Source organism: Natator depressus, chromosome 9 (assembly GCF_965152275.1).
Source record: "Natator depressus isolate rNatDep1 chromosome 9, rNatDep2.hap1, whole genome shotgun sequence".
Taxonomy (NCBI): Eukaryota; Metazoa; Chordata; order Testudines; family Cheloniidae; genus Natator; species Natator depressus.
In genome coordinates, this window is record NC_134242.1 from 47,964,948 (window position 1) to 48,069,102 (window position 104,155).

Here is a 104,155-nt window from a genome sequence, read left to right on the forward strand (position 1 = left end):
TGTGATTCAACATGGCTATACAATCTAGCTCATGATGCTACTCACCCATACCCTGACCCCACCTCAGGGACCACTCTTATAACAGTATCTTCACCCTAGAGGTGGACTTTCTTCTACAAAGGGGAGCAATAGAACCCATTACAGTGACTTACCAGGGTGCATGGTTCTATTCCATGCAGGGTGGATTTGATTTAAATCAATTTGATTTAAATCACTAGTCAGGAAGACTCGATTTAATCATGGATTTCTACATAAAAGTGCATTCTTGTTAGTTGTTATAACCTTAATACATACTCTTCATAACACAGAGATAGATGTAGGTTTCATTTTTAGAAGGTACACACTATACATTTTCAAGTGATTTATTTTGAAAACTTTTCAGATTAGTTTTACAGCGATATCAGAAAATGAGTGATTGTTTGGTTATTTCATTTACCAAAGGTTAGTTCACCTCCCAATGACTTCATAAATATCTCCAATTCATCAGGTTAATCATTAATATTTGGAAGGTTTTCTTGCCATGCTGTATGAGGAGGAGAACATCACCAGACAGACATTTAAATTGTTTTATTTAAGTAGAACAACAACATTATGTATTCCGGATTTTTTTCTTCAATAGCAGACATAATATTTTAACAAAACAAGGATATGAATTTTTTAATTTAGTTAAACCTGATATTAAACAACTTGAATGTTTGTTTTTGTTAAAATTGTTTTTAACTAAAATAGTTAAATGAAATATTTTTTTTTTTAAATTTAATCGACTGTGTCAGCCAGGTCAACATGAGGAACTTAAACTATTGGCTTCTACAGCTAACGCAGTCGTCTTCACCTTCATTTTCCTGTTTGTTCATAATCTGGAAAAGAAAAACAAGCTTTCTTGCTTTTTCAGGTCCCAAAAGATTTCTCAATTTGTAATGAATTAGTCCAAAGGAACAACATATTCTTTTTACACCAGCAGAAGAAGCTACTGTTGTTAAAAGTGAGATTATCACTTCAACAGTCTGAATCCAAGTACATAAGTGACTTCCACCAGTTCACTGCTGTGACTTTCTTTAAAACATCATCAGCAAACATATAGTTCTTGAATGGTTCACCCTTAGCTCTGAAGTTTATTATAGTTAGCATTATGGAGGGATGATTGCTGGATGTCCCTGTCATAGCCAACTCCTCTTCTTCAGCAGTTAAGGTTTGACCCTGGTACCGAGTATTGAGATTATTTGCAAGAAAAAGAGCTGGAGATCGTGCTTGTCCCATTCGTTTTTTTAATGCTTGTGATTTAACTCTGTCATTGCATATTTCTCTTTTTAAGATCTCACTCAGTTTGTTCCAGATTTCAACAGCATCAGCAATAAAACAGCGATTTCCCTGCATTTTGTTCAAGGCTACAGAAACAGGCTTCAGGTACTCAGCATGTGTTCAACATTTCTCTTAAGCCCAATGTTGAGAACTTGGGCTGTGACGGTGCCATCTATTTTTTCACAGTTTTGTTTTCACAAACTGTCATCAGATTAGGCCAGTTCTTGATACAGTGCTCAAAACAGTCCGCTACTGAGTTCCATCGCACGTCTTGTGGGAGAGTTAGCTTGGTTCCTCCCACTTTTTTCAGAGCAGCTGCTGCAAAGTGGTTGATATGGAAGTATTTTGCAATTTCAACAACATTAGCCTTTATTTCTGGAACACTGAAGTCTTTGGCTAGGAGGTTCATCAAATGAGCACTGCAACCGTATGTTATCAGCTTGCAACTCTCTTCTAAATAATTTCTTCTCATCTTGGATACATTTTCAGCATTGTCTCTGATCAAGCTGCGTAGTAGACATATGAATTTTTTTTCAGTTTGTTATAGCTTTTCCTGCTACTTCTTGTAAGTATTCTGCTGTGTGTGCATTTCCTGGTGTATCAATTGTTTCTGTAAGGAAGACATTCCCTTTTTCTGTTGTCACACAAGCACATACAACAGGATCATTGTGGACATTGCTCCACCCATCAAGACTCAGGTTAACAATTTCACCCTCCAGACCTTTTGCACACTGCTCAATTTCTCTTTCGTGCACTTTATCCAGCAATATGCTGCGACATCTGCTCTGTTGGGTGGACTGTATCCTGGTCTTAATGACTGAACCATGTTAATGAACTGTGGGTTCTCAATCATGGAAAGGAGAGTTTCTTGCATAAACAAACTGGGCAATTTTTTCATCAATTACCTCTTTTTGTAATCTGCTGGTTCTTATCACAAACATATCTGTGGTTGTTTCTGGATGATAGAGATTTTTTAATCTTTTTGGTACAGGTGATATACTGTGGGTATGTGACATACATGATATGACTGAAACACTATCATTGGCAGATAACTCTGAAACTATAGAAAATGATGGTGATCTTGAAGGTGGATAGTCTTCAGAATCCTGTATGTTGAGGATGGATTCTCCTAAACAAAATAAGTCAATGTAGTTATTCAATTATTATTACCATACTGCTTATTTAGTATTGCTCACTGCATTCACTGACACTCAGTACTACTTTAAAGGTGAAATTGTAAAAGGAAGATCTGCCTATTTCAGCTATTTATTTTTTATCACAACTGCATCTGAAATGATAGTACCATCGAGTAACAACTATATTTTTTGTTCAAACATGAGAATTCAAGACTAGTCCAGAACGAAGACAGGCAGTCCTTAAGCAAGAAGTATGAAATAAAAAAGTTTACCGACCTAAAGATCCTGCATGTTCAGACATGTTCCTTTCACCATCTTCAAGGCAGCTTCCTCCTGAGAAAGAACATTTCTCATGTTGTTGTTTCATTCAGGCAACCAGCCCTTGTATTTCTTTGTTGCACTGTTTGCATTTTGCACACATGCTCGTCTTACCCACAGGTAGAGGAACTTCATTAAAATATTCCCAAACTGGGTCTCTCTTACGGCCTGCTGCCATTACAGGTTTTCCCTTCTAGTGGGAGAATGGTATGGTAGATCTCAAATCAATGAAGACTTCACTGAGAAAGACCTCAAGACTTCTGAAATATGCTGCTCAAACAGTTTCACTTTTGTTTCTACTGCCTGTCCCTCTCTTCTCACATTTATCTCCAGACTTCTCCTCGTCCAGATCTGTTCCGCCCCCAACAATCTTCTATTCATTGAACTTTTTGAAACTTTGCACTTTTAGAGAGAGGTAAGGGATTGACTCTGTGTACACACATTTGCAGAGGGACAATAGGGTTGAGGTCTGTTATTTCTCACCTCTATATAGTATTTATTTATTTATTTAAAATCATTTTCCTGTTCACAAGGATGTTATCTCTGGAGACACAAATCCACAGTTTGAGAATGGCAAAACTAAGCATCTCTGATGGTATCTTCCAGACTGAGCACTGAGTCCCATTGGGTAGATAGAAAGATTAACCTAAATAATCTATACAGATGCCCCTGGAACCCCAAAAGATTGGGTCCCTAATCCATGAACTATTGGAACTCATTTACAAAACTTTTCTTAAACATTACATGAATATATTGTCTCATACTATAGAATTAGAATTTATAATCCCTATTCCATGATGAGAGATCTTTGAGCTATAATGTATCTTAATTAAAATGATCTTTAGATTGTTTTTTCCCCTCAAAAAGCATTTTATCAAAAAAATCCGATTTTTTTTTAAATCATTGATTTTTATCCACCCTGATTCCATGTATTTCCTTGTACCCAAGAAGAAGGGCGGATGGAGACCAGTCTTCGACCTGCGTCATCCCAATCAGTTCATATGCAAGCCCAAGTTTCATATGGTCCCTTTAGCAGCCATCATACCATCACTGGAAAGAGGCACATTGTTTAGGCTCTTGATATGCAGAATGCCTGTTTTCACACAGACATCCATCCAACCGACAGCAGGTTCCTAAGATTTGCTGTAGGCCATCAACAGTTCCATTACAGGGTCTTACCATTCGGACTCACCACTGCTCCGTGGGTCTTCACCAAAGTTTTCTCTGTAGTGGAGGCCCAGCTCCAACGTCAGGGGGTCCCTATATTCCCCTAACTTGATGACTGTCTGCTCGCAGCATGATCCACAAGGGAGGCTCCAGCCTTGACTTCCATACTGCTAGGACTCCTCTCCTCCCTAAGGGCAAGTGTAAATGTTGAAAAATCGGAGCCCACATAAATGGGATCTTGGCACAAGCCTATCTACCAAGGGACAAGCTCCAGATGTGACAAGAGCTGATTGCCAAGATGGTCACCAGTCCTTCTGTTAAAGTCCAGACTTGCCTTTCCTTTCTTGGCCACATAGTGACATGCACGTACATCACCACCTTTGCTCGTCTTCTCCTTCACTGTCTCCAGCTGTGGCTCCAGAGGCTCTGTTCTCCCTCACTACATACCATGGACCACCCATTGACCATTTCCCCAGAGGTACTCTCCTCCCTCAGTTGGTGGATGGACCCAAATCAGGTCTGCACTGGAGTATCTTTCCTTCCATCCTCCCTGAGCATGACTATCATCATGGGCGCCTCACTCCCCGTATGGGGCACCCACATGGACAGGCACATAACACAAGGGACTTGGATCGCTTGGGAATCCAGGATGCACATCAACATTCTGGAGCTACAGGCGGTGCAGAAAGCGTGCTGCATGTTTTTCTCATACCCCCACTCCCATCATGTTCTGGTCATGTCAGATAATGCAACCACTGTTTATTACATCAACAAACAAGGGGACACGTGGTCACTAATGCTTTGTGCAGAATCAGTTTGTCTATACTAGGATTGATGAATCATCCACAAGGTCCTGTTGTCAGCAGCTTATCTTCTGGGGACTCAGAATGTGCTTGCATAGTCTCTGAGCTGGAAATTTGTGGCCAACCAGAAATGGGATCTTCACGACAACATTGTCAGCAATGTTTTTACACGATGGGGGACTCCAGCCAGGGACCTTTTTGCCTCCCACACCAACAGCAAATGCATCAGGTACTGCTCAAAGGAGGCCTTGACACCTGTTCCCAAGGTGAAGCCCCCGTCATCCACTGGTTGGACCAGACCAATTATTCTTTTCCCCTGCTACTGCTCCTGACATGTGTCCTCCACAAGATCAGGTGGGAGAGAGCCGCGGTTATTCTCATCGCCCATTTTTTACCTCACCAATTCTGTTTTCCCCTCCTTCTCTGCCTGTCAGCGGCTCCCCCGCTTCTGCTGCCGACATTCCCGGAATTGCTCCAGCAATGCATCAGCAAGATCAGGCATCCTGATCCACAGACATTTCACCTCAGAGTTTGGGTTTTGAATGGACATCTTCGCTAGAATGGGAATGTTCATCGGCAGTACAAGACATCCTTTCAAGAAGCAGGAAAGTAGCAGGCATTCCTATTGGCCTAAGTGTAAATATTTCACTTCCTTGGCCCTACAAAGGGGTCTTGCCCCTGAGGACATGGACGTTCCCGTTCTTTTGGACTACCTTCTGTCCCTGAAGATGTCAGGACTCCTCTTCAAGTCCATCAAAGTGCACATAGCGGCTATTAGTGATTTCCACCCACCTGTGGAAGGGCACTTTGTGTTTACACATCCATTGACAGGTTTTGGAAGGCCCTCCTTTGCACCGATCTACCCATTCAACCTGTCACCCCCCAGTGGGACTTCAACCTCATCCTCTCAATCTTAATGAATTCACCCTTTGAGTCTTTGGCCTAATACTCGCTCTCTCTCCTTTCCATGAAGGTTGCCTTCTTGGTAGCTATTACTTCCGCGAAAAGGGTAGGCAAACTGAGGGTCATAATGGCAGACACCCCCCCTTTATCATATTTCATAAGGATGTTTCCTTGCATCTGCACCCCAAGTTTCTGCCAAAGGTTGTATCCCACTTTCTTCTGAACCAACCCATACTCTTACCTGCTTTCTTCCCAAAACCTCATGCACCAGTGGAGGAATAGCACCTTCAATCCCTCAATGTCTGCAGGGCCTTGGCCTTCTACCTGCAGAGGATAAGACCATTCAGAAAGTCTCCTAGAGTATCACTATAGCTGAAAGGATTAAGGGACAAACAATTTCCACACAGTGGATTTCTAAGTGGATGTCAGGGTGCATTACGCTCTGCTATCAGTTGTCAGAACAGTCTCCCCTCCTTGGGATATGAGCCTACTCCACGAGAGTGCAAGCATCAGCTATGGCTGTGCTTCATGATGTACCACTTTCAGACACATGTAGGGCAGCCACATAGAGCTTGGTACATATTTTGCTCTTTATGCCTTTTGTGCAAGACTCTGCGACAGATGCCTCGTTTGGCATGGCGGTCCTCCATTTGATGTTTTCGTCATCTTCCTTGCAACCTACTCTTAGTTAGGACTGCTTGTTAATCACCCCAGTGGAATACAATAGGGACCATCATTCCAAGAAGAGGAGGAGGTTAATTACCTGTAACTGGAGATTCTTCAAGATGTGTGGTCCCTTTCTTCCCGCCTTCCCCTCTCCTGCGGATCTGTTCTATTTGTGGTGGAGAAGGAACAGAGGACTCGGTCAATTCACCCCACCCTTATTACCGCAAATGAAACCATGAAAAAAGGGCACATGCACAGACCCATGGATAGTACTACTATAAAATTCTCTGGCTCCGGATGCAATGGCACATGTGTATACCCTCAGTGGAATATAGATAGGGACCACATATCTTGAAGGACCAGTAACTTCCTCTTTTCTGTGCCCCCAAGTGATCAGCAAAGGGACAATCATGCTAGTAACATTAATTTTCCACAGTGCAGGGCAGGCACAACCAAATGATGAAAGGGTTGCCCAAGGCTTTTGTTTTTTTCCCACATTCGCCTCCCTATACAATCTCCCATCATCAAAAAAAAAAAAAAAAACCCACCATCTCCCCATTTTCCTTTTCTGGGGCTCCCTCTAGAACACATCCATGTATGTTCTCTAGAGTGGGATCTATCCTTTTTTCAAAGGCAAAATGCTGGCAGCTGATATCTGAGACAGCTTCTTTAGTCACAGAGGTCATCTCCTTCCCCCCACCCCAAAGGCATGCTGCTTTTCTCTGCCATGCAGGAGCTAGCCTTAGTCCCTGGAAACGCATTGTTTCCTTCTGCTGCATAAGAGTTAGAGAGACCTTCCCTTCTCCCCTCAGCAGTTTCTTGAACTTTATCACTCCCCTCTGGAATCCCAGCACAATATTCCCTTTTGCTACAGATTACCACATTAATAGCCTTAGCCATATGCAAAAAATCATCCCAATGAGCATTTAAATGGGGATACTATCCAGCACCCCCTACTGATACCTTCCGAATCTCCCCATTCCACATACATCTTGGCTAAAGGAACAGGAATCTTATGTCCTCCCACGGCCAGATCCTCCACTTCTTGGTCAAGTAACATGTCAGTCTTTTGGACCATGCTTCCCTTGACCAGAGAGATCTGGGCTCCGGTGTGTCTCCATCCTATTCACTCCTTGTTATTTATTCTGGCAACTTTAATAAATTCCATATATACTCCTGTAAGGGCAGTCCTCATCAGGTGAACTGTAGGTACCTCTAGGGCTTCTGTGCATTAATATGGGTTGGACGGGGCTTAGTTCTTTTTAGCTCAGGGCCTTGATTTCTCAGGTACTGAGTGGGGTTATACTGGAACCACCTTTTTAGATCCTTTTCCTTCACACGAGGTTTGCAATAAGTATTTCCAGGTGAGGAACCATTCTCGGGGAGAGAGTGCTTAGGCTTCCAACCACCCTGCTTCTTCCTGGGGTAAAAACAGGATTCCCCCAGTCCTTTACACTGGGTTTGTAGCCCTCCTTCTGTGGTTTCCTCTCATTAGATATCTGGGCTTGCACAAAGGAATCAGCGAGGGTGGCCATTGCTTGCACAGAATTTAAAGCAAATTATGAGTTTTCAAATGATACCTTACAAGACATGCTTTGTACAAACGTTATTACAATAGTATGTAGGTTGTGAGTACAGGGGTGTATTCTATCACATTCGGGCACTGGGAAGTCCTTCCATGATAGTGGTCGCTTTCTGTGATGCTTTGATCTGGTCCTTCAGTCCCATTCTTCAGTTTAGGGGCCAATATTTCTCCAGTTTGGGCCCACATTTGCTTAAGTCTTCTATACACTTCTACATAACAAATTACTTATCTTTATCCAATTGGCTATTAACTCCTTGAGTTTTTTGTAAGCCGTACATTATGCATGTGCAAGCTTCAATTACCAACTTCTCCAATTTTTCCCTGGTGGGTTTGCAGTTTCTTGGTCATGTCATTTTTATGTCACCCTGCTCTGGGCCTTCCCAGGGGGGAAAAAAAAAAGTGGGGGAGGGGCAGGAGGGGACGACAGATATGGTTGTTGTGACAGGTTTGTGTTTTTAACCTCAAAATTTGCAGCACATTACGTTACCTTTGTTCTGTTAGCAAGAATATTATTTTAAGCACATCAACAATTTTATGTAAAATAAGTTGCAAAACAAACAAAACACACACACACACACACACACACTTATTCCAGCAAGGCCTTGGCCTAAGTATTACCTCACCTGTGGTATAGGTAATATACCATTACTCATTAACTACCCATAATTACATATCATTTGGAGAGCATGCCATGATTCTTTAATGTCAACATTTCTTACTTTCTTTAAATATGGGGTTTTCATTCAAAGATCAAGTTTCTTTGTGAATCATTACAAAGAAAAGTCATGAGAAACTTTCCTGTGAATGCATTTTGGTGGGTGTCTTGATTTTAGAGACTTGCTATTTAGTTGATTTTAATGGTAACCCAACATCCACCCTCCCCCGCAACACGCTTGGAAATATATTTGCAAAGGTGTCACTTATTTTACATGCTGTAAAAATGGTACATTCTAACACTAGTTTCCTTTTTAGTTTCTTTAGCAATCTTTTAACATACACTTTATTTTACAGCACATTATAAGCATTACTACAATTATCAACATTTGTATACAAAATAATAGCTTAAAACTAAATGGCACAGCTGGATATTGTCCAATTGTATTTATTTGATTTCACCAGCTAACTGGCTTTAATAGTTGTTATATTTGATTATTAATAAATAATAAAACATCAATTGAACTGATTAACTGAACATACCTTCTGTTAAGGTTCTCTCCCCACTTTGAACTCTGCCAGGAAATTAGTTTCCGAATCTGTAAGGATATCAGAGGGCCAACCTACCCTGGCAAAAATGTGTGTTAATGCCTGGCACACACTTCTAGCCCTGGTGTTGCTTAGAGCTACTACTTCTCGCCATTGGGTGGCAAAATCCATGAAAGTCAGTATGTACTGCTTTCCTTTGGTGTCTTTTTTGGGAAAGGAGCCAGAATATCCACAGCTACTTGCTGAAATGGGACCTTAATTATGGGGAGTAGCTGGAGAGGGGCTTTGACCTGGTCTTGGGGTTTTCCCACAATTTGGCACACCTTACAAGACTGGACATAGGTAGAAACATCCTTGCCCATTTCCTCCCAGTGGAACGACTTCCCCAAACAGTCTTTGGTCCTGTTCACCCCAGCATGGCCACTAGGATGATCATGGGCTACGCTCAAGAGTTTTACCTGATACTTAGTTGGAACTACCAACTGTCTCTGAGGATGCCAGTTTTCCTGGTGCCCACCAGAAAGAGTTTTCTTGTATAAAAGTCCTCTTTCTACAACAAACCGGGATTGATTAGAAGAGCTGAGAGGTGGTGGGTTGCTCCGTACCGCCGTCCAAGCACCCTGGAGGCTTTTATTTGCTTCCTGTTTGGTCTGGAACTGTTTCCTTGATGCTGGAGACATCAGTTCCTCACTGGATTGTGGACTTGGGCTTGGTCCCTCTGGAAGCAATGTAGGTGATGGGGCAGTTTCCGTTGACTGTGAACCGCTCTTCACTGGTGCACTATGTTGTAATTCAGGCTCTGGCTGAGCCTCTTGCATAGGTTAATTTGCTGCTGCCAGTGCAGGCTCAGTGTTACCCTCTGGCGTTGGAGCTGTAGACGGGGTTGCAACCACTGGACTCAGTGCTGGCAATATTCTTGACAGTATATTTAATACCTTGATGGCTGCCAGTGCGTATATCATGACACATAAATAAAAGCGATTTTATATTTCTCTGGTACAATCCAAAATCATTGATCACTGGGTTTGGCTACCCAGACTGAGTCTCCATCACGGGGTTGTACAATCATTAAGGGACCTCCTTTCTATTCTTTTGAATCTCTGTCTGGGCTCAATTTAGCTTGGTTTTACAATCTGGCCAAATCAATATTCCCCTGTTCAGGTGTAACAGCCCCAATGGGCATCTCAGGCTGTAGCATTTTCCACAGAGAAGCATCCACAGATGTTGTCTTGGCTTCCAACTCAGCCTCTGAGTTCCAGCATGCTGTGGGGGAATTTTTCACCTGTGCCTTTACCTTTACTACAGCCAGCGGGGCAGCCTTAGCTCTTTTAGTTGCCAGATTTTTTTATATGTAATATTTTGTAGTGGGAAAGCATACAGGAGCTTGGCTTGTTTAGCCTAACTAAAAGAAGGTTGAGGGGAGAAATGATTGCTCTCTCTAAATATATCAGAGGGATAAATGCCGGAGAGGGAGAGGAATTATTTAAGCTCAGTACCAATGTGGACACAAGAACAAATGGATATAAACTGGCCACTGGGAAGTTTAGACTTGAAATTAGATGAAGGTTTCTAACCATCACAGGAGTGAAGTTTTGGAATAGCCTTCCAAGGGAAGCAGTGGGGGCAAAAGATCTATCTGGCTTTAAGATTAAACTCGATAAGTTTATGGAGGAGATGGTATGATGGGATAACATGATTTTGGTAATTAAATATTCATGGTAAATAGGCCTAATGGCCTACGATGGAATGTCAGATGGGGTGGGGATCTGAGTTACCCAGGAAAGAATTTTCTGTAGTATCTGGCAGGTGAATCTTGCCCATATGCTCAGGGTTTAGCTGATCGCCATATTTGGGGTTGGGAAGAAATTTTCCTCCAGAGCAGATTGGAAGAGGCCCTGGAGGTTTTTCGCCTTCCTCTGTAGCATGGGGCACAGGTCACTTGCTGGAGGATTCTCTGCTCCTTGAAGTCTTTAAAGCACGATTTGAGGACTTCAATAGCTCAGGCATAGGTGAGAGGTTTTTCGCAGGAGTGGGTGGGTGAAATTCTGTGGCCTGCGTTGTGCAGGAGGTCAGACTAGATGATCATAATGGTCCCTTCTGACCTTAGTATCTGTGAATCTATGAAGGGTTTACCATACCTAGAGTGAAATCCATGGTAAATCCAATATGGCAATCACTTAGTCAATGCTTTGCACATCCGCAGTATTCAAATGAAGCCAAGCAACCACTTTAGACACAAATATGGGGAATGGTCATAAAGTCACTTTTGTTCTTGGAGATTTGTGAATAAGGAGGTTCTGGCATCAGAGCCTGCAACTCTCAAACTCTCCTTACAGACCACTGAGCTGCAAGCAGAACGAAGCATCTTTGCTGCTACCAAGTGCACTGCCTGGTAATGAGACCACAGTCAGATTCCAGTAAATTACTGGTACGAGGCAAGCAAAAAATTCAACTTCAGTAAGAGAAGTGACCAGAAATGACCATGCATACCAAGAAATAGCAGACAACCTGGCTGCACTGGGAATTCAACAGCACTGGTCACCAGTCTGGGAGTAGAGTAAGCAGCTCAGGAAAGACTACCAGAAAGCCAGGGGTGAGAACACCTCTGGGAACTCCCTGTCATCCTGTCTCTTTTGAGGACTTTGCCTGGGTGCTGGGAACTGCATCAAGCACTGAGCCCCCAGTGGTTTATGATAGCCTGGTCAGCCAGAGTCGTGACCTTCTGACCCCCAAATCTAGTACCAGACCAGAGAGGAGCCAACAGGTGCCTCATAGATCAAGCTAGCAAAGTGACTCTGGGGTTCCAACCAATCCCCGAGGAAGCTGTGCCACTGGAGCAGATGCAGCATGTCCTGGGCCCATACTCGGAGGAGCTGTTTGATGACCCCCTTGGAAGAACAGCCTGCTGCAAAACCAGCAGCAGAAACAGAAAAGGCAGAAAAAGCCCCGAAGGCTGGTAAGTGTTTGGTTCCTTGTTTATTGTTAATGATAATAGTCAAATGGGAGGGATTTCCAGTTTATGACCCATTGCATTTTTTATTACAGGACATAGGTAGTCATGTGTATCTACTAATGGTGGAATGTACCCCAGCATCTTGGCATCACTTTCCACACCACCACCACATGGCATTCAAAATGGAGACCAAGAAACAAACAACTGTTAAACAAGCATTTAACTTTAAAGTTTTGTTAGATACTCGCAAATGCTTAAAGATGTGCTGGGGCGTTAAAAGAAAGAATACTGCCTTCCCCTTTAGTATGCCACAGCATAACAAGCTACCTGTAAACAGTAAACTGTACATGAAGGTTGGGGAAAATGTAGTGAGTGGGTGAGTAAATCAATGTCTGAAATACCCCGGGGGGAGGGGGAGGGAATTGTGTGCAGTATACAAATATATTGGGCGAAGGGGGGTGACTGTCCATGTAGTTCTTTGAGAGTCCATATTGTCAGGTGTGTTTGCATGTAGTCCATAGTATATTTAGTCAGAGCAGGCTGCGCTGTAAGCTATAGGGAGACAGTAAACCGTGTGGATGCTAACACAGCATCCTGTTGATTTCCCCTTTAATTTTGACCCAATCCTGGGTGCTGATAGCTGCAAACTTTTCGCAGAGTAGGAATTCCCAATGGGTAGTCTCATTTCAGGAAAGGGTATATTTTCTGGGCTCTCCTAATCAGGACTGTGGTCCACTCCACTCATAGATGTGCTGCTCAGTCACCATAAGCTTGAAACCTCTGTAGCATAGACAGCTGGCTTGCCACCGGTAGCATGGCATAAAATCTCTTTGGCATTCAGGAAACTCCAGGATTGTCATGTCCCCCAGACTGTGGAATGCCTGAAAGGACTGAGAAACTTTAGGTAGTAAACCATGGCATAGCCCCACTGCCCCTGGCAACAACAGTCTGCAATTTTTAAACATATAGCATTTGTAAATGTCATCTTACCATTATGTGTGCACTCTTTTCACTCTGCTTAACTCAATTATGGCCATGGAGCTTCTAGGAACAGAAGTATTCATCTGAGAACATAGTGAAGCTGAGTTTTACGAAGTATCATTTTTTTGGCCTTGAGATTCCACAGGCACTTTTTTCTGAGGATGCACTCAACTTTTTTTTGAAGTACTGAGACAATGTACTGTTTGATGTCTGCTTTCAGGCACTTCCACCTCTGCCGCCCAGCCAGGGTCCAGCAGGAGCCTCAGATTTTGAACGGTCAAGGAATGGTCAAAGAGGAAGCATTTCTGTAATTAACTCATAGTGGACATCCTGAATGGAGTCAAACAACAGACACAATACTAAAGGGAAAAGGATTCATAGGAGTGGAAAGGCACAGACAGGCTGTAGAGCACACTGATAGATTGTCAGCGCAGCTTCTGGAGCAGGAATGTTGCTTGAGGGAGGAAGATTGAATACAGCACAAAATCCTGTTTGAGCAGCTGCTTGTGCTAATGGCTGCAAGAGTGCAAGCTCCTGCTCCACTCACACCATGTCCTGAGACCACTCCACAGTACCATGTCCTACAACCCAGGAACGCACAGGACAATGCCATAGTTGGGTGGCCCATACAACCGGGACTCAATGCTTGTTGGACAGGGCAAATGTACCCCCAGAAGTCCTCTACCCCTCCGCAACAGCACCCATTGCATGCTACTTGTGCTAGAAAGGAAAAGGAGAACAGGGGGCCAGAGACATGCAAAAATAGGAAACTGGTTTCAGTGTTTTGCACTGTTTCATGTTCGCTATATGCACTTTATTTTATTACTGGTTTTGGTATTCGTTTATTAGTGGTGTTTCATATTGTTCATAAAGAAAGGCTTTTATTTTATTAAGAAAATTTATTACTCCTGGGGGAATTCTGCACAAAAAAATTTAAAAATTCTGCACACAATATTTTAAAATTCTCCATATTTTATTTGTCAAAATAATACAATATAATCACTCCAGTGTCAATTATTTTGGTAATTTATTTCAAAACACCTGTCAACAATACAAACAGCAAAAAACATTCCCCCAGGAGTAAAGTGTTAAAGAAACCCCTACCACAACCCAGTTCCAGTTGGGGGGTGCTCGAGGAAGCTGTGTGGTGCCCCCAGATCCCAGACACCTGCACTCCCATCCCTCCAGACCCCCTGGCACAGACACCCACACCTCCTTCCCCCCACAGTCCAGCCACGGGGCACCTCCCAGCCCAGACACCAGTATCCCCCCTCCCACCAGAGCCCAGCCATGGGGCAGCCCCCTGACACCAGTCCCCACATCCCACAGAGTCCAGCCACGCACGCCCCCCACCTCCTATGCCGCCCCCCCCCCCCCCCCCCCGCCCAGCTGCGGAGTAGCCCCTGGCCCAGACACCAGCCCCCACTCTCCACGGAGCCCAGCCACGGGGCAGCTCCCAGCCCAGACACCAGCACCCTTTACTTCCCCCAATTTCTTTACTCTCCAGCTAGGGGATGTGGTGTGGCCCTGCCCTTCCTCACCTTTTGCGACAGCTGGCTGGGTCTCCCAGACCCTCCCATCCCTGGGAGAATGAAGATCAAACAGCATGCAGCCTCCAGCCCTGTTATAGTCTTGGCCTTCACAACATCTTCTGGCAAAGATTCCACAGGCTGACTGTGCTCTGTGTGAAAAAATACTTCCTTTTGTTTGTTTTTAAACCTGCTGCCTATTAATTTCATTTAGTGACCCCTTGTTCATGTGTTACGAGCAGTAAATAACACTTCCATATTTATTTTCTCCACACCAGTCATGATTTTATAGACCTCTATCGTATTCTCCCTTAGTCGTCTCTTTTCCAAGCTGAAAAGTCCCAATATTATTAATCTCTCCTCATATGGAAACTGTTCCATACCCGTAATCACTTTTGTTGCTCTTTTCTTTACCTCTTCCCATTCCAATATATATTTTTTGAGATGGGGTGACCACATCTGAACACAGTATTAAAGATGTGGGCGTATCATGGATTTATATAGAAGCAATATGATATTTAGTCTTATTATTGATCCCTTTTTTAATGATTCCCAACATTGTTAGCTTTTTTGACTGCCACTGCACGTTGAGTGGATGTTTTCAGAGAACTATCCACAATGACTCCATGTTGACTCTTCCCCAGCAAATCATGTTAATCTGTGTCTGACAATTCTGTTCTTTTTTCAACCAGTTTGCCCACGACTGAAGTTAGGCTTACCAGCCTGTAATTGTCAGTATCATCTCTGGAGCCTTCTTAAAAAATTAGTGTCATATTAGCTATCCTCCAGTCACCTGGTACAGAAGCCGATTTAAATGACAGGTTACATGCAACACTTAGTACTTCTGCAATTTCACATCTGAGTTTCCACCTGGCATTGGCCACTGTCAGAAGACAGGATACTGGGCTCGATGGACCTTTGTTCTGTCCCAGGACGGCAATCCTTAAGTTCTCACTAGCATCTGGTCCTGCTGACTTATTACAAGCTGTCAAGAACACTATCCCCGATAATGTCACGGCTAACCTGGTGGCTGAACTTTGTGACTTTGTCCTTGCACTATGGATGTAGAAGCCCTCTACACCAACATTCCACACAAAGATGGACTACAAGCCGTCAAGAACAATATCCCCGATAATGTCATGGCTAACCTGGTGGCTGAACTTTGTGACTTTGTCCTTACCCATAACTATTTTACATTTGGGGACAATGTATACCTTCAAATCAGCGGCACTGCTATGGGTACCCGCCTGGCCCCACAGTATGCCAACATTTTTATGGCTGACTTAGAACAACACTTCCTCAGCTCTCGTCCCCTAACGCCCCTACTCTACTTGCGCTATATTGATGACATCTTCATCATCTGGACCCATGGAAAAGAAGCTCTTGAGGAATTCCACCATGATTTCAACAATTTCCATCCCACCATCAACCTCAGCCTGGTCCAGTCCACACAAGAGATCCACTTCCTGGACACTACAGTGCTAATAAACGATGGTCACATAAACACCACCCTATACCGGAAACCTACTGACCGCTATTCCTACCTACATGCCTCCAGCTTTCACCCTGACCACACCACACGATCCATTGTCTACAGCCAAGCTCTGCGATACAACCGCATTTGCTCCAACCCCTCAGACAGAGACAAACACCTACAAGATCTCTATCAAGCATTCTTACAACTACAATACCCACCTGCGAAAGTGAAGAAACAGATTGATAGAGCCAGAAGAGTTCCCAGAAGTCGCCTACTACAGGACAAGCCCAACAAAGAAAATAACAGAACGTCACTAGCCGTCACCTTCAGCCCCCAACTAAAACCCCTCCAACGCATTATCAAGGATCTACAACCTATCCTGAAGGATGACCCAACACTCTCACAAATCTTGGGAGACAGGCCAGTCCTTGCCTACAGACAGCCCCCCAACCTGAAGCGAATACGCACCAGCAACCACATACCACACAACAGAACCACTAACCCAGGAACCTATCCTTGCAACAAAGCCCGTTGCCAACTGTGCCCACATATCTATTCAGGGGACACCATCACAGGGCCTAATAACATCAGCCACACTATCAGAGGTTCGTTCACCTGCACATCTACCAATGTGATATATGCCATCATGTGCTAGCAATGCCCCTCTGCCATGTACATTGGTCAAACTGGACAGTCTCTACGTAAAAGAATAAATGGACACAAATCAGATGTCAAGAATTATAACATTCAAAAACCAGTCGGAGAACACTTCAATCTCTCTGGTCACGCGACTACAGACATGAAAGTTGCGATATTACAACAGAAAAACTTCAAATCCAGACTCCAGAGAGAGACTGCTGAATTGGAATTCATTTGCAAATTGGATACAATTAACTTAGGTTACCTTGCATAATGACTTAGCCACTCCCAGTCTCTATTCAAGCCTATTTCCCCTTGTTTTCCTAACCCCTCCCCTTCCTCAGACGTTCTTGTTAAACCCTGGATTTGTGCTGGAAATGGCCCACCTTGATTATCATACACATTGTAAGGAGAGTGATCACTTTAGATAAGCTATTACCAACAGGAGAGTGGGTTTGTTTGGGGGAGATGGGAGGAGGACCTGGATTTGTGCTGGAAATGGCCCACCTTGATTATCATAAAAAGAAAAGGAGTACTTGTAGCACCTTAGAGACTAACCAATTTATTTGAGCGTAAGCTTTCGTGAGCTACAGCTCACTTCATCGGATGAAGTGAGCTGTAGCTCACGAAAGCTTATGCTCAAATAAATTGGTTAGTCTCTAAGGTGCCACAAGTACTCCTTTTCTTTTTGTTTAGTTTATGAATTTGTTCCAAAATCACTTCTGGGACAGTTTAGTTTATCAATTTGTTCCAACGCCTCAATCTGGGACGGTTCCTCAGATTTATCACCTAAAAAGAATGGCTCAGGTTTGGGAATCTCCCTCAGATATATCCTAGAAAAGCTCCAGGCCCAGTTTGGTCCTTGCCCCAGCGCATGCAGCCTAGCAGCCCCAAGAGCCCTGGCCTCCGAAGGCGGCCGCTGTGGAGAAGGGAATCCCCAGAGCCCTGACTCCAGCTGCGGGGGAGGCCGGTGCTCTGGGGGCTGCCAGGCTTCCCGGGGGGAGGCAGCTGCCTTTGCAACACTGGCAGGTTTCCAGCATAAACTTGCTTGTGTTTTGGCAACAGTCTTGTGGCCTCTGCAGTAAGTTAGGCGAAGGCCCGGGAGTAGCTGCAAAGCTTCCCTCCCTCACCGAGAGACGCTGGGCCAATAAAAGTTATTCCCTCAGCCGCCTGCTCGCCTGTAAATTTGCTCCAGCAAATCAGCCTTTCCCCGCCAAACGGAGCGTATCCGACCGGCTCCCTCGCCCTTCACGGCAGCGCCAGCGGCCACCGCGCCGAGCGGCTGGGCAACAAGCGGCCGCACGTCACAAATCCCCAGCGTCCCGCCTGGCCGACCGCCGACCGCGGGGCGCTGGCGGGCAAGGGAGTGCGGGGCTGGCCCGGCCACAGCGGCGCTAGGGAGCCGGGACAGGCCCGCTCTCACTGGCGGGCTCGCCAGGGTTGCAGGCTGGGACTCAGCGTGGCCGGCGGCCCGAGCGAGGCCGGCTGTCAGCAGCGCCGCCCGCCCCGTCCCTCGTGGAGGCCACGACCGGGCTGCTGCGGCCTTCCCTGGAGCCGAGCCGGGGGCGGGGCCGCGCGGCCTGTCAGACGCCAGGCCGCCCACAGGCCCCTGCGCACGCGCCGTGCTGCTCGCCCAGCCATGGCCGCGCTACGGCTCCTGCGGCGGCTCCTGCCGGTCTCGGGGACGCGGCTGGTCCGGCCCCGCTCGGCCGGTGCCCCCAGCTCCGTGCCTGAGCGCATCGCCGAGAAGCGTCGCGCCGCGCTGCTGGGGGGCGGCCAGGCCCGCATCGATGCGCAGCACAAACGGGTGAGCACTTCGGCCGGCCTGGCCTCCCCCGACACAGGCGTGTCCCCGCCACCCCGCGCCTCTCCCTGATCCCCGCCGGTACCCCTGGCCCGGACACCCGCCCCTCCCCCGCGCCAGGCTCCGATCCCGCCCCTCCCCCCGGTGCCTGACCCTGATCCCCGCCGGTACCCCTGGCCCGACACTAGCCCCCGCCGCCAGCATCGCCCCTCCCCACCCTGGTCCTTACCTGATCCCCGGTAGGGTGACCACACAGGAAGTTTATAAATCGGGACAGGTATGGGGGGTAATAGGGGCCTATATAAGACAAAGCCTTGAATATCGTACTGTCCCTATAAAAATGGGACATTTGGTCACCCTGATCCCTGATGATACCCCCTGGCCCTGACCCTAGCCCCTCTGCCAGCATCGCCTCCACCCATGCCTGACCCCGATCCTGTCCCTCTTCCACGCTCCCTTCCTCCCCCAGCACCTGACCCTGGTCCCTGACAATACCCCCTAGCCCCTGACAGCAGCCTTCTTCTCCAGCCCCTGATTCTGGCCTCCCCTTCCGGACCCTGAGAACAACCCCACTCTTATATCCCCCTGTCTTCCCCTGATCCCAACTCTTTCCTCCCCCGATCTGGCCCCTGACACTGGCCCACCCCTGAGACTGCTTCCCCTCCCACCAGCCCCTGACACCACCAACCCCAGAGACTGATTCGCCCCCAATTCCTTCCCAGTCTCCTTACCCTACCCCCCACCACCTCTCCCGGACACTGACACCCCTCCCCCCCTCAGTACAGACACTGACCCCTGCAGCCACCTCCTGATGGCTGTGACCCCTCCCTGCACTGATTCCATCACCCACTAACCCACCAGGCACCCAGCCCTGACCTTCTCTGGGACCAATGACCTGCCCCTGTATGACCTGAACCCTCTATCCTCAGCTTGGCAGTGTCCCCATGGGGCTGGCACCCCTATCCCTGCCAATGGGGTCTGGGTGATTGTCTCTCTCCTAGCAGGATGGGCTATGGGGGGATGAGTCTCCACTTGCTCTCAATGGAAGAGGCGCTAGCAGGGGGCTGAGTTATCAATGGACTGCCTGCCATTATGTCCCCAACCCACGTTTTTATTAAAGAATTGTAGCAGCACTCTCTCCAAACATAAGACTGCAGAGGTCAATGCATGCAATGTGAAGGACACAAATAGTCAGATTTGCATTAAGGAGCACATTCCACAGGCAGCCCTGTTCTTAAGTAACCCTAAAGTTGCCAGCACAATTTTGTTTGACCTTAACAGATTGTTTCTATTAGGAACATTATTTTTGTTGGTACGATCAATAGTTGTTCAAAACAGGTTTCACTGTACATATTCTGCTGCTGGAGGTCTTCGATGAGTTACCCTGCTGGACCTGTGTTTCTGGGTACCAGCCACTATGACATACCAGGGCACAATCCAGACTAATGAGTAGCTGTTTCACCCCTGGACTGTAACCTGGAGTGCCCTTTACAATGTGTTGCTGCTTGTAGCCTTCAACCTGGACTGCCAACAAACAACCTCCAGCATGGAAATCACTCTCAGCTACGTCTATGTATGTGTGCTGCAGCCAGCCAGCCGACTAGCCACACTCTGGCTCTTACCAGCCTTGATTATGTTGCAGGGTGACCCCACTACATCACCAGTCCCAGATCTTCCCACAGAAATGTTTGTCCTGTACTGCCCAGTCCTCTCCTGAAATCTGTTATTCCTTGAAGGGAACACAGAACCTAAGTTGAGACTTCACAGTTGATGAGTCTTCTCAGACTTGGTTCCCTTTCTCCAGGAATGTCTCAGGCCCCATGAGCAGCATGCAGAAAACCACTTTCTTGGATGTACTCGTGCCCACGTATACTTAACACTGGGTTGCCTCATGGGAGCATCTAATCTGATCTATGGATACTGGGAGCCACAGACTTGGATGGCTGAATTTTTTAGTTTTAGCCACATCATTGAAGAGAGGCCAAACCATGTTCATGAGGCAGGCCATCAGAATGGTCATAAATGTCTTGAAGTGCACACACCTTTTCTTGTACAGATTATACTATATGTTCCTCTCTGCTCCGAGAAATCGGAGATCTGATCTCATTAAACTCTGTGCAATCTTTAGTGGTATTTTTCACCCATATAACCTAATCTGCCTTTCCAGTGTAATTATAGCCAGGAATGATGGAATCCCATTGATTATTTTGTTTCTCATTCTACCATATTTCAATATTGTTCATTGTGTCTCAGTGGTCTTCTACTGTCAAGCATTCCATTTTACCTGTGTTTGATTTTAAGTTGTGTAGACATTTATTGTTTTATTTTTGACCATGTACCTATTTTACCAAACTCCTTAGCTTGCCACCGTTTTCAGAATTTACCCATTCCTGCTTCAGTTCAGCTGTAATTTCTGGTCAGTCCTTTACTGGGTGCAGAGCTACATTTGTATTACCGACAACCCTAACCAGATCCCCTTGTCTATCTTGTGTCCTCATCGGCTGTCTCTCAATACAAGGATGATATCTGCCAGGGTGAAAAGTCATTGATGAGACTTAAGATGGCTGAGGAGTCCAATTCATGCTTTATAGGTATTTCCACATATGTGACAAGTGATTGCTTTGAAAGAGCACAACTGCTGGCTAGGATGCTATAGCTTTTCCTTCCTCCTCTGCTGTTTCTCAGCCTCTTGAGCAAGGCGATTGTCTTCAAAACCGGATGAGGGTTGATGTGTGATGCAGTACCACTGCAATCTGTTGCCAGTCAGCTCTTCCCAATTCATGATCACTGCCTCCTTTCTTCAGATATACTTTCAGGGTGTTCTTGCAGCATTTTCTCTGTCCCCACAATGGGTTCTCTTATCATGGCTAAGTTGAGAAAAGAGGTTGTGCTTCAGGAGACAAGTGTCAGCCATCTGCACACAATGACCAGCCCAGTGAAGTTGATGTTTCATACTCTTCGCCTCAACACTGGTGATGTTAGCTGCAGAGAGAACACTGGCATTGGTGCGATGGTCTTCCCATCTGACACTGAGAAGCCTCCTAAGGTAGCAGTGTTGGTACCACTCCAGATGCTTAAGATGGCTTCGGTATGTCACCCATGTCTTGCACCCATAAAGAAGAGTGGGGATGACTACTGCATTGTAGACCAGGATCTTAGTTTCCATCCGCAGATCTCTGTCAATAAAGACATAATGGAGCAACGTTCCAAAGATATGCTGGCACAACAGATCCTATGTTCAATCTCCACATCAAGATTGGCTATCTGGGCTCAACGTTTTCCAGGGGTTCACCACTAATGACAGTTTGTGGGAGAATGGGGGCAACTTGTGCTGGGGCAGGCTGGTGGAGCACCTTAGTCTTCCGAGTATTGAGGGAAAGTCCCAGGCTATGATAGGTGCCTGAGAAGAGATCTAAGTGGGTTGCAAGTCAGCCTTAGTGTGTGCGAGGATAGCACAGTCATCCCCATACTGAAGGACAGTAATAATAGTCCTGGTGACTTTAGTTTGAGAATGAAGACATCGCAAATTGAAAAGCAGGCCATCCATGCAATACTCATCCCATCATAGAGTAGCCTGAGAACATGAATGAAGTTCAGTGAACTACTGAACCTAGTCAGCACCTTTGATAATGCTTCACGATTGATTGAATCAAAGGCCTTAGATCAATAAATGCCATAAAGAATGGCTGGTGTCGTTCTCTACACTTCTCTTGGATCTGTTGTGCAAAAAAACCATGTTGGTGGTGCCCCATGACAGTCTGAAACCACATTGGGACTCCTGAAGGACGTCTTCGGCAAGAAGGAGGAGACAGTTCAAAAGGATGCGAGCAAGGATCTTCCTGGCAGTGGAGAAGAGGGCAGTACCTTGGTAATTCCCGTACATTGGCTTGTCCCCTCTATCTTGTGTACTGTTGAGTTGATGTGGTTGTGGGGGGAGGGGCTTCAGGCCCAACAAGGGATAAAATGTTAATAATAGGCACCCACTGTGGAACTGGAAGCATGCCAGGGAATGCTACCCGTAGAAGCCCTATGCCTACTCCTTTTTGCTCACAGACAGTTGCTGCTTGATTTCAGAGATGGATTCTTGCATGCTAAGTCTGTATTTTTATCTAATCAGAACAAATCACAAGGATTGTCCTCCCCTCATCCAGTTAGTCAGCTGGACTTGCTCGCAGACCTGAGAAAAACCTACATTCTTGGAACTAGTCTATTTAACTTTCCAGGAGGCTAATTCAGGTCACACTGAACACCCGTTGTTTCATGTTCTCTGTGCATATAAATCTCCCCACTGTATTTTCCACTGTATGCATCCGATGAAGTGAGCTGTAGCTCACAAAAGCTTATGCTCAAATAAATCTGTTAGTCTCTAAGGTGCCACAAGTCCTCCTTTTCTTTTTACTTGGACAATACTGATTGGTACAAATCTTGTCCCAAACTTTGCTTTGGTAAATCCTCTCATTTTCCTCCTCAGAGGATCTAGCTCAGGGTCTCAAAGTCCCGGTCCACAGGCCATCTGCAGCCTGAGAACCTCCCCACTGCAGCCTGCAGAGGAGAGACACACGCAGCCACACTGCTGGCAATGTCTGCTGCAGGCGCCTCCCCCCACAGCTCCCATTGGCTGCGAGAGAGGGACAGAGATACCATCTCTAGTCGCCGGGCAGAGTCAGCCATGGAGTCAGCATCATTAGTTGCTGGGCAGCATCAGCCATGGAGGCAACGTCACTTTTTTCCACAATGAATATAAACAAGTCAAAATACCGAACACAACTATCTGATGCACACCTTGCTGCAATCCTGAAGGTTTCAACTGCTCAGTCACTGAGGCCAAACATCAACAAACTGACAGAACTGAAGTGTTGCCAGGTGTTTGAAATAAAAAATACAATATAAACAAGAGGAGGGGGTCTCCACCCACAAGAGAAAGTCTATTTAAGCCCGTGGGAGACCCCATTTTGTCTTCAGCTGGCTAAGGAGATAGCCTCTCCACCCCACAAGGATACCTGAAAGAAACTGGAACAAAGGACTGTAACTAAAGGGGGTGTGAGTGATTGCTGGACCCAGATTAGAAGGAGATTCGTCTGTAAAAGGAAACTTACTGGAACTGACAGGTTTCAGAGTAGAACCCGTGTTAGTCTGTATCCGCAAAAAGAAAAGGAGGACTTGTGGCACCTTAGAGACGAACAAATTTATCTGAGCATAAGCTTTTGTGAGCTACAGCTCACTTCATCGGATGCATGGTTTTGTCTGCATTCAGTTTTATTAGACATAGTCTTATGGGTTTTATTTTATTTTGCTTGATAATTCACTTTGTTCTGTCTGTTACTACTTGGATCCTTGGATCTGTCTGTTACACTTAAATCCTACTTTCTGTAATTAATAAAATCACTTTCTACTTATTAATTAACCCAGACTTGGTGTGGCAAACAGCTGTGCATATCTCTCTATCAGTGTTATAGAGGGTGAACAATTTATACAGGTTAAAGCGGATTTATTTAGGGTTTGGACCCCATTGGGAGTTGGGCATCTGAGTGTCAAGGACAGGAACACTTCTGTAAGCTGCTTTCAGTTAAGCCTACAGCTGTTAGGGGACAGGGTTCAGACCTGGGTCTGGGGTTGCAGCAGGCTAGTGGGTCTGGCTCAAACCAGTCAGGGCACTGAAGTCCTACGCTGACAGGGCAGGAAAGCAGGAGCAGAAGTAGTCTTGGCACATCAGGTGGCAGCTCCCAAGGGGTTTCTGTGATCCAACCCCTCACACCTCCATGTTATCCCTTTACCCTGATACCAAAACTGAGAAACCCACTTGCTTTGCTTATCTCTGGGAAAGAACACTCTAGACCAGTAGATTAAAGAGTCAACAACATGAAATACTATTTTGAATGTTCACATGATTTTTCTTTTTTCATGTATCAATTTAAGAAATCAAAGGTGATAGCCCTGGTCTACACTCAGGGCTGTCCCTAGGGGGATCCGGGGCCTGGGGCGGAAGTGATGGATTCATCTCTTCCAGGGCCTACTGCACTGGCCAACTGCACCAGCCCATAGGGCCCAGAGCAGTCGCCCTGATTCACCCTACCCAAGGGACGGCTCTGTCTACACTACAGACTTATCTCAGTAGAACTGCATGACTCTGGGGTGTGGAAAATCCACATCCCTGAGCGACACAGTTATGCTTACCTAACTCCCAGGTAGACAGACAATTGGCAGGCTTCTCCCATCGACATAGCTACCGCCTCTTGGGGAGGTGGTGTACCTACACAAATGGGAGAAGCTCTCCTGTTATAGGTAGCATCTTCACTAAGCGCTACAGCATCACTGTAAATGTAGACAAGCCCATGTAGTGTGCCTTTATGCTAATACTCTGGGGCCAAGGTTTTCAAAAATCTGCAACTGCTGGGTGCTTAGCACTTTTGATTTAAAAAAAAACAATCAGTCACTTGTTTAGGAGCAAAGTTACAAAAGTACAAGACTTAACTTTAGGCTCCTTGTAACAGGGAACACCTCTTGAGTGCCTCCTGCCTCTGCATCTGGTAGTGCAGGTCTTTTCCTGCTCCTGGTGGCCCCTGCACGTTGTCAGCTTTGCTAGGCACATCTTTAGCAGTTCAGCCCTCCAGCCAAGTCACACAGTCATAATGAATGAACTCCTTCCAGGGTAGCGCAGAGTTCAAACTGTCCTCCGTCACCAGGGTGTTCAGCCCTGTCTCTGGGCCCTTTAAATCCCACCCTTCCCTCAGGCTTCTGAAAAAGCTTTGTCCTCTTCTCAGCACTTAGGCCATTTTCCCAGTGGCCAGTTGGGCAACCCAGGCCCACCCACTATTCCTTGTCCAACCCAGGGACCCTATAAACAGCAGCTATATACTGTTTCCTTTGATTGGGGGGAAAAAAGAGCTTCACAATAATTGATAACTACCTGGCATTGTTACTGAGCAATGGACCTCAGTACACCTGAACAGCTTATTGGACTGTACCAGCCTGTCAAAAGCCTTGAATATACTAATGCCAAAAGGAGGAGAGGGATAAAGAGCAAAGGTCTGTCTGAAATCCAGAGATGAGCCATCTAATTCTTTCTCTCTGTCTTTTTGTTTTCCTCTTTTGTTTGTTCCAGTGTCCAACATTGTTATTGTGATAAATGGTTTGAATTGGGTTAGTTGTGAAAGGATTACTTCCATGTGCTTTCTGCCATTAGAAAAATAATCCTAACATCAAAATAAACTGCTCAGAGTAAACAAAAACAGTCATCATACCACGCAGCTTTTTAACAGGACCTCTCAAGGACCACCCACCACCTCTGTCTTGATGTTCCTTCTCGTGATAATGGGATTCCCTTTTCAGCTGTTTTCTGTTTCCAGTTTGTTTTGCATTGTGTTTGCCTTAACTGATATCGTGATTTCTTTCCTTATTTTAAATATTGTGGGGAAGGGGTCAAGCACCTGCTTAGTGAAACAAATATGGGGATGCTTCTGGACTCTTTGATAAATATTAATCCCCACGTGTTTTCTTTTAATTGTATTAAGTTGTGCCTTTCCAGGATGTTTAACCAAATGATGGTCCTGTTAAATGTCGTTTGCTGCATTTCAGGGAAAGCTGACAGCAAGGGAGCGAATTCTTCTGTTGCTGGACCCTGGCAGTTTTGTTGAGTATGACATGTTCGTGGAACACAGATGTGCAGACTTTGGGATGGAGTCTGATCAGAATAAGGTATTTCTGTTCAGTCTCTCTCTTGATCTTTTAATCCTTATGGTGATAAATTGTTCTCCTTATCTAGTGAGGACAGGACAAGAATTAAAGGGCTTCAATTGCAGCAAGGGAGATTTAGGTTAGACATTAGGAAAACTTCCTAAATCTAAAGGTAGATAAGCACTGGAACAAATTACCTAGGGAGATTGTGGAATCTCTGTCATTGGAGGTTTTAAGAACAGGTCAGACAAACACCTCTCAGGGGTGTTCTAGATAATACATAGTCCTGCCTCAGTGTACGGGACTGGGGTAGATGACCTATCAAGTTCCCTTTCAGTCCTACAGTTCTGTGGTTCTTAGGATTCTGTGCTGTAGCCCAGTGGCTCTCAATCTTTCCAGTCTACTGTACTCCTTTCAGGAGCCTGATTTGTCTTGCATACCCCAAGTTTCACCTCTGTCAAGGTCCCTCCCCCACTCTGAACTCTAGGGTACAGATGTGGGGACCTGCATGAAAAACCTCCTAAGCTTATCTTTACCAGCTTAGGTCAAAACTTCCCCAAGGTACAAAATATTCCACCCTTTTGTCCTTGGATTGGCCGCTACCACCAAACAAATACTGGTTACTGGGGAAGAGCTGTTTGGACACGTCTTTCCCCCCAAAATACTTCCCAAAACCTTGCACCCCACTTCCTGGACAAGGTTTGGTAAAAAGCCTCACCAATTTGCCTAGGTGACTACAGACCCAGACCCTTGGATCTTAAGAACAATGAACAATCCTCCCAACACTTGCACCCCCCCCCTTTCCAGGGAAATGTTGGATAAAAAGCCTCACCAATTTGCATAGATGACCACAGACCCAAACCCTTGGATCTGAGAACAATGAAAAAGCATTCAGTTTTCTTACAAAAAGACTTTTAATAGAAATAGAAGTAAATAGAAATAAAAAAAAAAATCCCCCCTGTAAAATCAGGATGGTAAATACCGTACAGGGTAATTAGATTCAAAACATAGAGAACCCCTCTAGGCAAAAAACCTTAAGTTACAAAAAAGATACACAGACAGAAATAGTTATTCTATTCAGCACAATTCTTTTCTCAGCCATTTAAAGAAATCATAATCTAATACGTACCTAGCTAGATTACTTACTAAAAGTTCTAAGGCTTCATTCCTGGTCTATCCCCGGCAGAGACAAAATATAGACAGACACACATACCCTTTGTTTCTCTCCCTCCTACCAGCTTTTGAAAGTGTCTTGTCTCCTCATTGGTCATTTTGGTCAGGTGCCAGCGAGGTTACCTTTAGCTTCTTAACCCTTTACAGGTGAGAGGAGATTTCCTCTGGCCAGGAGGGATTTTAAAGGGGTTTACCCTTCCCTTTATATTTATGACACGCCCCCCAAATCTCAGCTAGGGTGAAACACTGGCTGGGATTTCTTCCTGGAGCTCTAGGAAAAACAGAGTTAATAAGACACATGCATCTCTAAATATACTACCAAGTACATAAAGACTAACAATATTTTCCACATCTCAAGGATGATTTTAACCAGTTGATTCTGGGAAACTTTCACGTGAGAGTGCATCAGCCACTTTGTTAGAAGCTCCTGAGATGTGTTGGATGTCGAAATCAAAATCTTGGAGAGCTAAACTCCACCGAAGAAGTTTTTTGTTAGTTTCTTTGACGGTGTGAAGCCACTTCAGTGCAGCATGGTCGGTTTGCAGGTGGAAACGCCGTCCCCAAACATATGGGCGTAGCTTTTCCAGAGCGTAGACAATGGCGTAACATTCTTTTTCAGTGATTGACCAGTTGCTTTCCCTCTCAGACAGTTTTTTGCTGAGAAACACTACAGGGTGGAATTCTTGATCAGGTCCTTTCTGCATTAAAACTGCTCCCACACCATGCTTGGATGCATCTGTGGTTACTAGGAACGGTTTGTCAAAGTCTGGGGCCCTTAGTACAGGGTCAGACATGAGTGTCGCTTTAAGCTTGTTAAAGGCCTTCTGACACTTTTCGGTCCACTGCACAGCATTTGGCTGTTTCTTTTTGGTTAGGTCTGTCGGGGCGGCGATTTGGCTGTAGTGCAGTACAAATCGTCTGTAATAACCGGCCAAGCCTAAGAAGGATTGAACCTGTTTCTTTGACTTTGGGACAGGCCACTTTTGGATAGCATCCGCTTTGGCCTGTAGGGGGCTGATAGTTCCTTGACCCACCTGGTGTCCAAGGTAAGTCACTCTGTTTAGGCCTATTTGACACTTCTTAGCCTTAACAGTTAGTCCTGCCTCCCTTATGCGCTCAAGGACTTTTTGTAGATGTTCCAGGTGGTCTGCCCAGGAATCCGAAAATATGGCCACATCGTCAAGGTAGGCGACTGCATATTCTCCTAATCCCGCTAGGAGACCATCTACAAGTCTTTGGAAGGTGGCGGGTGCATTTCGCAGCCCGAAAGGGAGTACATTAAATTCATACAGCCCGAGATGTGTGGTGAAGGCTGACCTTTCCTTGGCAGACTCATCTAGCGGTACCTGCCAGTACCCCTTGGTTAAGTCCAAGGTAGAGATGAACTGGGCCCGTCCCAGTTTCTCTAATAGTTCATCTGTGCGTGGCATTGGATAGTTGTCTGGGCGAGTTACAGCATTTAGCTTACGGTAGTCCACGCAAAAACGTATTTCCCCATCTGGTTTGGGAACTGGAACCACTGGAGATGCCCATGCACTTTCAGAGGGGCGGATTACCCCCATCCGTAACATATCCTGGATCTCCCGTTCTATAGCAGTTTTAGCTTGAGGAGACACTCGGTAAGGTTGGACTCTAATTGGGCGAGCATTACCTGTGTCAATGGAGTGGTATGCCCGTTCAGTCAGTCCTGGGGTGGCTGAGAACGTTGGCGAGTAGCTAGTGCACAGCTCCTGGATCTGCTGTCGCTGCATACGCCCAAGGGTCATGGAGAGGTTCACCTCTTCCACACCACCAGCACATTTCCCTTCGTAGTAGACACCTTCAGGCCACTCGGCGTCGTCTCCTCCCTGGGCTGTAAACTGACAAACCTTTAATTCTCTGGAATAAAAGGGCTTTAGAGAATTAATATGGTACACCTTAGGCTTTCGGTTGGAGGTGGGGAATGCTATGAGATAATTAACAGCTCCCAGGCGCTCCTGGACCGTGAATGGCCCTTCCCACGATGCTTCCATTTTATGGGCCTGGAGCGCCTTTAAGACCATGACCTGATCCCCTACTTTGAAGGAACGCTCTCTGGCATGTTTATCATACCAGGCTTTTTGCTCTTTTTGAGCATCCTGTAAGTTTTCTTTAGCAAGGGCTAAAGAGGTTCGGAGGGTGTTTTGTAGGTTGGTTACAAAGTCCAGAATGTTAGTTCCTGGAGAAGGTGTAAATCCCTCCCATTGCTGCTTCACCAACTGCAATGGCCCCTTAACCTCACGGCCATATACAAGTTCAAATGGGGAAAACCCTAAACTGGGGTGTGGTACAGCTCTGTAGGCAAAGAGCAACTGCTGCAACACTAGGTCCCAATCATTGGAGTGCTCATTTACAAATTTACGTATTATGGCCCCCAAAGTTCCATTAAACTTCTCCACCATGCCATTTGTTTGATGGTGGTAAGGAGTGGCAACCAAGTGATTTACCCCATGAGCTTCCCAAAGGTTTTTCATAGTTCCTGCCAGGAAATTAGTCCCTGCATCTGTGAGGATGTCGGAGGGCCAACCTACCCTGGCAAAAATGTCTGCTAGTGCCTGGCACACACTTTTAGCCCTGGTGTTGCTTAGAGCTACTGCTTCCGGCCATCGGGTGGCAAAATCCATGAAAGTCAGTATGTACTGCTTTCCTCTGGGTGTCTTTTTCGGAAAAGGACCCAGAATATCCACAGCTACTCGCTGAAATGGAACTTCAATGATGGGGAGTGGCTGGAGAGGGGCTTTGACCTGGTCTTGGGGCTTTCCCACTCTTTGGCACACCTCACAAGACTGGACATAGGTAGAAACATCCTTGCCCATTCCCTCCCAGTGGAATGACCCCCCCAAACGGTCTTTGGTCCTGTTCACCCCAGCATGGCCACTAGGGTGATCATGGGCTAAGCTCAAGAGCTTGGCCCGGTATTTAGTTGGAACTACCAACTGTCTCTGAGGATGCCAGTCTTCCTGGTGTCCACCAGAAAGAGTTTCCTTGTATAAAAGTCCTCTTTCTACAAAAACCTGGATCGATTAGAAGAGCTGAGAGGCGGTGGGTTGCTCCGTGCCGCCGTCCAAGCTCTCTGGAGGCTTTCATCTTCTTCCTGTTCGGTTTGGAACTGTTCCCTTGATGCTGGAGACATCAGTTCCTCATTGGATTGTGGACCTAGGCTTGGTCCCTCTGGAAGCGATATAGGGGATGGAGCTGTTTCTGTTGACTGTGAACCGCTCTCCACTGGTGCACTATGTTGGGATTCAGGCTCCAGCTGAGCCTCTTGTGTCGGGTTATCGGCTGCTGCCAGTTCAGGGTCGGTGGGGCCCTCTGGTGTTGAGGTTGCAAGTACTGGATTCAGTGCTGACAATGGGTCTGGTGTTGGTTGTTCGGTTGGTTCCGGTTCTGGGACTGGTTCCGTCTGGGTCTCTGGGACTGGATCCACTACTGCTGTTGCAGACATTGGCCTGGGGTCCGGGTCCATCACCTCTGACCAGGTCCTGATAGAAGTTTCCGGAACAGAGCTAGGCCTCACGGCTTGTTTAGCCTGGCTGCGGGTGACCATTCCCACCCTCTTGGCCTGCTTCACATGATTGGCCAAGTCTTCCCCCAACAGCATGGGGATGGGATAATCATCATAGACCGCAAAAGTCCACATTCCTGACCAGCCCTTGTACTGGACAGGCAACTTGGCTGTAGGCAAATCGAAAGAGTTGGACTTGAAGGGTTGAATCGTCACTTGGATCTCTGGGTTGATTAAATTGGGGTCCACTAAGGAAGCATGGATAGCTGACACTTGTGCTCCAGTGTCCCTCCACGTGGTGACCTTCTTCCCGCCCACACTCACAGTTTCCCTCCGCTCCAAGGGTATCTGGGAGGTATCTGGGCCTGTGGACCTCTGGTGCGATTCCGGTGCAATGAACTGTAATCTGTTGGGGTTCTTGGAGCAGTTGGCCTTTACATGCCCCAGCTCGTTACATTTAAAACATCGTCCAGCTGACGGGTCACTGGGGCGAGGAGGGTTGCTGGAGAACGGGGTGGTGGGACGATAAGGGGTCTGGAAGGTTCTTTGGGAGGTAGGTGGGGCTTTGGGCGGCCCCCGGTAATAGGGTGTGGTCTGGGGTTAGAAGACTGTGAATTTCCCTGCAGGAGTTAAGTACCCTGCCTCCAGGCAAAGAAAACCTGCAATTCACAAAGATAATCCCCTTTTGTCTCTGCTTGGCCACAAAGCAAAGCAAAAAACTTCCAACTACTTGGAAACCTGTTTACCCAGCCCAAAGAAAAAACAAGTTTCCTTTTTAAACTTGTGCTCCTTGTAAAAAATCAAAATTAAAAAAAAAAAAAAACCCTGCCACTTTTGTCTCCAGGCAAATGGGTAGAACACCCCCCCCCCTTCTATTTACTTTTAGGGAAAAAAAAAACTCTGGGTTACAGATGTGGGGACCTGCATGAAAAACCTCCTAAGCTTATCTTTACCAGCTTAGGTCAAAACTTCCCCAAGATACAAAATATTCCACCCTTTTGTCCTTGGATTGGCCGCTACCACCAAACAAATACTGGTTACTGGGGAAGAGCTGTTTGGACACGTCTTTCCCCCCAAAATACTTCCCAAAACCTTGCACCCCACTTCCTGGACAAGGTTTGGTAAAAAGCCTCACCAATTTGCCTAGGTGACTACAGACCCAGACCCTTGGATCTTAAGAACAATGAACAATCCTCCCAACACTTGCACCGCCCCCCCTTTCCAGGGAAATGTTGGATAAAAAGCCTCACCAATTTGCATAGGTGACCACAGACCCAAACCCTTGGATCTGAGGACAATGAAAAAGCATTCAGTTTTCTTACAAAAAGACTTTTAATAGAAATAGAAATAAAAAAAAAATCCCCCCTGTAAAATCAGGATGGTAAATACCGTACAGGGTAATTAGATTCAAAACATAGAGAACCCCTCTAGGCAAAAAACCTTAAGTTACAAAAAAGATACACAGACAGAAATAGTTATTCTATTCAGCACAATTCTTTTCTCAGCCATTTAAAGAAATCATAATCTAACACGTACCTAGCTAGATTACTTACTAAAAGTTCTAAGGCTTCATTCCTGGTCTATCCCCGGCAGAGACAAAATATAGACAGACACACATACCCTTTGTTTCTCTCCCTCCTACCAGCTTTTGAAAGTATCTTGTCTCCTCATTGGTCATTTTGGTCAGGTGCCAGCGAGGTTACCTTTAGCTTCTTAACCCTTTACAGGTGAGAGGAGATTTCCTCTGGCCAGGAGGGATTTTAAAGGGGTTTACCCTTCCCTTTATATTTATGACAACCTCATTTAAAAACTTACAAAATCAGTCATAAAAATACAAAAGTGTCACAGCACACTCTTACTGAAAAATGGCTTACTTTCTCATTTTTACCATATAATTATAAAATAAATTGATTGGAATATAAATATTGCACTTGCATTTCAGTTTATAGTATGTAAAACAGTATAAACAAGTCGTATGAAATTTTAGTTTGTACTGACTTCACTAATACTTTTTATGTAGCCTGCTGTAAAACTATGCAAATATCTAGATGACTTGATGTACCCCCTGGAAGACCTGTGCGTACCCTCATGGGTACACGTACCCCTGGTTGAGAACCACTGCTCTAGCCAACCCACCTATTCTCAAACAGGCTTCCTGCTTCTGATAGACATTGCAAAGAGTTTCTTGGTATTTGTCTTTATGTGTTTGGTTGCTTTTCAGATTCCTCTTTGCATTGCTAATTTCCATTTTACCTGCTATAGTTATGCTCCTTTCTGTTGGCTTCACTTGGGTTGATTTTACTTTTTTTTTTTTTAAGGATACCTGTTTGCTCAAATAACCTCTTGAATGTTGTCTCAACTTCATATATAGCAGCTCTGAAACCTAGTGGTTAGAGCCCTGGCAATAGGTCACATTAGAAACAGAAACATAGGCGAACACACTTTTGTGTTTATATTGGGGTTGATGCAGAAATTACTAGGTGAAATCTGTGGTCTGTTTTGCAGGTCAGGTCATAATGTCCCTTGTGGCCTTAAAATCTATGAAATGTGCATGTAGACCCTGGTAATTACTGTGGCAAGTGGTTGGTGAATGAAAATGTGACAAAATGGAAAGTGTCCAATTCAATATGTGTACTTGGCAGATATGTGAAATAGTGTATGTTGTGGTGTACATGACATAAATTAAAAAAATTAATGTTTGCTACAAGTGTTTTAAAGAAAGTCAAACAGCTAGCCCTGGTGGAAGCCACCAACTTAGCACCCTGAACTGGAGTTTGTTGAAGTGCTAAACCAGCTTTTCACAGCAGTAGCCTCTTCTGTGTGTGCAGAGAATCAACTTCTCTGTAGGAGAATAACTAAAAAATGCAAACCAAGACTGAAATCTATTACAGTATTTAGATCAAGATTTGCTGATTTAAAGTGTGATTACAACTGGTGATTTATATCACTTTGATTTAGATCAGGCCACCCTGGTATTAGAGCAACGGTGTCAAACTGTGGCGTGTACTTAATTATGGTCTCGGATATGAATTTATGACTGGGTATTCCCCTCGGTCCACAGCAGATTACCAATGTCAGTGGAAGGTTTATGCAAGAGACCAAAGGGAGTATGTGGTATTTATGTAATAACCATTAGTTAGTGTTTATTAAATGTATTGCAGTAATGCCTAAAGGCCATACTCTGTAGTTCCTTTACTCCACAGACAGACTGTGCAAATAAGTGGATTTAAAATCTGCAAACCCACGGTCTGCTGTCCATCATCAAAATGTCTCCCTCACTTATGTACACGGTGAAATGGGTCCTGGGCAAAGTTAAGATGGTTTGTGTATGTGACATCCAGCTTAAGGCACCCAGAACTGTGAGCCATTGTGTAACCCTTCTGCCTCAACAAGTGAATGCTTTGCTGCTGCTGCTAAACTGTGTCTCAGCTCCCTGCCACACCAGCCTGTCTCCGTTGCTAGCAAACTCTTCAAGACTCAGCCAATCTAAACCTTGCCTTGCAGATAACTATCTGAGAGCCCCAGTTCCCAAGTGCTGCCAACACATCTTCCTGCAGAATTTCAGAAATGATTAGGTTTGCTGCCTCCAAAGAGACAGAGCACATGCCAGCCTGTTAGGTTAACCTTGACTTCAATACACAATGCTGAGATTTTGTAATAGAAGAAGTTGTTTATTAGCGAAGAACAAAGATTTAAGTAACGCCAAGCAAGGGAAAAAAGCTTGATAGCTTTTTAAACATATATGTAAATGTGCTTTCATTGTCCTCTGCCAGCAATCCAGCCAGACAGACAGGTGAATCCCATTCCTTTGTCTAGAGTAAGCATATGATGTATACACTACCTCCCAAACCTATTTAAGAAAATATTTCCAGTACACATATATCATCTTTTGAATACAACCTGTACATGCATCACACAGTGATTTTCAGGATGTGGCCAGTTTACATATGGTACCGTACATGTCACCTTTTAGATACATGTTATGACAACAGTGTGTTGGGGGAAATGAGTGCATCAGGTCTGATATAGGTTACAGTATGGTGGTCCCTCAGCCAGTTGGCATTGATGGGCTCCTAGGGTCACAGTGTGCCCATAACTATGTTTCCTTATGTTCTGATGTTTATTTGGGGGGGGGGGAGTGTTTGGTGTCACCTTAACACCTTAACTTTTCTGAAATTTAAATAAAGCTACAAAGTTCTCAACATTTTTTCCCTATTAAGTTTTATTTATATTATAGTAGTATTCCGAATGTCCTTATCAGGATGGGGGGATGTTAGTGCCCAGCACAAACACAGAGGAAGAGACAGCCCCATTCCCAGGCTAACAAATATTTTGTCTGTGAATTCAGAAGACGTTGACATAATTTTTTAATGAACCTTATTACTGTTCTGACCTATGTGTTCTTTGCTCTTTCATGCAGTATCCTGGAGACAGTGTGGTAACTGGCCAGGGCCGGATTAATGGGAGACTGGCTTATGTCTTCAGTCAGGTATTCTTTTGCTTTGCGTCAGTTACATGTTGTGAGCTTGACCTTTCAAACTTGCTAACCTTTTGTAGATTTTGTCTAAATTGTTTGTCTTTTAGCATATCTAAATTATGTAAATTGTCCGTTGAGTTAATATTGTTCCAATATAACAGTGTGATAATGCACAACATTTTACAACACATGGCAGCAGGGTAATAGGAATGTTTTAACAATGTGTAGCAATGGATGAGGGGGCAGTTAGGCAAGGAGAGGCTCGCAGTGTTGATGATAAACTCATTTTGTGAGAGATGTGATCAGGAACATGGGTGGTGAGAATTTGGCCTAGAAGATGAGGAGACTGATGTTTGTAGAGGACAGGGAGCAAATGGGAATCTTTCAGGATGGGGGACCTGTTATCACCAATAGGTAAGAAGGCTTGATGGCGATACTTTAACAGACTGGAGTTTTGAAATGACTTGAGTTGGGAGTTTCAGTAATCAAGGCATTAATTCATGATCAAATGATTGAGCAGTGCATGGTGGGCTGGTGGCACGTACAAGATTTGACACTGATCCTGCAATGGGATCTGTGTGGATGGACCGCTAAACCTGCATGGAGCCCTGTCAAAATCAGTGGGGCACTATGAGTCACTGCAGTCTGCCTGCTCAAATCTGATTGCAGGCTCAGGCCTTGTGTTTGTTACAGAAGTCATAGCTGGAATTTGGGATTGAGGATCCTCAGGCAAACTTGATTGCTTTGCCGGTTAGAACAACAAAATTTGTTGACGGGACTACAGTAGATGGAATATTTGGATTTTTCCTTGAAAATATTTTTTTAATTGAGGTATAAAATACCAGCTTTTCGCCTCTGAGGCGGTATTTTGATTTTTTTTCTCATCGTTTAGGCAGCAGTTCTTACTGCTGTTTCCTTCTCAGACTTCATGGTACACCCTTATATCTTGAGATTCTTCAAGGCAGTCCTAAAGAAACCTCATAGGCAGCATCTTGTCTTAGTGGAATCTGTTGTAGTAATTTAGATGGAATAAGGGGACCCAAAGAGTCAAAGGTGTTAACATAACCCAGTTACTGCCCAACATTAAACAGTGATAAACAAAGTTCAGGGTTTGGTATGCAGAGACCTCAGCCTTCTTTGTATCAATGTAAACACACTATTAAAATCCTTTTAACCTGTAAACAGTTTAAGCATTTGAAATATGAAGTATTAAATAAGGCTTTTATTTTAGCAGCATTCCCTTTTCCCTTTCCCTTTAGCTGGAGAGTATTTAGAAAGAAGAAACCCCCTTTTTGACAGTGTCTTAAATGCTATTTAAAATGGTAATAACTGTCCTTTTTGGGCCAAGAGAAGAAGTTAGTTGAAATGGCCTGAAGTTGCTGCTGCTGTTAAAGTCCAATCTCATTTCCTAAGAAGACAAGACAAGCACACATGAGGGAGAGAAAAGAGAAGCAAAGATAGAAAATTGCAACTTTGGTCTCTGGAGTGAGTTGACTCTTGTTTGCAGCTTACTGCTGCAAAACATAGGCACAGCACATGGTCTTATAAGCCACTCTGAGACCTGGCAAACTTGTACCAGCATCGAGCTTTCATTTGCCCCTCTCTTATCACAGGTGTACAGACGCATTTTGGCTCATTGATTTTGTTGGTTCCACACTTTTTTTTGTTTACCAACCATGATCTTAACACAGTCCGTGAATTTATCAGTAGGCCTTTTTATTTGGACTAATGCAAGTCTTTCTGTCTCACTTTTGCACCTTTTTCCCATCAGTATTTGTTGTGATAGGTTATTGTGACATTTTATGAATTTACACTCACTTTTCAGAGTTGAGCTTGCAATTAGGGTGAATTATGTATCACAAGATAATCCCTCTCTTTTATGAACCAGTTTTGCCTAGGATCAGACATTTGTTCATAAAATTACAATTAAAAAAACAAAATCCTGATTTAGTTTTAAGCATGTAGAAAAAAGGAAAAGAAAAAGGTACTTAGTTATATTTTACCATTTGCAAATTTCTTATTCCAGAACTGGGATTTAGAAATTTTACTTGATTAAATATTACAATAAGTACAGTTAAGACTTTTAAATGTTAATGGAACTTAAGAGTTTACAGCTCACTTTGTTTGTCACTAAAACAAAACTTAAAACTGCTCCTGTTATATGTTTGTAAGATGTTTGAGAACAACCCAGTTCTTAATTACTTCGTTGGCTGTACATCCAGGATAGGTAAAGATGGAACCACCTCCCCATGGTTTTGTTTTGCACTGCTTACATAGTTAAACCTGTACATTTACACAAACTGAAAATTTTATACACCTAATGGTTAAAATAGATTACTTGGAGAACATTTTTAGCCCTGATGACATTTTTACCTAAGTGTGTTGCCTTCTTTAAAAAGAGCCAACGAAATGATTTTCTTTGGAACCATTTTTGCATTCATGAACTATTTGCAACACCCAAAGGAGGTAAAAATTCACCCTCTTTTTAGTCTGTAACAGACCTTGCCCACCTGTTTCGCCACCAATATTTGTGAGGACAACATGGCCATTGTAGCACTTCAGCCCATTATGGAGATATAACCTGCAACACTAGCACTGTGCTGTGTTACATGCACAAAACCGCTATAGTTATTGACATAAAAAACAAAACAGGAAAATAATATAGCAAATTGCTAAACCACAAAACAATCACAAAAAGGTTTGGTTCTGCAATAGTCCTTGGTTGTGGTGGTTTGAAATTTAATTTACAGTTAATGCAGATGGTGTTTTGTTAACAATGGGGAGAAGGAGGATTACCCATGGAGTTGTTTTAGTAAAGGTCTGCTTTAGCAACTTAATCTTTAATATTTAAAACACTTCATTATTGCCACTTTTCCCCCCTTAAAAATATCTTTTTATTAAACCTTCTAAATTATTACTAATTACAGGAACTACAAACCTTAAAATAAAAGAAAAAACCAAAACAAAGCATTTGTTTAAAATATTGTTTAAAAACCTGAACTTTAAAACAATTAACCCTTTTTTTTTTTAAAGTAAAAAACATTAACAGTTTACTTTGAGGGCTTATTTTAAACAAGTTTAACACATTGAAGTATTTTAAAACAAGCTTTGAAACCTTTGCTTGTTTGCCAAGATGCCCTCTTCTCAGCATGTTTTTAATCTTTTAGGCTTACCCAGGGACGGCAAAAATGTTGTATTAATTTAGATGGAATAAAGGGGCCCAAAGAGACAAAGGTGCTAACATAAGCCACTCACTGTCCAGCATTAAAGTGTGTCAAATAAAGTTCAGGGTTTGGTGTAAAGAGACCTCAGCCTGCTTAGAACCATGGCAAATACACCATTAAATATCCTTTTAACAATTGTTTTAAAGTTCGGGTTTTTTAAAACCATTTAGTGTCCTAAGAAGACAAAACAAGGCGAATGCACAAAAGAGAGAAAAAATAGTAAAGATAGAAAATTTCAGTTCTGTCTCTGGAGTTGACTCTAAGTTGCAATTTTACTGATGAAAAAACACAGGCACAGCACAGGTTCTTATGGCAAACTTGAACCAGCATCGGGCTTGTTAGGACATAGTTTTTAGTTGCCTCTTCCAGGTCACAGGCTTACAGCAGTGTTGCAAACTATAGTCTTATTAGACTCTTACTAGACAGAAGGACTAAGGAGAGGGCTAGGAAAGAAGAAAAAATAAGGTGGGCGGGAGAAAAGAACACATGGGATAGGGAAACAGTCGCACATCCCAGGTAGTGTTTGTGATTCAACTGGAGCTGGTGGAGGTGGCAAAGTCATTTAGGTTCCTTTGCTCTGGTCAGACACTTTTCAAACTTGGGACAAAAAATGTTCAGAGTCCCAATAAATGGTGGCAGCCATAATGGTGAAACTCACTCCAGTAGCCAGTTTTTGTCCCCAAAGCCTCTTTCTTTTAAAAAACCCAAAAAGGGGCAAAATATCCCCTACCCTCATTATTTTGTCTACCTAGTCAACCTAGTTTTCAACACCCATTTTGGCTCATTAATTTTTGGTTCCACGCTTTTCTTGTTTACCATTCATGGTGTCAACACAGTCCTTGAGTTATATTAGGAGGCCTTTTTTGTTTGGATTAATGCAGTCTTTCTGTCTCACTTTTGCACCTTTTCCAGTCAACATTTGTTGTGATAGGTGATTGTGACATCTCATGAATTTACACTCACTTTTCACAGCTAATCTCACAGTTAGGGTAAATTTGTAGGCCCAGTTATCACAAGTCTTAATCGAGTCATAAAAGCATTGACTAAACCTTAATTCATGTCTGTATTTGACAGTGAAGATAAACTATCACTGTAACAAGCCAGGCCTTTCTTGGTTATCCCCTCATGAGAGGATGTTACCCTGCAGGCTCCCAGCCTCAGTCCCTCGCCGTACTTCTCCAGCTCACTCTCGGGCTCAGAACACCTTTGTCATGGGGTAGTTGTTATACATTATTATACATGTCTCAAAGACATTAGCAGTGAAGTCCCATCTTGTAACTCAGACAGCTCTGTCTCAGCAGCCTTTTTCACTCTCAACTCTTCTATAGTCCCCAATCTTCCTTTAAACCGAGCGATCCTGGGCTTATCCCCATTGTGCTCTAAAGGTGGTCAAAGGTTCAAATGAAGCAATAACACAATCAGTGACTGCCTGCCCTGGGCTTAATAAAAGACTCATGTCCTTTCTGCATTGTTTCCCAGCTCCCCGACACACTTCTGGCTCCAGAGTCTCCATCTCATGCTGTCCATGCTTCCCTGCTTCTGGTCGCTCTCTCCTTTTTTCTTGCTCCCAAGCCTCCTTATATAGCTCCTGTTCCCAGGTGCTATCCCTCCTAAACAGGACCAGCCAGGGTGCATCTGTTCAGTCACAAGAGGACTGAGACCCTCTCCATTAATGGGGCTCAGTCACCCTGTGATAATTACGTTAGCCAGAACAGTCTTTGCTGTGCGAGCTTGGGCAAGTCACTTCTCTCTGTGCCTCTGTTTTCCCTTTCCCACTTTGTCTGATTTGTCTTATTTAGGTTGTAAGCTCTTTGGGGCAGGGGCCATATCTTGCTGTGTGTGTTTACATCTTGCTGTTTCCTAGTGCAATAGGGTCCTGATCACAGCTGGGGCCTCGAGGTGCTACTGTAATACAGACGGTAGTAAAAGAGGAAAAGATACTCTTGTTGAATGGGAGAGAAAATAAAAAGTAGGGGGGACACAGTACGTTCATTAATTATTTTTAATGTAAAGTTTAATGGTATAATACACATAAAATAGATGTCTGATGTGAGAAAAGTTGTATTTTTGAGGAAAAGCAAAGAGGCTGATTAATAATCAAGGTGGTGAGGAATGGAGATGGGAAAGCAAAATAAAATAGAATGGGAGGGGAACACAGGTGGAAATACAGTGGGATGAGTTTACTGTTCAGTAACAACCGTTCACATCAGGGTGAGGCAAGTTTTCAGGTTGATTAGAGAATTGTTTTCTACAATGAGGATACCACTGGAAAGCCTAGGCTGCATGAATCTCAGAATGCAAGGTCAGATTCTGATCCCCCATTAGTTATATGCCAGAGGAACTCTACTGTAGTTACTATTGATTTATACCAGCGTAACTGCGAGAGAGAATCAGGTCTCAAATGTATGACCCCAACATTATCTTGAAAAAACTAACTCAAGAATATAATTTCATTTGACAATTGAACTGTTTCTATGTGCAATTTTAAAATGTGTTTTTCTTCCAGGATTTTACTGTATTTGGAGGGAGTTTGTCCGGTGCTCATGCCCAAAAGATCTGCAAGGTAAACATTTTAGAGGAGAAAAGAGCAAGTTTCCAATGCCTCTCTGGCAATATGTTGTGCTACTGCCTTGAATAACCCGATCTGAGAATGGCTTGGACTCTGCTATATGTTGTTATCAAGTTGAAAGTTGCTGTTGCTGCTTTGGAGATCAACTGGTCCAGAAGAATATATCACTGCCCTTATTCAGCCCTTACCATCGTCTATTTTTGTACAATATTTATTTTCCTGGTCAGTTCCTAATATACTTTAAATTTATTATCCACTTCTCCCTTGTGCGTGTTTACCACATGGGGTCTAATTACATGATCATGCCATATTCATTGCATAGGCTGGGCAGTGAACACTGCAAGGCAGTATGTACATAGAAGATAAGGCAGGGAGTTCTTGCATTCAGCACGGGTTAGATGATTCACTGTGAGGCAGGGGACCCTCACTGAACACTGACTCACTGCATGTGAACCATTTAACTTGCATACAGAATGAGACCAAAGGTTGTAACTGATCATGTAATTGAAGACTATGATAATCCATACACCAAAGGGCAGAGTTAAGCTTACACAAGTGACTTTAATTGTGGCGTTCCCTGACTTTTGGGTGGTTCCCTTTGTAACTGTATGATTTTTGTGTGGAATATGTAGTGATTTTATTTTGTTGGAGATTTAGTGGGGCAAATGCACATTAGTAAGTTTAATTTACCTCTGGTGATTTTCAGCTTGAGCTGGGCTGGTAGTGATTGTTCATCTTGTGTAATCAGCAGTTTGTGTGTTTATCTCCAGATCATGGATCAGGCTGTCATGGTTGGGGCTCCTGTAATTGGGTTGAATGACTCTGGAGGAGCCCGTATCCAGGAAGGAGTAGAGTCTTTGGCTGGCTATGCTGATATCTTCTTGGTAAGTGGCCTATTAGATGAGATCTACTGATGAAGCACTATATAAGATTTATTATTATTATACAATGGATTTTTAAATTAGAGGAGAGGAAGGGACAATTTACTAAATATAATAAAATACCTTCTGAGTCACATTAAGGTCTAGATTCCCATGTATATGCTGGGGTGTAGGTCAGGAAAGCAGAACTTTCTTTAAATGAGACTTACTCCTGGATCTCTGCTCTCTAATGTGATACAGGTGGAGCTAGCCTAGCAGTTAAGGCTTTTTCCTAGCTTGGCAGTGCATGACGCTCCTTAATCATCATTGTGCACATCCTCACCTCTGACTGGGAATCTAGTCAGTTTCTTCTTGTTCGTAGTTATTGAATACAAACCTGGCAAGGAGTATTTTATAGCAGACACTCTTTCAAGTGCCTCTATAAACAGTAAAAGCAAAGAGATGCAGGAAGAGACATTCTACAATACATTAGAACCACAGCGAAGACCACGGTCAGGATAGGCACCTTACTCAATGAGGGGGGTAAAACAATAACAGAAAATGTGAAAATGGCAGAAGTGCTAAATGACTTTTTTGTTTTGGTTTTTACCAGAAAGGTTAGGAGTGATTGGATGTCTAACATAGTGAATGCCAGTGAAAATGAGGTACGATCAGAGGCTAAAATAGGGAAAGAAGAAGTTAAAAATTACATAGACAAGTTAGGTGTCTTCAAGTCACCAGGACCTGATGAAATACATCCTAGAATACTCAAGGAGCTGACTGAGATGATATTTAAGCCGTTAGCAATTATCTTTGAAAAGTGATGGAAGAAGGGAGAGATTCCAGAGGACTGGAAAAGGCCAAATATAGTGCCAATCTACAAAGAAGGGAATAAGGACAACCCGGGAAATTACAGAACAGTCAGCTTAACTTCAGTACCCGGAAAGATAATGGAGCATATAATCAAGCAATCAATTTGCAGATGCCTAGAAGATAATAAGGTGGTGATTAACAGTCAGCATGGATTTGTCAAGAACAAATCACGTCAAACCAACCTAATAGCTTTCTTTGATGGGGGAACAAGCCTTGTGGATGGAGGGGAAGCAGTAGATGTTGTATATCTTGACTTTAGTAAGGCTTCTGATACTGTCTCGCATGACCCTCTCGTAAGTAAACTAGGAAAATACTACCTAGATGGAGCTACTATAAGATGGATGCATAACTGGTTGAAAGACCGTTCCCAGAGAGTATCATCAGTTGTTCACAGTCAAGCTGGAAGGGCATATCAAGCGGCATCCCACAGGGATCAGTTCTGGGTCCGGTTTTGTTCATCTAAATCTTCATCAGTGATTTAGATAATGGCATATAGAGTACACTTATAAAGTTTGCAGACGATACCAAGCTGGGAGGGGTTGCAAGTGCTTTGGAGGATTAAAATTCAAAATGAGCTGGACAAACTGGAGAAATGATCTGAAGTAAATAGGATGAAATTCAGTAAGGACAAATGCAAAGTGCTCCACTTTGGAAGGAACAATCAGCTGCACACATACAAAATGGGAAATGACTGCATAGGAATAAGTACTGCAGAAAAGGATCTGGGTGTCATAGTGGATCACAAGCTAAATATGAGTCAACAGGAAAACACTGTTGTAAAAAAAAAAAAAAAAAGTAAACATCATTCTGGGGTGTATCAGCAGGAGTGTTGCAAGAAAGACACAAGAAGTAATTCTTCTGCTGTAGTCAGTGCTAATTACGCCTCAGCTGGAGTATTGTGTCCAGTTCTGGGCATCACATTTCAGGAAAGATGTGGACAAATTGGAAAAAGTCCAGAGGAGAACAACAAAAATGATTAAAGGTGTAGAAAACATGACCTGTGAGGGAAGATTGAAAAAATTGGATTTGTTTAGTCTGGAAAAGAGAAGACTGAGAGGGGATATGATAACAGTTTTCAAGTACATAAAAGGTTGTTACATGGAGAAGGAAGAGGAATTGTTGTTCTTAACCTCTGAGGATAGGACAAGAAGCAATAGGCTTAAATTGCAGCAAGGGAGGTTTAGGTTGGTCATTAGGAATAACTTCCTAACTGTCAGGGTGGTTAAGCACTGGAATAAATTGCCTAAGGAGGTTGTGGAATCTCCATCATTGGAGGTTTTTAAGGGCAGGTTAGACAAACACCTCTCACAAACGTTCTGGATAATACTTAGTCCTGCCATGAGTGCAAGGGGCTGGACTAGATGACCTCTCAAGGTCCCTTGCAGTCCTACAATTCTATAAGAGGGGTTTGAAGTAAATATGATGCAAGTACTTCCCATATCTGAAAATACCTGACAAGTTCAAATGAGAAACAAAAAATACAGCTTGAGAGAGTACCTCTTTATATTCAGTGGTATCTGAGTTAAACATGAAACCATTGAATGTACCACCACTATCAAAATGAAATTGCTGTGTACTATCAAACCAGATACCATTGAACATAAAATCATCATCAAGATGAAATTACAGCTTACAATGGGATTCTGTAAAAAGAACAGTTTATCATAACACAATTCAACACGAGATTGCAAATACTAATTGTAATCCACAGTGCCCATCGGAGTATTGAAAAGTATAAGAGCAGCTCATGATATGTCCTGTTCTGGATAGGCATGAATGCTGCCATCAAAAATACGTTATCAGTGTTAAATCCATAATCAGTACAGGAATTTAAATGTAACAAAAACCACTGATACGCTGAGATTCCTGATTGCCCTGGGTCCAGGGTTGGTGCAGATCTCTATTTCTAAGACCATAAGAATTGCCATTGGTGGGAAAGGCTCTGCCAACTCCCCACTGCTGAAGCCCATCTCCTCCTGCGGGAATGACTCTGGTATCTCCCCTCCGCTGGAGCATTTCCTCACCACAGGGAAAGACTTGCCGCAATGAAAGGTTCTGGAAAGGGGGAGGCAGCGGGGAAAGGCTCTGGCAGTGGGGAAAGCCTTTCCCTTCTGCCTGCCCCCACAAGACCCTTTCACTGACACACTGTAGTGTGGATGCAGCCTTCTTTTCACTGCAGCATATAGCCACAAATACCCTACACTCTGCTGATAGTGGTTAGTGCAGACGTAGCCTTAGAGTGGCAGGATTCAGTGTGTCCCCTTTTTTTTGTTTTATTTTTCCTCCTTTCTGTTACCTGCAGCTACATCCTGAGCCACCCACATACATACAGTGCTGTCCACTGTCTACTGCCACCATACCCCACCCAGTATAACCCACTCATCCACCCCTTCAATAGACATACTATAGGATAGGAGCCCTGCTTTTTGAAAGGCCTCATACAGTGTCTCAGAGCTGGGCTTCCTCGTGCAGACCTCGTATGCCAATTCAATTTTAGGCTTTTCATGCTCATTCAAATAATGAGAAATGTGGAAACCCAAAGCGTTTCTGCTGAAAGTGTTTCAGCAGAGCCCAGCTAGTGCCCCATGCCAATATGAAAATATTGCTGATGCTTTTTGAAGAGGCAAAAAGTTTTGACTTATGTAGTGGAGGGCTTGATGCCAGTATGGTGGTGGTGTAGGGAGAGGTTGTCAGTGGGGGAGGGTTGCTAGTGACTAAAACAGCTGGTCCTATAATGAAAGGTTGAGCTTTGTCCAGAATACAGGTGTGTGGATCCTGCATGCCAGAATTAAAAGAGAGGATGGCACAGAAAATTCTTATATCCATTCTTCACATCCAAAAAGGCTGTCTGCACTCTCTTTTGTCATTTCTTTATTGTAAAATTGAGTGTGTTTGAGAAAATATATGTTCCTCTCCTGCCTGTCATTGGGGATTCTTGTGGAATCTTTGTAAATCTTATGACTTGCTTTTTTCTTCCCTTTGATGTATGTCTATTGGAAGCTTTTGCAGGGATGTAAGAATCAGGAGATCTTTATTATAATTGGTTGCTTCTTTGCTCTTGCAGAGAAATGTTCTGTGCTCAGGAGTAGTCCCACAGATCTCCCTCATCATGGGTCCCTGTGCTGGTGGAGCAGTCTACTCGCCTGCTTTAACAGATTTCACATTCATGGTGAAGGTAAGTGTGACCCTAAGAACCCCTCAAAGCCAACTGGCAAAGGGTTCACTATTCTGTAACAGCAACTCCTAACAAGCTTGACAAATTCACTACACCTAGCACACTGCTTTCATAGTATTTGTCCATAAAGACTGTCATATGAGGTCTTTAATAAAAGCCACAATCACACAGGTCATTAATAGCATTGTGAAATGTACGTACAAATACTGTGTAAGACGGGATGTGTGTGTTTGAAAAAATATATAAAATATGTTCCTAAATGTCTGAATCAAGGCAGAGTTGACAAACAGGTTTCTGCCAGACAAAGGATATATTCACCTGTCTGCCCCGGTTCACATGTAAATTTAAGCATTGTAAGCCAACACAATGGAAGCCCCGTTTGCATACAAAGTCAGCACGAGGATGTGAAGTCACCATGCAGTCAGCACACCAATGAATAAGCCACAAAGATCATCTTGACTCTGGGGACAGACAATGACGTTGGGGAATATAAGGGAATGCAAAAAGACACCTATTTATCCTGCACCTGAGAAAGTAATCAGTTTGATTTACAGTCATGAAAATGGGATCCCAACCAGCCTTAGTTGGAAACTCTGCAAGCAAGTTTTGGGTGAGATTCATAGATTCTAAGGCCAAAGGGACCATTGTGATCACCTAGTTTGACCTCGTGTATAGCACAGGCCATAGAACTTCCCCAAAATAATTCCTAGAGCAGATCTTTTAGGTAAACGTCTAGTTTTCATTTAAAAATGGTGAGTGATGGAGAATCCACCATGACCCTTGGTAAATTGTTCCCATGATTAATTACTGTCAACTTTAAAAATATACTTCTTGTTTCCGATCTGTATTTCTCTAGCTTCAACTCCCAGTCATTGGATTGTGTTATACCTTTCTCTGCTAGACTGAAGAGCCCATCATGAAATATTTGTTCTTCATGTAGAAATAGACTGTAATCAAGTCACCCCTTCACCTTCTCTTTGTTAAACTAAATAGATTGAGCTCCTTGAGTCTGTCATTAGAAGGCATATTTTCTAATCCTTTAATCATTCTCATGGCTCTTCTCTGAAGCTTCTCCAATTTATCAATATCCTTCCTGACTTGTGAACACCTGAATTGGACACAATATTCCAGCAGTGGCTGAACCAGTCCAAATACAGAGATAAAATAACCTCTCTAGTCCTACTCAAGATTTCCCTGTTTATGTATCCCAGGACCTTATTAGGTATTTGGTCACAGCATCACACTGGGAACTCATGTTCAGCTGATTATCCACCAGGATCCCTAAATCTGTTTGAGTCACTGCTTCCCAGGATAACATTCCCCATCCTGTAAGTATGGCCTGTAGTCTTTGTTCCTAAATATATACAGTAGACCTCAGAGTTACAAACTGAACCAGTCAACCACACACCTCATTTGGAACCAGAAGCACACAATCAGGCAGCAGTAGAGACACACCCCACACACCCCCAAAAGGGGCAAATACAGTATGTAAACTACTAAAAAATATTAAATAGATTACATTTAAAAAAAAAAAGTCTTGACAAGGAAATGAGACTGTTCCTGCACTTGTTTGATTTAAAATAAGATGGTTAAAAGCAGCATTTTTCTTCTGAATAGTAAAGCTTCAGTGCTATATTAAGTCAATGTTCAGTTGTAAACTTTTGAAAGAATAACCATAACATTTTGTTCAGAGTTACCAACATTGCAGAGTTACGAACAACCTCCATTCCCGACGTGTTCATAACTCTGAGGTTCTACTATACATTTACATTTAGCTGTTAAAAAATGCATATCATTTGCTTGTGCCCAGTTTACCAAGCAATCTGGATCAAACTCTGTCAGTGACCTGTCTTCTTCATTATTTACCACTCCCCCAATTTCTGTCTCATCTGTAAACTTTATCAGTGAATGATATTTTCCTCCAGTTCATTGATTTAAAATGTTAAATAGTGTAGTGCCAAGGACCAATCCTTGTGGGATCCCACTGAAAACATACCTTCTTGATGACAATTCCCCATTTATAATTAAATGTTGAGACCTATCAGTTAGTCAGTTTATAATCATTTTAATGTGTAACATGTTCATTTTTTAATCCAAATGTCATGCTGTACCTAGTCAAATGCCTTGCAGAAAGCTAAGTATATTACATCAATGCTGTTATCTTTATCAACCAAACATGTAAACTCATCAAAAAAAATATCAAGTTACTTTGACAGGATGTGTTTCCCATAAGCGCAGATGATTTGCATTAATTACATTACCCTTCTTTGGTTCATCATTAATCAAGATCAGACTGCTTTTGGACAGATGGTTAGCATGTTAAAGTTTAGTCTCTAGAAAGCATATATTGATTTTGTTTTATATGTCATCCTTCTGCTTCCAGTATCCTTACGATCTCATAAATCTTAGCCTTTTGTGACAAACTTGTGTTTGTTTTCCCTATAAATCTATCTCAGTGCTGTGATGTTATATGGGAACTATTGTCAGTAAACCAAACAAGCTGGTGTGTACACTGTCCCCTTGTGAATAGCAAACTTGGTATTTCTGTGAGTAGGCACTGATGGGCTGGATATCACAGGGGAATACTTCAAAGCTCAGGGAGTGGGGTGCACCTACTGCTAACCTGCAAAGAAAAGTGAGGTCTAGCATTGCCCTCAGGACATTGCTTGGGTAGCTAGCAGGCTGTTGTTGTCAGGCAGCTGACACCCAGTTAAGCACCATCAAGTCTCACACTGGAGGCAGGGCGGGCAACAAAGTTACTCACAGTCTTGGGCACCCTGAAAGAGCACCGCAGTGGGAATACAGCATCTGTTGATAACATGGAGCAATCTCATCTAGATTTAGAATCATGGATGTGCTTTCATCTTTGGAACACCTTAGGAATTAGAATCCCCTACAGAAACTTCATTCATACAAGAGCTGCTAGCAATGGCGTTATGCCATATTTTAAATAAAGAATACTTGAATATTTTCCCCAAAAAGCAGTTTTATGCTTATTTTTTTGCATTGGAAATATACTGTCTTCCTTGGGTCTGTTGGATGTAGATTGAGAGCTTTCGCAGCCCTTAAATAAAGGGGTTGGGATGCTGAATATTTAACAAAGAAAGTTTTTTCCCCTAAAATAGCTATATAATTCAGAGGTTTAAACAGTCTAAATAACAATCATTTCCCCCGCTCAATCAGTTGTACCAATTTTTCTAAGGGAAACAAGTTCTGAGTATTTTTACATTAAGAAAAAAAACAGAAGAAGGAACTTTAAAAAACTTTCCAGTTTCCATCATATACAGTAACTCCTCACTTAACATCGTCCCTATTAACATTGTTTTGTTGTTACATTGCTGATCTATTAGATAACATGCTCGATTAAAGTTGCACAATGCTCCCTTATAACGTTGTTTGGCCTCCTGCTTTGTCCACTGCTTGCAGGATTCTCTGGAAGAGCAGCCCATCTTCATAGGGGCTTGGAACCAGGGTGGGCCAGCAGCCCCCCTATTAGTGCCCCTAAGTTCCCTGTGCTGGGCAGTTCAGGTGTCCCTCCCACTGCTGCCCTGCTTCTCCTGCCCTCTGCCTTGGAGCTGCTCCTGGGAGCCTCCTGCTTTCTGTGGAGGGGGGAAGAATTGTGCTGATGTCAGGGTGTCCTCTTCCCCCCCGCTCCTCCACAGAGGAGGTGAGGAGGGACACGACAGGGCTCAGGAGGGAGGGAGTTTGCTGGAAACTGCTGTTCTACTTAAAAGGGCAGCGTACTTAAAGGGACAATGCTCGTCTCTGTTTCTCTCACACGCGCACACACAGTGTGTGTCTCTGTCGCACACACATGGAATCTTCTCAGGCTGGTGGCAACTCACTGACTGAAGCAAGGCCAGGGAAGAGGCAGCTATTTGGGTGGGGTCTGCTGGGGTTGGGTTGGAGGAGGTGGGGAAGGAGAGAGATGATCTCCCAAGCTTTCCTCTGTATTTCCAGAAGCAGAATTTTGGCCCTGTAAAGGGCTGCAGACAGACACTTGTTATGGGAGTTGGTTACATCTAAGATTACCAGTAACTGAAAGCTATTAAAGAAAAAATGTACTGTCTCTTCTGTTGGTGTGCTTTCTGCATTTGACTATACAAGAGACATATTGGAGCTGGCTATACACATATACAGAATTAGGCAGTTTTTCTAGCTGAAACTTTTGTGTGGCTTTCACAGAAAAAGTAGGTATTTTACTCTTCCAAAATCTCCTAGTCTAGTACTGACAAAACTTTATTTAGCTTAGTTTGGGACATAAAATAATTGCACTGTTGATGCAATTGTGTGTAAACCAGAATGAACTTTTGTCCCAAAATTATTTTTCTGCATACGCTGAGAAAGAAACTGTGCAGACAGGTAAATACATCAAGAATAAAAGATGTGGGAAAATGCCAAAACTGTAGAGGCACTGGAGTGCCTTTGGATTAGGGATGGGTTTTGTTTTTCACTTAGTCAGGAATTCAGTCTCAGGCTTCATTCTCTGTCTTTAGAGAAAAATGCAGAGTACTCTATCCAAATTAACAACACACAATCTGTGGGAAATGGTTACATTTTCTGGGGATTTTCAACTAAAATATGTTGCTTAATTAATCTTGACTCTAAAAAAACGGGACCTTGAAGAAATTTCTTCTCTGTTTCACCTTTTTTCATATCCCTTTAGGGAAAGTATGAGAGAGGAAGAAAATCACCTATATTTTTCTATCAGTGAAGTGCTGTTGCAGCTTGGAACTCACACTTCACAGTCTCCTTTTTCAGGACACATCCTATCTGTTCATCACTGGCCCTGATGTAGTCAAGTCGGTTACCAATGAAGATGTTACCCAGGAACAGCTTGGGGGAGCAAAGACACACACTGCAGTATCAGGTGAGAGCTGATGATTTTACTTCGTTAGCGTATGATCCAGTTTTCCAAACTGAATGAATCAGCAGTTTCAGCATAGATGTTAGAACTACTTTTTCTCACTAGGAGCCCCCATGTGAAATTCTTCACTAAAGGTTATGGGGTTTGAGGCACTGGATTTTGGGCACTGAATAATAGTAATTATTTTTGCACTTTGTAGTATATCCATGGAATAACAACTACTAGAAGTGCATTGAAGGTTTTAAGCAAGAATAATATGATGTTTTCACACATGAGGGGGAGTTTGTATATATTTTCAAGCCTTTTAAGTCATTTTAACTCAAGACTATAGTGTTTTACTGCATTATGGTAGCAAACCTGTGGCTGAATTTGCCATCCCTTTCCAGCATTTCTTTTCATTCCCTTCTAATGCTTCTCTTGCTCTTTTGGAACAAAGTTACCTATGCGACTTCTTGACTTGGAGATGACTTTAAAAAAAAAAAGAGAGAGAGACTAAACAAAATCTGACTAGCAGGAGATGTATGGCTGTGAAAGTCTACTTTTTTGTTTAAAGAAAGAATGCTGAAACAAAAAAGAAATGTTGCCATAGTTACAGTTGAAGCTAGTTCTTCATTTTAGGCTTAATTTTGTCCCCCTTTCTAGCTTTGAGAAAACTGAATTAAACCCATGTGAACATGTCTGTGTGAGATGATGCTAGAGTTAGGTATTTTAAGGGAAGCTAAGGGGATGTTGGACAAAGTAATTTTTGGGAGGTGTGGTTATTAATATTTTAATAAAATTATCCATTCTTAGAAATTGTCAAGTCTCAGAAGCCTTTTTCTGGCTCATATCTCAGCAAAGACTTGGCATAGCTCCAAAACTGTCTTATTCTGTTGGCCTCTGTGAGGACTGGTGCCTTTAGCTAATTTAGTGGAGTTGGTTTGGTCAATCATTTACTTACTAAAAGTAAGTCTGTGTGAACACTCTGCATCCCTGAATGGGGCCCAGACAGGCCTCATGGCCTTGTAGACTTTATAAGGCTCAGATCAGAGTAGGCTGTCCATTTGCAGAGGAAGGGGAATGTTAAGCATAGGAAGGAGGGAATGTGGTATGCATGGAATGTGAGGAAAGGGGTATATAGGGGTGCTTATGGGTATCACTGCAGACATTTACCATTTCTACTGCATCCATCGCTGTAGTATCTAGGCATTAAATACACCAACAAAGCGTGAGGAGCAGTATCAATTGGTGTCTGGGAATGGACAACTTTTTCCACACCTCAGTAGTCTTTCCCATGAGTAGGAATATTCATAGGACACTTGAAGATGAAATGGAGATTACATACCTGTAACTGGAGTTCAAGATGAACTCTACATAGTCACACTTCCCCAACTACCTTTCCCCACTTCCTCACAGTCCTGCTTACCAAAGAACCTAGGATTAAAGAGGAGAAGGAACTGCGGGGGATGGAGCACTCATGCCCCTATATATCCTTGCTATGCAATGTTCTGTGTTCACTATGAGGCCGAGGAAAGCGCACGAGTAACTGCTGGCAAGAGTTCTACCATTCAGGCTGTACTGGTCAAAGCCTGGCATGAGTGTACGTGCAGAGTCCATCTCAAAGAACTCTGATTACAGGTGAGTAACCTTCATTTGGGTCTAATACAACATCCTGGCGTCTAACCACAATGGGCTTCAAAAAGTAGTAAAGCTATTTTTTAAAATACAAAGATAAGGAGAGCTATCCAGAGCTGTCAAGGAGGAAGATTGACATGCTTAGATGCTTCTCAGACACTTCAGCCTTACTGGAGTTGAAAACTTGATGGCTCTGCTGGCTTCAAAAATGTTGATATGGTTGATGACTTCATTGACGTGTGTTAGAAAATCCAAATGGAAGCCTTGTAAAGTAGTATTATTTTGGCTTTTTTCTCCAGGGGTCGCACATAGAGCCTTTGAGAATGATGTAGATGCTTTGCTCAATCTCAGGGAGTTCTTTAATTACCTACCTCTCAGTAACCGTGATCCAGCCCCAGTTCGCAAATGCCATGATCCTAGGTAAGTGAGGGGCTTGCACATGATCTCTCAGACGTTGATGTCAGTTTAATGTCATGTGTTTTTCTGGCAGTGTGAATACAAGGAAATGAGCATCTTGCAGCTGGACTTCTGATTTTGGCCTTCTTCACTGATTAATTCCCTCTTCCAACATGTATGTGCGGACTTGTTTAGGAAGTTTTATATGTATACTTTGTTTAGCAGTTTTATAAATCATTGTCCCTTAGCTACCAGAAATACAGTATTAACCATTACAAAAATGAACTGATCAGTCACTGTTTACAGATTCATCCTGTGTTCCTGTCAGGCAGGAATAAGTTATAGGACAAACCTTTTTACCCAGAAACAATATCTCCAGGATGATGTGTTTTCTTAAACAGGAGGACATTTCTGCCTTTTCTGATATTAACAAACCAAGAGAGTCTATTATACTGATTAATATTCTGAGAAGTTTGTCACATGTTGTTTGTAGTCTTTTGCCATGTATGAACTCGATGAGTAAATTTTCCATATCAGTAGAATCCCATGTGGATTTTGTTTTTTTTAAACAATTACTCTAATATTGGGCAATTTATTTTTTTCTGTGAGAGGCTACCAATAATCTTGCAGCTACTAACAGATGAGAGCTTAATTCTCTATTTCCTAGACTGGGATCCATTTCCACTAGCAAGCCTCAGAAGGATTACCACATGATCTGTGTAATAAATGTTCAATAGTTTGTAATATGAGGTTATGAACTGCATCTCAGTGCTCTAATAATTTGACATGTACAACATATATGCATAAAATAACCTTTTTTACCAGAAATTTCTCCAACATTTCTTGCCATCCATATTTTTTAATATTTGCTATTCAATGGGTACACCAACATCTTAAATTAATTTTCTCATATAGTGCTATGAATCAAGATCGCTGGTCTTTTTCCCCCAAATCTAAGCCCATTTCTCTGAGGTAATATGTCTGCCTAAATCCTTGTCCTGTTATATATACGGATATTTTCTTGCAAGGAAAATTGTCAGTAAATGCTATTAAAATTAGTTTTCTCTATAAAAGTTTATTTACAGAGCTGAGAAATATAGGGTTTTATTCTATCCTCATTGAAGTCAGTGAAAAAGCTCCAATTGACTAGCTTTGATCAGGGCCATAATACCTAAATTGAAAGTACTCATCTCATGGGAAAGCAGGCCAATAAAAATTGGTGTTGTTTTCTAAAGGAGTTAGAAGACTCTCTCTTTAGTAAACAATCAGTCAGCCATGAATATTCCATTTCTCTTCCACTCTGAATAACTCTAGTTCATTGTTTGTGTTAAAGTCAGGACTATAGGCAAAAACTAAAGGGAGGCTGTCACTGCCTCTTGGTGCGATCTTTCGAGGAGTCTCAGCCGCTCTTCACTGAACTTCCTTAGTTTATCTTCAATCCGGTCCCTAACTGGACCCTCAATCTAATTAAGTCTATCAGCCCTCCAATTGGAGGGCTGGCAGTCTCCCTTACTCTGCTGGCTGTTTTCTTGGTGCGGGGCTGTTTTCTTTGTTATCCTTGGCCTTTCTGCGTCCCTTTCCTTCTCTGTACTCTCCCCTTTATAGCAGGTCTTGTTTACTCTGTTGGTTGCAGCTGTGGGTGCCTGCCTCCATGATTGGCAGTTCTGGCAGCTGCATGGGGGATGTGATCAAGCTGCTTGCTTGTAAACAGGAAGAACTGTTCTCCCCCTCTGTCTACGCTCAGTATGAGGTTTATAGACCCCCATTACAGAGGCCCTTGCCAAAGGGTGCCTACAGATTTCTGGAGGTGTAATTTTATTAATCCTTGATAACCTAGAAATGTTACTGCAATTTTCTTGGTCAATAAAAACTAGTATTTGCCTAGATTAGAGTGCCTCAACCAACAACTGCCTACAGTTGGCTGGTTTGATAGTACCATATTACATTTGGAGCAGCTGGTCCATTCTGCATAGTGGGTCAGTAGAAAGCTGCACCCATTCTCAGCCTTCTCTTACTTGTATAATTCTAACAGCGTCCTCTGGATAACTGCTGGAGTTTTATGATTTGAAGAAGGCTTTGAAACAAGACCAGTATCCTGGGCTAAAAGTTCGTTTTATTGATGGCTATTCTCTCTCACCAAGAGACTGTGGTATTCCTCCAGCACTCCAGAGCTCTGTGTATTTCCTGGAGTGATGGTTTGATGTTTCCATTGTACAGATCCTCTAGGTTACTTGAGATTGGATTCTAAGTATCTTGCAGAATTTTTTACCCATTTATACCCAAACATTTTCTGACAATTGATATCTCTGAGTCTGTTAAATGTATATCTTATTTTAGTTTTAGCATGATTTAATTAAAACCAGTTGCTTTCTTCAAATTAAGGATTTCTTTAGATAATCATTTTAGGGAAACATTTGGGTAAAATATAACAGCCACATGACAAGCTATTTTACTGTGTATTCCTGCCAGTTTTATTCCATTAATAAATGAATTCTCCCTTGAGCAAAAGACTTTGCGGCCAGTGGAGAAAGCAAAGGAGAGTAGTCCCTTCCCCCCCGTCCCCACCCCCTTGCATAACTCAGACAGGAACATCGTCAGCCCATGGATTTGCATTACTGCTTTAGGGCTGATATAAAGAGGAGTAATGTTATTTATTTTAATTTAGACAGGTTGACTAGAGCTTTGTATGGTTACAGGCAACTTTTTCCTCACCGGTGATTCTCTCCCTTCCCCTTCCCACCCTCCAACTGTGTCCAGCCCAGTGATTGGGGAGACAAAAATGAGAAGACTTCTCCCCTTTCCCTTGAAACATGTTCTCCTGCTGCTGCTCCTTCCCACTTAATACTTCCAAAACCAAACTATTTTCAGTCTCCCCGCACCCTACTGTCTCTTGGTAGCAGCTGGCTCCTGTGTTACTGTGGCCAGCAGAGCCCGCAGCAGACGGAAGATATACAGGTCCTGTAGTCCTGCAAGAAGCCCCCCCTCCGCTGTTCTACATCTTAATGCACAAGTAACCAGGTTAAAACTAAGGAATTTTTTTCTCTGTGTTTGGAAGGCTTGGCTGAAGATGCCAGCATACAGATAGTCTTGCCAAGCAGACCCCAATGGGAGGAGTTACAGGTGTATGTCTTCTGTATGGAAATTAATCTCCTTTTGTGCATACTCATGTCATTTTTAATTACTTTGCATTTTGTCTGAAGTAACCGCTTCGTTCCTGAGCTGGACACAGTTGTCCCAATGGAGTCTACTAAAGCCTATGATATGGTCGACATTGTACATTCGGTAAGCCTTCTGTTCTAAAAAAAAAGTATTTGTGACAAATTATTAAATGGCTCAAAATGCTGGAAGCAAACTAACAGAATGCCACAGGAGACCTACTTACAGTTAACTCTGTCTTCACAGTAGCCATTCAGATAATTCTTTCTCCATGCATTGATCATAAATCCAGAGGTAACAAAAATTGCAAAAATAAGGAATCTAATGTATGAAAGGAATTTTAGATTTGGGATTTGTCTTTAGGACTCATTTTCCTCTTTCAAATGTTCATCCATCACATAGAAGGAAGACAGTATTGTTCAGGTTTCTTTTCTTAAAAAGTGGTTGACAGTCCCCAGATAAAAAACTGGAAAATAGTACACCTTACTGCACTTATCTTTTTATTTCTCTTAAGTGTTTAAATAATGCTGTGTGTTTTACTGTTTTCCTTAATTTAAAGGGAAACAAACTTTATTTGGTGATTCCAATCTATTCGTAGAAATTTGAATTAAAAGAATTTTATTAAGTTTACAAAGTCAAGCACTCAGAAGTTTGGAAATACCAGAATTAAAGTTGCATGGAATGAGGTACAGGTGTCCTGTGGAAAAAAATAGTATGTGATGTGATGTGATATAATGCAGATGTAGCATTAAGGTTACTTGAGCAATATTCATACTGGAGTTTTGTAACTTTTTTAGTGCTTTATTTTGCAGTCTTAATGTTCTTAACATATTTTTCACGTTTAACAAAAAAATAAATAAAGCGATTTGTTACAATCTCCCCTGCAAGTCATCATCAGGGTTTGAATTTTGCACCTCCAGATTCATGGCACAGAGCTCTACCACTTGAGTTAAATGTTTGCTGTAGTATGCTGTTATCCTCTGTGGACCAGCCACAAGGAGATAGTGTGCAACACACTGAAGCAGTGGGTTTTATGTACAAGAATAGCTCAACTGTACTGGCAGCGTGCCTTGGCACGTAGATTTTCAGATTTTCTGAGAGGCAGTTTAGAAAAAGAGGTGTGAATTGGCTCTTCCATATTAGGGTATAGTCTCAGGTTTGACAGAAGTGACATTGTCCACTCTCTAATGAGCCTGTAAAATAGGGGGTGAGGCTGATATTTGCCTGCCTGCTAAAGTAGAGTGTATGTGCATGGACTTATTAATATTGGTCTGTGGAAAAGCTGAAACCGCAGAAATCATGTTCTAATTCAGGGGTTCTCAAACTGGAGGTCTGAACCCCTCAGGAGGTCACGAGGTTATTACGTGGGGGGTCACGAGCTGTCAGCCTCCACCCCAAACTCCTCTTTGCCTCCAGCATTTATAATGGAGTTAAATATATAAAAACATGTTTTTAATTTTTGGGGGCGGGGGTCGCACTCAGAGGCTTGCTATGTAAAAGGGGTCACCAGTACAAAAGTTTGAGAACCACTGGTCTAATGGCTCCCAGCATTTTCCTCTAATCAAATAGTATTCTGATGGGGGAAAGCTTGAGTAACAGGATGCATTTTTATCTGGCAGTTCAGCTGTGGGGTGCTGCTTCAGAATAGTGCCAGAGGCTCAGTGGGGTCTGGGAGCATGTTCAGTGTGGGTGGAATGTTCTGAATATTAAGGCACAAACCTCATCACATTCTGCTGCTAGAGCTAAAAGCTTGGCCACGTGGGGTGAATTGTCATGGGGGTAAGCAAAGGACTTATCCTCCTGCCAAAATTCAAGCACCTGCTCCAAAAGAGAGGATGGGATTTTCACAAGTGCCTATGTGAGTTAGAGAGAAAAGTCCAACTAATTTTCAATAGGACTTGTGCTCCTAGGCCAGGTGCTGCTGAAAATCCCACCCTGAGGCACAGAGCTGTTTAAAATATGGTCACATATTTTTGCATTATTATTAGCTGTCTGTCCTTTACCATGTACTCAGAAATAGCTGAACTGTTTTTACTTAAACTTAACAAAACATTCTGAGGCAGAGATCAAGCATGGAAAACTGCAGCCTGAATGATTGGTAGGCAAAGTTATTGTAAGCAACTGAAAACAGGGGGTCATGATAAAGTGTTAGGAACCCATCATATAGGTATCACTACGGCGGTGGGGCACAGAAGGTAATTGGGCTATGAGGGAGGTTTGAAGAACCTTCCTTGCCTGTCCCTGTAGGTGATAAAAGCAGAGCATGGCTGAGAATTGCTTTTCAGGGAGACAGCCCTGTCTTGTTTCTCTTACTGTCTCAGTTAGATAGATGCCATTGACATAGTATGTGCTGCTTCTGTGCAAATAAAATCAAGTCCCAGTTCTGCTCTGTTATGAGCCTCTTACATCCTGTGCAATCCCAATTACTTTGATGGAATTACACAGATTGCTTGTCAGGGGAGAGCATGATGCACTGATCCTCACAGATTAAGCAAAATGCTTTGAATTCATCTGAGTTAAGTATTAATGTGTTGCAAATTAGAAAAGTGCCCTTATTACAGCGGAATCCTTTGAAAGGTTTGTTTTGGTGTCATGCTGAAGGAGCACCCTGATAGAATATATTCAAAAGTAAATGCAGCATCAAAAACATATTGACATATGCATTTGTAAAGAAGAGAGATTTATTTTTTAAAACCTTCTAATTCCCAAGCAGTTTTTTTTTCCTCTCTCTGTAACATTGAGATTGTTGTAGCTCCCAGCATCTACCCCTGAGGATTCTGTCCAAATCTCATTCTTGCAGATTGTTGACGAGAGGGAATTCTTTGAAATCATGCCCTCCTATGCCAGGAACATCATTGTTGGATTTGCAAGGATGAATGGAAGAACTGTTGGAATACTGGGTAATCAACCCAAAGTGGCATCAGGTAGGAACTAGGTGCCTGGTGCTGGGAATATATATTTCTAACAAAAGGGTGTTTGTAAGCTGCCTGCTAATTGTGTTTTGTTTATTATGCACATTGTGAGGACATATGTCACCATAGTAACTAGGTGTACTTTGAGTGTCTAAAAGTTGGGTCTATGATTCATTTTCCCCTAAAAGTTTAATAGTAGAATAGGTTTTGTGGTAGGACTAGCATTTTATGTCACATATTAATGATCTGGAAAAGCAGGATAAACAGTGGCAAAATTTCCAGATTATGAGCCTGAATAATTTTGTGTCAAGATTAGAGAAACCAATGAAAAACTTCAGTGGGACTAAGCAAAACTAGTTAGACGGGCAGCATAGCATGATGACAGATAAAATTCCATGTTGACCAGTGTAAAATGATTTATATTGTCTGGAATAAAAACTATTCTCAACTGCTACCACTCAGAAAAGACAACTAGTATCTTTCTGGTCAGCTCAGTGAAAACCTCTGCTCAATGTGCAGCTAAGGATGCATAATAAATGAGAAGATACTACTGAAAGAATTCTAAATCCATACTATAAATCAGTAGTACCTCATCACATGGAATATAGTGTTTGGCTTCTTAGCCAAACAGACACAGCTAGGATTGCCAACCCTCCTGCTTTTGCCGGGAGTCTCCTGGAATAACGCTTTATCTCCTGGAGGCTACCTCAGCCAAACCGGGAGATTTTGGGCACTAAAAGTCCGGTGGTGCAGCAGAGCTAAAGCAGGCTCCCTACCTGCCTTAGTTCCACGCCACTCCCAGAAGCAGTCGGCATGTCCCTGAGGCCCTGGGGGAGGGTTTCCTCCCAGAACCCACACCCCATCCTACACCCCAGCCCAAAGCACGCACCCTGCACCCCCTCCTGCACCCAAACGCCCTCCCAGAGCCCGCACCCACTCCTGGACTCCAACCCCCTGCCCTGTATCACCAGCCTGGTGAAAATGAGTGAAGGTGGGGAAGAGCGAACAAAGGAGGCAGGGAGGATGGAGTGAGTGGGGGGCGGGGCCTCAGTGAAGGAGCAGGAGACCGGCCTGGCCTTCGGAAGGGGTAGGGCATAGGTCTTTGGCTGTGCGCGATTAGACAGTTGGCAACCCTAGACACAGCTGAAAGAGAGGATTCACAGGCAGCCAGCGAGAATGACTAGGGACACAGAAAAACTGCCATCTGAAGAATGAAAAGATTAGAACAATTTCGTTTAGCAAGATGACGAATCTGAGGGACATGATAAAGTTATATCAGATAAACAGTATGGAGAGGGCAGTTCAGGTGCTTCTAGTCCTCTTTTCTCACAGTAAACAAAAATGGGAGCATTCAGTGAAATCAATAACCAGAAAACTGAAATCTGATAAATGTAGTGCTTTTTTACATAACACACAACTAGCCTGTGGAGCTTATTGCCATTATAGCTATATATAATTAATTGAGGTCAAGAGCTTAACAGACTTTAAACATTTTGTTTGATAATAAGCACATCTGAAGTTACCATAGTAAGGATTCTTTTTAAAAGATGAAAAAATGTTGAAAGGCTATAAACTCTTGGGTTTCAGGGCATACATTAATCTGTAACTAACTGATGGGGATTAGCCCTTATTTCCCTTGCATATTTCTCTGAATCTCTCTAGTACTAGCCATAGGTTACTGTTACTGGATTAGAGAGAACCTTGGTCTGAGCTGGTATGGGAATTCTTAAGTTACTTTGAAGGGAGTTTTGTTCCCTGTATTAAATGAAGTTGTCTCTATGTGGTAAATTACATTTGAGACAATTAGATGGTCGTATGGCTACCCATGGTGGTTCTTTTTCTGAAGAACAACTTGATCAAATACAAACATTTGCTAAGTTAAATTGCTATCATACTGTTACCTGAGAAAATTAGCAGGTTTTACTGCTATTTTGCTTTTGATTCAATAGTTTTAATTTTGGCAAAGATGTTTAAAAGCTCAAGGCTATCTCTGTTCTGTATCAGTTTTGTATAGTTAAATAAAATATATAAATTTTATTTGTTTTTTGGCATGGAAACAGAAAGAGAAACTTCTTGGAGTGTTTTAGAAGGAGCAAAGACATAATAGCAGAGCTGGTCTTAGGAAAGAACCTTGGATCAAGTGATCACAGGTTGATTGAATTTAAATTAAATGGTAGGATAATTAAAACAAGGTCATCAACTATGGTTTTTAATTTCAAAGGGCAGACTTTCAGAGATTAAGGGAATTAGTTAACGAAGTCCGCTGGACTGAAGAGCTCAAGGACTTGGAATTTCTTCAAATCAATTATACAAAAACTATCTGAAATTTTCATCCCAAGAAAGGGGGAAAAACTTGAAGGGAAAGGCTCCAGGCCCAGCTGGATGAATAACCACCTCAAAAAGGTTATTAGAAGTAGGCAGAGAGCCAATAGGGAATGCACAGGGGGGTTGATTAGCAAACATCATGGAGGTTAGCAATTCTCACTTTATTCCTACATTTTCTAAAGTCAAGCTGCATTAGCTGTTGCCAAGGAAATTAAAATAAATAATATTTTTTTTAGTTATATAAATAAACAGAATAAAGAAGGATGAGGTTGGGCTGCTATGCAGTGTGAATGGGAAGGGGATAAAACTAAAAACTAAAATGAATACTTTGCCTCAGTTTTCAATAATGATGATAAATGTGGAATATGTATATGGATGCAATACGGCTGATGGAAATGAGCATCTAGAAATGAAAATGACCACATCTGAGGTAGAAGAAAAATTTAGAGCTTAATGCACTCAAATCGAGGTGGGGACTAAATAACTTCCATCCTAGAATACTGAAAGAACGGGCACATGAGATTGTTAGTCCAGTAGCAAGGATTTTTAATAAATGTATTATTTGGGGGTAGAACCATGTGACTGGAGAATAGCTAACATCATACCTCTATTTAAGAAAGAAAAGAAGAGTGATCTGGGCAATTGCAGACCTGTTAGTCTGACCTCAGTAGTATGCAAGGTTTTAGAGCAAATTGTGAAGGCAGAAATAAATAACATCATAGAGGTAAATGGTAAAAGGGATGTAATGCGACATGGTTTCACCAAAGGTCAATCATGCTAGACTAACTTGAGTTCCTTCTTTGAGAAACTGACTGACTTTTTTTTTTTTTTTAGATAAAGGAAGTGCAGTATATGTAATATACCTGGACTTCAGTAAAGCATTTGACATGGGACCCCAGGGGAAATTATTAGTTAAATTAGGGAAGATGGGGATCAGTAAAAGCATTGTAAGATGGAGAAGGAATTGGCTAAAAAGGAGAAGACAATGGGTTATGCTGAGAGGTGAACTATTGGGCTGGAGGGGAGTTATTAGTGGAGTTCCTCAAGGATCGGTCTTGAGACCAATCTTATTCAATATTTTTATTAAAGACCTTGGTTCAAAAAAGTATGAGTGTACTAATGAAATTGGGTTATGAAACAAAGTTGGGAGGCATCGTCAATGCAGAGGAGGATCAGAGTATTATACAGGAAGATCTGGATAACCTTGAAGACTGGAGTGATAGAAATGGAATGAAATTAAATAGTACAAAGAGCAGGGTCATGCACTTAGGGTCCAATAATAAGAATTTGTGCTACATCAGCTGGAAGTGACAGAGGATGCGCGAGACCTGGGTGTGAGAATCCATCATAGGGTAACTAGGAGCACCAATATGAGGCTGTAAAAAGGCAAATGTCCTCTTAGGATGTATCAGATGAGGCATTTCCAGTAGAGAGAGAGACTTATTAATACCTTTGTACAAGACACGGATAAGACCTCATCTGGAATACAGTGTACCGTTCTGGTCACCCATGTTCAAGAAAGTTTAATTTCAAGTGGAACAGGTGCAGAGAAGACTTATTAGGATGATCAGGGTAATGGAGAGTCTGTCTTATTAGAGGAGACTGGAAGATCTTGACTTGTTTAGTGTAACAATAAATACATTAGAGGGGTAAATACCAGGGAGGGTGAAAAGCTTTAAGCTAAAGGACAGTGTTGGCACAAGAACAAATGGATATAAACTGGCCAGAACAAATTCAGGCTGGAAATTGGAAGAAGGTTTCTAGCCCTCAGAGGGGTGAGGTTCTGGAACAGCCTCTTAATAGGAGTTGTGCAGACAAACAACTTAATTAGTTTTGAGAGAGATCTGGACAAATTTTTGAGTACAGTTGTTTGACGGAGTTATGTGTGAAGTGGAGGTTAAGGCTCAACAGTTGTAGGGCTCATTTCTGGTTTATATCTTATGTTCCTAAAGTTCAAGCTTCAGGGTTTCAGCTGGCTACATGCAGAGGTCAGGAAGGGATCTTCTCCCCCTTGCCCTCTGTATTCTGGGAGATTTTTTATCTCCTTTCTGTGAAGCATCAGGTATGATCATGATTGGAGATGGGACTCTGCATGGGGTGGGCTAGGGCTCTCAGATGGTACCTAGCATTCTCTCTCGGGTGCTTGGCTTGACTGGTTCTTGCTCACGTGCCCAGGATTTAACTGATTGCCATATGTGGGGTTGGGAAGGAATTTTCCTCCAGGTCAGATTGGCAGTGACCTTGGGGGAGTTTCACCTTCCTCTGTAGCATGTGAGCATGGGGCACTTGTCAGAATTATCTGGATATAATTAATGGACCACTTCACCTGGAATGGTCCCTTAGACTGTATCTAACTACTTATGCTAAACTATCAGTTTGATTTTGTATTTAGCTGTGACACCGAGTGCCATTCCCAGGCCTGAAGACAAGTGCTTGTCTAGCTCAGCAACAATAAAATATTACCTCACCCACTTCGTGTCGCTAATATCTGGGACTCACACAGCTAGAACACTGCAGATATCTCACTTAATTATTTCCCTGCAATTGCAGGGGCCTCAAGCACTAGTGCATCTCACTCCCTTGTTTTCTCTTCCTGTGGATCTTCTAGTTTGGTATTATTTCAGTTGTTGAGTTAGTGTGTGGGTCCTGGGTAGTGGTGGTGGCCTGTGACATACAAAAGGCCAGACTAAATGATCTGGTGGTCCCTTGTGGCCTTACATTCTGACTGTATGAACTGAAAATGCTGGTGTTGCTATATGTGTCAGTGTAAATTTGTGGTTTTACACTGGATGTGGAGACATACGTATAATGGTTAATGATGAAGTTATCTAAGGTTTATGGCAATGAAGAGAAAAAAGAATACAAAAATACTTTTAAATGGTACTGTTTGGATTGTAAGCTCTTTGGGGCAGAAACTATCTCTCATAGTATTATACAGCACTTACCACAACACAATCACAATCTGATTGAGGCCTCTCTGTGTGGTTGCAATGCAAAGAAATAATATGAAATGAATACAGATAGAATACATGTCACATTCTTAGTGTTAAAGTAGTACAACCCTGTAGCATGTTATATTATTATGGGAGAATATCCCATAATATTAAAAGCACCTAGGTCTCTCTAACTTTCAGTTAGAGTTAGGTGTTTTAAATTTTTTTATCCATGACCTTGAAGTGAAGTGAGGGGGGAAACATCATGAACCAGACAAACAATAGTCCTCCACAACTAGAAATACAGAAACAGGAATAATTTGGATGAAATACAAGATAATACAGCCAAACTATAGAGTGAGATCCTGGTAGTACCCTGAATACACTGTCAGAAGGTTAGAATTTATTAGAACAGTTTAAAAGCCCCATAAAATATGTCGTCTTCTCTGTTTTTGAACACTAGGGTGTTTAGACATAAATTCTTCTGTGAAGGGAGCCCGTTTTGTTCGATTCTGTGATGCTTTCAACATTCCTCTGATCACTTTTGTGGATGTTCCTGGATTTCTGCCAGGTAGGCCCTTCATATTTGTAACTCCCTATGATTGGGGTGGGAGGGCAGTTGGGCTAGAATATTTAATACCATTTCTCTTTGTTTCTTTATCGAAAGATTTTATTTGTTTCTTCTATTATCAGGCAGGGTGTGTTCATCCCCTGCAGGTGCCAGAGCAGTTGCAAAGCCATCATGCAGGGCTCAGCCAAAGACTGGCTGCTTCCTTGCAAGCACCCCATCGCAGCTAGATCAGAAGTTATTTGCACTTCACTTGCTCTGCATTTCCTTGTTGTTTTGAGATTCCAAGTACCTCAAAAAGGGCTCAGCTGTAGTGTTCCTACTCTGCCTTGTGTTAAGGTCGTGCAGAGCTGCACTGCCGCCTCAGGAGGTGTGAGAGGGATTGTTCCTGCAAAGGTGCAGTTGAGAGCAAACCCACTGCATCACCTATTAGTTATCTTGACTGGTGATGGGGGAGAAAGGGCCAGTGCCCCTAGGAGGGAAACCTATGGGGTGTGAATTCCCGGTTGACCGCCTGTGTCAGAACAGCTGCAGTATGTGCTTCCAGCAGTTCTAACTCCTCAGAGTCCTGATAAAAGAGAGACTTTCAATCTCTTTCCCCTTTGGGGAGGGGGACCTTCCCCTACTACATACTGTTACCCTGGGGTATGCCAGGCTCTCTGGGCTTCAAGCGGTGTGTCTCTTGCTGGGAAGCCATCCTGGTCAATGATGGGCATTCCTGTTGTATCTGCTGCTTGGGAGAGTCTCATATCCCACAAAAGCACTCCATCTGCACTGCTTTTAAGCACAGGGCAAGAAAAAACCAGGAGCTAAAACAGACTCTTAATGATGGAGTGTTCCCTCCAACCAGCCTCAGATCCAGGCCAGGAGACGACCTCCTCCCCCACCCACCAACATCAGTGCTGAGCGAACACAGTGCCCTGTAAACTTTGGCACATTTACCTTAGTCTACCTGAGGTCAATCCACAGAGAATACCCACAGAAAACTGAGTCATTCCCACAGACAGATGCCACCTCAAAAAGGCCTTGGTCCCCACAGAACAAGACCCCTGTGGAGACCTCACATTCTACCCTGGGTACAGCTGAGGCTCCAGACACTCTTAGTAATGATTCTTTACCCAGGGCTCCGGGCTCAGCAGAGAAAAAGGGCAGCAAGCATAACTCAGTAATTAAACCTTCAGTGCTGCACAAGCAGGACACTGCATCATCGAAATATTCCACCGCTCAGAGGACAGTACCCACAAATTTTTCATTACTGTTTACGTCCAAGTTGGCCTCAGTACCAGGAAGGTGTCATGCCTCTCATACAGTCTCGGTGGCCCCCAAGGCATCCTCATCGATACTGTCTACTTTGACCAGAGTGGACTTGCCAGGGCAGCATATACCCTCAGTACCAACAACAGAATGGAGCCCTGCTCTTCAAACCCACTCAGTACTGCAGGAATTCAGATTCTCAAGGGATCTATTTCTTTTGGAGGCGTCTGAGTCTCCCTTGTTAGTTGGTAGTAAGAAGTTATCGGTACCGAGACAAGCATGGTCATGAAGTGGGACCTTTCCATTGTCCCAGGGCTGCTTACCATGTGGCTCCAGCATCCTCTTCTGCCCTTATGTCAGGGCCTCAGCCTGCAGGCCCTAGCAGCCAGCCAGGAGCTCTCTCTAGCTCCCCCGCTCGCTGCTTGCAGCACTGCTCTGTCCCAGGTGCTGGCACTCCTTCCTCCTGCTAGGAGCCTGGTCTTCTCCCCTGGAGCTTCATTCAGCTACTGAACTCTGCTCTGCACTGCAGCTCTTCTTATATGAGCCTGCCTGGCCATGATTGGCTACTCCTCTCAGGCCCTTTCTAATGGGCTGCCTCTGGCACAGCCTTCCTAGGGCTGCTTTTAACCCCTTTTCTCCCACTGAGGGGTAGCTGTTCACAGGGTCCTCTGATGATTCGTTGCATACCTTTAAGGATTCCAGAGTCACTCTGAGATCTCTTGGGACTTACACACCTATAAACAAATGAAGGTTTAGTAGATTCCATATGGCTCAAAGATCCTGCCCCGCTTCATTCTCCGGATCCCAGAGACTGTTTGAACCACCCAGGAAAAAGTCGAGATTCCAGAGGAAGAGACCACCTGCTTCCACTACTGAACCATCATCCTCATCCAAGCATCAGTTTCAATGGGCTAGTTGAGGGCCCAGAACTGTCCCACTAAACTGAGCTGTATATACACTATTTTTCCCACCTTCCACCCTTCAGAAACTCTCTCTCCTGCTGTCTTCTCACGTGGGAGAGAATCACATTGGACAAATGGGTGCTGGAGATTATAAGATCTGGGTACGCTATCCATTTTACCTTCCTCCAGTATATTCACCTCCCATCCTGTTTCTCTTCAGGGACCCCTCTCACGAGCACCTGTTAAAGCAAGAAGTCAACTCACTTCTGTGAATGGGAGCTGTGGAACTATTTCCTATTAAGCACAGAGGGAAAAGATTTTATTCCAACTATTTTCTGGTCCCAAAAAAGAATGGAGAGTGGAGACTGATTTTAGATCTAAGCTTCCTAAACAACTTTGCCAAGTCTCAGAAGTTCAGGATGGTGTCTCTTGCAGCTATATTTCCATCATTAGAACCAGGGGATTGATTCCTCAACCTTCAGGGGAGCCCAGGACCTCAGAGTGATGGAGGAAAACTCTTTGCCTGCCTGCTAATTTCACTTATAAGAAAGGACATGTCAGCAAATCCTCCCCTTATGACTGCTTTATGTTGGGAGAAGTGTAGTTAGCATTTTTATCTATCATTCCTTTTCACAGTAACTCAGCAGAGCTGCTGTGTCTCCCTGAAGTTTTTTTACCCAAATTAATTGCAGTATGCCCATGGGAGCCCAGTATTTGTTTTTCAGTGTGGCCTGAGATTGTATTTGCTATTTGTGTTTGTAATTATTCTCTTGTGTAGGATTCACAGCTCTTGCGAGTTCTACGAGGGAGTGTCTTTTCCTGCTGCTGACCCTGAATGATGGCTTTGAACTGTCCTTGAGTCTGAAGTGGAAAAACACACCCTTCTCCATGTCAGAGTACTACGTTTCCAGAAAAGTGAAATGAACGGATAAGGAGGAATTTTTCTCTGATAAATAGGTTGGGGTCTTGTACTATTCTCAGCTGAACCAAAATTTGCCACCAAATGGGAACCTATTAACAATATTTTTATGGTATCGTGATGCCATATAGCTGCCGTTCACCTGTGGTATATGTTCACTGAGTTCTCCATATGAGTTTTCTTTACCCTATTGTCCAGCATGGAGATGTGGAGAACACTATCGTACAGTAAACGCTACTGGTGGTGTGCGGCTTTGATCAGTGATAGCTGACCTGCTGGCAGCATCTGGAGACAGCTGTCCAGGTGAAGTGATGTGTTTTGGGTAACTTTCCTGAAAAGGTTTTTTGGTTCTCATAATTTTTAGGCACAGCTCAGGAGTATGGAGGAATCATACGTCATGGTGCAAAACTATTGTTTGCCTTTGCAGAAGCAACTGTCCCAAAAATTACTATCATCACCAGAAAGGTAAGGTGGCATTATTTCTTGGTGTTCTCGAAAGCCTCCTGTTCTGCTAGAAGTAATGTTATTCAGAGGCGACTTCCTTCTGGAGTCCTGTTGTCTCTTGCTTCCTCTCTCATAAGGCTTCTTTCTTTCAACTTTCAAGCAGCTTATGTGTCTACTCACCTGTCAGAATGTTGCTACAACTCCTCCATGCCCTTTGCCGCTAAGCTCCTTCAATATTCTGTCTGCTCTCACCTTCATTTCCTTGCTTGGCTCTCTTGTAGACAAGTGTCTGACCCCTCCATGTCACTGAACTTCTGTCAGTGAGGGCACAAATGACCTAACTCTGGCCAGATCCAGACATAGTCTCTGAACTTTTTGTCACTTTAGACAATTGAGTCCTATTGCCTCACCTCCTGGAGCTGCGGTGAGTCTGTATTCTCCTTCCTTCCTTCTCTGCTCCTCTGTTAACATCTCCTTACATGGCTGCTCCTCTATCTTATGCTTTTTCATTGTCCCTCAAAGCTCTGTGCTCGGTACCCTTCCCTTCGCCCTTCTGTTCCTAGCTATCTGTTCTTTGTTAGACTCCGTACTGATCGGTGCCTTGTAAATGCAAACTCTACATACCTTAGCTGCTCTCAGGGGTTCAGCTACCATCATCTCGCTCTTCCTTCTCTGTTCAGCCTCACCTTTTGAACTGCTTATAAGACACTCTTCCAACTCAACATGCCAAAACTGAACTTCTTATCTTTCTACCCTTCTCCCTGCTTTCTCTATTGTTGTCAAAAACTCCAGAATCCTCACTTTCTCCTAAGGTTGCCACCCTGGTGTCATTTTGACTCCTCCTTGTAGCATAATACATTCACCAAACCCTGCTACTGTTTCTTCCTGTCTAATCTCTCCCTTTTTCTTCTCTGTCCATATCACTAAGAACCTGCTCCTTGAGCCCCTTCAGATCCTCGTTTTGGGGGATGCATGCCTGACTCAAGGGTCCCAGAATGTTCAGAGCTGTGTAACCATGAGAGGGTGTGCATATGGGGCCCAGTGTTATAAATCATGACTGTTCCCTCTGTGTGTGCCATCACGAGTGGTCTTGGGACCCTAACCATTCCTCCTTCCCTTTCTCTTGTGCACGTCTACTTGAACTGAAACTTAGTGTGTGTTTATTGTAATTCAACATTAGCAGTAGGAATGAATGAATGAAGTTTGGTTGGCTGGTTCCTGATTGTTTGTAATGGCTGACAAAGTGAAATGCCCAGTCTTCAGGTTGTGGGCCTTGTGGAGTAAAAACACCTTCCTTCTCACATGCCAGCACTGTTTGTGTCAGGGGTATCCCTGTAAGCCTCTTTTGCCTGTGCAACATTTGCTTTTAGAATAAGGACTAGCAGAGATGGCTTTAGCTGCTCACCCTGTGGAAACTGCATTGCAACACTAAGGCATCTTTGGGTCCAGCACCCAGTAAAAAATCTGAATAATTGGATCGGGGAATATCAAGAGTCCGTGGAAGTACTGTTCTGCTGTCATGTGAAGGTAGGTTCTTCCCAGAGGACAGATGAAGAAAAACTTAAGAAGATGATTGAGTTCTCAGATCATGTCTTTGCAGCACTGTGCAGATTCTGCATCCAACTGGCTTCTCTTTGTTCCTGTCACAATTCTGAATCATAAGAGTAGAGCTGAGTGCTTTAGATCTCAACAGGCCTGTGAGAGTGAGTCTGCAGGAGGAAAAAAAGCAACTTTGAAAACATGGGGAGAAAAAGTGTATTCCATCAGGACAGCTACTGACTAAGCCAGAAGGATCGCCAAAAAGGATTGCAAAGAAGGATTGCAAAAAAAATTTTAAGTACCTCAGAACCAGTAAGCCTGCCAAATAAGCACTGGGGCCACTGGACAATCGAGGTGCTAAAGGAGCACTCAAGGAAGATAAGGCCATTGCGGAGAAGCTAAATAAATTCTTTGCATCAGTCTTCACTGCATAGGCTCTGAGGGAGATTCCCACATTTGAGCCATTCTTTTTAGATGACGAATCTCAGGAGCTTTCCCAGATTGAGGTGTCAATAGAAGAGGTTTTGGAACAAATTGATAAATTAAACAGCAATAAGTCACCAGGACCACATAGTATTCCTTCAAGAGTTCTGAAGGAACTCAAATGTGAAATTGCAGAATTACTAAGTGTAGTTCGTAACCTATCATTTAAATCAGCTTCTGTACGAGATGACAGTAGGGATAGCTAGCGTGACACCAATTTTTTTAAAAGGCTCCAGAGGTGATCTTGGCAATTGCAGGACAGTAAGCCTAACTTCAGTATGATGCAAATTGGTCAAAACTATAGTAAAGAATAGAATTATCAGACACATAGATGAACATCATGTGTTGGAGAAGGGTCACCACGGCTTTCTAAAGGGAAATCATGCCTCATCACTCTATTAGAATTCTTTGAGGGGGTCAACAAACATGTGGAGCAGGGTGATCCAGTGGATATAGTGTACTTGGATTTTCAGAAGGCCTTTGACAACGTCCCTCATCAAAGTTCTTAAGCAAAGTAAGTAGTCATAGGATAAGAGGGAAGGTCCTCTCCTGGATCAGTAACTGGATTAAAAAACATGAAACAAAAGACAAAAATAAATGCTCAATTTTCAGAGTGGAGAAGTGAATTGTGGTATCCCCCAAGGATCTGTACTGGGACCAGTGCTGTTCAATATATTAATAAATTATCTGAAAAAAGGGGTAAACAGTGAGGAGGCAAAATTTGCAGATACAAAATTATTCAAGACAGCTAAGTCCAAAGCAGAGTGCGAAGAGTTACAAAGGATCTCATAAAACTTGGTGACTGGACAACAAAATGGCAGATGAAATTCAATGTTGATAAATGCAAAGTAATGCACATTGGAAAACATAATCCCAACTATACATACAAAATGATGGGGTCTAAATTAGCTGTTACCATTCAAGAAAGAAATTTTACAGTCATTATGGACAGTGCTCTGGAAACATCCGTTCAATGTGCAGCACCAGTCAAAAAAGCTAACAGAATGTTAGGAACCACTAGGAAAGGGATAGATAATGAGACAGAAAAGTGACATTATAATGCCACTATATAAATCCATGGCACACCCACACCTTGAATACTGCATGCAGTTCTGGTTGCCCATCTTATCAAAGATATATTAGAAATGGAAAGGGCACCCAGGGCAACAAAAATGATTAAGGGTATGGAACAGCTTTCATATGAGGAGAGATTAAAAAGACTGGGACTTCTCCTTTTCCAAGCTGAAATGACTAAGGGGTGATATGATAAATGTCTATAGAATCATGAATGGTGTGGAGAAAGTGAATACAGAAGTGTTGTTTACCTCTTCACATAACATAAGAGGCAGGGGTCACCCAATGAAATTAATAGGCAGCAGGTTTAAAACAAACAAAAGGAAGTACTTCTTCACATAGTGCACAATCAACCTGTGAAACATTGCTAGGGGATGTTGTGAAGGCCAGAAGTATAACTGGGTTCAAAAAAGACTGAGATAAGTTCATGGAGGATAGGTCCATCAAAGGCTATTAGCCAAGATGATCAGGGATGCATTCCCATGCTCTGGGTGTCCCTAGTTTCTGTTTGCCGGAAGCTGGGAGTGGATGACAGGATGGATCCACTCGATGATTGCCTGTTCTGTTCGTTCTCTCTGAAGCACCTGGCATTGGCCACTGTCGGAAGACAGGATACTAGGCAATATGGACCATTGCTCTGATCCACTGAGGCCATTCTTATGTTCTCATTAGTTGCTGCAAATTCACTGTTTTGTGGTTTGGGAACATATTATTTTCATGTAAATTTCTGAACTCTTAAGATAGCTTTTGATTTCTCTTTTTTATATTCAGCATTGATTACACTGCTGACACCAGCAATATAATAATAAAGATGCTAAAATTGGAGGTCCTGATTCTGCACTAATTGGCTATTTGATAGAACCATAAAGTTGAGGTTAGTATCAACTGAATTCTAAACAGATTCAGTTTTCTTTTCTCATTCTGGTACAGTTTTGCTCAGAAGTACCTTTCCCAACCTGCAACGACAACTTGTTTGTCATTTTCAAAAGATCTTTCTGAGTCGAGACCAGCAGGCGTGTATTATGGCACTACTGTACTTTCAATACATTAACCCTTTCATGATAAGGAAGGAGGAGGCCCTTGTGATGGACACGTTTTATAAAAGCAGATATGAAAAGCATTACTTTCATGTCATTAGGTTTAGACACCTCTGTTGTCTCACTTTAGTTTAGTGCTTTTGTTAAATAAAGGTCAACCTTGACACAGACTTTCTGTGAATTTTGGAGCAAAGTTATGCCAATGCTGAGCAGTTGCTCTCGAAATGGACCAACTTGGGCTCTCTTCAGTGCGTCCTTGTCTCTGGAATGGCAATAATTGCAGAAGGGATTTCATTTGTTGCTGTTGTGCACTTGTCTGATATCAATGGCTTCCTGTCTCTTCCAGGCTTATGGGGGTGCATATGATGTGATGAGTTCGAAGCATTTACGAGGAGATGTTAATTACGCATGGCCTACTGCAGAGGTTGCAGTAATGGGTGCAAAGGTAAATGCAGGGTGTGTTTCACTTCTGACTTCCAGCAGCCATAGCCATCTCTGAAAATCATTGAGGAGGCTTGCTGATATTAATACAACTGATTTTCTCTGAAGTATTTTACAAGTTTATAGCACAGCTTTTACTGTAGTGCTTTAAATCCTATGCCTTAAATAAAAGAGCTTTTTTTCACAATGGATTAATTATTTCAGTCCAGTTTCAGGGCATGTTTGTATGTCTTTCTAGGGTGCGGTCCGGATCATTTTCAGAGGAAAAGAGACAGATGCAGAAGCAGAATATGTGAATAAGTTTGCAAATCCCTTCCCTGCGGCTGTCAGAGGTACCTGGGACTTTGGTCTTCGAGTTCCTTTCTTAAATTCCTTGCTTAAAGTCCTTTGAAAGTCAAATTTTACTTGTGTGGTCTGTGGTCACTGGCTAACACTTTGATCAAATATTAGGTTAATCACACAGCGCATTTTAAAGACAAGGGATTTAGGAATGAAAGTGGTACTAATCATAGTTTGGAAATTATTCAAACACTCTTACTTTTTTATTATTATTATTATTATTATTTTATTTTCCAAATTCCAGCTACAAAACAACACATCTGAAGGGCTTCTAATACAATTTCTTTGAGGCACTGGTGAGATGTAGGGCACAGGGCCATGTCTGAGGTGCTGATAAGCATATTAAAAATGTTCTAAATTGAGAGGCATTTCAAAACTTGGACAACTTCCATAGTACTTCAGAGCACGCTGACAGTTTGGGTGGAGTTTAATGAGGTGTGCTGGTCTACTTTAGAAGGGACCAGACTTCTGGCTCAGCTTCAGTTCCCCAACATACACTACTGCCCCCAGGTGGTAGGCACTTGGTTTTTGTTGTTAGTGGATTTAATTCTGTATTTCCATATATTTAAAAGTTTGTTTCTTATGAGTTGAACCTTAAAGTGCATTTTTACTCTGAAAAATGTGTGTGTAGAAATGTCTTTCTCAATCAGACGATCAGTTCTCCGTATGTTTTACTTACATCTGTTTACTCTACTGATCAGTATATTCATTTGTACCACTTTTTAGTCCCATCAGTAGCACAGTGTGGTAGCATGCACAACAAGATGGATTGTTTTCTGGCTAGTGGATTATCAACAGAAGTGTTAAATGTTTTCACTGCAGTGTTTATTGTTGGGGCTTGAGCCAGAAAAAAAAACAGAATTTCACTATCAGATGCCAGGTTGAATTTGCAGAATTGACAGAAAATACATCTTGTCATTTGTAAACTGAACTGACTTGATTTGAACTGCAAGAGACTATACATATAGAACTTCCCAATGAAATGTATAGTTATTCTTGAATTGAGCCCCACTGTAAGTCTAAATTTCTTGGCTTTCTGTTGTTTACTTCTTTGATGATAAAGTTTATGCAAGGCTTTTTAAGTTATTGAAACACATTGTCAACTTTAACTTCAGTTTAATTCAAATGCTTCTCTTGTGAGTTAAGTTACAAATTAGCAGTTGCATGCAGTTCTCTAATACATGAATTGTTTAGTTACTGCATAGTTTTGATGTTGCAAAGTAATTACAACGAGATATATTGTGGTTGGGAGGCAAAAGTGTTTGTATGTAATTTGTTTTTGGTAAATTAAACAGGGTTTGTTGATGATATCATTGAACCTTCTACCACTCGAATCCGCATTTGCCGTGATCTGGAAGTGCTGGCTAGCAAAACGCAATCCAATCCCTGGAAGAAGCATGCGAACATTCCACTGTGAATATGATGAAGAATTGGTTACAAAATGAAGCCACTTTTGAGACATGCAGAAGTGTTCTGAATACGTATATTCTTTAGTTAAAGTGGAGAACTTGAACTTAGCACTATGAACATTTCTTTTAATTTTAATTTGCTTAAGTATTATATAGCAATAAATTTTGAGAGAGTGATTTTATCTGGTATAACATGATTACTTTTAATTAACAGATTCTTTATTCAGCCAACAGTCCTCAAATTGCTTCCTCCTTAGAAATCATGAGTCCAAACGGATTCCAAGACCTCAGGGTCTGATCTTCTGGGATGGAGACAGGGAAGGAATGTCCCTTGAGTCCATTGACTTTCCATCGTTGTTTGGCACAGACAGAAAGGGCTCCAATAGAGAATCATGCCTTTGGATCCAGTCAGACCTTGGTATAGTTGGGATTTGGGCAGGACAACGGTCTGGGAAGGATGCATCATCTCTGGATCCTGGCTTGTTGGTTCCGTCCCTGTATTATAGCACCCATCAAATTTGTTAGCCAAAACTCCCAGTATGCTCCCTCTAATGGTGCTGATGGTAGGGTTCTTGTTGCATTTGGAACCATCCTGAATGCAGAGTCTTGAGGAATTTGCTCTTGGGCTCCATGGTTTCACTTCCTCTAATGTTCTCTCCAGAACAGCTAGTTTTATGCACCCATTGAAGCAACACTCTTTGGGTGAGATTGCATTCTCATATGTGGGTGTAATAACACTTGGTGGGTAGAAACTTAATTGTTTGTCTAATTAAAGTTGGATTTAATGAAAGGGGTAAAATGTGCAAAAGTATCCTGACATTGCTCAATTCATTGTTACTTTTATCACAACTTTCTATTGCTCTTTGTGACAAGAGCTTGACAGAAAGTAAATTAATATATAACAGTGGAAATTGGTAATGGATAATTGAAAATAAACACGGTGTGCAAATTACTGCACTCCAACATGCAGATTTGTGCATTTGGGGAATTTAAATAGCACACTGAGTGGTGTGTTAAGTGCTTTGTGTGTATGGGACTGGTGCCTTGTTCCTGTGGGGTGTGATGTTGCGGATTGTCAGAAATCAGGACCTACGGCAGAGCCAGTCTCTGGGCAACCTAACAAGCGCAGCCAGCATGTAGTAGGCTGCCTGATTGGCTTCACTGCCTGAGTGGTGGGAAGAGCCAGCAGACAGGCTCTTAAGTTCAGCAGCTGCTCAAAGCATTCACCCACAGCTGTGGTAGCTCCTACACCTACTTGTTCCCAGTCTTGCTCCCACCTTCTTCCAGCCCTGCTCCAGTCTTTCCCCAGTCTTGCCTTGCTTCAAGTAACAGGCTTTTGACGCTCGGCTCCAATTCCTGGCTTTTTTTTTACTCTGGCATTTGACTTTTGACTCTGGTTCTGACCCTGAGCTCCAATTCCTGACTATCTACTCCTGCTCCAACCACTAGACGCAACCACAATGTGCTGGTCTGTAACACAGATGTAGGTGTCATGTGTGAGGATGTTGGCATTGCTTCAATTATGTGATTTTTCGCTTTTTAATTTTCATGTATAAGGTTTATTTGTTGTATGTATGACACTGAGAAAATGAAATTAAAATCCACAAAGAAAGAGAACAATTGGTAATGTTTTCCACTACCAACACCGTGACATCAGACTACATGCATGTCTGCTATAAAACAGTACAGGGACGCACGCACACACACACACAAAAAGGTTGGGGGGCAGAGAGGTGATTAGAGGAAAGAAGTAAGCAGGCCAAGGCAGGTTACACAGCCTCTGCTGTCAGCAAAGTGTACATCTCTGGCTGCAGCCAGCATAATCCAGCTGATTTAAATACCTAACTGTAGTACTGTATCGTGGAAATGAGTATCTGAGTGCAAAGTAATTTTATCTAAAAATTACTAAAAGAACACCGACCAAATTATTAAAATTGATAACTGGGGAATTATTAACTGATTGTCAGGTGACTAGTTCAGGGAAACTAAAATCAAAATATCTATTTGTGTTTTTAGATAAGGGAAGTGCAATAAATTTTATATACTTGAACTTCAGTAAAATATTTGATAAGGTGCACATGGGAAATTATTAATTAAATTAGGGAAGATGGGGATCAGTACAAGAATTGTAAGATAGGAACTGGCTAAAGGTGAGATCAGTATTATTTGATATTTTTGTCAATGACATTGGCACAAAAAGCAGGAGCATGCTGATGAAACAAAGTTGGCAGCATCAATACAGAAGGAAATCACAATATTATACAGGCAGATCTGGACGACCTTGAAGACTGTAGTGAAAGAAATGGGATGAAATTCAATAGTACAAAGTGCAAGGTCACTTAGGGTCTAATAATAAGAATTTCTGCTACAAGCTGGGGGCTCATCAGTTGAAAGCAACAGAAGAGGAGAGACACCTGGTTGTGTGGGTTGATCGCAGGATGACTATGAGCCATCAGTGTGACGCAACTGAAAAAAGCAAATGCTATCCTAAAATGTGTCAGACAAGGTATTTCCAGTAGAGATAGGGAAGTATTAACGCTATTATACAAGGCACTGGTAAGACCTCATTTGGAATACTGTGTACATTTCTGGTCACTCATGTTAAAGAAAGAGTAACTGGAAAGAGCTTGGCTTTTTTAATCTACCAAAAAGAAGTCTGAAAGGGTATATGATGGCTCTCTATAAATACATTCAGGGTAATACCAGGGAGGATGAAGAGGTATTTAAGCTAAAGGACAGTGTTAGTACAAAACCAAATGGATATAAGTTGGCCATGAAGAAATTCAGGCTGGTAATTAGAAGTTTCTAACCTCCTTCTCCAGGTTCCTGCACATGGATCCCACTTACAGTGTCCATGTGCCCCAGCACAGGAGTTTGAAGCATTTTCACTAGTAGTGTCCTGTAGCAGTCGTGCATGCATCCTGCATGCGCTTGTATCCTAATAAAGGTCATTCTTATAACTGTTTCCCATGACAGATGTCTGTACTGTCTGGGTGAGGAACATACCACTAAGCCCTGTTCTACACTAGGACTTTAGGTCGAATTTAGCAGCGTTAAATCGATGTAAACCTGCACCCGTCCACACGATGAAGCACTTTTTTTCGACTTAAAGGGCTCTTAAAATCGATTTCCTTACTCCACCCCTGACAAGTGGATTAGTGCTTAAATCGGCCTTGCCGGATCGAATTTGGGGTACTGTGGACACAATTTGGCGGTATTGGCCTCCGGGAGCTATCGCAGAGTGCTCCATTGTGACTGCTCTGGACAGCACTCTCAACTCAGATGCACTGGCCAGGTAGATAGGAAAAGAACCACAAACTTTTGAATCTCCTTTCCTGTTTGGCCAGCATGGCAAGCTGCAGGTGACCATGCAGAGCTCATCAGCAGAGGTGACCGTGATGGAGTCTCAGAATCGCAAAAGAGCTCCAGCATGGACTGAACAGGAGGTACAGGATCTGATTGCTGTATGGGGAGAGGAATCCGTGCTATCAGTACTCCATTCTAGTTTTCCAAATGCCAAAACCTTTGTCAAAATCTCCCAGGGCATGAAGGACAGAGGCCATAACAGGGACCCGAAGCAGTGCCGCGTGAAACTTAAGGAGCTGAGGCAAGCCTACCAGAAAACCATAGAGGCGAACGGCCACTCCAGGTCAGAGCCCCAAACGTGCTGCTTCTGTGATGAGCTGCATGCCATTTTAGGGGGTTCAGCCACCACTACCCCAGCCGTGTTGTTTGACTCCTTCAATGGAGATGGAGGCAACACGGAAGCAGGTTTTGGGGACGAAGAAGATGATGATGATGAGGTTGTAGATAGCTCACAGCAAGCAAGTGGAGAAACTGGTTTTCCCGACAGCCAGGAACTGTTTCTCACCCTGGACCTGAAGCCAGTACCCCCCGAACCCACCCAAGGCTGCCTCCTGGACCCGGCAGGCAGAGAAGGGACCTCTGGTGAGTGTGTACCTTTTAAAATACTATAAATGATTTAAAAGCAAGCATGTGAAAGGATTAATTTGCCCTGGCATTCGCGGCTCTCCTGGATGTACTCCCAAAGCCTTTGCAAAAGGTTTCTGGGGAGGGCAGCCTTATTGCGTCCTCCATGGTAGGACACTTTACCACTCCAGGCCAGTAACACGTACTCGGGAATCATTGTACAACAAAGCATTGCAGTGTATGTTTGCCGGCATTCAAACAACATCCGTTCTTTATCTCTCTGTGTTATCCTCAGGAGAGTAAGATATCATTCATGGTCACCTGGTTGAAATAGGGTGCTTTTCTTCAGGGGACACTCAGAGGTGCCCGTTCCTGCTGGGCTATTTGCCTGTGGCTGAACAGAAATGTTCCCCGCTGTTAGCCACAGGGAGGGGGGAGGGTTAAGGGGGTAGCCACGCGGTGGGGGGAGGCAAAATGCGACCTTGTAACGAAAGCACATGTGCTATGTATGTAATGTTAACAGCAAGGTTTACCCTGAAAGAGTGTAGCCATTGTTTTATAAAATGTGTCTTTTTAAATACCGCTGTCCCTTTTTTTTTCTCCACCAGCTGCATGTGTTTCAATGATCACAGGATCTTCTCCTTCCCAGAGGCTAGTGAAGATTAGAAAGAAAAAAAAACGCACTCGTGATGAAATGTTCTCTGAGCTCATGCTGTCCTCCCACACTGACAGAGGGCAGACGAATGCATGCAGGCAAATAATGTCAGAGTGCAGGAAAGCACAAAATGACCAGGAGGAGAGGTGGTGGGCTGAAGAGAGTAAGTGGCGGGCTGAAGACAGGGCTGAAGCTCAAATGTGACGGCAGCGTGATGAGAGGATTCAGTGCTGAGGCTGCTGGAGGATCAAACCAATATGCTCCAGCGTATGATTGAGCTGCAGCAAAGGCAGCTGGAGCACAGACTGCCGCTACAGCCCCTGTGTAACCAACCACCCTCCTCCCCAAGTTCCATAGCCTCCTCACCCAGACGCCCAAGAACGCGGTGGGGGGGCCTCCGGCCAACCAGCCACTCCACCACAGAGGATTGCCCAAAAAACAGAAGGCTGGCATTCAATAAATTTTAAAGTTGTAAACTTTTAAAGTGCTGTGTGGCATTTTCCTTCCCTCCTCCACCACCCCTCCTCGGCTACCTTGGTAGTCATCCCCCTGTTTGTGTGATGAATGAATAAAGAATGCATGAATGTGAAGCAACGATGACTTTATTGCCTCTGCAAGCGGTGATCGAAGGGAGGAGGGGAGGGTGGTTAGCTTACAGGGAAGTAGAGTGAACCAAGGGGCGGGGGGGTTTCATCAAGGAGAAACAAACAGAACTTTCACACCATAGCCTGTCCAGTCATGAAACTGGTTTTCAAAGCTTCTCTGATGTGTACTGCGCCCTCCTGTGCTCTTCTAACCGCCCTCGTGTCTGGCTGCGCGTAACCAGCAGCCAGGCGATTTGCCTCAACCTCCCACCCCGCCATAAACGTCTTCCCCTTACTCTCACAGATATTGTGGAGCACACAGCAAGCAGTAATAACAGTGGGAACACTGGTTTTGCTGAGGTCTAAGCGAGTCAGTAAACTGCGCCAGCGTGCCTTTAAACATCCAAATGCACATTCTACCACCATTCTGCACTTGCTCAGCCTGTAGTTGAACAGCTCCTGACTGCTGTCCAGGCTGCCTGTGTACGGCTTCATGAGCCATGGCATTAAGGGGTAGGCTGGGTCCCCAAGGATAACTATAGGCATTTCAACATCCCCAACAGTTATTTTCTGGTCTGGGAATAAAGTCCCTTCTTGAAGCTTTTGAAACAGACCAGAGTTCCTGAAGATGTGAGCATCATGTACCTTTCCCGGCCATCCCACATTGATGTTGGTGAAACGTCCCTTGTGATCTACCAGAGCTTTCAGCACTATTGAAAAGTACCCCTTGCGGTTTATGTACTTGCCAGCTTGGTGCTCCGGTGCCAAGATAGGGATATGGGTTCCGTCTATGGCCCCACCACAGTTAGGGAATCCCATTGCAGCAAAGCCATCCACTATGACCTGCACATTTCCCAGGGTCACTACCCTTGATATCAGCAGATCTTTGATTGCGTGGGCTACTTGCATCACAGCAGCCCCCACAGTAGATTTGCCCACTCCAAATTGATTCCCAACTGACCGGTAGCTGTCTGGCGTTGCAAGCTTCTCAACTGTGAGGGCTGCTCTCATCTTGGTATGCATGCGCTTCAGAGCAGGGGAAAGCAAGTCACAAAGTTCCATGAAAGTGCCCTTACGCATGCGAAAATTTCGCAGCCACTGGGAATCGTCCCAGACCTGCAACACTATGCGGTCCCACCAGTCTGTGCTTGTTTCCCGAGCCCAGAATTGGCGTTCCACTGCATGAACTGCCCCATTAGCACCATGATGCATGCATTGGCAGGGCCCATGCTTTCAGAGAAATCTGTGTCCATGTCCTGATCACTCACGTGACCGTGCTGACATCGCCTCCTCGCCCGGTATCGCTCTGCCAGGTTCTGCTGCTTCATATGCTGCTGGATAATGCGTGTGGTGTTTAATATGCTCCTAATTGCCAAAGTGAGCTGAGCGGCCTCCATGCTTGCCTTGGTATGGCGTCTGCACAGAAAAAAGGCGCGGAACGATTGTCTGCCGTTGCTCTGACGGAGGGAGGGGCGACTGACGACATGGCTTACAGGGAATTAAAATCAACAAAGGGGGTGGCTTTACATCAAGGAGTATTTCAGGCAGGACTTCACGGAGGGTTCCAATAAGAAATGGTGCACCTAAGTAATTGTTCTTATTGGAACAAGCCGGTTGGTCTGGCCTCTGATTGATACATGGCTAGATTTACCTCGCTGCACCTTCTCTGTGAGTGACTGCAGTGTGACCTTGAGGAATGAGTCCCCTAGACAGGGAAGGGGGGGAAGCAAATGAGTACAAAACAAATCTGGTCTATTTCTTGATTTGATCCACTCCATCTATCTTTTACATCTTTGGCTGGCAGAAGATGGTACAGTATGACTGCTAGCCATCCTCATCTCTTGCCTGCCCGGCAGAAGATGGTACAATACGACTGCTAGCCATCCTCATCTCTTGCCTGCCCGGCAGAAGATGGTACAGTACGACTGCTGGCAATCCGTATCGCCTGCCTGCTCACCATAAGACGGTTCAATAGGACTGACTGCAGGACTAAAGAGAATGACCTGGTCAAGTCACTTCTAATGTAGTCCCTGCGCCCATGTCTGCCCAGGCGCTCCCGGCCGACGTGGTCAGGAGCACCTCGGACATGACGATGACGGCTACCAGTCGTATTGCACCGTCTGCTGCCACAAGGCAAGGGGTTGCTGCTGCTGTGTAGCAATGCAGTACCACGTCTGCCAGCACCCAGGAGACATACGGTGACGGTTACCTGAGCGGGCTCCATGCTTGCCGTGGTATGGCGTCTGCACAGGTAACTCAAGAAAAAAGGCGCAAAACGATTGTCTGGTGCTGCTTTCACGGAGGGAGGGAGGGAATGGGGGCCTGACGATATGTACCCAGAACCACCCGCGACAATGTTTTAGCCCCATCAGGCATTGGGATCTCAACCCAGAATTCCAATGGGCAGCGGAGACTGCGGGAACCGTGGGATAGCTACCCACAGTACAACACTCCGGAAGTCGACGCTTGCCTCGGTACTGTGGAAGCACTCTGCCGAGTTAATGCACTTAATGCACTTAGAGCATTTTCTGTGGGGACACACACACTCGAATATATAAAAACAATTTCTAAAAAACCGACTTCTATAATTCGACCTAATTTCGTAGTGTAGACATACCCCAAGTGTGAGATTTGCAAGTCCTTCAAGAAGTGCACACAAAAGGAGAGAGAGTCCAGAATGAAGCTTTTTCTGATGGAAAGCTCCAAGAGAGCTACTTCAGACTCAGAGACTTCTGTTTTCACGTCGTCTCTCTCCAGTGCTCCTGTCACCAGAAATGTGACGCCTAATTCTGGAGCAATTACATAGACAAAAGAGAGTCAGAAAGGTTCTCCAGAGAGTCAGGGACCTCTGCTGTCCAAGGACTGAGTGTCTGACTCTCAATTTCACAGCACTGACCTCTGTCTCTGCTTCCAAGAGTCTTCAAAGGAGCCACTCATGCTGGGGATTGCAGAACGGCTAGTGCAGACGAGCTCTTCCTGGTGTGGGGAAAAAGAGGAACTAGGCAGCACAGAGCTGATACAGAAACTACCCCCTTCTTCAGCTGAAAGATCTCAGGGGAAAAAAAGGATCATCTGCCTTTCTCCTCTTCAGCACCATCTACAGCAGCACTGCCTCTCTCAGAACCAGAGTGCTCAGGACAGTCTTCTGCAGAGCTTCCCCTGTAGGCACTGGCAGCTTTGATCAAAGCCTGCTCAGCACCAGCAGGTTCAGCTGCAGAGGAAGCTTCAAAGCAGAGAGCGGCACCTACAGCATCCTCACTACAGAGACCTTTTACAACTACATTTTCAGCTCCAAAAGCTTTTTTTGTATCTTCACCAAACTTCAGGGTCACTCCAGAACCTCAGTCACCAGTCCTGGAGGTTTCCCCGATCTCGGTGCCAGACAGATCGTCTCTTCAAAAAGAAGTGAGGGTACCTCTAATGAAAATGTCTTTGAACCAGCATGTCAATGCAATTAAGGATTTGAGTACCATTCAGATCATTCAATCTCCTGCCATGGCTTCTGCATTAGAGGTTTCTTCCTCCAAAGTCTCTGATTCCTCTGCAGACTCTGACAGGAGCCCTCCAAGAAAAGGGAAATCACACGGGTTGAAAGAAAATAAGTCTAGGGAGGCATATGGAAAAGAGCCTCCTAATAGTCCTGAGAATGCTAATTCTAACTCTGCTGCTTTGTTCTCTTCAAACTGGCCAAACATCCCTTTCTCCTATGGTCCACAACTGTGGCCATATTGGCCCTCATGTCCTCAGTAATCACAATTTCAAGGACAAATTCTCCCACAACATACAGGATCTATTTGTGAGTCACCTGCTGTAAACTCTTGTAATTCTAATAACTCTACTCGTCAAGTTCAAGATGCAGAGGAACAGCAGATTTCAAGTGATGGTGAAATACCAGCCCATCAGGACAATCCTTCTGATCCTGTACTTCATTCTTCTTCCTTACCATATAAAAACCATTTCACAGACTTCAGCTGATGATTTTAACACCTTTCAGAAATTATTGAAGCATCGACCTAACTACATCGGCTTAAGCACTACACCTCTTGCTGAGCTGGAGTTATTAACTCAGTATAGTGGGCAAGTTACATCTATGTGAGCTGCATTTTAGTGTAGATACTTAGAGTTGGGTCTATGTAGGCTGCCTTATGTCGGCCTAACTCTGCAGTGTAGCTCAGGCATTACTGACTACATGTATTGTGATGCAACACTCATCATAGCTATCTGTCAGTTTTACCAAAAGAAGTGCAAACGATTATTGAATATTTGTCCTTCAATGGTGGAAATCTATTCGGTGCCAAGGCTGATGAATCTCTGTGTTCATTAGAAGACTTGAGATCCACACTCAGATCATTGAATTTATACACTCCTTTCAAAAATAAACAGTTTTGTCATCAATCTTCACTCCTCAGATATAGGAACACTCAATATCCTTCTTATACATATTCCCAACAGCAGGGACCTTCTAAACAATCTGTAGAAGGAAGGCTAGATGTTGGAAGAAGTCAGCTCCACTACCCTCTTCTGTAAGTAATCAGTCAGATCAGACACGAAAACATCAAATTTGATGTGATGATCGAGGATCTTGGACTAATTTATAAAAGTGTTGTATACCCTTTACTTCACCCTTTGGTTCCCATCTATCTTATTTCCTGGAGACTTGGATGGCAATCACCACAGATCAATGGGTCCTTCAAGTAACCAGGGATGATTCTGCTGTTCAATTTCAATCCCTGTCTCCCTGTACCTGGTCCCTTTTCAGGGACTACTCTCATGTGAGTTCCAAGCATCAGGAGATAGACAAACTGGTCAAATTCAGAGGAATAGAGTGAGTACCTCAGGAGTATATTGGAGAAGGTTTCTATTCTCCCTATTTCCTCATACGAAAAAAGAAAGGTGGCTTATGTCAGATTCTAGATCTCAGGAACCTCAGCAAATTCATCTGATATGCCAAGTTCCACATGGTAACTCTCGCTTCAGTCATCCCTAAACTGGATCCCATGGATTAGTCCATTATGCTCAATTTACAGGATGCTTACACACACAAAATATCTATGTTTTATGGCTCTGGGGAGTCAGTACCAATTCACAGTGGTGCCTTTTGGAATTTCATCAGCACTGAGGGTGTTTACAAAGTGCCTATCAGTATTTGCAGCCCATCTGTGCAAACAAGGGTTGTATATTCCCCCACACAAGCCAGTCATCTACATAAGGGCGAAGTTGTGGCAGCAAAGAAAGTGATTCATTTATTTCGATTCCTGGATTTGAGGATTAACTTTAAAAAGTGAAATCTGATTCCGTCACAGTCCCCTGAGTTCATTGGTGCTCTCTTAGTCTCAATAGCAACGAGAGCATTCCTCCCACCAAACAGTTTCCAAATTTAAAAAAATAATTTGATTTTCCACTTTTGTACTCAAAATTGTGCCTCAAATTTCGTAGTCATCTGGGTTTATTATGTACATTTGTAACCCCATTTGCCAAGTTACATATCAGTCCATTTCAAGTGTGGATCAAGTCTGTTTACAGACCAGCAATCCCTGATATGTCAGTGAAAGTGCTGATTCCAGATCAAATTCTATCCTCAATGGAATGGGGTATGATAGAGGGAACTGTACGTGTGGTAATTCCATATACCCCCTGATTTGTGTCTAAAACTTTGATAATAGATGCATCCAAGATGGGCTGGGTAAAACATTTATATCGTATTCAGGCTCATGGCCTCTGGTCCAATCTAGAATCCATGATTCACATAAATGTACTAGAACTAAGGGTGGTGACATTAGTTTGCAAAGCATTTCTACCTAGCATAAAGAATTCTTCAAGTTCTTACAGACAGTTCGACAGCTACCTATTACTTAGACAGGGAGGCACAACATGAGGCCTTCTTTGACAACAAGCCATAAAACTTTGGAAATGGTGCATTTAGAATCACACCAATCTGACAACTCTTTAACTCCGTGGAGAGAAAAATGGTCTAGCAGAAAAATACACTAAGCAGAAAAAAATACATCCTATGAATGGGAATTAAAAAATTCAGTACTAAACCAGATTTTCTGAAAGTGAGGGCTTCCCCAGATAGACTTAATTGTGTCAGTTCAAAACAGGAAATATCCTATATTTTTCTCTCAAGAAGGAAAGAGTCCAGGATTTCTAGCAGGCATATTCATGATTTCTGGTCACACCATCTGATGTGGGCTTTCCCTCCATTCCCACTGATTCCAAGAGCATTGCAGAAAATAAGGCAAGAAAAGGCTCAAGTTATACTGGTGGCTTCCGGTTGGCCTCTGTCGCACTCTGGCATTGCGTCAGTGCCTGTCCTCACAATGCTTTGTTGCTGTAGCTCCCAGCCCAGGCTGCTCACACCCAGTCTGCCAGCATGCAGGTCGTACCCTGAGTGTCTGTGTGCTGGACAGCCCTGGATCAGCAGCTCTAACCCCAGTAGCCTTTCTACAGCCCCACTTTGGCTTCCACCAGCCTTGGTTACCACTTGCAGGTTGACCCCAACACACTCCCAGTCCCGGATTTTCCCCAAACCGTGTGTTCTGCAATGTCCAGCCCTCTCTGGGACAGCTAAGAGGAATAATAAGGTTTGTTTGTTCTTCTGAATACACAAAAACATATCACAAATCTTATTAACCTAACTGGGTGTAAATATACCCTTCCCTTTAAACACCGCACTGTTGTTTATGGTTAAAATGAAGTGCATTCATTAACAAAATATATATAGGATTGAGTGAGCTCAGGAATAAGGAATGAAGATAGAGTTACAAGTAAAACAAAGTATGCTTCTGTCTAAAATTTAATATAGCAAGATACAGGCATTAGTCAAGATGGTTTCTCTCACCGGTCATTTTCTTACCAGTGATGGCTGACTTTCCATCAGTCAGGTCCTCCTAATTTCCCTTGTTGTCAAGGTACAACACGGTACTAATTTCTTCATCTTAGATGAAAGATCTTTACCTAAGTACATTTCACACATATATTCGATTCAAGAGACTTGAATCTGCTGCTTGGTTGAGGAACTCATCTTACACAACTTGCAGCTTGTGTCTGTCTAGTTATGGATGCCAAAGATGGCTTCTGTCCTTGCTTATATCTCCCAGAGCTCAATGACTTTGCTTCAAGAGGCAGGATGACCTCATGCTGTTCTTCCCTTCTTGTGGGCTTCCTATCTCCCTATATTATTTCTGTGCTAATGGGGCATCCATTGTTTCAGATTCCACAATGCTTAATTTACGTATTAAACAGGTAGATAGGTGTGACGTTACGTACTATTTGGGTAAACTATACAATGACTATCCATAATTCCTTACATAGTGTTAATACATATACAGTATTTCACAGTGATATTGATCACCAATATGTCATTAGCTTTCAGAAAAGACCTCACTCTGTTCACTTTTATAACACAGTAATATTGTATACAGTCAGTTGGTTCAGTTGCTTATCACTTGAGGCTCTGGAAGGGCCGGGGCACTCAAACAGCTCAGGAGTTTTCAGAACCAGCTATGCAAATATTCCTGCCATATAGTCCTGTAGCCAGACCCTCTATTGCCTAATTTGTATGTGGAAATGAGGCATCCACCTAAGAAAATTACCATGCAGGAAAACCCAGCATGTAAGCAGGGTATTTTCAGAGAGTAGCTCAGTCCCTCAGCAGAGGGAGGATGGTTGCAGTTGGCACAGAATGCACAGGGCAGGGGCAAGGCCCAGTGTGAATGATGGGAATGCAGCCAGGGCAAAAAGTCCTATTTTTCTAATGATGGAATTGATGCACTGAGCTTGGAGGCAATCCCTGCACCCTCCGTTTTGACCAGCTGCTTGGCCTGTAGCTGTGGAACTCAATTTATTGTACAGCTAAGTAACCTCTCATTCTCCTTCAAGTATATGGTTTTATAAGTGCTCCACCATAGGAGACTCTGAAGTAGTAACCCAGTGTGGAGTGGGGTGCTAAGGAGATAAATCCAAGATAGTTTGGAGGACTCTGTTACCAAAGTTGTGTCAGCCCTAGAAGCAGGTAAGATTGACGTAATGCTTGGTGAATGTTGAATGAAGGACCAAGTTGCAGTCCTGCAGATTTCTGCTGTGGGAATATCCTTCAGAAGAGCTAAAGATGTGGATTGAGCCATAGTGGAATGGGCTGTCCTCTATGGGATGTGTGTATCCTAGTAACTTTATAGCAGGTCAAGATACAAACACAAACCCACTTGGGCAGTCTTCAAGTGGAAATTTGCTGTCCATTTGGCAAAGGATATAAAGGGTCTGGGAAAGGACCTAAAAGACTTAGTCTTGTTGAGCTAGAAGGAAAGAGTCCTCCTGAAGTCTAGTGTATATGGACTAGCTTCCTTCCTCGAGGATAAAATACCAGAAGACTAATCTTCTGATGGATCTGAAATTCTGATGAGACTGGGAAAGACGCAAGGGTAGGGATGTATAATGGCTCTCTCATGGTAGAAGATAGGGTGTGGTAGGTCTGCCATGTATGCCCCGAGTTCTCCGTTCTTCTGGCCATTGTGATGGCTATCAGAAATAAAGTCTTGAGGGAGAGGTATAAGAGGAAGCACATAGTCATTGGCTCAAAAGACATTGAGCACAAAATTAAGGTCCAATGGGGGAGCAAAGTTTCAGATAGGAGGAAATAATTTATGTAAACCCTTAAGGAATCTAACCATGGTTGAGTGGGCAAAGATTGAAGCCCCTTCAGTAGGTGAATGGAAGGCCAGATAGTGACCAGAGGTACTCTGAGCTCATTGACAGACCTTGTGTCTTTTAGTCCAACAGGTAATTTAGGATCCTTGAAAGTGGGACTTCTGAGGCTTGCAAAGAGTGGTGAGAGCACAAGGAATGGAAACATTTCCACTTCTGCAGTTAAGTCTTGGAAGTAGTCGGTTTTCTGCTAGACAAGAGAACCAACTGAATGTTAGGAACTGAGCCTTCAGAGTTGAGGGGTTGGGATGGTTCAGGGAGCCTGAGTTCAGTGACAGGAGATCTTCCCTAAGGGGAAGACAGAGAGGGATTGTTATGGCAAGGCAAAGGAGATCTGAGGACCACACTTGTCTTGGCCACAACAGTGCTATGAAGATAACACACCCCTCCTTGTCTCAATCTAAGCAAGTTTTGAGGAGTAGATGTATAGGTGGGTAAGTGTAGCATAAGATTTGGGACCACGATATTAGCAAGGCATCTCTCAGGGAATGGTGGCCATATCCTCCCTTGTAGCTGAAAGAGCGACATTTTGCATTGGTTGAGGTTGCAAAGAGGCCCCAGGTTTGGCAGATGCTGTGGAAGATGGAGTTGTTTAACTCCCGCTTGTGGTCCTGCTCAGGGATTCCGCAAGTGTGTTCTGAAGGCTGGATAGATTATCTGCTGAGAGTTCTATCTGATGGGAGATGCACGAGTCGTAGTCTTGTCCAGCATTATCCGGATAGAGTGGCCTTCTATGTTGTGAAGAAAGTGGTCACAAGCATAGTGGACTGCCCTTAGATTTAGGATATTGATGTGGAGCACTATTTCTTGTAGGGACTATTTTCCCTATGCTGTGGCCCCTTGTAGTTTGCCCCACACAGACACCAAGAGAGAGGCATCCATTGTGAGGATTTTTGATGGAGGACATAAGAATGGGTTTCCCACGCAGACCTTCAGTGGGTCTTACCATCACTGGAGAGAGTCTAGTACCTGCATAGTCACCATGATTCGTTTGGAAAGACGGAGTCTGTTTAGGGTGTTCATAGTACTTAGTCATGCCTGAAGACATCTGAGATTCAGTCTCCCATGTGGCTTAATGATTGTGGAGGCCAACACATGTCCCAGGAGTTGTAGACAAGTCCTTGTAGTTGTTTGGGTGCTGTCCCATAAAGATCAGGTTGGACATCATGGAGAATCTTTCCTTGGAGAGTTAGGTCCCGGTGGTTAGGGAGTTTAGCATGGCTTCAATGAAGTCTACCTGCTGGACTGGTATTAATGTAGACTTCTTTAGATTGATACAAAGGCTCAGGGACTAAATAGGACTAGGACCTTGGTGGTTGCTGACTGGGCCTCTTGTGTGGAATGGCCCCCTGAGAAGCCACTCATCCAGATATGGAAAAACTGGGTTGCCCCACTGATTCAAGTGAGCTACTACTGCTGAGGGCACCTTGGTAAAGACCCTCGGAGCCCTGGAGAGTCCAATGGGGAGGATGTAGTATTGGTAATGTTCCAAGTCTATGACCAAGCATAGAAAGTGCTTGTGGGTGGGGTGAATAGCTATAGGGAAGTAGGTATCCTGGAGGTGAAGGGAGACAAACCAGTCACCCGGATCTAGGGATGGGATTATGGTGGCTACTATTACCATCCCAGTGAACAGAAGCATCAAATGCAAGTTTTTCAAGGGAGTTGTCCAGGTGAAGGAGAGACTGCATGACCTTTAGGGTGAATTTGTTTGTTTGTCGTGTGCCTGCTTGATTGAAATTTATAGTGTAGTCTCTTGTGGAAGCTGTTTCTTGAGCCTTGAAATGGAGCCCTGCACAGATACAAAATTTGTATCCGCTTTCAATGTGCGATCTGCAAACATGGTCCGTGTATATCCACATCCATGGTTTGCATATATCTTCATCCACAGATACAAAATGGATACCTGCAGATTTGCAAGGCTCTAGATGCAAAATTTGGATCCACATCCATCTGCGATCTGCAAACATGATCCACGGATATAAAGCAACTATCTACAGATTTGCAGGGCTCTACCTAGAAGCCTGGTAGGCAAGGCTGAGAGCTTCCTAACAAGACTATAGCCTGCTATCCTTTGATCCCTGATCCCTAATCCCTTAAGGATCCCTTGATGAGGGGCAAGGGCTAACTCAGGGAGAACAGTGGTTTAAAATGCCAGTTCATAAGTGACCAGAGGAGCTAGCAAATAGGAGCATCAAATGGGAATTTTGTGAGGGAGTTTAGAGAGGGACCGTGATACACCACATAAACATTCTCTAAACTTAGGCTAATAACCCACCACCCCCAAAGGCCACTCCCTCCCTCCCCTCATAAAGAACAAACATTTAAAAAAAAAAACCACTGCAAGAGTAAAAATATTTCAGGCAGAAGTCCAGGAGCAGAGTGGCGGCTATCCAGTTTATTGCACTGAATGCAGCATGTACAATTACCTACCTTGTAGAGAGTTAGCATACATGTGCCTTTGGTGCAAGCAACTCTTGGCCTTCAGAGACCATGTACAGGCTCTTGAGACCGGAGTGGCTGAACTGGAGGAACTAAGTGAGACAGAGAGGTACATAGAGGAGATTTTCAGGGGCACAGTAGAGCGGTCCTCCCCCCAGTCTGACAGCCTCTGTGATGTTGAGGGGGATGAAAGTCTTGGGGAAGGAGAACATTAAGCTAGAGTTGAGTGAAACAATCCCACAGTTGAGGATCTCCTTCCAGAGGATGACATGGTATCCTCACGCACTGAGGATACCCCTTCAGGGGAGGGGAACCCAGTTATTAGGAAGAGTCAGGTAATTGTAATAGGGGATTCAATTATTAGAAATACTGATAGTTGGCTTTGTGATGAACAGAAGAACCGCAAGGTGAATTGCCTGCCAAATGCAAAGGTTGTGGACCTCTTGAGACATCTAGACAGACATGTGCAGTGTCAGGGAGGAGTTGGTGGTCATGGTACATGTAGATACCAGTGACATGGGGAAGGATAGGAGAGAAGTCCTGGAGGCCAAATTTAGGCTGCTAGGTATGAGATTAAAGTCCACAGTCTCCATGGTAGCATTCTCTGAAATGCTTCCAGTTCCTCTCACAGAGCCAGTTAGGCAGGCAGGCAGACTTTCAGGGACTTGGTCTGGGGAAGAGATGATGCTGTTGAGAGGAGGGAGTTAGCAACTGCAAAACCTTTGGGGAAGGATAGGCTCCACCTAAACCAAAACAGAACCAGATTCCTGGCATGTGAAATTAAAAAGGTCATAGAGGAGTTTTTACACTAACGGCGTGGGGGAAGCCAACAGGTGCAGAGGGACATATGGTTCAGAAAGACACATCTCTTAGGGGAGGATTTATTAAAGGGCATACTCAATATCCTAGTAAAGAGAAGAGGGTAGAAGTTGATGAAGTGCAGATAGGAACTAAGAGAAAAAGTCAAATGAAAAAGAGTCCCATTCAGTTATATCACATGAAGGCAGACCAATAATAACACATTTTAGAAGTGCTTGTGTACAGATGCTAGAAATCTAAATATTAAGATGGGTGAACTTGAGTGCCTGGTGTTAAATGAGGATATTGATAAATAGGTATCACATAAACTTAGTGGAATGAGGTTAATCAGTGAGACATGGTAATACCAGGGTACAAAATATATAGGATTGACAGAGTAAGTCATGCTGGTTTAGGAGTGGTACTATATGTGAAAGAAAGCATAGAGTCAAATATAGTCAAAATCTTAAATGAATCAAATAGTACAAGAGAATCTCTATGGATAGAAATTCCATGCTTAAATAACACAATATAGCAATAGAAATATACTGCCGATCACCTGACCAAGATGGTGATGCTGACTGTGAAATGTGCCAGGAGATTAGAGAGGCTGCAAAAACAGAATATCCAATAATACTGGGGGATTACAACTATCCCTTTATTGACAGGATACATGTCTTCTCAGAACAGGGTGCAGAGATAAAATTTCTGTACACCATTAATGAGTATATAGAAGCAGCTAATCCTGGAGCCTACAAGGGGAGAGGCAATTCTTGATTTAATCCTAATTGGAACACAGGATATGGTCCAAGAGGTGAATATAGCTGAACGGCTTGATAATGGCGACCATAATGTAATTACATTTAACATCTTTGTAGGAGGAAAATATCAAAGAACCTGCCCCTCCCCAGCATTTAACTTCAGAAATGAGAATGACATAAAAATGAGGAGGCTAGTTAAACGGAACAGTCAGAAGAGAGAAATGCCTGCAAGCAGCATGGAAACTTTTTAAGAACACCATAATAGAAGTTCAAACTAAATGTATACCCCAAATAGAAAACAAAACAGTAAGAGGACCAAAAAAAAAAAAACACCACCATGGCTAAACAACAGAGTCAGAGGTGGTTAGAGGCAAAAAGGCATCATTTAAAATTGGGAGTCATATCCTACTGAGGAAAATAGAAAGGAGCATAAACCCTTGCAAGTCAAGTGCAAAAGTATAATTAGACAGGCCAAAAAAGAATTTGAAGAGCAACTAGCAAAAGGTGCAAAAACCAACAGCAATTTTTTTAAGTATCTCAGAAGAAGGAAGCCTGCCAAACAGATCAGTGGGGCCACTTATTGATCAAGGTGCTAAAGGAGCAATCAAGACCATTGCAGAGAAGCTAAATGACTTCTTTGCATCGGTCTTCACTGCAGAGGATTCCCACACCTTCAGCCAGTGGTTCTCAAACTTTTGTACTGGTGACCCCTTTCACATAGAAAGCCTCTGAGTGCGACCCCCCCTTATAAATTAAAAACACTTTTTATATATTTAACACCATTATAAATGCTGGAGGCAAAGCAGGATTTGGGGTGGATGCTGACAGCTTTCGACCCCCCATGTAAAAACCTTGTGACCCCCTGAGGGGTCCTGACCCCTAGTTTGAGAATCCCTGCCCTAAGCCATTCTTTTTAGGTGACAAATCTGAGGAACTGTCACAGACTGAGGTGTCAATAGAGGTGGTTTTGGAACAAATCAATACATAAAACAATAAGTCAGCAGGACCACATGGTATGCACCCAAGAATTCTGAAGGAACTCAAATATGAAATAGTGATGTAACCTATCACTCTCTGGTAATTAGCTAATGTGATGACAATTTTTAAAAAGGCTGCAGAGGTGATCCTGGCAATTGCAGACTGGTAAGCCTAACTTTAGTACCATGAAAATTGGTTGAAACTATAGTAAAAACAGAATTATCAGACACACATATGAACACAGAATGTTGGTGACGGGTGAACATGGTTTTTGTAAAGGGAAATCATGATTTTTATAAATCTGTCATATCTCCCCTTTGTCATCTCTTTTTTAAATTGAACAGATCCAGTCTCCTCATGCCTCACCAATCTATTAGAATTCTTTGAGGATGTCAACATGCAGCTTGGACAAGGGTGATCAAGTCTATGTAGTGTACTTGGACTTTCAGAAAGCCTTTGATCAATGTCCCTCACCAAAAGTTCTTAAGTAAAGTAAGGAATCATGGATAAAAATAAAGATCCTGGATCAGTAACTGGATAAAAGATAGGAAATAGAAGGTAGGAATAAATGGTCATTTTTCACATTGGAGAAAGGTAAATAGTGAGGTCCCACAGGGATCTGCACTGGGACCAACATATTCATAAATGATCTGGAAAAAGGGGGTAAACAGGTGGCAACATTTTCAGATGATACTAAATTATATAAGAAAGTTAAGTCCAAAGTTTATTGCAAAGAATTACAAAGGGAACTCGCAAAACTGGGTGATGGCAAGAAAATGGCAGATGACATTCAGTTGTTGATAATGCAAAGTAATATATACTGGAAAACATAATCCCAACTATACATACAAATGATGGGGTCTCTAAACTAGCTGTTACCACTCAGAAAAGATCTTGGAGTCGTTGTGGATAGTTCTCTAAAAACATCTGCTCAGCATGTAATCGCAGTCAAAAAAGCTAACAAATGTTAGGAATCATTAGGAAATGGATAGATAAAAAATATCATAATGCCACTATAGAAATCCATCGTACACCTACACCATGAATACTGCATGTAGTTCTGGTCACCCCCATCTCAAAAATGATATATTCGAATTGGAAAAGTTACAGAGAAGGGCCACAAATATGATTAGGCATATGGAACAGCTTCCATATGAGGAGACTGGGACTGTTCAGTTTTTAAAAAGAGACGACCGAGGGCAGATATGATAGAGGTCTATAAAATCATGAATGGTGTGGAGAAAGTGAATAAGGAAATGTTATTTACCCCTTTCTACTTTCACTGGGAGATCAGTAATACAGCCAGCGGCCACTTGATGACATTGGTATGTTAGTGAATTTGCACAAAGCATGAAAAACACCAACATTTAACAGATGCACCATGTGACGGTTGTCACATATCCCATATCAACCACTTCCAGGATCCAGGTGTCTGAGGTGATGTGCTTCCAGGTAGGTAGGAAGCGGGACAAGCAGTCTCCAAAAGTGGGGAATGAGATGATAAGAGTTGTGCAGCAGTGGATCAGGAGGGGGAAGTTGTTTGACACTCTTGTCCAAATTGTCATAATGGTCTAGAGGGATGTGCAGATCTTCTGGGGTCTGGATCTCCTCTTAAGAGTCTCGGAAGATCTGGGGTAGGCCGATTGTGGGAGGTACTGTTATGGTTGGGAGACCTGCTGAAACTTCTCTTTGTGGTAGGGATGTATATTCCCAGTGACAGCAGTGTTGCCCTGCTGCTTTAAGGAGGTGGAACAAGGAGTCCATGTCGTCGCTGAAGAGCTTGGGCCCTTTGAAAGAGAGGTCCTCCACAGTATTTTGCACCTCCTGGGAGACCAGAAAACTGGAGCCAGGGTGCTTGCCGTATAACCACTGTGTGGCTAAGGATTGTGACACCATGATGGCAGCCTGCAGGGAAGCTTTAGCTAGATAGATCAGAATGCCTAAGGGGACTGTCTGTGACTCCATGCTAAGGCTGTTACAGTGCCTGAGGAGTTTACACTTGTTACTTGGTTGGTGAACTCACAACCAGTTTGAGGTTTGTGCCCTCCCTCTTACCTGTCTGCCCTGAGATTGGTATTCTTCCTTGTAAGCCGACAGTGTGACAGAGGGATTCTGCCACATGCTTCATTAAGTCCTGAAAGGACCTAAAGTTGTCAATGTCGGAAAGTGGTGGCAGTGTTACCTCCCAGGGAAGGAGGAGGACTTGGCCAAAAAGGGTGAATCTTCTTTGTTCGATGGCTTCTGCTCCTCTTGGTCTCCTCAGGTGCTGAGGGGTGAATGGTACTGGCGGGCGATCTTGTGGTGCCTACAAGTGTTGCAGTACCAGCAAGTGGTGGTATTTCTTCTAAGCTTGTACTTCGTAAAATTGGTCACCATAATCCAGAGGTTCCAGCAAGCCCTCTGAGGAGCTAGGTCGGAGAAATGTCCTCAAGGATACTTATCTGATGGAGCTAGGACATCCGATGGGCTCTGGGAAGTCCTCTTCAGGGTAGGCCCCTGGAGGACTATGGTGATATAGTGCCGAAAGAGAGTCCTGAATGGAGACCCCAGAGTCTGAGGATGTTATCCCCTGAGCTGAAAGGGTGGTTCAGACATTGGTGCTGGTACCGGCGGCAGAGGATCAGATCCCAATCTGATGTGGGAGGGCTTAATCACCAGCTATCAAGGCAGTACTGGTGAAGGGGCCCTTGTGGGTCTCCTTAAGAGAGGGGACTCTGGTTCCTCCAAGAGGAGGAGAGCCTTGGGAAAAGCATCTGGAGGGTGCTGGAGAACTGTGATAGTGTGCAGTCATAGCCTGAGCTGGAACCAGAGCCCAAAACAGGGATTGATGCAGAGCTGGAGTTGTTGCATATGGTACCGGAGAGCCTGATGTGGTGCTGTCTCTGAGCTTGGAGCACTGACGTTCCAAAGAAGACGGCACTGGGGAGAATGCCACATGATCATCTTAGTGGCTCCAAGATGATGATGGTACTGGAACCCTTTAAGTAGTTTTAGTTGTGCCTAGTGCTGAGAGATGTGAGATGTGCCAAGGCAGGAACTTCTTGAAGGCCTTTCCAAGTGGGGCTTCTTAGGCATCAGCCAGACCCTCAGCAGTACCCATTATGGAATGCAAGGTCTCCCAAGAGTTGGTTTGTGAGGTGACCTACCCATCTTTCTGGAGTTGCTGACAGGTAAGTGGGTCTTCTTCCTTTTAGAGGTCTTCATCTCTGGAACCACCTCTGAGGCTCCAGAAGTTGACAGAATGGCCTGAGAGATAGTGGCAGCTGTGAAGGGGTGGGAGGGAGAGAGCTATGGAGCATTCTAGCCTCTTTAGTTTTACAAGACCAGCCTTTGAACCGTGTGCAGACATTACACTCCAACGGAACATGAGCATCTCTGAAACACCAGAGACAACTAGTGTGCTCATTGCTACAGGGAAAAGACCTGTGGTAGGTCTGGCAGGGCTTTTACCTTCAGGTTTTAGGCATAGCCCAGGGAAATGCCAAAAGCACTAAGGCAAGAAGATGGGGGCGGGAGGGTGCTGGGGAAAAAATAACTAAAATAATAACAATAAACAAAAAGAGTAAGAGAAAGGTGTAAGCAGTGGACAGCACAACTACTGTCTCAAGCCACAGACATTTGAGAAGGAGCTGAATGGTGGCAGGTCCATGCCTCCTTACGTGCCCTGGCATCAGAGCACAAGGTGATGGTCTGTGCAGGTACAGACCTGCAGATGTTACTATTTACAATCTCCAGTTTAGAGTGCACAGGCATGCACACCTCCTACATTGGAGCACCCATAGGGACAAATATTCAAAGTGTACTTGCTTTTCTTTTGAAATCCAGTCACTGGTAGAACAGTTGGTTTAAAAAGAAAATACTTTTAACATAGCTCTTGTATAGCACTTTCTATCTGGAGCTCTCAAAGTGCTTTACAAAGGAGGCACATATCATCAATGCTGTACTACAGTTGTGGAAACCAAGGCATGGGCCTAAACCCCAGACTTAGATTCTACAAGGGGACAACACACTGCCACACAACCTTATCTAGATGGTAACTGTGACAGTGCCTCCCATAAGGCTTTATGGAAATATGCTTATGAATGTATATAGAATATGTTTTATGCTACATATGCCATGTAACATATCTCTGTAAAGGTTATCATCTACTGAATCTATTAATCCAATTTTATGCATGTATCATTTTTGTATTTGAAGTTATGAATATTGGCTGTATACTTGTTTGATTTTAAATAACCTTAGTAAGGCATTTGGTCAGCATCTTTAGGAAGGAATTTGCAAGCTAAGTGTCCAATCAAGAAGCACTTAATGCACAATGGATCTTGGAAGGCTCCAATCCACACAGGAAGTCTACCTGAGGACGTTCAAGGTAGCATGTAAGCAATGGCTGCTGCCTGTAAAAACTGAGTCATGCATGGACATGTGACTTGCCCATGTGACTCCAAAACTCCATCTTGGAGCTGGACTTTGCATAGGAGAAAGGAGGGGGTCTCCACCCACAAGAGAAAGTCTATTTAAGCCCGTGGGAGACCCCTCCATTTTGTCTTCAGCTGGCTAAAGAGAGAGCGTCTCCACCCCCCAAGGATACTGGAAAGAAACTGGAAGAAAGGACAGTAACTACAGGGGGTGTGAGTGATTGCTGGACCCTGACTAGAAGGAGACTAGTCTGTAAAAGGAAGCTTGCTGGAATTCCTCTAAGGGTGAGGTTTTTATCTGCATTCAGTTTTCTTACTGTATTAGACATAGATTTGCGTGTTCTATTTCATTTTTCTTGGTAATTCACTTTCTTCTGTCTGTTACTACTTGGAACCACTTAAATCCTACTTTCTGTATTTAATAAAATCACTTTTTACTTATTAATTAACCCAGAGTATGTATTAATACCTGGGAGGGCAAACAGTTGTGCATATCTCTCTATCAGTGTTATAAAGGGCGAACAATGTATGAGTTTACCCTGTACAAGCTTTATACAGGGTAAAACGGATTTATTTGGGGTTTGGACCCCATTGGGAGTTGAGCATCTGAATGTTAAAGAAAGGAACACTTCTTAAGCTGCTTTCAATTAAGTCTGCAGCTTTGGGTCATGTGGTTCAGGCCCCGGGTCTGTGTTGGAGCAGACTGGTGTGTCTGGCTCAACAAGACAGGGTGCTGGAGTCCCAAGCTGGCAGGGAAAGCAGGGGCAGAAGTCTTGGCACATCAGTTGGCAGCCCCAAGGGGTTTTCTGTGATCCAACCTGTCACAGTAACATTGTTTGTGTTTTGTTTTTGTTTTTTATCATTAAATTTCCTAGCTTTTTGAACAGGGAAAGATATGTTGCTGGTGGGAGTTAGTAGAAATTTAGGCAGTTGTACGTGTCATGTCCTGTAACTTGCACACTGAGCCAATTAGCCTTTCCCTCCCATCAGCTGGGTCCCACCAGCCCTGGTTTGGCCCCACCTCAGAAGCCAAGTCCCTGAGCTATTCACTGTGTTCCCTACTTCAACCTGGCTCCCTCCCCCAATACTGTACCCAGGGCCCTCCACTGTAATCATCTCCTTGGTGTCCTCACTCCCTGGTATACAAATATTTCTATTGCTGTTACTTCCCCCCTCCCATAACCCAACTCACAAGCAGTTCCTGGAGCGAAGAGCAGCTATGTTACAGTGGAGTGGTGTTCCTGGTCATGTATCACAATGGTTGGCAGGTGAAGTTTGTCACATAGCCAGCGAGAGAAATCACAAACAGGGTTTCTGTTCCAAAGTACAGTTTTATGCTTGAGAGAGAGATCCTTTGACCCCTGTCCAATAGCTGCACCCCAGCTCAGAGAAACAGTGAGGTGTTTTGAACCAAACTACCATAACCCTTTGAAACTTTGTAGGTGAGCCAAAGTCCCACTATGTTTTGTGTTCGTAATTCTTTGTCTTAAAGATCATCTTAGGTTCAACCTAAACTGACCCTAGTGCTTTGTGTTAAACTAATACAGGTTGAGCCTTTCTAGTTCGGTACCCTCAGGACCTGACCAGTGCCGAACCACAGAATTTGCCAAACCACAGGAGGTTAATATTATAGCGAGGGGGTCTCTTTAAATTTTTATCTCACCGAGGCAAATAAACGGAACAAAACTTGCAATGCCACCTAGCCAAGGCTTACCGACTCTCTTCATGGCAAAGTGTTAGTGTTGTTGCACAATGTTACTGTATTGGCACAAGAAAATAAGTATATAAAGCGTAAAAAACATAAAATAATATGAAAAAGAAATAGATGATAATACACGTAAATCTATAATTTACTCACCTAAAATGATGCCTGAATTCCACTTCCAAAGTGATGTGACAAGAACTGCTAACATTCGAGTTACATCTGGGGTCTCTGCTGTAGGTATACGCAGGGTAGATGAAGTGGAGACAACATGATTTTCGACTGTAGAATGCTGCTTATCACTCCTCTTCACTACCTTTAACCAATCTTCCAGCTTGGCTTGTCTCATGTATTTTGGTTTTTCTTTAATGAGTTTTTCTCTTATCATGTAGAGAGACATGATTTCTTGCTCAGAAATGAAATGTCTTTGCTCCAGTCCTTCTATTACATTTGTTGCCAGCTGAATGCATTTATCGATAGAAATTTTTTCTTCGACATCCTCATCACCATCACTGTCTTCTTCGTTATCTTTGTTTTTTCCCTGCTGTACCATTTGCACAATTTCTTCAACTGTCATTTGACTAGCAATTGGTGCATCTTTGTCAGCTTCCACCCAGTCTAGTAAATTCTCCTCTGCCAAATCCTTGGCTAGCTCAAGCACTACAGGGTGGGACATACCACTGGCATACTCCATTAACTCACTAACAGTTTTTTGGTTTTCAGACACTTGAAATCCAGTGAACTCAGACTCGTCATTGACATCAGGACTGTCCTAAAACATTAGGGCTGGCCACAATTTGTGCCATCCATTCTTCAGAGTAGATGGAGTTACTCTTTCCCAGTCTCTGGCTAGTGTCCAAATCATATCCTTGAGGTTAAATTCTTTCCTAAATGTTCTCAAACTCTTCCCATCATTAAGCAGTACTAGCAATTGGTGCATAAACTTGGACCTGTACATACCCTTCAGGGATCACAAAGCTGAATCAGCGAGGTACAGTTTGGGGGTAAATACAGTTCCACCACATTATCTTTGAGCAATGGGCTCTTGCCTCCGGTACAAAATATTTCTCAAACCACTTGAGACATAGATTAATCGTTATCCATCCCTTTTTCTTGCCACAGTATATTACTGGGAATATTTTCACCTCTTTGAATGCCCTTGGGTTTACACATTTTCCAGTAACCATGAGCTTGCATTTGTGCATGCCTGCTGTGTTGCTACAACCAAGGACAGTTACCCTGTCCTTCGACTACTTCGTACCAGATGGTGGCCCCTCCACATCAGAAGCCAACCTTTTTTTAGGCATACAACACCAGTAGAGAGCAGTTTCATTGGCATTCTATACCTGCTCTGGGAATAATGTCTCATTTGCAAGTAACTCTGCAAATTTGTCAATGTACTTAGCGGCAGCTTCCATATCTGCACTTCTTTTTTCACTGCACACACCATGTAGATGAATGCCATCCCTGTTTTTAAATTTCTGAATCCATCCTTGCAAATAGTCACACTCATGCTGCAGGTTAAGTTCTTTGTGGAATATTTTTGTTTGTGCCACCATCATCTCACCTGAAATTCTAACACCTTCGTTCCTACAAAGCTTGAACCAATGTATAAGCGTACTATCTAAATCACTGCTTTTCCCCTCCTTCAATGTCTTATGAACACTCATACTTCTTTTTACTGTCACGTTCGGCAAAAAACTTAAGGATTTGATTCTTTTGCTTCTTCAAATCATACACTGTAAATGACCCTACATTGTAAAACTCTCACAAGGCACGTACTGATGTGCCCTTTTCCAATTTCTGCAGCACTTCCACCTCTTGCTGTGTGGATATTGACACATGCTTACGCTTAGCAGCATTGCCAACACTTCCACTGCTTGCTGGACATATTTAGGGGTAAATCAGAGCTAAATAACAGCACAGAACACTGACAGCCAGGACTGGCGGGACTTCGCTGGACCATGGGAATCTTGGCCCCACCCATGATAAGCGCACATTCGGCTAACTAAAACCATGCTGGACCACGGATGTTGCCGGACTAGAGAAGTTCAACCTGTAATCAGGAAAAGGTCTGTAACCAATCAGTAGGATTGTACTTAAACATCCACTTTGATTTTACTCTGACTTAGCTGACTTAGTCCCAATACCCCAAAAGGGACCACTTGTAATTAATATGGGGAAAATGTTTTCTGTGATTAATAAAACAATAATCTATCAGAAGATGCTTTTAGATTATCAATCATAGAAACCAGATACCAATCTGCCTGAAGTGTCAGGTGATCAGGCTGAGGCCGCAGGACCAATAGGGGAGGAGATGAAGGAGCACACCAAGTAACTAAGTTTTAAAGCTTTATTAATAAAATAACAGCGGTGAGCGCTGGGGGCTCCCCACGTCATTCAGGGGAAGAAAGAAAGCATTAGTGCCCACGCCCTAACCACTTTCATACTCTCTCACATGCACAACCCAAGGCTGGCCAAGCCTGGGTGTAATGTCAGAAGAAAATGGGGAAGGGTGGACGAGAGTTCTGTCCTGTACACAGGCCGTCCAGGGTCCGCTGTTGATCTCAGATTTGCTTCAGCTCTCAGGAAGGTTTTAAGTCCTGGGGTCTTTTGGGGGTGTTTCGTTCAGGGACCTCTGTCCCCCGTGCTCTTTGTACCAGTCCAAACCGGCTTTCTGTGGCTTCCTCAGCTTTTCCAAAACACACCAGCTTCAGGGACACACTTCTGTTATTTTCCCACTCACTGGCCTTCGCTGTCTCACTGGCTTTTGCAGCCCCTGCAGTTCTATTCAGCTGAATCCTCCTTTCTCACAGCTGGACTGGGTTGGAATCCAGGCTCCTGTCTTTCTTGACAGGCAGCCGAGAGTTGGTTGTGTGCTGTGGCCTTGGGCTGGAGTCAGCATCTTATCTTCGAACCTACCTGGAGTGTCGAATTAACCTGTTCCTTTCTCCCTTCCTCACCCTTCGGCCTCTCGCAACCTGCAAAGAAATCTTTCACTCCACACTCACACCTTCAACCCCTCCCAAGATCCTTTCCAATGCGTATAAAAGCATTAGCAATATACAATGCTGGTGCTTACCCAGGGGACCCCCTGGGTAATTTTACCGTGACAATAGGCCCTGGGAATTGGTGGGCGTGGATGTAATAGGGCCATTACCAACAACAAACAAGGGATACCAGTACATCTTGGCAGTCACGGATTATCTTACAAAATGGGTGGCATAAGTCAGCACATGAAGTGGCAAAGAAAATCGGTAAATTATAAATTGATTTGGATCTCTATAGTGGATACTGACAGATCTTGGTTCTGGATTCAGTAATGAGGTAATGATTTATTTTTGAGATTTTTTTCACTATTTCTTCAACCACACTATTGGATCATGGATATTTGACACTGACTATGGGCTTCATTGTCTTCATTATTATAATTTTTTTTACTGTAAATTGTTGCTGACACGTTTTTCTGTCTACTTATTCACCAATTTTTTTTATAACAAACTGATTGCAAACTTATTTTTCCATGTAGTCATTCTAAAAGATAGAATAGGAAACCACAGTAATTACACGTAAAATCAGTTGAAAATAGGAGAAGGAACATACATGCAGACATTTCCAAAGGAAACTTTATGGCATTTTTTTTCTTTCACTTTAACCTGGCCCTTTGTGGGGAAAAATGGGGGTATAACATAGCTTCATCAGCTCATACCTCCCACAAACCAATGGACTGGATGAAAACACCAACAAATCCATCAAATTTTAGAGGGGAAAATTTCAATACTAAACACAAGTAGCATGCACCAGACCATAAGCTACATATTGGTAATACCTCTTCAAGGTCAATTTATTACATTGCAAGTCTTTTTATTGTATTATATGTGAAATGAAAAATAATCGAAGCCACGCACTGTGATGTTCTCCTCCTTAGACCTTCTTGATTCCATATAATCTATCTCAATCAAGACATCATGTTTACTATTTATTTTCACAAACTAATCAATCACCATTTCTTACAGAGCACTGCAGAAGTTGGTTGATACCACTGGGAGTAATTGGGATGAATTTTTTGATAACCTTTTATTTTCTTTGAAATCTAAACAGCAGATGAGAACAAAAATGTCACGCTTTCAACTGTAGTATGGCTTTGAAGCAACATTCCGTACAAGGGCTCAGAGAATTATACAGTAAGTGTATTTAAGTACCATCAGTACTTAAGTACTAAGTAGTAGCGCAAACGGTGCTATATAGAGGAATGAGTAAATATGGTAAGCATGTACTGAAATTGGGAAATACAGCTGTAGCCAATTAGTTCATTTTATCATTTATTTATCATTGTAATGTGGTGTTCTGGTCCATTCATATGCTATTTCATACATAATAAATGCTAAATAGATTTAAGTTACTAAGCCATAGGCTTAAGCATGCTTGACATGAGTGGGTGATTTAGAATAACCCTACATCAGTAAGGTCTTGAGATTACTGCAAAAGATGTGCCAAAAGGTAATGTTATGAAAAAATAGATTTAAATAAACTGCAAGCTGTTGTCCAAGATCACGAGACCCCT

At 43.3% G+C, this 104,155-nt stretch overlaps 1 protein-coding gene and 1 long non-coding RNA gene across 5 annotated transcripts; one reads left to right on the forward strand and one right to left on the reverse strand.

The window, feature by feature from the left end:
• Positions 1-834: 834 nt before the first annotated feature.
• LOC141994071 (uncharacterized) lies at positions 835-18,049 on the reverse strand. Of its 3 annotated transcripts, XR_012641013.1 has the most exons (7): positions 17,790-18,049; positions 14,556-14,695; positions 6,390-6,458; positions 5,868-5,950; positions 3,933-4,108; positions 2,712-2,768; positions 835-2,428 (listed from the first exon to the last, which is right to left on the reverse strand). It is a non-coding gene; the product is annotated as an uncharacterized LOC141994071 (long non-coding RNA). The 3 variants fall into 3 exon arrangements; XR_012641015.1 differs by lacking the exon at positions 3,933-4,108 and having other exon boundaries at positions 17,838-18,049; XR_012641014.1 differs by lacking the exons at positions 2,712-2,768; positions 3,933-4,108 and having other exon boundaries at positions 17,838-18,049.
• Positions 18,050-18,276: 227 nt separating this feature from the next.
• On the forward strand, positions 18,277-103,775 carry PCCB (propionyl-CoA carboxylase subunit beta). 2 transcript variants are annotated; one of them, XM_074964077.1, is made up of 15 exons: positions 18,277-18,466; positions 26,039-26,158; positions 35,254-35,322; positions 41,041-41,097; positions 41,874-41,987; positions 45,901-46,011; positions 50,773-50,881; positions 52,792-52,912; positions 56,089-56,170; positions 58,845-58,968; positions 64,678-64,785; positions 68,222-68,322; positions 72,781-72,879; positions 73,114-73,207; positions 103,693-103,775. In XM_074964077.1, exons 1-15 carry the CDS (start codon positions 18,299-18,301, stop codon positions 103,737-103,739), a joined length of 1,524 nt encoding a protein of 507 aa, XP_074820178.1. In that variant the 5' UTR covers positions 18,277-18,298; the 3' UTR covers positions 103,740-103,775. The 2 variants fall into 2 exon arrangements, with proteins under 2 accessions (XP_074820178.1, XP_074820179.1); XM_074964078.1 differs by lacking the exon at positions 103,693-103,775 and adding an exon at positions 74,510-76,363 and having other exon boundaries at positions 18,284-18,466.
• The last annotated feature ends 380 nt before the right edge of the window (positions 103,776-104,155 follow it).

Excerpts from the sequence above, each read along its gene's own strand:
- PCCB (XM_074964078.1), top strand. The coding sequence starts at position 18,299 with ATGGCCGCGCTACGGCTCCTGCGGCGGCTCCTGCCGGTCTCGGGGACG. Across the intron at positions 26,159-35,253 it reads TGGAGTCTGATCAGAATAAG|TATCCTGGAGACAGTGTGGT; the intron begins GTATTTCTGTTC and ends TCTTTCATGCAG. Across the intron at positions 64,786-68,221 it reads TGTTCCTGGATTTCTGCCAG|GCACAGCTCAGGAGTATGGA; the intron begins GTAGGCCCTTCA and ends CATAATTTTTAG.